Source organism: Amblyomma americanum, chromosome 10 (assembly GCF_052857255.1).
Source record: "Amblyomma americanum isolate KBUSLIRL-KWMA chromosome 10, ASM5285725v1, whole genome shotgun sequence".
In the NCBI taxonomy this organism is placed as follows: domain Eukaryota; kingdom Metazoa; phylum Arthropoda; class Arachnida; order Ixodida; family Ixodidae; genus Amblyomma; species Amblyomma americanum.
Window position 1 is genome coordinate 56,994,676 of NC_135506.1, and position 144,179 is coordinate 57,138,854.

A 144,179-nucleotide genomic window follows, 5' to 3' on the forward strand; every position below is an offset into this window, starting at 1 on the left:
GTTCCCCGCCCCCCCCCCTTTTTTTTGCTTGCATTCTTTCAACCTGCTTAAACTGCTGAAGCTGAAAACAGCAAAATAGTGTTGAAATAGAATCTCTCGGAACGTTTTTGTTCATTATCTTTTTTTTTTCAAGGGACGGGGGCCAGCTGATGCTGTTGTTTGGGAGGCATGGAAACAAATTTTATCTCAGCTAAAGGAGGTTTCCGTGTTCTGAAAATAGGTGTTATCTTCCGTGAGTACATCGTGTTATCGCAGCGATCACTGAGCTTCTGTTTAGGTACGATTTCCTGTGAACATATCTGGCTCATCTCGGATGTCTGTGTGATTGCTATCAAACAAAACTATCTCGGGATATCTTCTTTGGTGCAACTTTCGCGGGCACACATTTTGTGGCTAATGTGAAGGAAATCCTTTCCCGGCCTAAAAGACTCCCTGAATCGACGATATGTGAGTGCGTTCCTCCTTAGCACTAGTGTTCTTTTGGTATAGTATATCTGTGGCAGTGCTTTCCTCCTGCCCTTCTGATGACCATTACTTTGGCGTTAGAGTTGGACGTCAGTTTTTGTGGGAGTGCGTTGACAATTTTTTTTTCGACACAGAATTACAAGGAATGTTATTTCTTTCATTTGACTTAAAGGCGACACTCTTGAACAGTAGGGCTAGTCTTGCAGTGATGATAATTTATAAGCATAATATTCCTATAAACTTTCTGTCAACATTCTTGCGGATCATATTCCACCGGAATCCGACCAAACTGCCTTATTTTGATTTTTTTAGTGTCAATATAGCCACCAAGGCATGCAAGCGGCGGCGGTTATCGTAACAAAGGCGAATGCGATAGGAGCATGTAGCATCCGGGACAGTGGAGGTCTCTCATAGGCGTCCAGGTGGCCACCCCATCGAGCGCTGCCCATGAGTCCGGCTGTTTTTGATTATTGTGCGAATAAGGTTCACAGCTTCTGCAAAGCTGCGAGTTAAACTTGCAGCTTCTCCAGTAAGAACACTGTCCTATACAAGATGAAGGCAACAACCTACAAACCCCTGGGCCGACATAGCCACGAGCGGGGGCAAAGCAAGGTCTATCCTGGACCAGCATAGCAAAAGCACCGAAGTTTGGGCCAGTTGGTATTGATCCATCTTGAGGACACGAAGCAGCACGAAAAAACGGGGACAAAATAGACACACATACGACAGGACGAATGCACCATTCGTCCTGTCGTATGTGTGAATTTTTTGTCCCTGTTTTCTCGTCCTGCTTCGTGTTCTCAAGACAGGATAGTAGGACGCGCCGGTGCAACGCATCGCAGCGGTGCACAAAACAAGACGCTGCAAAGTTGCTGTGTTTTCGCTCCTCATATCACTATGTTGTAAACCGATTGATCTTCTCGAGCGCAAATCTTACCTATAACAATTGAAACAAACAAAAACCCCAGCATCACGTGACGGCGCTCGCGGCTTTGCGTCTGCTCGCAAGTAGCGCTTCTGCCTCCTACCGCCGTCCGCAAATGCCTCCGCTTTTGGCGCGGACCCTAGAAGTTACCAAGCGCATGAGAAATGTGCGCACAACGGCAGCACCGACGTCGGAATCCCTGAGTGGGCCGCTCGCTCGGCCCTTATCAAGTGTCGCACCGCGCTCCGCTTAGGCGCTCCTGTCGATTGTGCGCCGCACTCTTGCGCTAGGGTGCACTCACTCTCGACCCGACCCCGGTCAGGTCTCTCTTGCTCGCACGATTCTACCGCGCAGCCTCCTGAGCAGATGCACGAGTTGGCTCGGAGCCCCACGAGGGAGCACGACTTATTGAAAGGTACGCTCTTTATATCAAATTATACGGTAGCATTGATGACAAATTAGCCCAAGGCAGCTCAGCAGCCATGTGAGAATGCGCAACACGTTTAGGTTGTTGGTGTTGTAGTCGGCAACAACTCAAAAACGCAGCCGCTTGTCTCCGTAGAAGGACCTCCTTCCGGCCAATGGCGTCGGCCGATTCTCAAGACCCTGCTAGCGTGACAATGCAGGGAGCGGCGCAGCAGTAGAGAGAGGGGTCTATCCCAGACCATAGAAGTAAAGGATTATCCACTTTCATCTACCCCTCCGTGCTTTGTCACACTAGCAGGGTCATGTGACAATGGGCCGGAGCTCTTGTCTGGCAATGGGTCCTTGATGAGGAAACACCACTGCGTTCTTAAGTTGTACCCGACTATATGAGCTACTCCTTTATCGGTTGCGTTAGCGCGACCATCCGTTGTGACAGGCTGCATCGATCGATCAGAAAACAATTAGGCAGCTGGTCTTGCTTTCTGTGCATGTTTGTAATTTTCCTAGAAACAACCATGCTTAAACTACACTTTTTGATTGCCTGAGTGCAAAAATGAAGCTAATATTTACCTGTTGAGAGCATACCGGTTTAATGTTACCCCTTTTGAACGTATTTATTTTGCCGGGTGGCCGTCGCTAGGGACTACACGAGGAAATTCTTCTGTTGAAACTAACTCCTTTGCACGCACGGTTCACGAAGCAGTGGCGTCTTCTGGGGAGCTCGGTGTTGGAATATTTGTTCACATTCGGTTTGGTTTGGTTTACGGGGGTTTAACGTCCCAAAGCGACTCAGGCTATGAGAGACGCCGTATTGAAGGGCTCCGGAAATTTCGACCACCTGGAGATCTTTAACGTGCACTGACATCGCACTGTACACGGACCTCCTGAATTTCGCCTCCATCGAAATTCCGCCGCTGCGATCCAACCCGCGTCTTTCGGGTCAGCAGCCCAGCGCCATAACCACTCAGCCACCGCGGTGGCCATTTGTTCATATTCAGGGTATGTTCTAAATAGCCAGTGCAGAATATGCCAGCGCTGGAAGAAAAGCAGTGTCCTTTGCCAGAAGATTTCACATCTATAGTAACTTGTTTCTCCATGTTTGAGAAGCATTTTCCTCTCTCAGTAGTGCAGTATGCTGTCATTAGTTGCATTTTCAAAGGCAGATTTTACCGTTAAAACTTAAGCATGCCTTACCCTACGTGCCTGAGAAGTTGTACATCTGCAAGTACCTGCGTGATTAACAACCATCCTTATGTACTCTGTGAGGTTAAGCGAGCGATGGTGAGGTTCTGACAACTCTTGTGAAATCCGGGTGCGAAACTCTACTAGAGCGTTGCAAGTTTTTGCCGGACCAATGACTCAACCGAAGGAGGAAAAGGTCGAAAGATCAGTTGAGAGCGCGGAGATTGTGCCCGGTATAGAGGTACGATTCTTTAGCGCGAAGAATGCATACCTTAAGGAGAGCTAAAGTCATAAGTATCTAGATTCTGTAGGTTACCGAGGTCACTGATGCACCAGCTGGCAATAAAAAATTAACGATGGGCTATCGACAACCTTTCTTGCATGGCAAGGCAAGGATATGCCGTACTATATACTTTTTTCTTCATGTAGCTCACAAGACATGCAGCTCCATCGAACGCTATTACATCAGTCATAAGCTCTATCCGAACTTGTTGGTCATGACCGACTGTCATCTGTAGCTTTTTCGTTTCTGAGCATAATCTAGCCACGGTTTAAGTAGAGGCATTAATATTCTCCTTACTAGGGACACAACAGAAGTATGGCGCCATAGATGACGCAGTGCATTGCTTTCCCTATCCCAGTTTGGCCTCTGGTCTCACATAAATGATTTCCATTTTCTCTGTCCTTGACAGCATGCTGCGTGTCGCAGTGGCCTTGTCCCTCCTGGCCTTGTGCTTGGCGTCGGACACGCAGGTGACGATCGCGTATGATCAGCACGAGTCCCTGGTCGTTATGATTCACCACGCACCAACTGACTCGCGCTTGCGTCTGGTGCGGCTGAGCCCCAAAGCGCTCGACTGTGCAAACAGCTGGGCGGCACCTTCCTTCTTTCCAGAGGAGCGGATACCGGTAAGCATGGCGCCAGACCTTTCACTTTTGGCATTAAGAGCCCAAACTAGACGATTGACAGCTCTAGGGAAGTTTGCGCTGTCAAAGTGAAGTCAACTGTGCGTGCCGTTTCTTCATTTCAAAAAGAAACAGCGCAATCTTTGGCAGGCAGTAGAAAACATTTCTTCCAAAAAGGTAGGATAGAGAGGCGAAAATACAGATTTTGGGTGGAGTCCTTATTTCAGGACCCCAATGTCCACCGCAGTTGCTCTTGACTGGGATATCAGCTTTCGCTGCGTCGCCAAGTCAGAGCTGAGACGGGCAGACTCCCACTGTTCCTCGGAGTGATGTATGTCTTGTTCGGGGGGGCTTGGGACCGGAGCAGCCCCATGTTACATGATATGTTGTTGGAATTCTGCCACACCAGGGGCAGATTCCGTCATATCTGTCGGGGAAGATGATGTGGTACTTGTGTGGGATAGGAAAGGTGTTCGTCTGTGGTTGTCGCCATTCCCTCGCCTCTGCCGCCGTTAGCTTACGGTGTGGTGGGGGATAGACTTTGTGTTCGGAGAAGGAGGCGCTCGCCGTACGTAGAGGGGTGAGGTCGGGGAGGTTAGTCGCTCGGTTAGTATATCCTCGAGCTAGACTGTCCGCGGCCTCGTTTCCCTCGAGTCCCTCGTGCCCAGAAGTCCAAGTGATTTGGTGCTTGCATGTGGAATTTTGAATTTGTGGGGTAGTCAGAATGGGAGCAACGGAGTGTGGAAGTCTGCCAGAGAGGAAGAGGCGACACGCGGACTGGGAGTCGGTAATAATTTTTAGCCCATTTCCCGTAGCATCGCCGTGCTGGATTGCGAGGGCAATTGCAGCAGTTTCCGCTACTGTGGGAGAGCAGTTTCGTAGGGAGGCGCTGGCGATTTCCTTGAAATTGGTGTTCAAGACGACCGCCACCGCGTTTGTTGAATCGGGATACATGGCTGCGTCGACGTATACAGCATTTTGTGCCTGTCGATGTGCGCGGCGCAGATAGTCCACTCGTGCCTTTCGTCGTCTCTTTTATGAGTCCGAGTGCATGTTCTTCGGGAGTGGAGCTACATACACGCGAGTTCGCAGAGTTGAGGGTAGGTCTCGGTTGTCCTGGACGGCGCGTATGTCAGCCGGGAAACCCACTCTTTCCAAGATTGTGCGTCCAGCTTTGGCGGTGAGGAGGCGTTCGTTTTGCGATGCTAGGGCGGCTTCTCGAATTTCTTCTATAGTGTTGGTCAGTCCCAGGTCCTGGAGGTGGCAGTTGGCCGTGTACATCGGGAGGCCTAACGCATGTTTGTAGGCGGTACGGATGATGGCGTCTGCTTTGTCTCGCTCATTCCCCAGAAGTGGTAGGAATGGGAGACCGTATGGGTCGTAATGCTTCCAGACTTAGTGGTTTGCCTGGTTTTGGGATAGTAACGATTTCGGAGTGTTTCCACTCTACAGGAAGTTCTCCCGCCTCCCATAGGGTGTCATTTATGTAGGTAGTTAGGACCTCGATCTGCGGCTTGCCCAGGTTTCGAATCATCCCATTTGTGATCTTGTCCGCGCCAGCTGCCGTGTTGCGTGTGGCAGATCGAGCCGCGGCGTAAACCTCGGCAGTGGTGATGGGGGCATCCAGCCTCTCATTTGGGCCTCCCGTGTACGAGATTGTGCTGGGAGGATGGTGGGCGCCAATGTATTTGGTTTTGAGGGCGGTGCGGAGGGCCGCGTCGTCTCCGCGGTACAGATGGGCGATTTTCTTTAGAGTACGGTTTGTGGCAGACCGCGATGTTTGAGGATCGACGAGGCTGCGGAGGATCGCCCAGGTGCGGGAGGTCCCCAGCGTGCCGCGTAGTGACTCGCAAAATTCCTGCCAATTCTGTTGAGAGAGGTGTTGTGCATACTCTTGTGCTTCTGCCGTGATCTATGATATGCGGAGTCGCAAGGGACGATTGAGGCGTTGGCGTTTCCATCTGCGAACCAGAGTCCGTCGGGTCTGCCACAACTTCAGAAGGTGACGATCGACCGCCGGATTATCGGGTGTGCATTTTCCTTCGGTGGTGGCCTCCTTGTGTGCTTTCCAAATCTGTTCACTCCATTCGCTGATTGATTGAATGGGGTCTTCCGGAACGGGCTGTGCACGGTATTTAGTCCAGTCCGTGATTTTGGCTGTTCCCAGGGTGCGACGAATCTTTGCGGAGGTGATAGACGTGCTTACGATGTAGTGGTCGCTACCTAAGCTCTCTCCGAGATTTGTCCACGTAGCGTTATGGATGTTCTTCACGATTGTAAGGTCAGGGCATGAATCGCGCGTGACGGTGTTTCCTTCGCGGGTTGGGTATAAAGGATCAGTCAGTATTTCCAGGCCCAGGGCATCCCGAGATCGTACCACGCTCAGACCACGCAGCGAGTTCGTTTTGTAGCCCCTTTCCCTGTGGGAGGCGTTAAAGTCACCGAGTGTGATAAGCTGATGCGAAACAGCTAGCTGATCTGCCTCTTGAAGTATGTCAGAGAAATCGGCCTTGGTTGCTCGTGGGGGGTGATACACGTTCAGAACGAAGGTGCTCTTGCGGCCCCTCTTTTTGGGAATGACTTCGAACATGTTGTAGTTGATCTCCTGTTCCCTCAAGGAGTGTTCGAGCACCGTGATGTCCTTAGAAACAAGGGTGGCAACTTTTGGCGAGCTCGCGTTGTGGTCTGTGTAATAATCCTGGCAAAGTCGGCGCCGGGTCGTCTCCTACCTCTTGCAGGCAGATTATATCGGGTCGAATGGGGGTGGCATTGATGTATTGTTTCAAGAGGCTTTGTTTTCTCCTGAAACTTCGGCAATTCTATTGCCAGATCTCTAGGCGGTCAGGGGTGCCTGATTTAGAAAGCGGTGCCATCCTGGTGGCTGGTAAAGCTCCTGACAGATTCGTTGTCGCTACTCATAGAGACCACCGCGGTCGCGGACCGGTAGGTTTTTGCTCGAGGGTTGTCAGAGCTGGTAACACGTTTTCTGCTAGGGGCTTTGGTGTTTATCAGTGCTTGTAGGGTAACAAATTGGGCGTCATGTGCGTCCAGGCGCGCGCCTACTTGTGCGATTTGGGCTGAGAGCTGGGAGGTGAATGTTGTGAGAAGGGGGTTTATGTTGTTCATAATGCTATTCAAGAGACGTCCCTGTATTTCTTCATATGTATTGGGGAGGGGGTGGTTGTCGGTTGGGCGAGGTGTGGGAGCTGGTGTCACCTCTGGTGGTAGAAGCGGTTTGGGGGAAGCCTCATCGTCCCGGGGTGCGGGAGGTGGGGGAGGCTGGACATGAGGGGTGGTGAGAGGAGTGCACTTGCGGGCTAGCCCCGCTACCTGGGATTGTAGCTTGTCGATAGTGTGTGCCATTTTTGCGCAGTCTGAGCTTTTGCGGGGAGTGGGTGTGTTCGAAGGAACAGTGGGAGAGTTCTTAACGAGCTCTGCCCAGCTCACCTTTTTGTCCGTGGCCTTGGCTTGCCCCTGGTGTGGCCGGCTAATTTCCTTTTTTTTTTGCTTGGGTGCAGGGGGAGGAGGGGTTGACCGGTTGGTGGAGACGGATCTCGATCTGCTCCTACTGCTGCAGCTTTGGCTGGATGACTCGTCGTCCGTGCTGAACCAGCGCGGCGTCCGAGTTCGTGCCTGGTTGTCTTTCCTGGACCGGTGTTGTTCCTTGATGGGTGGGGTGGAGGATCGGACGGATGGTGGCTTTTGCTTGAGTGGTTTGAACCGATTTGGGCACTCCTTGCTGCCGGTTTCGTGTGTTCCTCAGCACAGAGCACACCTCGGCAGGCACTGATGTCCGTGAGGAGGATTTTGGGCCCCGCATTTCCTGCAGGCCGCCAGGTCCGGTGTGGGGCACACATCGGAGCGATGACCCGGCTGCATGCACACATAGCAGAATTGTCGTGCTGGGCGGTACAGATGGCAACGAAACTCCGCGCTCTTGAAGTACACAACTTTGGGGGTGGTCGGGCCGTTGAAAGTGATCAGCATCGACGATGTTTTGCCCATGCGTCGTACGTCGAGTACGGTGGTCCAGCGTGAGCGGATGTATAGGCCCGTCTGAAGAGCTTCCGGTGTTTCGTGGTACAGAATTCCGTGGATTACGCCCCGTCTGTCGTGCTCTGTGAAAGGTATGTAGGCGTTCACGTCAAGAGTGAGGTCTCTAAGGGACAGTGTCTTGATTTGTCGATGTTCGTTGGCAACTTCTGCGTGCGGAGTGCTCGCTACGAGGATATTCGATCCGTAGTGGGGGCGGAGGAGGTACCTTCCTTCCACCTGCTGCGGTTCTGGACAGGCGTTGCTTATTGCTTCGGCAAGATCGAGATTTGAGATGTTCTTTAAAGCGAGTCCTCGGCGAGGTCAAATCACGATTTTGATGTCCGTTTGTGGTAGAGGCGGGAGGCGGACTCGAAGGCCGCGTTTCTTTGGCGTAGGATGTTTGTGATTTGGTGGGGAAGTCCTGGGAGTCGTTGCTGCCCTGCACTTGGCTGTTGGTTTCAGTCCGGGCTGCTTTGCGAAGCTTCCTTTCTTGATGTCTGCTCAAGGCTATCTTCCAGCCGTTGAGCAGAGGGGTAGTAGGCGGTGGCGAGGCCGGGGACGAACTGGTCGTCGGGCCGTTCTCCGTTCGGTCTTGAGAGTCGGTGAAGTCCATGTCTGAATCCAAGCCTTCATTTCTTGTGGGTGGCAGGGACGCCTCCGAGCTCATTTTCAGCGCCGCGCAGCGTGGCACGCGGCGAGGCGTGGGCTGGAGGACCGCCCTTCTTGTGCTAGGCACAACGCGAGGCCTAGCGTTCCGCGCCTGGCTCGGAGCGTTAGAGTCTTTTTCGGGTAAAAGTGGTCGGAATTGCACGGAAAATGGTGGGAATGGGTGCCGAACACCTTCACTGACTGATTATGGGTGGTATCAGTCCATTTTAGGTCGAAAATCCACCGTCCCGAGTGAAAATCTACGGAGCCGAGGTGAAGTGCGTCCGCTCACGGCGTTCCAGCCATCTTTGACAGGGATAAAAGGCAATACACACGAGAACAGGCGCTGTGTCTTTCCTTTCATCCCTGTCAAAAGGCGCGGTGTTCTTTTTTGAAATGGCATACCATTTCGCCCAAGGGTCAATTCTAAAAGTTCTTCGTCTTACTTCATTTATTCTTCAAAACGCGTTCCTCAGGTTGCAGAGTTGCAAGGCTAACCGGCCCGTTGCCGCAGTGTGGTTGGAAGCGTGAGTTATAGTGTAACCGGTTCTTTGCACTATACCCAGAAAATCTGGACAAAAGCTTTCTTGAGCGGGAAATCGTTTATGAAAACAATTTTTTCTTATAATGTAAGATTTTACTATTATAATCAATATATTCGCAGATCACCCGACGGCAGTGATACATTTTTTTAATAATAAGAAGAAGAAGAATTCGTTTTGAGGGAAAGGAAAAGGTGCAGTATCTGCCTCACATATCGGCGGACACCTGAACCGCGCCGTAAGGGATGGGATAAAGGTGGGCTTGAAAGAAGCGAGGAACAAAGAGTTGCCGTAGCGGAGGGCTCGGGAATAATTTCGACCCGAAAAAATCTTTAACGTGCACTGACATCGCACAGCACACGGGCGCCGTGCGATGCCAGTGCGCGTTAACGATCTCCTGATGGTCGAAATTAGTTTTTTTTCTATTCACGTTTCTGCTATCGTGAAAATTTTTTGCCCGAGCAAGCTCGACTTGTACTCTATGGCGGTTTCTCTGCAAGCCAGCATTTCGGCAAACCAACCAATAGCATCTTCATTGGCGAAACTATTTTGAGAACGTTGCATCGCTATACAGCAAAGAGCTCACTGCGAGTCTGATGGCTTCGCCTGGGAATTTTTCTCTACATGGAGCGTATATTGAATTGGCCTAAAAATAAAATCACTTCGTGCAGCTTGACATCAGCCAGCTTTCTTCAATCTTGAGGAGCCGTTAGTGGGCCGGCATGTCGCAAAGGTTTGGGGGATTTCTCAAATACCGCAGCCGTGAAGAATAAACCGGCTGCTTGGACAATTTAGTCATATAGCAAAACAGCTGCAGAACACCTGCAGCTTGGCAACGATATCCAATATTGCATAGACCAGCTTTTTACCAATATTACATGGACTAGCTTTTCGCCAAATGCTGGAAGAAGCCAAGTTACTGGCCGCTGCATATCTATTGTGTACACACACAATCTCAGCTGTAAAATAAACTCTTTTGTTATCCTTCATGCGTCAGCTGTACTCAATGGTTCTTAAATGTGTTTAGAACCAAATTTTCTATGCAATGATTGGAAACTGCATGAGTTACATTGTGACTAATTTGAAACAAATGAGCAGTAGGAAGCAAACATGAAAAAAAACAGTCGCGACTTCGCTTAGGCGCGATTTCGACCTGAACAATGCTTCATTGCTTAGTGACGCCAAAAATACTCCCCTCGCATTAATTTGTCAGCGTGGCTGAAAGTCAACCCCTTACACTGGGCTTTATACCTAGGACTTGGCACAATTTTTGAAAAAAAAAGGCTTTTTCAGTTATAAGAGCGCTTTTTTTTTCGGCATATCATTTTCAGCAATGTAGTACATCAAAATACCGCTAAGACGTGCTAACTAGCAGGCTGGTTAACTAATATTGAATAGTTAGCTTTTTAACAATTACAGTTAGGCATCTTAATTTTTGGGAGGCGTGTAGCACATCGTAACTGATATCCATATCAGCTTTTCGAATTTTGAAAACACGGTTACCCTCGGCGCTGTGGCCCAACAAATTTTGGCTATTTCGACGGGTTACGTGCACTTTAGAGGTTGATTTGCCTGCAAGCTTCTCGAAAGGGCATTCGTTTTGGAATGTTGTTGCCAAATTATTTTGCATCACAGCGCCGAAGGTAACAATGTTTTCGATATTCTAAAAACTGATATGTATATTATTACGGTGAGCTACACAACACTCAACAATTAAGAAGCCTAACAGTATTAGTTAACAAGTTCATTATTCAATATTGGTTAATAAGTCTGCTAGATAGCCCGTCTTAGCTGTATTATGATGTACTACACCGCTAACAGTGCTATTGGTATTGGGTTTATAACGTCCCAAAACGACTCAGGCCATGAGGGACGCCGTAGTGGAGGGCTCCGGATAATATCGACCACCTGGGGCTGACAATGCTATGTCGAAAAAAGCGCTTTTCTAACTCAAAAATATCGACCACCTGGGGCTGACAATGCTATGTCGAAAAAAGCGCTTTTCTAACTCAAAAAGTCTATTTTTTTTTAAATTGTGTAAAGTCTTATGTGAAATACCCTGTATAGGCACTTATTTTAGCGCCATTCGGATCCTATAAAAATAAGTGCTCGTCTCTTTTACCCTGTGATGAGTTTTTGCCCACATACTTTTAAGAAAACTTCCTGTTGGGCTAGTTGGTTTTGGTTGAGTACGGTTTCACAGGCCCCAAAATCCTGGACGGAACATGAGGGTAGACGACAGGACGAAGCACTAGTTTCAATTAGCTTATCGTATCTATACGACAGGTACACATATAGCTCGTATCATCACATTCGCAGAGTACTTACATATGGATCAAGAACGTCATGATAAAGTACGCCCAAGAAATTTTTTCGATCATCATGCCATAAAATGGAGGTTTCGCTTGAGCACAACCTGCCTTTTGTTTTCATAAAAAACGCTTGTGTAAGCTCTGTGCCTTTCGTTAACTCATCTCTACAGAGAATGCGGACATCCGTAAAGCATAACAAACAAACATGTAACGGGCATGCTTTAATGTACTTCCCCAAATATGTGCCTTCCTTCGTATTTAATAGATTTCGCCCATGTTCCCTTCTTCGGCCGTTGACACACCGGCCGGTTTGTCCTGTACAGGAGAGGGCGCATGACAGTTGGGTTTCGTAAACTGCCCCTCAAGCGCATTTCTTGTAAGTCGCCTGTAATTCTTTCCACAGCCTCGTTCCTTCTTTCTTTCTCTTTTTTTTGGCGCGAGAGCAAATAATAATAATAATTGGTTTTGGTGGGAAAGGGAAATGGCGCAGTATCTGTCTCATATATCGTTGGACACCTGAACCGCGCCGTAAGAAAAAGGAGGAAGGAGGGAGTGAAAGAAGAAAGGAAGAAAGAGGTGCGGTAGTGGAGGGCTACGGAATAATTTCGACCACCTGGGGATCTTTAACGTGCACTGACATCGCACAGCACACGGGTGCCATAGCGTTTTGCCTCCATAAAAGCGCAGCCGCCGCGGACGGGTTCGAACCCGGGAACTCCGGATCAGAAAGCAAAGGCCTTCGAGCTTTCTTGTTGCTGAAAATACGAGCGGTACATCACGGCATCTCGCATCGTTTTTCATATTCTGTGCATTTTGGTGCACATAGGGCACCACCGCACGTCACGCCTTTTCTCGGGGGACCTCTGCCCTAGATGTCACACTGCCTCGCATTGAATTCTATTAGAGTCTTTTAGCCGCCGCTGTCACGAACGAGGCAGCCAAGCTGCCCTCATCCTACCGAATTGTTTTTAAAGCACTCCCTGAAATCTTTGAGCGCATGACTTTCTGGGCGCAGATTCAACGCAAAGCGAAGCAAGCCCTTTCTTCACCAGCTTATAATAGAAGGACTGAAATGGCAAAAGCTGCTTGTTTGCACGCGGAGAAGTGGGCCAACACATTGGATTTCTACAGAATCATGAGTTTACAAGGTCTAAAAACAAAAACAAATTATGATCAGGAAGTTCACACGTAAAATAAGAGCCTTTTTCATGAACGGTGATAAAACACTGTGCAGTGTTTTCTTAATATGAAACTACCTTAAATTGAGAAAAGTCATACGATCAAATATATCTAAAATTTTTTAAACTTGTAATGGTGTATAATCTGCCACAGGACTTGGTGAAACAACGACAGAAGAATGTGACATAACACAGGCGCCACACAGGGTCTAATACGTATGCCTGCTATCAGCAGAAAACACTTCTGGTGGATAGGTGTATTCTATGTATAACGGTAGTAAAGTTCTAAAAATCTTCAACCGTAACACCACCAGAGTTATGAAATAAAATCGGATAATTTTTCTTGAATCCACTCCCTTACCGCAGAGAACAATGTCCCATGAGGAAAAAATAGAATGAATCTACAGTGTCATTTAAAAAAGCACTCCCAATCTCAGTGTGCGTTCCCAGGAAGCCATAAATCACATCTGACCTATTCGTCAATAACGGATCATTTACATGCAGCTTAGTCAAATTTCTGCACAAATATAAGCTAAGCTCTACAGAGAATGCGGACATCCGTAAAGCATGACAAACAGGTTTGTAACGGGCATGCTTTGATGTACTTCTCTAAAAATGTGCATTTCTTCGTCTTTGATAAATTTCGCCCATGTTCTCTTATTTGGTCGTTGACACGCCGGACGGTTTGTCCTGTATTTGAGAGGGCGCATGACAAGGGGGGGGGGGGGGGGGGGGGTTCGTAAACTACACCTTAAGCGCATTTCTTGTAAGTCGCCTGTAATTCGTTCCACAGCCTCGTTCGTTCTTTCTTTCTCTTTTTTGGTGCGAGAGTAAAGGCCTTCGAGCTTTCTTGGTTCTGAGATTACGAGCGGTACATCACAGCGTCTACAAAAACATTACAAAAACATTAGTAAAAGTTGGCCAAACCAAGACGATCGCACAGAGACAGCGCCGTGGTTTCCCCTTTCGTAGCCTTCGTAGATATACGAGCAAACTTCGGTCCAACCACCGGAGGTACCCTTACCGAGAAGTTATCACCCGAGATAACTACAAAGCCACTTTCCTTATCTGCTTGCTTTAGTCGTGGAATCGCTAGAGACGGTGACGTCTGTTCTGCAGAAAGGACGAATGTTTACCCAGCACAACCAAAGGTGCCGCCACATGAACTGGTGGCTATCACCCGCGGAACTGGTATACAAACGCCGCACCGCAGAACGAGATGTGCCTTCTGGAGCGGTTTGACAGCCGTCGAAAGTCAGGAAACACGAAGGGTAAACACTTCAAGGAAATGACAACAGGAGCTATCGCGACGTTCTTTAGAAGAAATTAACTGTGACTGCTTGAAGCAGATAAGGAGGGCGTATTAGTAGTTATCTCGGACGGTAACTTCTCAGGAAGAGCCGATCAGGAGTTTGGAAAAAGTTTGTCCGTATATCTATGAAGGCTACAAAAGTCAAAACCACGGCTGTCTTCGTACAATCGTCTGGGTGTACACCTTTCCACAAGTCAACGGCCGGGATGCTGTAAACTACCCCCACAGCACATTTCAGAAAACGGTTTGCATAGTTTCGCATTCTGTTGACTTGGCATTATCTGTTCCAATCTTTCGACACAGCGGTGCAAGTTTTCTGGGTGCAGAGAAGACCACCGGGACTTTGTATTTCACGGCAACATGCTTAAGGTTGTGAGCCACTTTGTGGGAGTATGGAATCACCACCGGTTTGGTTTTCTTTTGAGATACTTCACCATCCTCTCTTTTTCTTTCTCTTTTTTACCTTTTTCAGGAATGCTTCCTTCACAGAACTAATCACCAGGGATGGAAAGTCTGCCTGTTTAAGCTTTTGTATCTGTACGTCAAGGCTTTCCTGTACTTTATGACAGCACGATTTCTTTAGAGCTGATTCAAGGCACATGATGTCAATGGCACGTTTCACAGTTTTCGAGTGCGTCGAATAGTGCGGCAACAATTCTTTGCGGGCACGAGGTCAATACATCCAGCAAACACCTTCTTGAGTAATGATTATGTAAATATCTAACAACTGTAATTTATTTTCTTTCGTGAGTTCATATGTAAAATCCACACCCTTGGCATGTTGTTTAAAATCCGACAAAATATCCTGCACAGTTTTCGAGTAAGTCAAGGGCGATTGTTTAGTCAATATAATTAAAAAATCATCACCGTACCTAAATGTCTCAAGAACTTTGCCTGCGTCAAATGCCCCTGATAAGGTTCTGTCAATGCCCGCAAGAAAGATGTTGCACAATACAAGTTGTTCTACAGATATTATGTCGAAGTAAAGGTAAGACTGCCCGTGAACTGCTAGAAGCCCACCGGATTGGAAAAAGCGGGAGTTGCTGTGTTAGCACTCCCATCGCTGGTCATTCATAAGAATGAAAGTATATTTTTAGATAAGTTTAGAAAGAGTTGAATCACTTTTGTTCTCTCCACTGTAGTATCCTTCACCTCGCAATTGTCATTTACCTGTTGTTTGTTATATTGTTTTGCCTCTCTTTCCACCACGCCTTCCTTTTGGGCATAAATAAACCGTTCTTGAATTCAATGAATAGTTGCTAGTAGCGCCTGTCTCGTGTTTTTTTTTCTTTTCCTTTGTGCTGTGTCTTTTTGCGCTCCATCTACTCAAGCCATGCACCAACTTGCCCAAGAGCGTGTTCTACTTCAAAATTAAGCCCGATTTCCGCCGAGGCATTTCCAAAGCTTCGTTCCTTCTTTCTTGTAATGGCAGGGAAGCCCCTATGTTATGTGACCTTTTTTTTTAGATGGGTTGATCGCGTTAGCACCAGTAAGCTCCGGTATTCGATTTCGTCCTCGCTGAGTGTACGGTTTTCTCCAGAAATATTGTTTATATGCCGACAGAAAGAATAGCACTAGAAGAGCTATCCAAGCTCATCAATAAGCGCAAAAACCTGCATAAGTTTAATATGGAGAGAATCGAGCATGCTTTAAAGAACAGACTAAGCCTAAAAGCAGCGAAGAGGAAACTAGGCCTAGGCAAAAACCAGATGTATTCGTTAAGAGGCAAACAGGGCAATGTCATTAGCAATATGGATGAGATAGTTAAAGTGGCCGAATATTTCTACACATATCTTTATAGTAGCCAATTTAATCAGGATGTTAATGATAGAGGCAGTAGAGCATAGCACTGGGATATCCCGCCAGTAGCGAAAGAGGAAGATTTCTTTAAAGGAATGTAGGCGCAATCCATGAGCGCGGTAGCATCCCCCGTTACTGTTTGCCAGAGGGGACGCTCTTTGAATGCATACACATTTCCTTTACTAAAGCAGCTGTTGACACAGTTATTTTCTTGTGTGTAAGGACTTTTATCAACATCTGGTGCAGGCTGGCAGCGCAAGGAGAACCTTTTCTGATGAAGGACTACTACTCGGGAAATACTGCGCAGTGGTGAGTAAGTTTGTTTTTTTCTTCGCGGCTTCAATTTTGGCTTGGCTCCACAACTATTTTTACTCTAGCTACATTCCTGATGAATTCGCAGCAAGATGTTGAAGTCGCTTAGTAGAGTAGTAAAGCATGCACCTTGGATTCTGACACTCATTTTTTTTTAATTTATTGTCCCGAACTATCATCAGACCAATTTTGGCATGTCAGGCAATAAGTTAATCATTTTTATTAATATTGTACGTGACTGCTTTGTGCTTCTGTTCTAAAATTTTGAGCTCACCATTAGTGCTAAAACTTGCTTAGTCTTGGGGGTAAGAGTGTTTCGGCTTTCTAAGGTCTGCATGCCGATTGCATGAACGCACCCCGCGCATACTCATTCGAATTGGTTCTGTCGACCCTAAGTAGCGAATACGTGTAAGCTCTTCAGCTCTCCATAAGGTTACCTATGTGCGTAAAACTACTATAGAGTATTAGCGTCCTGAAGCGGCTCAGGCAATGAGGAGCGCCGTGATTGTAGCATCAAGCGTAATTCAGACTATAGACAATTTACAGCGACATAACTTGTGGGCTACCATCTTTGGTCACGTGATTATGCCGCTATTACACGCTGCTGACTCCTCAGCGCCTGCCTCGTCGCGACGGCTACTGCGTCTGGCGGTTCGCTTCCGACAGCCAGTGTTCCGGCTGATAGAGTTGTGAAGGGGTGGGAAAACGACACTAGGGTTTTGGCCAGAGCTTCGAAGGACATGTAAGAACAATAATTTTATCACTTGAGACGTGAAAACGTGATCGGGCTTCATGTCGCGGCAATCAGCTCAACTCTCCGCCTCTTTCAGCCAACGCATGGATCACTTGAATGCTTGTTTTTGCTTCCGCAACAGGCTTTGCTGAATTTTTTATTGTTATTACCTGCAGCTACGCAGGTAGTTTCATTGTGTACATTCATACAGACACTGCTCTAAAACTTTCACATGCGCATCGTACGCATTTGTTCACAACCTATTAACGGTGCTTCGGTAACTTAAATTATATAATACCGGTTTGTTAAACCCAGAAATGCGAGAAAAAAATGGCTGTAGTTTAGCTCTGGTTAAACCTGGAGTGACGCGATAGCTACAGCTGGCCGAGTGGAACAAACTTAATCGAATTGCATAGTCAGTCTTTCGCCGCTGCGTTTCGCTGGGCATTCCTTCATCTTCGCCCCGGGACGAGGATTGACTCTATCCCCCTCTCCACTCCACCCCCACTCGGTTTCGCCGGCTGCCGCCACGGTGGCCACAGCGCCGCCACGCTGAAGGCTCGAAATGCCAGCGTAATGTAGGCGCGCGGCGCGCACACCAGCTGCGTGCTCTGACGTCACTCCGCGCATGCGCACTACTGACGAGGCGGACGGCGTCTGCTCCGCCGTTGGCGCAGCGGCCAGGCGCGCGGCGCGCACACTAGATGTGGGCTATGGCGTCACTCCGCGCATGCGCACAGCTGGCGGAGCGGTGATGCCACGGCTCAGCCAGGAGCCACGCTGACCTCGCGAAAGGGCTGGCGTAGTATAGCTATCGCTACAAAAAATGACCGTTGTTGAGCTCTGGGTAAACCTGGAGTGAGGCGATAGCTCGAAGTGGCCGAGTGGAACTCGCTCAGTCGAAATGCAAAGCCAGTGTTTCACCGCTCTGTTTCACTCGGCGGCTCTTCATCTTCGTCCCCGGACGTGGATTCACTCTCTCCCCCACGCACCACACTACGTGACCAGCAATGGAGCCGCCACGCCGAAGGCTCGAAATGCTGGCGTAATGTAGCTATCACTACAATAAATATATACACAAATATTAACTATCATGGCAGCAGTACCATGCATCAAACAGCCTTCACGAGTTCGCGTACAATCGTTTCGGAGGATTCCTCGATTTTAGTAACACGCACATGGCAACGCGTTCATGCTACACGAAGTTCGAAATTTTGTCAGCCTCACACATAAAATTGTGGCACGCTCCACACTCGATATGCGGACATGGAAGTGCTCGTCGTTGGTGGTAGATAACGAGCTCAACTGTGAGCGCTGGCCTGCGAGGTCACTTTTAGTTAGTGCTCGCACGGACCGCGAGGAAAAAACAACCACCCAGCACACCAGCCGTAACACAAATGCTCTATTCCGAATGTGGTCCACGAAAATCGCGCTCCTCGGAGCGATATTCAACAGTAGCACCAAGACGGCATGTAATACACGGATGGTCGGTATGCGTTGTCTGCTCTCGCTACTGTGCACTGCATTATCTACAGTAGCGGTATGTAGAAGCGTAAGTCGCCCTTCTTTCCCGTTCCTAATTTAGCCTCGGGCGCTCCTGTTGCTGTAATGGCCGCACACCTTAACTTGTGAGCAATAAGGTCTCGCTGCACACGCAGATGCAATTGTCAGCACCTGAAAGCAGACCGTCTCAGTTTAAGTGGCGGAACATCATGTTCATGCGGCTATGATGTGCGTATACCCTCGCAGAATTTCCAAGAAAGAAACCTTTCTTTCTAGAATGGCTATCTAGCGCTGGTGGACGTAACTGTTGCGTTCTCGCCCGTTCGGAAAAGGTGCATGGCGAACAGGCGCAGTACATCGTTGTGACGTACGGTTCCGTGAAGCTCGCAAGCGATCTTATCTTATACCTTTAACTCTCTGTCGCAATTCCAATCCACAACTCAGCACATATTTCCTCTGCCTTTCAACATCGTAGAAACACATTCGGCAGCCACACGTGGTATTTCCAGTGCTGCGTCACTGCGTACTCGCCGGTGACTTACGAGGCCCGTAATGGCGCAGTGTTGTGAGCGCGCCTGTGGCGCCATCTGGTCTCAAACAGAAGAACTGCAACCTGTAAATGGTCTGTATGCGGTCCCTTAACGTACCTAAAAACAACATAGAAAAACACGCAGCATTTCTGCATACTTTCTGTGGTATAGAGATTCTCCTACACAAACTTCTGCGCCGCACAGAAAATTTTCGCCTTTATATACCCCCTGCGGTATAGACCTGTCACCGAAGTGGTAGACCACTGCTATTCTCGTGTCGCGGTCCGGCAGTCGCATCGCTTTCATTTACTTTATCAATACTAATCAACTAATACATTCTCAGTTGTTGTGGCGGCAGTTCGGCAGTCGGAAGACAGCGACAGGCTGCCATAAAACTCTTTACTAGGGCTAGATAGCGCCCACAAAAAAATTGGCTGTGGTTTATAATAATAATAATAATAATAATAATAATAATAATAATAATAATAATAATAATAATAATAATAATAATAATAATAATGACTCATGGCGGCAGGCATGAAAAGGAGGCGATAGAAAAGCCACGAAGTTCTGGTTAATCCTGGAGAGACGCGATAGCTACAGCTGTGAAAGACATGAGAGCGCAAAATAGCAACACGGACGAGGAAGGCAACAGGACGGGTGCTGTACTTTCAGCACGATTTATTCAAGGAAGAGCGTTTAGATAGCCACTGCCCTTATCCATGCTCTTAATCGCAGATGACAATTACCTTTCACAGATGTGCGGTGAAATGAATCGCAGATGACAAACAATCACCTCTCAAAGATGTGCATCCAGGAACAGCATTTCACTGCACATCTGTGAAAGGTAATTGTCATCTGCGATTAAGAGCATGGATAAGGGCAGTGGCTATCTAGACGCTCTTCCTTGAATAAGTCGTGCTGAAAGTACAGCGCTCGTCCTGTTCCCTTACTCGTCCGTGTTGCCATTTTGCGCTGCCATGTCTTTCACGAATACGCACCAACAAGCCCAGTTGCAAGCACCTCTTAGCTACAGCTGGCCGAGTTGAACTTGCTCAGTCTAATAGCAAACTCAGTCTTTCGACGCTCCGTTTCGCTGGGCGTTCCTTCTTTATCTTCGTCCCTGGACGTGGATTCACTCTCTCCCTTCTCCCCTCCCCCTCCCCCCCCCCCCCCCCCCCACTAGGTTTCGCCGGCGTTCCGCGCCGCCAGCAACTGCTCCGCACCACGTGACCAATTTCGTGACCAGCCACGGCGCCGCCACTGTGGCCACGGGGTGGCCACGCCGAAGGCTCGAAATGCTATCGTAATGTAGCTCTCGCTAAAACTCGACGGCGGCGGTATTTAGCATGCTCGGCGGTCGTCGTAAAGCAGAATCGCCCCTTTCTCGGCCGCTCTCGATTTAAAGCTGACCGAGAAGTTTAGAGGTAATGCGCGCAAATGACCTGCAAAGATCTATAACTGCGCAGGTCTAGTTGCGCATAGGTACAACAGTGATTTCTTCCGCCAGCAAACATTATGCCATCATTTTTCAGCTTAAACAAGCAACCATTGCAAAGCTCTGCGACATTACTCCCCCAATAAAAAAAGCATCAGCCTGGTTCATTACAACGAAAATAAAGCTGGCTAAAGATAGAGGCTGAGAACGCTGACACAGAGCTTCCATTTATCGCGCATTATATGAGTTTAGGTCGACGAAATGCCGCACTTCAAGTTGTGCGCACCGTAGCTGAGTTGGCGTCGCTTCATCAGCAACAACTGCATTGCCCCGTCACCGCAGCGGTGGCCAAGTGGTTGAGCATCCTTTTCGCATGCGGGAGGTGCGGGGTTCGATCCCCAGTGCCGCCGGGTACCCACCGGTGATACAAAGGGTACACGCTTTCCCCTGGTCTGGCGCTCAGCTTATTTAGGGTGAAATGCTTGGGAAATGGGTCTTCGACCCCACCTTGAGAATTTGAAAAATACCTTGTGCCATCGCGCTCTTTGGCCATAGATGCCCTTGCGCCATAAAAATCTATCAGCATCATCATCATGCATTGCCCCGTTCACCTACTCGAGGAAGGAATTTGAACGGGCCGAAATAGCGAGCGTTTTTCACGCTGACCGTAGCGTTGAATTGACGCCCACCCCTTCTGCGTGCAGTCTTGATAGTCGGTGACTGTTGATTTGTATTCGTAGTCGGGCTAGTCGTCGGGATTCTTCTGCGCGCTACAGGTAGGCGGCAACGTCGATGTGTGTTCAAATCGCACTACGTCGAGTGCTGTCGTGGCCTCCCTTCCATATATGAGCCGTAATACGGTTAGCCAGGTTGTCTCTTGGGCTCCGCTTTCGTAGACGAAGGCCAGGTAGGGTAAGAAAGTGTCCGATGCATTGTGTTCAGCGTCTAAATCCATAAAAATTATTGTCGTGATGGTTCTGTTCGAGCGCTCCATAACGCCGTTGGTCTGCGAATGGTATGCAGATTCCGCAGTGGCTTGTGTGTTGCATTGCATAATAGCTTGGATCAGCTCGGCGGTGAGTGATGCTCGCCTGTCGATCATGAGGAGTGCTGGGGTGCCGTAGCCCAAAAGGATCTCTTCGAAAAGGAATTTTCGACTTCCGCTGCCGTATCTCATGGCAGGCCTCTTGCTTCGACGTAGAGGCTGAAGGTGATTTTAGTCTGTTGGAAGGTCGGTAGCCCTATGGAGTTCAGTGGTCTATTTGGCCAGCTGAGTGACGTCTTTCGTAGCGGATACTCATAGCAAATTTTGACGTGTCTGCCAATACCGGCGGCAAATCGCGGCCAGTATTACTTGTCGTGAATTCAAAGGAGAATGCGTATGAAGCGAAGTGTTCTGCTGTTGGATCGTCGTGTGATGCTTGAAGGACTTCGTTTCAAAGGCTTTTAGGCACAACCAGAAATCATGCGCTTTTCGTAGGTGTGAAGCTCGTAACAAGTACGTCGTTCTATAAGGATATGGACGACAACTGATGCTTGATGACTAGGGAGCTGAGGCGCCCTTGCTTTCCAAGCGCTCAACAAGGCGTTGTGACCCAGTATCCATGCCTTCCTCTCGCGAGAAATCGCAGCTGCATGAACAGTCAAGGGAAGATTTCTTCATGGTCTTCGCATGGCGGCGCGTTGAAGGAAGCACGTGTCAGTAGTCTGCGTCAGCGTGCTTGCGACCACATTGGCAGAGAACGGTGAAGTCGACCCCTTGGAGTCGCAAGCTTCACTGAATAATGAACCAGACGGTCCTTCAAGTTGGCAAGCCAGCGTAACTTGTGATGGTCCACCCACAACCTTTAAAGCCCTGCCGTACAAGTACGAGTGTAATTTTGAACGTGGTCCAAACTATCTCAAGGCAATACCTTTCTTTCGTTGAATAATGGGCCTCTCTTTGTGACAAAAATCGGCTGGCGTACGCTGTGACACTTTGACGGTTTTGCCACGTCTGCACGATAATGGCGATTCCGCTCACGCTGCTTGCGTCTCTGTGAACTTAGCTTCCGGAGTTTTCGTCAAAGTGCCCAAACGCAGGCGATGGTTTCAAACAACGCTGAACTTCTTGGAGTGTTTCACATTGCGAAGCGACCCCTTTTAATTTCATGTCCTAATTCGTTTGCTGTGTCAAGGGTTCATAAATGGGTGAAAAGTTCGTTACAAACGTCTGGAATACGGGCACAGTCCAAGGAACTTGCGCACAGCTTTCTTTTCAAGCCGCTCCGAAAACTGTGCAATAGCGGCTCTTTTCTGTGGGTCTGGGACCACTCTTTTTATGTTTATAACCTGGCCAAGGAATAGCAGCTCCTCGTGAGCGAACTGGCATTATTCTGGCTTCAGTGTCTGCCCTGATGTCTAACTTGCCTCAAGTACTGTCCGATGCCTTTTGAGATGTTCATCAAAGTTAGAAGCGAAGACAACGAGACAAATCTGCCACTTGAGGCCTGTAATACTGTGCCCATTACACACTGGAGCGTTCTTGCCTCAGAACGTGGTCCAGTTAAAGGGAATTACGTTGAACTCATACCGGCCATTGGGCGGATGAAGGTGTTCTTAAAAAGTCGCCTTCACTGGCTATGATTTGCCAATACCTTTTCTTCATATCAATGGACCAGAAATACCTGCCGTCGCATAAACAGTATACGGGTCTTTGATATTGGGTAGGAGGTAGGCATCTTGGTATGCTGTTTAATCAGCGGTTATCGTCGCGTAACGGCATACTTTTTTTTACGTGGACGACCGGTGCTCCCAGGAACATTCCGATAACTGGATGACAATGTCGCGCAGCATTTACTCCACTTGTTTCTGGATGCCTGGGCGCTCACTCGTCCATCCGTATTAGAGGCTTTGGCGGAAATGACGGGTGTTTTAAGCTGTTATAATTCGATGCTTGTCAATACAAGTTTTCTGAACCTTTGGCAAAGAAGAAAAGAGTGACTGTAACTTTAAAGCAGGTTCTGCAGAAATCGTGGTCTATCCTTGAGCGGGGCTGAGTTCTTGTAGGAGGTTGGCTCCAGGGTTTTGGTCAGTCGGGTCGTTAACGCTGTAGGCAATGTATTTCTCACCTCCACCACTGTTGTCCTAGAAGGCGATGACTTGTGCCTTTGCTTAAGTTAGTCACCAGCTTAAGTTAGTAGCCAGCACACTGGCTTGTGCACTCTAAAACAGACGTTGTATCTTGCAGTCCATAGCCCTCATTCGAGCTGGGGTTGGATGCTTTCTTTGGCATCATCGACGTTGTTGGCAGCCTCCACGGCTACGGTGACCAGAATGCTTGAACGAGACGACCCGCTCGCTCCTTCGAGTGCAGTGAACTTCGCGCAGTTCTTCTGCGTCGACTTCAGAGGTAGGGCCTCGTTCGTCAAATATGTGGTGGACTTAGACTTTAGCTCGATTATCGCTCAATATTGAGTAAAGAGATCCCTGCCTCAAGTTGCATGAGCGCTATTGTAGCACTACAAAAGCTGTAGGGTACGTGAGTACGTTATCTGATAGTCTTGCAGTGCGCCGTCCTGACGAGATAAGAGTGCGACTTTCAGCAATGCTTACCTTTGGTCCGCCCCAATTCGTAGCCACTTTCATGGAATGAGCTGCTAAAGGTCCATTGATGCCTTAGTAGTCTGCTCCTGTGTCAACCAATGCAGTTATGTAGCGGCTGTCGACTGTAAATTCCATGGCAATGGTTCGTGTCCTTGCACTGCACCTTCTCCTGGTAACCGGTACCTGTACTTGTCGCATGATGGCACTGAGGATGAGGCTCGTTGCTGTCAGTTTGCTGTGCGTCACTGTCATTTCTATTCCTTCGCGTCGCTGTCGGAATGAGCATCACTTCTGGCGTTCTCATCAGGAATGTGGCGCGGCGTGGTGTAGTTGGCGATCAAGAATCTTCGTCGTTTCGTCGTGAATTAATCAACCTCACCTCAAAGATTGTGCTCATCAGCTTTCCTTACAGAGGCTGGGGGACCTTCCTTGGCAGGCCATTGCATAGCTGAAAGCACGTGTTGTGAACCGTTAGGCTGAGGCGACGGTGATCGGTAGGACGGCTCGCGACGAATTCTGCCTGGCGCAGAGGTGTCCCCAATCTCCCGTGGTCGCTCGTCACGGCGGCCCCGCAAAATGCACGCGAAATACACGTTGCTCAAGTTCTCGGCATCATTCCAGGAGTTCATCCAAGCCAAACGTTTATAAAGATCGAGTCTTTCTTCTGAATCTTCCCTCGGCAGTCTTTGGAAAGAAGGCGGCTCAGGAGGCCGAAGGACTACCAGAGGCAGTGACGCAGTTATCGGTTGCATGAAAGGGGCTGTTGCAGCTAAACTGTTCAGCACCTCCACCCTCGAAATGACACGTAGTGGTGGCGACAGTTCTGCAGTCAGGAAAGCACCAAAAAGGCTTTCAAACAGAAACTGTTTATTCGTCTGAATGGCGCCCACAAAAACTAAACAACTGGGCTGCAGCGATCGCAGCAAACGCCAACGGTGGTCGTCGAAATAAAGAATCCCTGCTGCTCTCAGCCGTGGGCAATTTAATGCCCACCAAGAAGCTTCGCGATAGTGCGTGTAAACGACCTACGATAATCGCGAACAATGTAGAAGCCAGACATTCCCGATAAATCTCGTCGTATCTTTCTTCCCGAACAAAGCCTCTTGCCAAAGGTATTCGGCTTGAAAAATAAAACATTACAAATCTTGGCGCCAATATTCTGTTTGAAACAAGTCGCTTTTCTTGCGGAGTAGTGCCGCATATGACTGCGAACGCAGTTTTGGCAGCACACCGCACAGCACAAATAATCGATGGAGGCATAAAGGCATACCTACCATAAAATCATTAATTTGGTCTCCTTGTAAAACGTACTGTTCAAATAATGAGGCTACATAATACCAATGGCCGCCGCTATGGCTCAGTGGTTATGGCGCTTGGCTGCTGACCCGAAAGACGCGGGTTCGATTCCGGCTGCGGCGGTCGCATTTCGATGGAGGTGAAATTTTAGAGGCCCGTGTACTGTGCGATGTTATTGCATGTTGAAGAACCCTAGTTGGTCTAAGTTTCCGGAGCCATTCACTACGGCGTCCCTCATAGCCTGAATCGCTTTGGGACGTTAAACCTTCACAAACCACCAACCATAATACCAATAAGAAAAAAGAAAAAAAAAAACAGAACACAGTTCACTAAGCGCGGGCCAAGTATTTTAATGGATGTATAATAATTGAAACTAGGCCCGGAAGTTATACCCGAAATACTCTTGGTGCCAACTCGAAAGCTAAACGGAAGGGACATGTTCACAAAATTTGGAAGTTGTATTGCGGTACAGAAGTGTTGCAGTCGTTGTTTTTTCCTGGAGAGTTTCACTCATCTTGTCTCTATTTTCTCATCTCTCGAAGCGATGTGCCATATACTGTCTTTTATCCATTCTTTTTATTATTGTTTTGCATTTTTATCCTTACCAAAGTTTCTCAGAAATGAATGTGTACTTCAGTTTTCCTTCTTTTCATTTTTCTTCGCTCACTTAACGTTCTTTATATCCCGGTTTAATTTTGCCTCTTTTTACTGCAGTTGCTCCATGCACATATTCCATTTGTTAGGCTTTCTTTCACGTCTTCGAATTACCGCAGTTGTTCTTCCGAGCTCAGCTAGCGCTTACCTACAGCTCTTTCCAGATATATGTACTTTGCTTTCGCACGTATTTTTCAGGGTTCTTTATTTATTAAGAAGTCCCGCCGATAAACTAAGTTACTGTTGGCGAATGTGCATTAAAAATAAATAAATATACTTGTAATTCATCCCATTTGCAAACACGAAATGACACTGCTAAAAAAAATTATAAAGTCCGCTGTAATGTAAAGAAGAAACTTTTTTTTACAAAAATATCTTCGACAAATAAGGAAACACAAAACGAATACATCAACTAACCGTGCGCGATTTTCATCTCATACTCTATTTATAAAGGCCCAAAAACCTGCAGTTCAAAAAAGGGAGAACTAAAGTGAAAGATACTCGTGCATTTGAAAAGACTTTCAGACCACTCCTTCTGCGATTCAGTACAAGCGTTACGCAAGCTGCGCTTAGGGACAGCGCTTCCTAATGATTGCTGCGCCAAATTTAGGTTCATCCTCGAGATAACCTTTCTGCCAGTTTTTTCAACGTGATCACTGAGGTTACTTCACAAAGAATATAGGTACGATATAATATTGTAGCTTTGTTTACCTTAAAAAGCTAATTTTTAGATTAAAACCAGCATTCGCAATAAGACTCGTAGAAATGTCACAGCCTAGACGAATTTAGATGACACCACATAGGTGCCATAGACAGCCCTGAATCGGCAGCCAGCCGAGGAAAATCTTCACAAATGGAAATAGTAATCCGTTCAAAAGCCGAGCCGTGGAAGCTCTAACCAATAAGAAACAATTGCTATAATAACATGGCTGTTTTCTTTTTTTTTCTTGTAGAACACCCAATGCGACTAAATTTTCTAGCACAAACGTTTTAGCTGACATCTGGGTGAAGCACAAATTAGCGTTGACTAGTCATGTTATGGGTTTGTTATGCCTGGACTGTTTGTCGGCCACTCTGCATTGATTTTACTTGATAGAAAAGATTGTAAAGGCATTTAGGAGAAGCATATTTCGCATCCTCTGTCTAGCATCACCCCAAAGCGGTAGCTCAGTGTTTATGACGTTCGACTGAGCCCGGGGACGCGGGTTCAATCTGAGCCACGTTGGCCACGCTTCGATGGAGGCGTAACGCAAGGCGCCCAAATACTGCGCTATGTAAGTGAAAGTTGAAGAAGCTGGCGCGGCTAAAATTATTCTGGAGTCTTCCACTACGGTGTTCCTAAAAGCCCAAGTCGTTTTAGGACGTTGAACCCCATATACCATACCAGCTTTGCGCCGTCATTTATACCCTACATAATGTATTGAGACCTGATAAGGAAAGGAAGAGAAAACTGTCCGAAGCAGTGCTACACGCATGAGATGTCGAACGCTTCTTGTTGATTCTTTACTGGCGCAGGTCATATCACCCAACGGCAATTATACGTCGCAGCTACCGGCAGAAGTCATGGAAACGTCTGGTAAGCCCAGGAAGGTATATAAAGCTCATAGTTAACCTTTCGTGCTACCTTGCGCATCCAAAAGATGGCAGCACATGGCACTTTCTCAGCGTCCCTTGGTAGTCAATATTTTGTCACAAGTGCTGCGAAAAGTGATGTTCCTGGTACGCATTGTTTATTAAGCGAAGAGTCGAAAGCAGAGTGATAACTGTGGCAAAATGCTGGAGCAAAACGTCTCTCACCACGCGACTACCAAGCAAACGCCGAGTACTAAGCCCACCGAACGGCAAAGCGATAAACTTCGAAATAGAATATTTTATTTCCTGCTACTTAGACACACTTATCAAGCGCTCCATGTTCTTATGAGCGCTGCTGATAAGCTCGGCAGTTCCCCAACCACGACGGAAACAAAGGCAGTAAATTGGACCTAGCAACATAATGATGGTCGTTTAAGGAGGGTGCGAAAGGGAAGTTCCGAAGAATTGCGGGAAAAACAAATGCCGTTTTTCTCCAACAAGAAAAGAGTGCTACATGATGTCTGACAGGAATAATAGGTAGAATGGTAGAATTTGTTGTTGGATTGCTGTAATCCTTTAATGACTAGCGTCGCAAACTAGCGAAATTTCGTTTGCACGCTGTGTACTCATTAGCACACAGAAAGTGCACAACAAGTTTGGCGTCAAGATGATCTCTGTAGGCAGCGCTTTTCGATCTAAATGCCTGGTGTCACGTTGTAGAATCTGTGTAAAAAAAAATGGGGCACGTGAATGTGTGACTTCTGAACAGCGCTAAAAAACTTCTCGTAAGCCATTATCTGAAAGTATTTGTGGGCTCCGATTCTAAAGATGGTGCCAGTAGTTGTTTTAATATGATGCTTGATAATAATCTCGCTGAGTTAGGGAACCTGCACGTGTTGGCAATTGAGTCTTCTCGTTCAGTCCGTGAATTGGTTTTCCTTCATCCGTGTTTCATTAATTAAAGTGGCTTTCGATCCCGGCTTATGCAATCATAAAGTGGCATCTTTTACACCTGTTCTCAAAGCAGAGGATTTTGAGTGGGCTGATAATGTTAGCATATTAGAAAACTTAGATTCAAATTGCCGACTTCTCTGATGCTGATGCTGCTCTTCTATGGTCTGTTTTTGACTGTATGTTTTTTTTAGTACATTTAGTACATTTTAGTACATTTTTGACCTTTTTTAGCACTCTCTTTGCAGCCGATGCCCTTGCGCCATAAAAATTTCCTATCATCATCACCATCTTCATCATTATCATCACATAAATGATCTTCTTCGGTATTGCATGGTTCATTACCCGTGACTTTCTCCTACTCATGCCTTGGATTTTATTGCATTTTGCTGTTGCAGTTTGTCGTACGTCTCACCTCTCCGCCTGCAGTATGTAAGTAAAATATTTAGAAATAGGTAAACGTTCAGAGAATGAAAATTAACTGCTCTGTCCCGGCCTTCAAAATGATATTTTCAAAAACTCGGCTTAGGTGCACAAAATAGGCTCTATGCCAATTTGTTTAATTTTGCAACATACCAATCTCTCACATTTCACGGCATGAATACATGTTTTATATCAGGATTTGAATATATGTGCGTTACCTACCATTCTGTTGAGGTAATAATTTTTCTTTCAATCCTCCCTAAATCCAGCATTAAAATATCGGAAATATGAATTAGTGACCCGCCATTTTTTTCTTTTAAGAGCGAGGGGGAGATTCAATCGCAAAATTTCAAGGTTAGTGTCTCGGACATTTGATTATGGTGGTCAGAAGGCAAGGAATTCCTATCTGGCGTTTCCACTATACTCGAGTTTTGCACGATTTCGATCCAGCAGGACCTTAGCGTGAAAGACGCCTTATCAGCTGCAGAATGCATCGCGCGTATTTTAACTGGCCACTCACACGCCAGAATCATGATGCTCTTTCTCGTTTCTTCCGGTTTTGTATATCTTTCTTCTTGCTACTAGACCTGTGGCTAAGAGTACAGGTACCGTGGGTCTCGTGAAACTACCTCAAATTCGCACACAAGAGAGGCTTGTCGATGTACATGCAGTGCCGCCTCCATTCATCTTGTACCCTTCCTACTGTCATGCTCAATTTGATAGATTTCGACGACCACTTATTCACACTGCGATTCAGATAACGGGGTTGGCCTCCATTTGAAGTACAAATAGGTGCAGGACTTCTACGGAAGTTTGTACCTTTACAAACGTAGTGATAGAACAGCGCAAGAAAGCGCAAATGTGTCCTTACATGTGCATTTAAAAAGAAAGATAAGTGCGCCGACTACCCGCTGCAATATCTTGTGGAAAGTATGTTATAAATACATGTGTCCGTCCCCTCTGCCCCTAGTACTGGTCAAAACACGAACAAAGCGCATATTTACAGCCCAAAGTACGATAGCGGTGTTTCAAGTAAATAAAAATAATTGTTTTTTTTTCTGGAAAGGAAATGGTGCAGTATCTGTCTCACATATCGGCGGACACCTGAACCGCGCCGTAAGGGAAGGGATAAAGGAGGGAGTGAAAGACGAAAGGAAGAAAGAGGTGCCCTAGTGGAGGGCTCCGGAATAATTTCGACCACCTGGAGATCTTGAACGTGCACTGACATTGCACAGCACACGGGCGCCTTAGCGTTTTTCCTCCATAAAAACGCAGCCGCCGCGGTCGGGTTCGAACCCGGGAACTCTGGATCAGTAGCCGAGCGCCCTAACCACTGAGCCACCGCGGCCTAAATTGCGGCGTAATAAAATCCGCAAAGGGTAAATTAATGCTACGCTTACCTTTCACGTACATTGTCTGTGCTTCAAATATCTCGCGGTCGAGTGTCCCCGGATGATGGTTCACCACTTATGCACCCTTCTAGTTGGACTTCATGGTGATGGTGATGATTATGGATATTTATGGCGCAAGGGCATCCGTGGAAAAAAAGTGTCGCGGCGCAAGGTTTTTTCTTCAATCAAGGTAGGGGTCAAAGACCTATTTCCCAAGCATTTCACCCTAAAGAAGCCGAGCACCAGGCAAGGGAAAGCTTGTACCCATTCTATCACCGGTTGGCACCCGCCCGCACTAGACTGGCCTGCAAACGCAGTCTTGATAATGCTGTGCTAAACTGCTCCAACTAAAAGACTTGAGGGAATAACGAGGCTCTCGCAAGTGCTTGTTGTGGCAATGCCCCTCTGCCCGATGTATAAGCAACCACACGATGCTTGCATCCTGTACAAGTGCGTCACACATTCTTGACATTAAACTGAATGCGTCGCGTGCTTCATCCGGTGACGTACTTCGCGATTGACTTTGTTCTAATTTCATTTGGTCATTTCCTATTAATCATTGTTTCCTTGTGACGTAAGCCAGGGGCGAGGGGGGTTCACTCCACGCATGTCTTAGCAGAAATGCGGCACATAGTAGGCAGTTTTAGCTGTGCGTACGCAACGGCTTAGCGTACGCAAGGAGTTTTCGGGGACGGTAGCGCGCATGCGCAGAACGCAAGCGCAAGCCTTGCGTCTTGCGTGCGTACGCTAGCCAGCGGACTTTGCGTTGCGGCGCTTGCGTGCATGGCTTGCGTACGCTAACGTTGACAAGACGGCGGCGCCCTGCTCGCTCGCTTCGGAATATATACATGTCGCCGCTGGATTCTCCGACGCAATAGCTCGCCCAAATGGTAGCGGTTCGCTTTTATTTCGCCTACTCTTTCCCACACGTAGCGGTATAAGCGATAACTAGCCCCTGTTTTTCAGATAATTTGGCGATTTTCAAGCTCCTAGGCCTAACTAAATGCAGTGTGCTTTCTTTGTAGCAACGACACTTGGCGAAACAGTTTTGTAGTTTTTAGTCAGTTCTTACATTTTCTTCGGTTTGCATAGTTTTTCTTCTTGGAACAAAAAAAGGCCCCCAATGCACTCACACTAGTTGCCAGTAACCACGGAAGAAATTTTCTTCAACCGAGCGTTGATGTGCTTTGACGTCTTGTCACTAGATGGCGCTACTGTTTACGCGCGCGTGTGAAGGACGCTACGTCACGGCCAGCTAAAACTATACTTCGGAGCGGACAGCGTAACGCACGCAGCAACGTAGCGCTTTGCGTGCGCAAGCACTTGCGTACGCACAGCTAAAACTGTCTAGTGCCACTTGCTTGTACAAACGGACCCCGCGCCCATACTGCATTGCTGAACGGGCGCCGACGATGGAAGGAGAGCGACGGCGGGTTTGACGCGCCGTTCGAGCTTCATCGGCCCGAATATCGTCCCGAGAAAGAAACTGTGCGGTGGTAGTGGGCCGAATTGGCGCATTCGGCCAAACTGAATGTGGCGGTGCCGCCACCAGACCGGTCTTACCTGTTACTGGTCGTTTGTTTTCCCATCTCGGGGTGTGTTTGTCACGATGGTCGTCACGACAAAAGGAAATCAAAACACAATGTATTATTACGAAAGGCCACAAATGACTGATAGAACCCTTACAAAATTGGTCTATAGACTTCTTATAGACTTTGTTGCCTTCCTACAGACATTTCTTTTTTGTCTATTTATAGTCTGTAGACAGAAGTCTCCTAAAGGGGAAGACCGTGAATCTATAGTTTCTCTATAGACTGTCTATAGTATTTGTATTGCCTATAGATTCTTGTCTAGGTTTTGCCTACAGAGAGCCTATAGACTTTATAGACAGAAGTCAATGGACAGTACATAGACTCTCTAAGGAATTTTTGTAAGGGAAACTCGACTTATTTGCATACACCCATCTTTTTTGATGCAGGAAAAAATATCACACCAACATTTCTCTTACTTCTAATGTGTTTAATGCGATCCGCTTTTGTGAAAAAAAGCAAAATTGCAATGGGAATGGTAGCGTTCATTGCTTCATATTGGTTGCTATCTCTGATAGTTTCCTCTAGTACAGTCTTGGGCCGTACAGCCTTCGGTCGAAGTCTTCGAGCCCCACAGCTTGCTTTTCAGCCAGATAGTGTACTGCCAGTACCACTAAAGACCAAAGGGCTTTGAAAGGACAAGTCTATGGCTGTTCTTGCTTCACACCAAATCACAGCTTGACGGCTGTCTTGGCTGTTCCACCAGGAGGCTAAAAGCAAACTCTCTGGCCTAAAGACTTGACGAGCGCTGTACTTAAGTTTGATAATGGACAGCTTCTGTCAAGAGAGCATAAGGAGGGTGTAGTTGTAAGGCATTGAGTGAAATGTGCAAGCATTGCAAATTCAGCCATAAAAAGTTATTGAAAGCAAACGCAAAGAAGGAAGCTAGTCTCCCAAACCCATGCAATGTGATAACTTGAGCTTGGCGCATGACGGCCTGTGTTTCACCACAACACTGAACACAACACAAAACAACATGCAACGTAAGTCTTTGCCATGGCGCATGCGCTCTTGCCTCGATATAAGCTCGGGATAGTGAAATCTCGAAACCACTGCACTTGTTCTGATCAAACTTCTTCGCACCGTAGTCTTCCACCTTGTCTAAAGCAACATGAAGCAGCAGTGCCATCTGTTCGTTAGAGTTTCGTTTACAGAACACAACTTGTTCCTCATTGGTATGGCCGACAGCCTTCCCCAAGGAGCTGCGGCTGTGATGAGCCAAACGAATGCCATGATATAAACGTGTGGTGCACTAGCTAACTTGTACACTGCAGCAAAATATTCGGCCGGTGGTCACATCGATCACCAGTCATGAACACTCACCAGGTGCTTCTCTGCATCCCGGGACCGTCATGCTTAAGCGACTGGTGCATAATTTTTCGCAAGAATGATGATGGATTTTTATGGCGAAAGGGCATCTGTGGCCAAAGGGCGCCATGACAAGTTTTTTTTCTTGTACTTAAGATGGGGTTAAAGACTTATTTTTAAAGCATTTCACCCTAAAGAAGCCGAGCACCAGGCAGGGGAAAGCTTGTACCCATTGTATCACTGGTGGGTACCCGGCCGCACTGGGGATCGAACCCGCACCTCCCACATACGAAGCGGTTGCTCAACCGCTCGGCCACCGCTGCGGTCTTTTCGCAAGAATGACTTTTCTATTTGGCTGCCATGATTACTTCACCTCTCTTCTACATTGTCCCTCCCCTCCAGCGCAAGTCAGCGAACTCACACCGTCTGCTGGTTGCTTTCTTTCCTATTGTGACGTTCCTTGTGTGTGCTACGAGGGTCCGCGTTCGACGGCGCGGCGTAGACGGAGCCCCAGTGGCGGCAAAAGCACTCAAGGGAAAACAATTCAGCTGGAAGAGAGGAGATCGGCGACAGTCCGTCTCGTTTTGGAAGCAGCCAGCACACATGTTTCTACTGTAAATGGCTGCAAGCAACTTGAGTGGGATGGCTTTCGGGCCTGCCGCCATGGACCGCACGGAGACGACCCAGGTGACAGCGGCATCATCAATTACCGAGCCATACTCGTTGAGAGTGAACGACCAAAACGAAGGGGTTTAAGCACAACCGGACCCCCTTTCCATAGTGTCGGAACGTGTCGAACGCCGCCGCCGCCGCCGCGGGGAGACGGGCGTTATCTTCCCCAATTGCCGTGGCCGTCCCGGGAAAAGGGGCCTCGTGTCGACGGGCCTGGCCCCGTGGCAAGACGGCGGGCATCACCAATCAACCCTCCCGAGCACATCCCAGGACAAGGGACCACTTTCTCGGCCTTTAAGTGACCTCGCGTTCCGGCCTTGAGTGGCGAGTGTCATTTGATGGAGAACGGAGGTCGGTGACCCGCGGGAACCGTCAGCGGGCCATAGACCATCTACCACAGCCGACGCTACCTCGACGACAACCTTCTTTCCCTCGGACTCAACACGTGAGGGGGGCGAGACCATAAGTGCGGTGGTGTGTTTGTGCGCCCAAGTGAAAGCCCTAGGCCCCTCCCACTCCGGCGTGGGCGTCCTCACCCTAGGGAGTGTGGGGATAAGAGGATATAAAAATCGACGAGGAGTACGGAAGAGAAAAACGCTGAGGACGACATCGTTCGCCAAGGGGGCCTTCAGCGCCGAAGCCCGACGGCGTGCAGCTTCTGCCAGCAACCGTTCGAGCTCAACTCCGGAGCCCCTCCATCGTTCCCATGAAGTCGTCGGCACGTAAGCTCGGACACCCCAGCCTCTGATGTATAATCAATAATCATGTATAATTATTGAATATATCTGTTTAAACTGAGCCATACGGTGTCTCTTTGCCTCTCCGTCCCGTGTGGACCTGCGCATTATGGGGGTCGTCACACTGGTGTCAGAAGTGGGGTCTCAAAAGCAAATGTCCTCTGAATGCTGCGACATTCATGACTTCAAAATTGTAATCAAAAGGGAATCACGGGACTGATTGTGGGACTTTTACCCCCATTTGAGAGGCTTGAGGCACCGGAGGGCTTGAGCGAAAAAAAAATGTCTGTATCTGAGGGAGCTCCCACTCCACAGCTGTCGCTCGGAGCAAGCATGCTGGCATTAGGAAGCGTCATTCCGACGTTTACGGGAGATAAGACAGGGGTTCCAATCTGCGATTTCTTTTCCATGCTAGAAGAGATTGGGAAAATGGGGGGATGGTCCGATGCTCAAATGCTGGGAATGGCGAGGTGTAAGATGGCAGGAGCTGCTCATGATTTTGCATGGCGAGACGAAAAAGTAAAATCCACAAAATCATTTGCGGAATTTAAGAAGCTCGCGTTTGAGCATTTCGACACTGAACCACGTCACGTGCGGGTACAGAGGTTCCGTGACGCCGGACAGATGGTAGGGGAGGACGTGCGAACGTTTGCGTCGCGGCTTCAGCGCCTAGCACGCGATACGTTAAGCAGGGAGGAGGAAGGAGACCAGCTAAAGAAGAAATACGCGGAGGATCTACTTAAAGAGGAAATGACCGCTTTGTTTGTGGCTGGTCTGCAAGACCCCGTGCGCCGGTTCGTGCTCTCGCGCAAGCCGAGCAATTTGAACCATGCCGTGGCGGCCGCATTGGATGAGGAACGAAATGAGGCGTTAACGACAGCCACAGCGAGAGTACGCGTCATAGAGAGAGCGGTGCTCAACCCTGAGGTTGCTCTCTTGACAGAGCGGTTAGATCGCTTAGAACAGCTGCTATCTCAGCAGGTGGAACGCCAGGTTGAAGCGCGCGCTCAACAGCGCCCATTCGCGGGAAACCGGAGACCGCCACAAAGCTACAGGCGCGGTATGCGAGATTTTGAAGAAATCGTATGCTTCGTTTGCCAGGGTCGCGGACACATCGCCAGGTTCTGCCAAAACGTGCGCCGTGGGGAGCCACAAAGAGAAGCAGGCGAGACACGCCCTAAGCAAGCCTACAGCGGGGCTCCAGATACCGAGACAAAAAACTAGATAGTCCTCCCCACCCTGAGGGGCGTTGCAAGTTAAATGGTTGTTGCATGGAATTGTTGATAGATACGGGGTCAAAGGTGACATTTCTTAAGGAGAGCAGTTTTAACACGCTTCGAAGGAAGGGGGACCACGAGGTGTTGGAAGCGTCTGGTGGTATGGCAACCAAATTTGTAGGCATAACGGGGGATCCTCTTGGCATAAGTGGACTCAACCAGTTACACTTCTCTCTCGGCGGAATTGCATTGGAGCACCCCTGCTACGTATGCCCGGACACGGTGTCTCTGCCAAACTGAGTGTCAGGTATATTAGGGCAGGATTTTTTGAGAAAAGGGAAGGTAGTAGTCTCATTCTCTGAGGAAGAGGTTAATGCGGGCGGCTCAAAAGTTCCATTTTTGAACAGGAGAGGGGCTGAGATTCGCATTATCGATATTGACACCCGTCAAACAGTGGGATCATTGGAGAAGGTATATTCGCGGGTTGCCGTCAGGCTGGTCGATGAGGCGGTCGCCCTTCCTTGGTCGGAGCACATTTTGTAAGCGTGTGTGCCTTCAGATGTAGAGAGCGGCGCCGTGGGAGTGCTTGAGCCGGTCGACTCTCTCAGCAATGGCCTGAAGGCAGCCGCGTGCCTCGTGACAGTTAATGACGCCCACAGAGTGCCCCTACGGGTGGTTAACTGTAGCCAGCAGCCACTGAGCCTTCCCAAGAACAAAACATTGGCTTTCTTCACCTCTGCGATAGAGAAACGTGAGCCCACCGATACGGCACTCGCAACTGTGGAGCATGCTAGTCCTTCGGCTGCTCCAAAGGCGTCGTTAGATCTTTCTCACGTAAAATCCAGGAAGAGGGTGGCTCTGGCTGGTTTGCTGAACGACTACTCGGAGGTATTCGCCGCGTCCAACCTGGATTTGGGCTGCTGTGGCGTTATAAAGCACAGGATAGAAACCGGCACTTCATCGCCCGTTTACCAGCGTGCGTACAGGATTCCTTACTCCCAACGTGAGGAGATGGAGCGGCAGGTGCAGGACCTGATTGATCGCGGCATTGTCGAACACTCAAAGTCACCCTGGGGAGCACCAGCACTATTGGTGGAAAAGCCAGATGGCTCGTATCGATTGGGAGTGGACTACCGCAAACTAAATGCCGTAACTCGCATCGATCCATACCCCATCCCTAATATACAGGAGACGCTTTCTCAGCTGGGCTCTGCCAGGTACTTCACGGTAGTGGACATGGCGGCGGGATTCTGGCAGATAGCAATGGATCCGGCAGATGCTGAGAAAACGGCATTCAACACGCCATCAGGGCACTATGAATGGAAAAGAATGCCGATGGGTCTGGCCAACAGCCCTGCTGTGTGGCAGAGAACCGCTGATGTTATCCTGGAAGGTCTTCTGGGGAGGCTGTGCTTCGTGTAAATGGATGACATAATCATATACAGTGACAGTTTTGAGAACCATTTGCGCGATATTGAGCAGGTTTTGGTGCGACTAAGAGGAGCGGGTCTCAAGCTGAAGCCCTCTAAGTGCCAATTCCTCAAAAACGAGGTGAAATACCTCGGGCACGTTGTTTCAGCTGACGGCGTGCGACCGGACCCTGAGAAACTAAAGTGTGTCTCGGATTTTCCATCCCCGACTAGCGTCCGTCAGGTCCGGCAGTTTCTCGGCCTGATCGGTTATTACCGAAGGCACATAGAGGAGTTCGCCAAGCTCGCTAAGCCACTCACCGCCTTAACAGCCAAAAATGTCGCCTTTCGCTGGGACGAAAACGCGGAGGATGCTTTTGGGGCCCTGAAAAGGAAGCTAATGAGTGCACCGCTGTTGCGCCACCCGGATTTTAATTTGCCCTTCGTTATGGCCACAGATGCGTCAAAGTTCGCAGTTGGTGCCGTGCTATCACAGGTTATCGAGGGCAAAGAACATCCCGTTGCTTTTGCTAGCCGACAGCTGAGCCCCACAGAGCAAAAGTACGGAGCTACGGAAAGGGAGTGCCTCGCCGTTGTCTGGGCAGTAAAGCACTTCAGATGCTACCTTTACGGCCGCAAATTCAAGCTAGTCACAGACTGCCTTCCTCTGAAGTGTGTGATGAGTGTCAGGGACCCTAGCTCGCGACTCGCTAGATGGAATCTACACCTGCAGGAATACTGCTTTGAAGTGGAGCACAAGTCAGGAAAGACACATCTGAATGCTGATGAACTCAGCCGCACAGCTGCCGTGGCAGCTATAGATGAGTTTGTCCCCGTAGTCGACCCCGCCGAATTACGCACAGAGCAGTGCAAAGATCCTGACCTGAAGCGAATAATCGAAAGCTTAGAGGGCGCACCGTCTCACCCCGGACAGCTAGGTTATTTCATTGGCAAAGACGGCTCCCTGTGTCGGCGCACGAGGCCAACCAGGAAAGGGAGACCAGAGAAAACCGCTTGGGAGAGAGGCGTCATACCTCGGTCGTGGACAGAAAGGGTTCTTCGCGCGTTTCACGATGCGCCATTTGCCGGTCATTTTGGCGTAGCGAAGACACGCAGGCGTGTGGAGCGTTTGTACTTTTGTAGTGGCATGCGACAGGATGTTAGAGACTACTGTGCGAAGTGTCATTCCTGTCTCGAAAGAAAAACACCCAAGGGACGAAGACCAGCTCCAATTCAGCCGTTCCCTGAGGTTTCGGCTCCCTTCGAGCGGACAGGTATGGACATAATGGGCTCATTGCCCTCGACCACTTCTGGAAACAGGTACATTTTAGTATTTGTCGATCACCTTTCAAAATACGCGGAAACGGTAACACTCCCAGATCAGAAGGCAGACACGGTTGCAAGAGCATTTGTCGAACAGATCGTGCTCCGACATGGGCCCCCGAGGCAACTCTTGACAGATCGGGGAACAAACTTCGTGTCGCAGCTAATGAGGAGAGTTTGCGAGCTGCTTAAGATCGCTAAGAAGCAGACAACACCGTACCATCCGGCTTGCAACGGCGCGGTGGAGCGACTGAACCAAACCGTGGCCGGGTTCCTGTCGCATTTTGTTTCGCGCGACCAGCGGGACTGGGACTTGTGGCTCCCGTATGCAATGTTTGCCTACAATTCCGCAGCACACGAGAGCACGGGCGAATCGCCATTCTTTCTTCTCTACGGCCGAGACCCGGACCAGCCTAGTAAAGTGCCAGAGGGCCCCCGTCGTGTCCCATACGCTTCACTGGACGACTATAAGGTTGAGCTAGAATCGCGCTTGCAAGTGGCGAGGGACATCGCAAAGGAGGCCTTAAAGAAAGCGGCGAAGCGCAGGAAGGAGGTGCACGATCGCAGTGCTAGAGACGCGCCGTTTGATGTGGGGGACAGCGTGTACATTGAAAACTGCCAAAGGCAGATTGGGCTAGCTCGTAAGTTCCAGACGAAGTGGAGAGGATCGTGCGAGGTTGTCGAGAAGCTTTCTCCGGTAAACTTCAGAGTCCGAGACGTGAACCGGCGCTTGATAAGGATACACGCAAATCGCCTCAAGTCGGCACCGGTTCAGTATTCACGAAATGAGGAAAGGGAAAGCGCGGATTTTGATGGGGACAGAAGTGAAGCGGAGCGCGCAGATAGTTCGCAAGAAACGCCCTCTCCTGCATTTGTTCGGCAGGCGCCAGAGGTGATGGCCGGAATGCCACCGGATTTACTTCATGCATTGCTACAAGAAGAAGAAGCGCGCGAGGTTGCCGCGCAGATAACGCCAGGAGAGGCTCCTGCCACGAGCCCTCGCGAGTCTCAAAGCAGACAAAGGGTCACAGACTTACATGGTATGACTCATGAAGGCCGATATCCGCTGCGAAATCGGAAAGCTAAGTCGGACTAATGGCGTAAACAGAGCGGAGTTGTGAACTGGTTAGAAATGTGTAATGCCGCAGCTCATAACATTGCTATGTGCTTATGTGTTAAGATATCGGAGTTGGTAGTTAAACCTTTCTGTCAATAAGTAACACCTTCACATGAGAGCATGCGGAGCGCATGCAGAACCTGCCCTACATCCTTTCGTTATCTATATTTTTGTCTGTGCCGTGATCGTGCTAGAAGTGGGAGCTCTTTGGAACTGTGGTAAATTTATTTTGTCCAGTTTGGACTAGAAAGGAGAGGCTTGGGTGCTGAGTTTCATGTTTATCTGTAAAAGAAGATCAGTGCTGCCCCTGGAGACGCCAGTTATGACAGCTGAGGCATATGGTGTTGTGCAGTGGTGTTGAGTTCAGCGAAAAGTGTTTTGTCGGACGCACTGTGCGAGGCGATTCAGAAAGACAAGGGGAGCTGCATGGACTCAAATGTTCGGAGAACATTCTTCTGGAGGGTGAGCGAGTGTGACGTTCCTTGTGTGTGCTACGAGGGTCCGCGTTCGACGGCGCGGCGTAGACGGAGCCCCAGTGGCGGCAAAAGCACTCAAGGGAAAACAATTCAGCTGGAAGAGAGGAGATCGGCGACAGTCGGTCTCGTTTTGGAAGCAGCCAGCACACATGTTTCTACTGTATATGGCTGCAAGCAACTTGAGTGGGATGGCTTTCGGGCCTGCCGCCATGGACCGCACGGAGACGACCCAGGTGACAGCGGCATCATCAATTACCGAGCCATACTCGTTGAGAGTGAACGACCAAAACGAAGGGGTTTAAGCACAAACGGACCCCCTTTCCATAGTGTCGGCACATGTCGAACGCCGCCGCCGCCGCCGCGGGGAGACGGGCGTTATCTTCCCCAATTGCCGTGGCCGTCCCGGGGACAAAGGGGCCTCGTGTCGGCGGGCCTGGCCCCGTGGCAAGACGGCGGGCATCATCAATCAATCCTCCCGAGCACATCCCAGGACAAGGGACCACTTTCCCGGCCTTTTAGTGACCTCGCGTTCCGGCCTTGAGTGGCGAGTGTCATTTGATGGAGAACGGAGGTCGGTGACCCGCGGGAACCGTCAGCGGGCCATAGACCGTCTACCACAGCCGACGCTACCTCGACGACAACCTTCTTTCTCTCGGACTCAACACGTGAGGGGGCGAGACCATAAGTGCGGTGGTGTGTTTGTGCGCCCAAGTGAAAGCCCTAGGCCCCTCCCACTCCGGCGTGGGCGTCCTCACCCTAGGGAGTGTGGGGATAAGAGGATATAAAAATCGACGAGGAGTACGGAAGAGAAAAACGCTGAGGACGACATCGTTCGCCAAGGGGGCCTTCAGCGCCGAAGCCCGACGGCGTGCAGCTTCTGCCAGCAACCGTTCGAGCTCAACTCCGGAGCCCCTCCATCGTCCCCATGAAGTCGTCGGCACGTAAGCTCGGGCACCCCAGCCTCTGATGTATAATCAATAATCATGTATAATTATTGAATATATCTGTTTGTTTAAACTGAGCCATACGGTGTCTCTTTGCCTCTCCGTCCCGTGTGCACCTGCGCATTATGGGGGGTCGTCACACTATACTCTTTGTCTCGGCGTAAGCATGCTCGCTGCACGTATCCGTGTACTTTTCACAGGTGACGTCACTGCGACCAGCATAGAGGCCCAGACAGCATGCCGAAGGTGGAACGCCATAATTGACCTTGAAGGCTCCTACACTGAGTGAGTTCGCCTCTGGTACCCTTACGAGCTGAATTTTGGAGGTATTGTTATTTCACCTGCGCAGTAGGGCTGCTCCATGCTTTTGCACTTTTTTAGTGTTAATCAGTAATAATATTAACTCCTTACTTGATTGAACACAAATATTTCTTTCTTAACTACAGGTATCAGCCACTGCATTATTCATATACATGATATTTTAAAACTGACTGACTAAATCGTCTTTCTCAACAACGCAATTTTCAGCACTGGTCCCGAGGCTTCTAGAAAATAGGAGATTGCAGGACAGGGTTGCTTCTGCTGTGTTGGTTGAACAGAGTACGTCGCATTTTTGTAAGCAAAATCACGGACTACATGCATACTAGGAGACTACAGTCAAAAAAATCTGGAAGAGGCATGCTTGGGACGAACGGCTTTGCTCTGTTCGTCTCTTAGCAGAAAGGAGGGGATGGGGGGGGGGGGCATTCACATTGGCAAGGGCTTATGATATTTAATTTTCGTTGCTTTTCAAAAATAGGAGCTTTACGCAGCAAAAATAGTTCATACACAATCTGCATTATTGCAGGCATTTAAGTGTTGCCACAAGTACGGTTACCATAAGTTGTTCCTCAAGAGGGCGAAACTACGGCAATGGTTATAACACCAAAAGTATCAAACGTCGTTACAAACAAGGAGGTATTTGGCTTTTGGGTTTAGCTTTTTTTTACTCACTTAAAACCGGATCTTCTCTTTTACTCCTACCGAGATATTTCCTGAGGTCATCTCAGAGACAAGTGACCTCGTGCAGCCGTTAAAAAGAATTCTTTCGTGCTCAGGCTGCGGCATCATAGCTTGGCGTTGCTGCTGCTGTGTTGGCTGACAGAGTACCTGTTGTCATATGAAGTGGATTCAACGCGCATAGATGAACTCAAAAAATGAACAGGCGGCAAATGATGCAACAAATCTTAAGTAGCAGTATTTGTTGTACACTTCGCTTTTAGATTGATTGCATTCCAATTGCGTTCTATAATTTGCTTTCTCTGTAGTCTTCTAGAAGTAGGAGGCTGCTATAGGCTGGGTAGGGAAAAATCGAAGATCGCAGATGCATTTTTAACCAAGAGCGTTCCGAAGGAGACATTTTTGGCCCCAGAAGGTCTCCAGGAGGCTGCCCGATTAACTTCGATCCGCTAGAGGCGCTGCAGTGAAGTATTCGCAGAAAGAAAAAGAGAAACCGCTGCTTTTTGCCGAAAGTTGATTATACTGCTTACGCAGTACAAATAAAATGTCGCAACAGGATGACCGCATTCATAAATAAAAAAGTAGGGCTAGATTTATGCAATGTGTTGTCAACCGAGGTGACATTAGAGCAAACGGAGCCGCGCAAAAATTTAAGGTCACAGCAGAACAAGCGCTGGCAGAAATAATGATGGCCGAGCTGTTTCCGTACGTGAATTGTCCTCAGAGTCATTTTCGTGCAAACTCACTTGAACACAAAATCAGGAGGACAACAGTGCGCGCTAGTATTATTGTCCTCTTCTTTTTGACTGAAGCAAACAAGGCTAAGCTAGTTCGCTGTATATTGTCACCGTAATCATCAAGGGCCGCAGCACCATCAAAGGTTGGTTCACTGCAGGACGATCGTGTCTCACAATGATATCCTATTGTATCTGTCCAGCTCCATCCAAACAACCTTTCTCATCTCATTGGTACACCTGACACCCTGATACCTTACAGTGTTGTTAGTTAAAGGTAACCGTGTACATTTTAAATCTTCCCTGCCATGCGCAAACTACGCACAGAAAGTGGCGTACTTCGTCGCTCTGGGGCCAGGGAAAGCTGACGGCGTTGCACCTGGGCCGGCATGGGCGCGTAAAGCATCATGGGTCGATGAGCTACTTGGTGCGGGACAGTCGGTCTTTTTCATGAACAGAGAGCGGCGTTACTGAGATGTCCCGTTCCGTCCACGGCGCAAACGACTCTGGAGCAAAAGTAGTGCGCAAAAGCCATGGTAGCGAGAACGCAACAGTGCAGGACGCAAATAAATGGTTTCTCTTTTTTTAATGTCGTTAAAAAACCTCTCAAAATGTTCAAGCGACATTTTTTTCAAAAACATATTTCTCTTTATACAAGTGCCTAAACATTTAAGCTCGAAATGTTGGTTTTTGTTGTCTGCAATGCTTGGCCAAAAGGACAGCAAGCCACCGCTTAGTTTGGGCAAACTTTATATTTACATGTTTTCTGCTCGTTTGTTGAGATTTATAGACCGGATATTGAATCATAGGACATTCTTGATTATCGAACAACGTTTGTTTTTTCATTATTTTTAGGCGAAAAGTTGTAGTTCTGCAGTCGGTAGCTCTCCGCCACATGATGCTTAGAGCGCCCATGGAGGTTCAGGTGGTCTCGAGGAAGCTCCGTGCAAACTCCCACAGGCGGGGCGCCAGCTTTCCCTCTAGTTTATAGTAAGAGACTCTATGGCGGATACGGAATGGGACAACTCAGTAACGCACTCTGTGTTCCTGAAAAAACCTACTGTCCCGCACCAAGCAGCTCAACGCCCCATGATGCTTTGCGCGCCCATGGAGGTTCAGGTGCAGTGCCACCAGCTTTTCCTCTAGTTAATAGTAAGAAACTCTATGGTGTATACGAAATGGGACATCTCAGTAACGCCACTTTGTGTTCCTGAAAAAAAACCTACTGTCCCGCACTAAGTAGCTCATAACCCCATGATGCTTTACGCGCCCAAGGAGGTTCAGGTGCAGCGCCGCCAGTTTTCCCTCTATGTAACAGTAAGAACCTCTATGGTGGATACGGAATGGGACATCTCAGTAACGCCACTTTGTGTTCCTGAGATAAACCTACTGTCCCGCACCAAGTAGCTCAACGCCCCATGATGCTTTGTGCGCCCATGAAGGTTGAGGTGTCGCGCCGCCAGCTTTCCCTCTAGTTAATAGTACGAAACTCTATGGTCCACATGTCTCTGCAGGGGATCCATCATGGTGTCCGTGAGCGTGTTCGGGGAGAGCGCGCCCCGTTGCGAGCAGCTGCGCGTCGGCCTGTGGCAGGTGAACGGCAGTGGAGTGCTGGACCGGCACCAGTTCTGCCTCACGGACCACATTAAGTTTGCGAGAGAGAAGACAGAGTCATTGGTAAGCTCATGAGAAGGAACGTAAATACTGAGCGATGATGGTGGAATGCAGGAACTTTGTTGTGCCCTGTCCATAGCAGTGCTCATAATGTTCGCTCATGCAAAAACTAGTCCACCATATTAACATGCACGTTTCCTGGTACAAAACACTCGGTAGAAACCGTGTTAGCCTGCCATCACTATCCTTGCTCGCTAAGAAAGTGGAGGTTTAGCATTATTTTGAATATATTCTGTATATGGCCAGTTTTACACCATGGAAAATTTATTTGGAACCGCTGTGTTTGTGCGTCCGTATTCGTTCTGCTTTCTCTCCCCTTCGTTTTTCGCGCTGCTTATTTCTTACGCAATGGATCTCAACCAAAGGGTCTAGTCAATCAGTTTGTTAAAGAAAGAAGGTTGCTTTATAGAAATGTGACCCGTATATTTTTGTCGAGAACCTGTGTCGCCTCGCTGTCTTCTTACTATACAATGGCACCTCCGCGTTTCGTGCCAGGTTTGACATTTTTTTCGCTACGGTTGAGTGAAGGCTAATGCTGTGTCATTGAATTCTATTTTCCGCAAAGGTGGTGAATTGATTAGGCTTTCGCATAATACCTAATTTACCTTATCGTTTAAAGTATGCTTCGGCTTCCTCCCTTCTTTTTACTCTCTATATGGTTCCTCGCGGATATAGTATAAGATATCATTCCGTATTTTATTCGATTTTATTCCTTTGTGGCTGTGTTGTGGTTAGCTCAAGAGGCGCCATTCACCCGCTATCACTGGGGTTTGGGCCAATCACAGTAAATAAACATGAAATGTAGCGTCACGTAGGACCATCAGAAATGACAAACAAAAGTCACGGGATCCAATCTAAATTACATTTTCATATACCTCCGGTCTATGCTCTTTCTTTTAGAAATCCATTGTCTGCCCGTCTTGAAACTACGGCGCACGCAAAAAAGGCGTATTTTTTTATGCTGCTTCGGCATGATAAGGCGCCGGCACTCTTGGTAATAAAGGTCCTGCATGTTATAAGCAGTGCGCCTCTTTGAACCATTCGCCACCGCCTCAAGACACATTTCTTAGGCCAATGCTGTTAATAATGAAATTATAGGAGTAGCTTAGCGTCGCTAAGCGACGCTTGGGCTGTGGGGAGGCCGTTGTGAAGAACCCTGGATCCACTCAGACCACCTGCGGTTTCTTAGCGCGCGCTAGCGTCGTACAGCACATTAACGCTTTCGCATTTTTTTTCCGCCACCAAAATTCAGCCTCTAGGGCCAGGATTCGGTTTCGTGTCCTTGTAATCTGCAGTCGAACACCAAAAACACTGAAAGCCCACAACAGATTAGCTGTCAAGCAATACAATTCACTGTGGACTGATGACATCTCGCAGAACACCGTAAAATAACGTAAATTGGACCGGAAGTACACAGCAAAAACTGTCATTGAAAGTTCTTTAAATGTTTCTTTCATCCGCTTTATATTTTATCAGATTTCATGAATTATAATGCTTTCTACCGGTGAATACAAGTAAAAAGAGAATTGCATGATTTAGCGTCCGGTACTCATGTAAACCTGCAATTGAGATAGCTTGCATGAAAAATTATCTCAAGCTTTCGGCAATTAATTTAAATCCTCTTAACACCCACCGTCCTATCTGTTCCAGAGTCTATCCGTGAAGGTGCTCTTCCAGAACCTCTCCGCAGGCAACTACTGTGTTCGGGTAAGAGCTGTCACCTTACACTTTTGTGCCTGTTATGCAGCAGGCATATTTGGCTGTTCTTTTTTTTTTTAGTGTCTCTAATCCAGCAAGCGCAGCGCACTCAAAGAGAACTGTATTTTCAGTTTCGCTTCAGTAGAAAGGATATAAATATGAGGACACGCTACTGACGTACCATGTATACCTGATTGAAAAGCTCTGGTGGCTTCACTCTCGTCCCTTAACAGAAGCCAAAGTACTTGAGCCTTGGCTCCACCTTATATCTGAGAAGAAAATCATAAAGGCAATCAGCAAAATAGCTCAACTAAGCAGGCTTTAGCTGCAGACAATAGACTCTTGGTGTGCTGTCTGCGTTCTGCCGGAGTAATGGCCCTCACGGACACGTTCCGTACTGTGCTCTAATCTGCCATTTGTTATATCTCTTTCTTTATGTGCATCCTCCTCCCCACGTGTAGGGCAGCAAATTGGCAACTGCCCCGTTAACTTCCCTGCCGATAGTTGCTCTGTCTTCCTTCTCTTCAAGCAGAACGCAACTAATGTAAAATGAAAATATTTTAACCCTGTAATGGACACATTTTTTTCTTTTCGGAAAGAATGTCAACATGGTGATTTAGTACCCGTACTGCCATCTGTCGGCAAACGAAAAAATGTTTTGGGCGAGCCTTACTGGCCTTAAACTGGACACAGAGTGCCACAAAAAACACAACAGGCTGGGCTCGTTATGAGCCAGATATAACAGTCGGCTTATGACGAGAGTGGCTCGTCCAGGTTCCTTAAGGGATTATCAAAAATGTGCTCCGGAAATCATGAAAATCTTTTAACCCTGTAATGGACACATTTTTCTTCTCGGAAATCATGACAACATGGTGATTTAGTACCCGTACTGCTATCTATCGGCAAACCAAAAAAATATTTTGGACGAGCTTCACTGGCCTTAAACTAGACACAGAGTGCCAGAAAAAACACGACACGCTAGGCTCGTTACGACCCAGATATAACAGTCGGCTTATGACGAGAGTGGCTCGTCCAGGTTCCTTAAGGGATTATCAAAAATGTGCTCCGGAAATCGGTAAGTATACAAAAAAAGGCAGACTTTAGGACGGAGACCATGTCGACGTAGCGGCACAGATGACTTTTCCGTCGCCCTGCCCGCTACTTAAAAGTACCCACTCGAATCCTTACCTCCAAACATAACCACAGCGTTACCTCGAGAGCGGCCAACAAATGACTATCAACGCTATCGCACTAGAGCCAACACATCCTAAATTTAATCTTCGTAAAATTTGTACTGCCTGTCGTGTGAGCGCCAGAACTTTCGGTTAGTGAATATTCCTGCTGCACGCAAGGTATTTCAGGCAGGCGCAAGGCATGTTGTTGATAGAAGTAATAAAGAATCGTTCCCTGTGCTACCATCTCAGGTCTATTTTAGAAGTTCAAAACACCGTATGCATGCACTGGCGTGAGTTCAGTAGTGTAATTTCCTTAACTAGGCCGCTCAGTGATGTGTTTACGTAAGCAGAAGACTGTGCCGAAATTGTAATTTCACCTCGTTGCTGACCGCGCCTTAAAGCACGAATTATTATCAGTTGGTGATTTATGCGGAATAGGACACTTATCTAAATGAATAAATTGTGTGGGGTTTGTTTCAGCTTTGAATCTTATCTGACTTATATCACTGCGGCTGTTAAATTCACCTCTGGTTTATTAGTTTATGGCGCGCAGTTGGTGTCATTTACCTTGCTTCCAACGTTTCCACGCAAGAGATTAACCTCGCAGACCTCTTTTGGTTCAGGTTTCAGCGCGCATGACTTTTAAGACAGACAAATAAAGTATTATTTCTGCGTAACACTTATTTTCTTTTATTCTGCAAAGTTAAAGCAAGGAAGAATTTATAACAGTGCTTTTCTCATTCTTTCCTGTGTAAGAACTAGTACCCGTCCAAAAATAGGTGCATAATTCCGTCATAATGCGAAGCTTACAGCACAAGCACCAGGCAGTCGCGGGTCGCAGCTTTACAAATAACAGCTGAAGCTTCGGTTCCTTCATTCCCATAACGTTCCAGGAAATCTGAGAACGTGTTACGAGTGCATCTCTATTACGAGTGCATCTCTATTTACGGGATACAAGAGTCAGCTGACGAAACCGAATCTACCATGAAAGAAAAGATAGTCAAAGAGGTATTCAAAGACAAGCTGGGCGTCAAGTGCGAATCTATTGGAAGAATACATAGGCTCGGAAAAAGAAAGGGAACCGGCCGATAATAATTTACCTTCAAGATTATAACGAAAAGAAAGCCCTTTTTGCAAACTGCACGAAACTCAAAGGGTCTAACATCGTCATTCAGAATGATTATTCTCCAACCGCAATGAAAAAAAGAAAACTCCTCTAGGACAGTTGTAAAGAAGAAAGGCAGCTTAAAATAAAAGTTTCACTGGTTCATGATAAGCTGAAGATTGCAAGCACATTTTTTATTGGGATGAAAGCCTCAACAGACGCGCTCTAATTGCTCAAGGCTCATCTGGTATTCACACAGCGGACGTGCAAAGCGACTCCTCAAACACACAGGATTGACGCGCGACCCAAACGGCCGGTAAGCAACTGAGATTACTCAATGTTAATCCTCGCAGTGTCACAAACAAAACTGACGACTTAGAAATTTTATTACTAAAGCATGATCCTCATATTACTGTCTTGACTGAGACTTGGCTTCATGAAGAAATAAGTGATGATATATTTCCTGCTTCCTGTACAGTATTCCGGAAGGACAGGCGCACTGGGGGGGGGGGGGGGGGTGCGTATTGATCAAGAATAGCATATCTGCTCAGATCTTAGAAAATATCGATGATGTTGAGTGCTTGGGCGTGAAGATAAGTGCTTGGGGACACAGCTTTATTCTTCATGCCCTTTACAGACCACCGGATGCTTCTCCAGAATATTTACAGAAGTTACAGGATGAAATGACCGAGAATCAACAGGCTAAGATTATATTGGCGGGCGACTTTAATTTGCCGAGTATCGATTGGCAGCGCCTCAGTACCAGAAACGCGTGCAACAAACACTTTAGCATTATCTTTGATATAATGTTACGCTATGATCTACAACAGGTAGTACACGAGCCCACACGAGTACAGGGTAACTGCAGTTCTATTCTCGATTTAGTATTTCTTAGCCAGGAGTTTCCGGATGCTCTTGTTTGTGTAGAGGAAGGATTGTCCGATCACCACATGGTCAGCTTAACCCTGCCACTTGTACAGATGACGGAAAACTATTCCTCACTGCTCAGTTACAAAGATTATTCTCATGCTGATGACGTGTCCATTATAGAGTATATGGAAAACTGTCTTGTCGAATTTAACAGCGCTGATGTGTCTTTCCTTTGGAATCTATTCAAGGTAATGTGCCACTACTGCATAAACAAATTCCTACCTACAAAAAAAAAAGTTCACAAGCGTACACCTTGGATGAAACGCGATGTTATTCATATTAAACGTAAAATAAAAAGGTTATTGAAGAGACATGGGAACCCAAATAAAATAAGAGAAGCGCAGATCTCTCTTGAACAAAAGGTGTACGCAGCAAAAGAGTACAATTACAATACTTCACTGCCTAACTTTATCAAAAATGACCCTGAGAAATTTTGGAAGCATATGAAAGAAAAAAAACAAGCCAATTTCACAAATAATGATTGATGGCACCCCGATAACTAAGGATGAAGACATAGCACAGCTTTTTAATGAGTATTTTCAAAGTGTATTTTCAGTATCAAATGTTTTCGTGCCGAATTTTCTAGAAAGACCGGTATATGATGTGGATTTTATTTCTTATGCTGGAATTGTCAATATGCTAGTAAACCTTAAAGCAAAAACGTCTTGTGGCCCTGACGAAATCCCAAACATCTTTCTAAAACGATACCCAGAACTTATTTCCAGATTTCTTGTAAAAATTTTTTCTGTTTCCCTCTTGAGGGGACAACTGCCGGATGACTAGAGGGTGGCCCGCGTTGTTCCTATATTCAAAAAAGGGGATCGCTTAAAATTACAAAATTATCGCCCTATTTCTTTGACCTCACAATGCTGCAAACCCCTGGAGCACATTGTGGCCAACTGTATCAAGGAATTCCTGGCTGCAAACAATGTGCCCACAGAGTTCCAACATGGCTCCAGGAAGGGTTATTCCACTGTAACACAGTTGGTATCAGTGATTCATTGTTTTGCTTTATCCCTTGACAATAATGGCCAAATGGATGTAATATTTTTAGACTTCACTAAAGCATTCGATAAGGTTCCTCACGACAAATTAATAAATAAACTTAAAATTATTGGCATACCTGATATTTTTGTAAACTGGATTATTGCGTATTTGACTAAACGGACTCAATACGTCACAATAGGTGAACATAGCTCGGCCACTCTTCCAGTCACGTCAGGGGTACCGCAAGGTAGTGTTTTGGGTCCCCTACTCTTCCTACTGTACATTAACGACATCGTTAATGTCATTTCTCTCGGTGTGAAAATTAGGCTTTTTGTCGATGATTGTGTCCTATATAAAAAAATAACCTGTCCACATGACCAGACTGTCCTTGAAACAGACCTAAACAGGATATTGAATTGGTGCAATGAATGGGGGATGTTTCTCAACGCTGAAAAATCAGTATGCCTTCGTGTCACTCGTAAAAAAAAGCCACTTATTTTTTCTTATACATTAGGTTCTTCTCCACTACGTGAAGCTATCAACTACAAATATTTGGGTGTTACCTGGACACCAACATTGTCGTGGAACACACATATGAATAATATTTGTTCTTCTGCTTTCCGCAAACTGTGCTTTTTGAGGCACAAACTATAAAACGCCCCTACTAATTTGAAATTACTCTGTTACTTTTAATTTGTTCGACCAAAGCTCAAGTATGCATGTATTTCATGGGATCCTCACACTAAGGCAAATATCAGTCACCTTGAAAGAATACAAAGAAAGGCAGTTAGGTTTATATTTAATAAATTCGCATGGCTTCACTCTCCCTCTAAAATTATGGCAGACAATTGTATACCCACTCTTGAATCACGTCGAAAGCAGTTAAGACTTGAATTCCTTTCCCTCCTTCTTAACACCACAGTTCAAAAGAATAAATCACCTTATTTGACGCCTGCATTAACGCGCCTCACAAGACATCATCATCCTGACTCACTCGCACCCTATTATGCTCGAACTGATGCGTTTAAATTTTCCTTTTTTCCTCGCACAGTATCCGATTGGAACCATGGTTTGCTGTCTGCAGTGTGACTAAAAATTGTATAAATGTGTACTTGTATGTTCCTGTTTTGTTCATTATTATCTGTATATATACTAATGCCCCTCTGCTTGGACCCAAGGGTCTGCAGTATGTAACAAAATAAATAAAAAATAAAAATATCCTTAGGAATGTTAGCCAGCATCATTGCCCTTCTGCAAAGGTATCCATCTACATTTGGCGTTTTTCACTGAGTGTGGTTGGAAATTCCAAATTAACACCTACTGGCTAATGTGTTTCCTGCTACGCAAAACAGTTAACCGCAGCACGAGTTTATTTAACCAACGCGTCACCATGCTAAATGATCACCGATGTTTGCTGCGTTGTTCCTCGCGATCTGCAGGTGACTCCGGTCTGCCGCCAGCCTCAGGAATGCCTCACTCTTGTATCCAGGGTGATTGAGTTGCCCTCGGGTGAGCAGTGACCATTTCCTACTCGAAACCGACTTTCTCACGTGACTGTCTTTTTTCACTGTCCTCCGCAGCCCCTAAAGATCTCACGCCTGAGGCCCCCGAGGAAATCTTAACCAGGCTGAAATGGCTGCTTCTGCTGCTGCCGCTAGTGGTGTTCCTCACTGCGACGATCGTACTGCTGGTACACCGGGGGCGGGGTCCGTCGTGGAAGGCTCACAAAGATTCGTCCACCCAGCGTCCACCTCAGCTTCTTGTGGGCACACCTCTGCTGGGCCCTGGACCTCCCGGTCAGTGATAAAAATTCACCATCCGGAAAGTGCATTTGGGCGCTGAGCCGCAAATTGCGGACAGACGCCCATCTTGTAAAGCATATCGAATAGACGGTGTCAAGTCTTCTGTGTCTTTTTATTTTACCTCGGAATAATAGTGGAGGTAGAATTCCTGCTGGGGCGCGCAGCAGGCTGTTGTAGCATAACTACAGCTGTATAGCTGTGGAACAGAGAGGACCAAACTTCTTCTCATCTGACGGCCATTTAGGGCAGTACCGATGCGATACAGGCCCCAACTAAGACCCGGGAGCCAACCAAATGAGCTTTGTATTTTCGACAAAGGCTTACTGCTTCGTCTAGAAAAGAAATGCTTTTGATAAAAGCACTAAACATAAGGTGGGCATGACAAAAAACAAGGTGCACATAAATGCTTGTTTTCTTTGATATGTTTCGGATTAGAGATCAATGCAGCGTACTTTATATGAACACACAATGACTGCACAACAGAGCCGCTGGATGTAGAGCTCCGTCATAAGGACCGCTTTACCAACCAAGTTTGTTAGTGCGTTTATAAATAATATTCTTTGTTGCACAAAATTCCTGCTGCCAAGAAATGAGCCGTACACTCTAAACAAATCTGTCTGGTGCCCCTTCCCACGGGGATCTTCGTGGAATCGCCGCAAGCAACAGCAGCTCAGTATGTATACCGCAGTTTCACCACACGTCTACGTCGCATGCAGAACGAAAACAGCGCAGTAACAGGGACAAGAAAGAAGACGGGACAGGCGCTACCTAACAATGAAAGGTTTATTGAAGGTTTATTCCTTTTCAATAAGCCTTCAGTTGCTGTTGTTGTCTTGCTAGTCAGCGCCTGTGCCGTCTTCTTTCTTGTCCCTGTTCCTGCGCTGTTTAGGTTCAATTATTTACCAACTCGCTCAACTCGCCATTTTTCTTAGTCGCTTATTTAACAAAAATAATTATAGTGCTTTCAATAAATTTTTTTCCCATCGAGAATGTATATTGATCCGGCTTTAGGTAAACGTTGCGCCAGGAACGGCAACTTGACAAGCGCCCACCACTTCCCATGCTTGGCGACAGTACGCTTGCAAGAAAAACAAAACATTTTTTTTCATCGACATACGCAAATTAAAATGTCAATCTTTCGCAACATAAACGCAGCAAAAAAAAATCAAAACGCGTCACTGAACTAACAACGCATATGGCTGTTGTACTACTCGTTTGGTAAATTTTGAAAGGTGTACGCTACTATGTTACCAATATTTAGAAACTTCGATGGGGTAACTGACTATTTTTCTATACAGTACGTTGCTCAAAGTGTTATTAGATTTCATTTTCTTTATTACGACCGTTTAGAAGCTTCAATGCCGTAGTTGTCTTTTTTTTACACAATTAGTTCAAAGTGTTATTAGATTCCGTTTCCTTTACAACGGCCACAGTATGCTACGGCATTTTAATATGAAGGGGACAATTCGCGAAGGAAAAGTCGATTGACAATTATTTTCTGTTTGAAGGCAACTGTTAACTTTTAATTGTGGAGATTGGTAGGCTCTTTATAGAATTTAAAAAAAAAAGCTTAGTGAAGGTTGTATATGGCAAGTTATAATGGTGTCCCAGAGGTGTTTATGCCAAACAATTATTTTAGAAATTTGTATGCGTCTTTGTGCCCCAAACGAAGAGATAATAATTAAGCTGTGGTCAGTAAAAAGAGCTGTACATAAATATTTGTACTTGGAATTGCAACTACAGCTTTTTACCGGACATTATGCCAATTACGCCACACGACTAAGCTGACATATATTTATTATATTTATACAAAGGTGTTATTAAACAGAACTACAATAATTCTGCTATTTGTTAACCTCTTCTTGTAGTCCTCCACAGATTACACTTGTCGAAAAGTTTGCTGTAATGTTGATCATATTTAAATAGGACAGCTGTGGTCACTTTCGTGCCTATTATTACTTTATGTGCTGAAGACTCCTTAAGTTTTATGGGCGAAGTGCATGCTTTGTTTTCAAATATATGGGTGCCTAAAGAGGCTTAAATATGTTGCTGTATCCTCATGACATAGTTCCGCTTGAAACAAGTGGGCCCTGAAAAGCGTCTGGCCGCACACCTCTAATATAGGTTTTAAGGCAGTGATGTAGCATGATTGTAAATCATTGCCACGAACTGCTGGCGATAAATAAAATATAACTCTTTAATTTCAGATATGCGGAAAAATTCGCCAGATTTCACGATTTTTAACAAAGGTGTTCGCACGAATACAGCTAACGACTTTAGAGAAATCGGCCGAGAGACCAAGCGCGATCATATTATTCAGAATAGGATAGCCTAGTTTTTTTTTGGTGAACTAAAAAATAAGTAAATTTGTCGATCAATTTCTTTTCCCAAACTTCGCCGCAACATAATTGTGTGTTTACAAAATAATGTGAGGAGATAAACTTAATTTTTTTCTAATTCCTTGCGAACCAATGACAGTACAAATGCAGGAATATAATTTCTTCCATCCTTAGCATCGGTGCATCACCGTGTTTGAACAACGTGGTTCATATGACTTTTGCCATATCCTTTTTTGTATGTACGGTTCTCAGCAGACGTGAGAAGGGCATATGAAACAGGCAAACAATATTTCAAGGATATCTGATATACAGAATTTTCATACCTTTAAGCGTCACAAATGAAACTACAAATATTAGACAATAAAAAATTAATTGCACGTCAGGCTCTGTTTCTGCAATAATGAAAGCAATAGATCGGTATCGGACAAGCATAAATGCCGAATTCCTCTTCATCTCATCGTCGCATTTTCCCTTCTTTTGAATTCGGACCAAATAATGAGCCGCTGGCACAATCTTCAGTCCAGGAACTAATCTTTTACGTTCATTGCCGAACATTTCTTGCACATCCATCGACTAAGTTACAATATCCACCAACAGACTTCCACTGTTCTGAACAATCTCATTTCCGGTCTCTTCGCTGTCCTTTTTCCTTCTCTTCATCGTTACTCATCCATTTATCTACAGTGTACTATTTCCGGCCTCTTCCTCGCCGGCCTCTGGTCTAGCGACAGCAATAGGCGAGGCATTCAGGGCGGCCAGCACCCTTCTTATTTTCATTTTGAAGCGTTAGCCGAGAAAGCGAAGTTTCCCGGGCAAAAAGGTATTCCTCGTCGTAGTGTCCGCGCAGTTGAGCATTACCGCAAAGAGTCCACGGAGGCGCGGCTGCATGATCATCCCATGCCCATAGCCCGTGCCTTGGACCCGGCGCCAACTTTCCGAAAGGAAATAGAGTGAACGTTCTCTAGACATATGTGTAGAAAAGGGGCGGAATAGGGGGAGCAGAGACTACGCGCAGGTATTCCGAACGGTTTGTATCTTTATGTGCGTTATCATTATCACATGCGAGCAAGCGTCGATTTTCCGGATCACCAGTTGTGTAAACGTAACACTATTCTTGGCCTGAATAAACGCAATCACATATCCACCTCCTCAGCTGTACCTCTGTGTCTGTGCAGTGCTGAGGGTGGTGTACTCGCGCGACAGCGAATCCCACGTGGCGGCGGTTTGGAAGCTGTGCGAGCTGCTGGAGGCTGAGCTGGGCATGAGCGTGGTGTGGGACGAAGCGGCTGCAGGTCCCGCCCACGTGACGCACGACTGGGCGATGGCCATGGCGCAACTGCCCTGCCCTCTCTTCAACCCTGAGGCCGTCCAAGCAGAGGGCAGCTTGACCGCCGAGAAGATTCTGGTGCTCGAGTCGGATGGGGCGCTGCTCAAGCACCAAGCATACCGACGGCATAAGGTGTGCACCTTCAGTTGCAGGGAATGGGTTCATAGATTTTTGCGAGCCGAAGAAACACTGCAGGTGAGGTCGGGTGGGTTTCGGACCAGATCGGAGTATTGGTTGTCCCTAAATACTGCCTCGATTGAAGTGCAGACGCCATGATGGTGATCAATTAAGTTCGTTATCATTCGTGTAATCGACACTTAGCCATGACAAATAACAGAAGTGAGGGTCTGGATATTGCGGAAGGCTGAAAGTTCCAGGAAAGCCACATATGCTTTGCTTGCCCCGACATTGTCTAGTTTTCCCCTGCTTTCATTTTATTACAACTTGCATCATCATGATCAGCTTTATTACGCCCACTGCAGGACAAAGGCCTCTCCCATATCTCTCCAATTAAACCTGTTCTTTGACAGCTACGCCCACCTTATACCTGCAAACTTCTTAATCTCATCCGCCCACCTAACTTTCTGCCGCCAATTGCTATGCTTGCCGTCTCTTGGAATCCACTCCGTTACCCTTAATGAACATCGCTTATCTTGCCTTTGCATTAAATGACCTGCCCAAGTCCATTTCTCTGCTTGGTTTCGACTAGGATGCCTTTGTAACCCTCGTTTGCTCCCGCACCCACTCCGCCCTCTTCCCGTCTCTTAAAGTCGTACCTATCATTTTTCTTCCCCATAGCTGGCTGCGTTGTCCTCAATTTAAGCTTAACCCTTTCCGTTATCCTCAACATTTCTTGGCCGTAGGTGAGTACCGGCAAGATACGACTGTTAAGCTTTTGTGTTCATATCGGAGCTTGTGGCCAAGTGCTAAAACGGCGGGTCTGGTCACCAAGGCCAGACTGCACGCCATCTGTTCAGTGCAAAAGGTTCAGTTTTCCCCTCATTCAAATTAAACGCAATATATTAAACGCACTTGGGCTAATTGTGCGGCTTGCTGAATGCTCTTGTGCTCTGTCCTTCACTTTGCACAAGAACGCACCTCTTCGTGCCCGTTCAAGGCGACTGTTTTGCCAAATGCGCTGTCTTCTATAAAACTGGCCCTCCCTCCCCAGCGTTACCGTTGATGAAAAGCCAAGCCTTTCTGACATCATGTACAGAAGGTATTGTATGTGTGCGCTAAAGATGACGAAAGCCAGGCATGCCAAGCAATGGTGGTTTCCTTCCTTGCAGGACATTGGCACGGTGAGCGAAAGCAATGTAGACGAGCTCTACCACACGACATACGCGGCTCTGCTGTCCAACCAGGCGCAGGCGCTGGGCGACTACTGCCACATCATGGTGGCCCGCCTGCCCTATACAACGCTGCCCGGCCGCCTGGACCTGGTGCCTGAGAAGCGGTACCTGCTGCCGCAGCATTTGCGGCCGCTCCTAGCCGCGCTCCTGCACGGCACGGCGCTGCCCCAGAGTCGCGTGGACACTGCTCTTAGCTCGCACGCGTGTCGCCGTTTCGGCGACGCACTCGCACATGCCGCCAACCTTCACGAGAACACAGGCTTCGACGCGGACAGCCTGTGCGGGCGACTGCAGTCCATGCTTCACGAGCCATGGCGACAAGGGGCGGAACATCGTGCTCGAGGCTGCGGAGACGCAGGACGCTGATTTTCGGCGGTTACTCGAACCTTTGTGTGTGTGTGCGGTGACAAGCAGCGGATAATTTTTTACGCCCAGGGGCGGTGACTGGAGCACGGATCTCTGTGTGTGACAACTATAGCCACACATCTTTACCACTAACAGACTCGAAGACAGCCTAAGTGGACCTTCCTTCAGGATGTCATAAGGACTTGGTAGTGTGCTCATGACGAGAGTATACCGTAAAGCCTGAAGTCCTGTTTTGCAAAGCCGTATACTGGCTTTAACAGATCTGTATTGCTCTTACACAGAGTATTTCGGGTTGAGATTTTGTCGACTGGGGAGAAGCAATGTCTCTTTTTTCGTTTTTTTTTTAGCTGCAAGACAGGCACTCTTGTGGAAATGGCGATGGCCATTTAAAAAATCTCCTGTTTATGCTCAATATTCACAGTCACTTTTTTATGCTCAATATTCACGGTCACGGTGCTCAATATTCACGGTCACGCCAGCAGTGCGGGTTACTACTTCCCAAATTACGAACTGTGTCAGTGCCTGCCGTTTTGGAATCGATAATTTGTGCACTGTCAATGTCTTAATGACAACCTTCTGCATCGAAAAATTCGCGCATATTCTTTCAACAGTCAGCCAGAAAATCATCTCGTTTTGGGGCGGGGAGGGGAGGGGGGGCGAAGAACTTGTGTTCCTTTGACAAGACGATTTCTTAACCCCTCAACGCCCAGCGTATCAAATGTGGCACAGTGCGCAAAAATGTGAATGATTTTCTTTTCCATTCACGTAACTACAATAATTGCTAGCATACCTCAAGAAATGGTCTTCTGCAACATTTCTATCTACGCTAGCCCTCAATGCAATCTACCACCGAAGCAGACGGCCTGCTAAAGGATTTTTTTCGTGCGAAAGCTAACCCTAACAGCACAACAGAGTAAAATTCATGTGGCCCTAATGCTGAATTCACAAATAACGAAGCATATTTGAATATTGGACATGATTTAAGCGTATGCGCTTTTGCGCACAGTAGACATTCAGAGACTATGAAAATTAACTAGATTTTATCCTAGTGTAATTATAGTTTATTAATCTCCAAGCTTTTTCCATTTCTGCTTTCAAGGGGCCAGCAGTGACGAAATCCTGGAAGTACACGGCTTAATCCAACGCCTTCAATGCCTGTGTTTAACAGGGTAAAGAGCGAATAATACACGTTATGTTCATTGCCTCTTCTAAATGTTTTGACTATATGCCCAAATGAAACAGTGATTTCGTTTGTTCAACTTTTCTCTGCACCTAATGCGCAAAAACTCGCCACTCAAGTGCTTCAGTGGGGAAAAACATGTCACTGCCAAGAATGAGACCAAGACAATGAGTTTTACATCCGGTGCTCATCTTCCCAGTTCTTCTACGTTCCTCGAGGCTCATAACCAGGACGCCATAATCATTCGAATAACTCCATTCTTGTGTGTTTTGCTCTGTTGAGAAACAGAAGATGCTTCACATCTCTCATGCTGTGATCGTTCAGTATCTGGTGGTTTACATGAGCCCGACAAAAGTCGGGTTAAGTAGGCTGTCGGGCAGAAAACCGGTTGTCGGGCTCATGTATACGCTAGGGGGTCGAGCTATCGATCTGGGCCAGCCCGACTGCAAAGGGTGGGTTGACTCGGCCCGGCTCGGTTGGAAGGAGCATGTATACGCTGCCGCGTCGGCTTATCGCCTCCTCTCCTGCCTCATCTCTAGTCTGGCGGCGCTGCGCAAGCCAGGCCGCCCCTCCCCCTCTTCTAGCATCCGCGCGTGGTTTGCCTGCTCGACTCTAGGGGTAGCGGCGATCACTGCCCGACAGAAAACGAGTCCATATAAACGCAGTCGCGTCGGGCTGGTCAGCCCGACATCTGGCGCGCCCTACTCGACTCGCCGCTGTCGGACTCATGTAAATAAGGCTTATGATACGGCGTTAACTTAGAACCAACACCCAACTTCATTTTAAAACACAGTGTGTAGAAAAATAGGCGCACAAATTCAGGTTCAAATTTATAATAAAAAAATTAGGGTTTCGCTTGCTTTATGCGCGTTTGGTGCCAGTTAATTCAGCTGAGTGTATTAGTAAGATATGGAAGTTACACAAATCATGCATTAATTTATTTGCGAATTTTCTTTTTCTTCATCACAGGTTGGAAATATCTGATCGCTTTCAAGTAATTAGAGATCATAACTTCTAAATATTATTTAGTGAGTCCATTCCTTCTGGCAGTGAGAATAATCATTTGTTTCTGAGTGACTTATTCTCGTGAAAAATTTGATCTCAAAGAATATGCGCCTAGCGACAGGTGGTTTGTACGCTGTACTCAAAACAGCTATGGTCTGCTATCAAATACTACTACACCTCCGCATCCATTTAACAACTTAAAAGCACCTGACGAAGTCACAGAAATGTAAAAACACATGTTCGTGCCTTATTTATTTCCTGATATGAGTTCGCTTTTTATCCAAACCTTTTTTTAATCGTGTAAAATTGTTATGCATCTTTTTTATTCTATGGTTGTATCTGCCTATATGCTTCTCTACATATATTTCTCTCGCTTTTAAGCATGATCGTTCCATTTGTGCGTGGCGTGTGTGATAGTCGACACCCTTTTAAATTATATCATAATTCACTGCTTGCCTGAAGAACTCCTTGTTGAACATATCAAGGCACTCACTCCATCAATGTGCTTTAACACCAGCTTTCTGTCGCTTTTTGCATTGTAACAAAGAATAACAAATCATGATTAAAGCGATTTCACCTTTTCTAGCACTAAATGTGTTCTGTTCAAACTGTGGTAAAATTATTCATCGAATAGGCGTTGCAAATGGTTGTATGTTCAATCCGATCGATATCTATGTTACCATTTGCTGAAAAGCTTTTCGCTTGAAGGATGTGTTTTTGTAGAAATATCTGCAGAGAACATCTCACTCGCTACACGTTTTTTTTTAATGCCTGCGCTTATGAAAGGCCTCTGCAAACTATAGAGCTACTAGCAAGGCACATGTGCAATAAGGGGCGTGCGAAGTTATTCAAGATGACTGGCTTTAGGGTCATCAGTGTCATCTCCAAGCTGGGCCTTGCCACGTTATTGCAAATCTGTTCTTAGCCGAGCTAAAGCGCCTCGACACTTTAATTCTTAAAGACCTGGCAGACGGATTACCGTTCAACACTTGCCAGATCGTTATATTTTATTCGATCCTCGCCCATTTTCGTGAGAAGCCCACTAAGTTAGCGTACGCAACTTCGGTTATTGTGGACAACAAATTCAGCAATTTTAAAAACTTGCGCAGGCCCTTAAATCTGTTTGTAATCATAACCTCTAATTGATTACTGTATGCATCGCAGTGCGCACAGGCTGCGTTCGCATCGCGTGGAAGCCACGTGGTGTCCACTGTTTCGCCCCGGGTCACTGAGGGCGCCTGACATGGCACGCCAGAGTCACTTCTTGACACTCATTTAGACCAACTTAACTCACACAATCTGAAGGCAAGCAGGCTTCTGGCTAGTGAGACTTAAAATCAAATTTCACTGTGCTTTGTTAACAGAAAATTGACTTTTCTCTGCATCCCAGGGCATGCACATAATTAGCCACCGGCGCCGGTCCTGCACAGCGCCAGTTACCCGGCTCTCGAATGGTCCTGTGGCCGGTGGGGGAACTCACCTGTCACTTTCCGAAGAGCTATAACTCTGCATGAATATGTAAATCTGCAACCGGCGCAAAATCCCGAACAGTGTTTATGATTAGCACAGCGTACCCGGGTTCGAACCCGACCGCGGCGGTTGCGTTTTTATGGGAGAAAAACGCTAAGACGCCCGTGTGCTGTGCGATGTCAGTGCACGTTAAAGAATCCCAGGTGGTCGAAATTATTCCGGAGCCCTCCACTACGGTACCTCATTCTTTCTTTCTTCTTTGACTCCCTCTTTTATCCCTTCCCTTACGGCGCGGTTCAAGTGTCCGCCGATATATGAGACATATACTGCGTCATTTCCTTTCCACACAAAAACCAATTATTAGCGCAGCGTAGCTTCAACCTTTTTCCAGACTAGGCAGAAGCGGCGTCTCCCCATTAAAATGTTCCAGTTAGTAGGCGCATATAAATAATCAAAATGCATAGTCATATTATGTGGGAGAAACACGAAAATCCAGAAGCATTTCTTGTGTCTTCCGAGCGGTTTTAGAATCATTTTCGTATAGTTCTCAGATGATTTCGGTATGATGTGTACGACGTCAAACGGAGTCCGTAAGAAGGCTAGGATTCGACGGCGCACCATATGGTTAGGGTGAATGAAGCATGGCAGGTAAAACGTCCAGAATTCTCTCTTGTGAACATGGGTTCTGTATAAAACCCGAAACGGCAATTGTTTTTATTTGACTTTAGTCACGGAGTTTGCATGAATTTCGACTTTCGCATAATTGGTCCGTGCGGTAAACATGGACGTCGTATGCTCATTATGGTTTCCGTAGGAGTTATACGGAAACATAAGAAATTGTGAAAATTTTCATATCAAAACTTTTAATGAGGCTCCTTTATTATATGTCGCTTTCGAGACAACATGTGTGCTTCTGTGTCTTAACCGACCTCGGCGCTTTATTAGGAGAATTTCACCCGCAAACGAGAGATAACCGAACCCCCGGGTATTGGGATTAAAATCTTAGTTAGCAAGTACCTGGCCTGTTGGGAAAACAAACTATTGAACATTGCGAGCAGCGGACACTGAAATCACTAAGGGCAGTGTCCCCGGCAGCCAGGGCAGCTGCGTGAGCGCTGTACGGTCAGCTGAAGAAGGTGAACCCCTTCTGGTGATCTATTCTGACAGCCCCTTTCAGTATACGTCATAATCAATACTGCCATGGCACAAAGGATGGATATATGACAAGCTGAAGGCAGAGAGAAAACGAAATAGAGATGCTGATGATGATGATGATGATGATGATGATGAGTTTATATGGCGCAAGGGCAGCTTTGACCAAAGAGCGCCTTGGCACAAGGTAGTTTTCATTGCACAAGGTGGGGTCAAAGACCCATTTCCCAAGTATTTCATCCTGAATAAGCCAAGCACCAGACCGGAGAAATCTTGTACCCATTGTATCACCGGTGGGTACCCGACGGCACAGGGGATCGAACCCCGCACCTCCTGCATGCGCGGCGGATGCTCAAACCACTAGGCCACCGCTGTGGTCGAAACAGAGATGAGGAACTAATGGGGCGCGCAGTCACGCAAGGCATGCGGATGTTTCTGTATTTTTATCACGTGATCTCTTAATGCAAAATTCGCATGGCAACACACACCACAAACTAAAGGAAGGGTGTGTTCAGCTTCGTTTCAATGAACGACCTGCACGGTCCAGCTGCTCTGTTTTCTGCCGGCAATGATTCCAGTGGCGATTCTATTCCCGATCGCTAAATGGCGCTAGCGTTAGTGCCGATTGCGAATAGTGAGCAGTGTTGGAGCATACCCGGCTACAGACCTGAAGCGGGTCACAAGTGCCCTGCGAGAAGCACCGGTTAAAATGACAAGCTTTCTTATGTAATAGCATAGCTAGTCTCGTTAATTGGTGTGTTCATGTAAACTCTAAACACGAGCTAGCACACTTAAGATGGGAGTACAATGGGAGTAAGCTGTCCTCTAGCACACTCCCTTTATTGGTCAGGGCGTGTTTGCCAAGGCCTGCAGTAGCTTTTCATCAATGAAGATACGGAATACTTACGAATAGCAGTGGAAACAAATTACCTCTTGAAAACATGTTGAGTTCTTGCAGTTACAAAGATTTTGAGCTAGATTTCATTCCCCTCACTTTGCTAACCTGGACTTCCGGTGCCACGTTTAAAAGCCTCCTCCCATTCCTAACTGCATCAAGTTACTAGTACGTTTTGCAACGGGAATATTCCTTCATTGCAGAGAGCAAGCACTCCGTATATATAGGGATAGAAATCTATTCCGGGGCTCAAAGAGCATACCTTTCCCTTGAAAGCGAGTGCGCTACAGGAACGCTTAGTACCTTTTTACGCCCATACAGGCTTATTCGTGTTTAGAGTGTAGGAGGTGGCGGCCAAGTGCTACACCAGGTTAGTGAAATCCTGTTCCGGCGAGGTGGGGTAAGCTCTGGTGTTCTGGTCAATCCCGGCTTGTCAGTACTGCTCAGGAGGAAAGAATTTAACGAGTGTATCTTACCGGTACTCCCCTATGGGACAGAAGAGATGAGGCTACCGAAAAGATTGCTTAAATTGAGGACCGCGCAACGAGCTATGGGAAGCAAATTGATAATGTACGTTGAGACAGGAAGAGGAGAGAGTTGGTCAGGAAAGGTAACGTGAGCTAAGGCATCTCAGTCAAATTCAAGAAAACCTGGAATGAACATGTAATTAGAACTCAAGACAACCGATGGTTGCTAAGGGCAACGGAGTCGATTCAAAGAGAGGGCAAGTGTAGTAGGGGGTCAGGTGGGACAAAGAGATTAAGAAGTTCGCGGAAACGGCAGTTACAGCAGGCGTAATAATGGGTTAATTGGAATGATATGGGAGTCATTGGTCCTTCAATGAGTGTAGTTAGGCTGCTGGTGATTGATGAGTTTCGTGAAGACAGCATGAAGAGACTTCTCCAACTCTTGACTGCGGCCCGTCGGCACAGTAAGCTATGTCTGCTGCAGAGGGCATTCATTTCAAGATTTGGCGGATAGCGTGAGCCTGTTTCGGTGCAACGCTGTAACCCGGAAGGAGCCATACCTTTGGCACAGCTGCAGCCCAGCACACGAAGGGGGGTTTCAGATTGTCGCCAGTCACGGCACGCGTCGGCTGATCCGCCGAGCGGCAAGCGACCCGTGCACGGCCGCGGCGTGGCCTAAGGCGACCCATTTCGAACAGCTGCTCCTAGGCTACACCGCTACGGCGCTGGGTCTCCCAAGGAAACAGCAGAGCGTTCTTTGCGGCCGCTGCGCCGCCATGATTACCACCGTGGCTACCAGCAAAAGCGCACAGCGCTAGTGACCTCATCTGAAACACCCCTTAGCGTCCGTCTTGGAATATGTCACAATAAAACACACAGATCCCTCTTCAAGTTGTTATTCAATACTAGCAACAGTTTACAGGGTGAAAACCTCGAAAAAGCGGTGGTTACGAGTTCAAGCCCCGGACCAACAAGAATTTTTCCTCAACTATACGGGGTGTCTGTAGAAGGTGTGAAGCTTTCCTAAGCAGCGAAACTATTTTGCTTGGGATAATGTTTATGGGTAAATATTTTCTGTATTCAAGTCTACTGCGCATTGGGGGATTGATACAAATTCACTGAAGGAAAAAATTTTAGCGTGTTTTGGTCAATATTACCCGCCTTATTTTCATGTGAAAACAGCGAGCATGGTGATTCTCCTACGGTTCGAGTCTACTTCAGCCACTGCTCTGAAAATGCATTGCTTACAAAGGCACACTGTTTGCTTGTGAGGAAAGCGCATAAGAACTGCTCGTGTTAGACCATAGAGTGGCCAGGACGCAGCCATAACTTCCACTTAGTTTTTTATACAACATTAAGTGAACCCAAACACAAACTGCACTACTGCACTATGTGTCACGACTGTAGCGAAAATACTTTCAGCAGATCTTAGCTCTCAGTCAGTGATCACAAATACCACTGCGTGAGTACCACTAGCGTCCCATTTACGCAGTAAATGACATCACGTATACCTCACCGCTAGAGTGTCAGGTATCTTTTTCCCGCATACCGAGCGACTTGCCATATAAGAGCAGGAAAAATATTTCCCAGGAATAGAGACGAAACAAAATAAAAAGCACAGTGCCGCCAGTTACCAAAAGGATTCCAATAGGCAGAAGCTTTTTCCCTTGGCCTGGTACTCGCATTCTCATGGAGTGAACTGCTTAGAAAGTTGGTCCTTGGAAATATTTGGAATCATAAGGAAAGGCAAAATGAAAAGAAGGAATTGCGCATAAGTATGCAGCCCTGCTGTGTGCAAGTAAGCACAAAAAAATTGCTCTGGTTTAGCTCTGGTTAAATCTAGACTGACGCGATAGCTACATCTGGACGAAAAGAACTAGCTGAGTCGAACTGCACAGTCAGTCTTTCGCCGCTCCGTTTCGCTGGGCGTTCCTTGTTCATCTTCGTCCCACTTGATACGGCACATGCGCACAGCTGTTGCAGCTGTTGCGCGCCGCGCCGCGCCGCCGACGGCAGCAGCAGCTGTTCCGCACCTCGTGACCAGCCCTCGGGACGAACGGCCACACCACGTGATCAACCCACGTGACCAACGGCACCGCCACGGAGCTCAAGTGACGTGCCACGCCGAAGGTTTGGTTTATGGTTCGTGGGGCTTTAACGTCCCAAAGCGACTCAGGCTATGAGGGACGCCGTAGTGAAGGTCTCCGGAAATTTCGACCACATGGGGTTCTTTAACGTGCACTGACACCGCACAGCACACGGGCCTCTAGAATTTTGCCTCCATTAAAATTCGACCGCCATGGCCGGGATCGAACCCGCGTCTTTCGGGCCAGCAGCCGAGCGCCATAACCACTCAGCCACCACGGCGGCTCACGCCGACGGGTCGAAGCGGTGGCGTAGTGTAGCTATCGCTACAAAAACTACTCTGGTAGGCGCTGTACACGAACCACAAACGGAAGGGACGGCTAAGTGAGCTCAGTGTCGAGTTCATCCTCTCTATCCGATGCTATATATTTGCTGCAACCGGTGAGCATATGGCGGCATTTATAATAGTCATTTTTAGAAGACAGCACCTTGCGGTCACAGACGGGACGATTTAAGGTGAATTAAAAGGCCTGAAGGCTGTGCGTTGCACTCGACGCCTGCCGGAAATTCGCCCGATGACCGGAATTGAGCGGCTTCGCGGAGCCAGCCCTGGTACGATGGATGAACGATCCTGTCAGCAGAGAACGTGGCGGCGAGACGCACTCGTGCGAGCGAAGAAGCAGCAGCGTGCGGGGAGTCACAGGCCACCTGCACGTGGTGACAGCAAGTGCACAGGGGCGAGTCGTTGCCGGAGTCTAAATGGACTAGCGCTGGTGTCACGCAGTTCGATACCCCCCCCCCCCCCCCCCCCCCCCCCCCTGTGGCTGACGGGGGCGCGATTCGAGTGTCATGCGTGAAGGCCGCTGGCTTGGCGGTTGTGCCACTCCCGGGTTGAGCCATGTGACGGAAATTGGTGAAGTTTCGAGCACTGACCTCCTTGCACGGATGCGATACGCGAAGGTTCGCGCCCGACCTTGGTGGAGACGGCAGAGGGCCCTGCGGCGATGATGACAGCAGCGACAGCAAGACGACCTCTTCCCAGAATTGGAGCCCCGGGGAGGGCGTCGCCACCTCGGGGCTGAACCGCGGACTTTAGTGGTGGCCATTGTGCTTGAATGGTATTCAAAAGGATAAGAAAAAAAGGGGCGCGGGATTTTTTATTCGGATGATGATGTCAACGAATAAATTTCGGCCTGTAACACGATGCTTGACTGGGAAGCTCCTTTCATGTGCTGGCAGATAGAAAGAACGTATGGTAAAGTATTAGTTTGTGCTCTTGGCACCGCCAAGTCAACGTTCGTATCAATTATACTACGTACCCTGCAGCTAGGGTTTTATTCGGTGTGGCAGCTCGTATAAAAGAGCGAAATTGTTTATACTGTGGTATAATGCTCTATGAGAAGTGCGCATGAGCTTCGGTAACAAGTTAGCGCAACATAGGACGAGCACGAGAGATGCAGACAGGACGACGCACTTTGAACATCTCTCGTGTTCGTCCCATGCTGGGTAAACCTGTTACCGAATAAAATGCACCTACTAGACCAGCTACAAGAAAATACGAATGACAATGTGTTACGGCACGTGAAGGGTTATTAACACACCGCGTAACCGAAGTGTGACTTCAGAAAAAACACATCATTGTTGCCATGTACTTTTTTTCCCCAAGATGACCTAAGTAGCGGCTGTGATCGTAGGACCATGCTCACTAACGTTTAATTTTTCTAGTAGCCCAGGTACAGAGTTCAGCCTCTAAGAACATTGCTTGTTAAAGTCATTAATACTTCCTGTCCTCTCGCTGTGCTCGACGCTCATGGCGCCACCAAATTGTCAGCTGACCGATGGAAGAGTAAACTTTTGCTTCCCGTTTAACCTTTTCATTATAACAGCATTAAAAATGGCTGTTACTCTGGCTCTGTTAGCAATGCCTTTGTTCGGCCGCCTCACTGCGCCTACCCTCCATAAGGCAGCCGTTTCGTTTTATGGACCTCTATCTACGGCGCGGCGGCTGCTTCCAATAAAAGACCGTGAAGGTCGCTTCTGTTGACACCGGATAAGATGCGCTGGAAACTGCATGCTTGCTGTGGCATGCTTCCTGCTTGCTTGCTGTTGCAAGGCCTCGTTGATTTGGCCTTGAGTGCCTGGCTAGGCTTGCGGAAAAGCAAACTGTCCATTTTTTTAAAAACTAGAGTGCGTTTTTTCATTATAACCTGCACTATATCACGCTTTGTATGTCGTGAAACAAATCAGTATCTTTATTTCAACATCGAAGATGCTAGGAGGGCACCCAAAACGCTAATGACTGGCTTTACAGAAGGCTACCCCCATGTAATGGGGGTATAAATTAAAGTGGATCATCATCACTATCATTGCCTTCCGGGGCCAAAGCCTCTCCCATATCCCTACAATTAAGCCTGTTCCTTGCCAGCTCCGGCTACTTTATCCCTAAAACATTTCTTACGTCATCCCTCCACCTTACTTTCTGTCATTTCCTTCTGCGCTTGCCTTGTCCTAGAGACCTTAGGGACCAGCGGTTATCTTGCGTTCGCATTTCATGCCCTGCCTAAAAGTCCATTTCTTCTTATTGATTTCGAATAGGATGCCACTAACCTACGTTTGTTCAATTACCCACTCTGCCTTCTTCCTAACCCTTAGCGTTACACCTATCATTTTCATTTGGACAGCCCGCTGCGTTGTCCTCAATTTAACTTCAACTGTTTTCTTAAGTCTTCACGTCTCTGTCGCGTAGGTGAGGGCCGGTAAGATAGAGCTGTTACAGGGAGCCTGCGCTGCCCAGGTGGCACTGCAGTCGTTCCATTCGGCGACCAAAACTGCTGCCCGTCGGCCGCTTGAGCCGCTGCAAACGTGACAGCACATTCTTAATGCTTATCAGCTATGCATGCTATCAGCTCGTTTGGCTGATAGCATTCGTTGCCTAGCTTCTCTCGGCACAACCCAGATAGCTGACGCACGGCACGTATGGCTCCGACAGAGTGCGGAAGCACGTGCCGATAAGCGCTAGAGGGTAATACGGAAAAGCACTGCATGGGTGCACCAACTGTTCTTTGCTTCTCTTGCTAGGCTGTATGTTACCGAGCTGCAATCAAAACGGCAATCTTTCGCGCAGGTTCTCGTGAGGACTGCAGTCAAGCAAAGTCATTATGACTTAGAGCACCTACCAAATTCACTCCACCTTATTCTTTTTCACGTAGTTACTTCAATCTCGTGGCACGAATCTGTGATCAATGCCTGCCTTAAGCGGATGCAGTTCTTTAGCACTGCAACGCTTCGCTACCTGTCAGAAATTGCTGTTTCGTTTCGGGAATGTGGTACGTTACTCGAACATGTTCAAACATTTTTAAACTGGAACCATCTTCCCCCTTCAACATTATACGAACATGTTGAGCATGTTCAACATGCTAAACATGTTTAAGTAATGTCGAAGGGGTAAGATGGCTACAGTTAAGATGCGGTGTATGAACGAGTCAGCAAAAAATGTGGGGTTAAACTGAATTATGCCAATTTTGCGCATATCATTTAGGCGTTAGGATACATACATGGATGACATGAGCAATTCATCAGGCTCTGTTTCGCGCGTTAATAGCGGTGATAAGCCAAGGTTGGATTTCATGGCAGATACTGCCAGTATGATGAAAGTTGGACCAAATGAAACGTGCTGATCTCTTCCGAATTTTTCTGTCTAGTTCGCAAGAACCCCTTCATGTTGATGTGCCTCGACGTCAGATGGCATCAAACTCGCGCTTAACAAAGTTGTAAATATTACTTTTGTAGCGCTGTCAAGCAATGAATGCATGGCCACCTCAAAGGTTACCAACTTCATCCAGAAAGCGGCAAACTGAATGAGCTTCAACTTTACAACAACATCAAAAATTTCTCCCGAATCCCTAGACTGAGGGAATGCTACCGCGAAGGCCTCAAAATTCGACCCCCGGTCCGAAACTTCCTTCTATTACCCACTAGACACCACCTCCGCAGCGCGACAAGTGTCTTGATTTTTATATAAAAGCGGTGCACAAGGAGATCCTCTCGCATTTTGGTAAGCGCATCTCTTACCGACCTAATGTGACGATACACGAGCGCAAGCATGGCAGCCTCTCAGCAATCGATCGAATATTTTAATTACGGCCGATAATATTGCACCAACATAGGTTATAGATGAAAAGGAATAACTTGAAGAAGCCCAAAGACAATGAAACGGTTCCACATTTTACGAGGCTCTCCCTACTGACCTCACGCCAGAATGCAAAAGCAAGCTTTCTGAAACTGTTAGTAGTCTGTCGAAAAAGAAGAAATTTGATGACAAGAACGCAAACACACTTATTCCGCTACTTCATGACCACGCCGTTTTGTATACCCTTCCGAAAATTATAAAGCACACGATCAGAAAACTCAATTGTATCCGTTATTGGAAACTTTGCTGAAAACATCTCCACCTCTGTCGACAGGCTGATTAGGGTTATCCCTCTCTTAGACCACTGCTATGCTAAGGACACCACACTTTTTCTGAGAGCGAAATTCCTAATTTAATCATTACCTATAATTTTCTTCTGGTCCCTGTACACCAACATATCGCATGCTGATGGCATCAAAGCAGTCGTTAATGCTTACGAGTGCTTAAAATGTGAAAAACCTACTCGCAGCAACACGCGTGCAGTGCTGCTAAAACTGATATTCGAGCTAAACAATTTAGAACCTGAACCGCGCCGTAAGGGAAGAGATAAAGGAGGGAGTGAAAGAAGAAAGGAAGAAAGAGGTGCCGTAGTGGAGGGCTCCGGAATAATGTGTACCACCTGGGGATCTTTAACATGCACTGACATCGCACAGCACACGGGTGCCTTAGCGTTTTGCCTCCATAAAACGCAGCCGCCGTGGTCGGGTTAGAACCCGGGGAGAATGTATACGCAAAAGTTAAAACAAAGAGTGAAGACCAGTTTTGCTTTGTTTCATGAGTCTTGATTCGTTGTGCGCGCTGGGTTTTAAGGTCGGCGATATCCGAGAAATTGGCGCAACTTCCCACGCTTGAACCCTGGCTAATAATAATAATAATAATTGGTTTTTGGTAAAAGGAAATGGCGCAGTAACGCTGGCTGTGAAAAGCCGCAATTAGAGAATGCGCTTAAAGACACCGAGCGGAGATTTGCAACTTGTTTTGCTCTGTCTTCTTTCTTTCTTGTTTCCTGCTGCTTCCACCCTGTTTTGTGGCGCCTGTTCCTGCTGTTTGATTTTGTTTTCTTTTCACTGCCAGCAACTCTTCTGACAACGACGTAGCAACGGGCCAATGCCTGCCCCACAATCTCACTCCGCAATCACCGTGCTCTTCACCTTATCCGCATCACAATCTCAGCGTGCTTCCGTTAAATGGCTTCCTCGTGAGTTGTAGTAGCACCGAGGTTTTCGATCAGATATCACACATGTGCAATGATTTCAAGGATTGAGAAGAGAGGGAACTGAAGCGCAGGCAGGGAGCGGCATGTTGAAATGGGGAAGAAAGGATGGTAGAGGGGAAGGGAGTAGGTTGCTTTGCATTGCGACTGCGTTAGCGCCAGTACACATTATATAGAAGGCTACAGAATGGAACGAACCAGGGTTGTAGAACAGGAAATTGCGCTCGTCATCCCGCAATTTGGGGTTCAGATAATAGGAAGCGATGCCACCCGTGCTTCCCAATTTCGAAAGGAACCCTCGGTACCTGTCTAACGTCTATCTCCTGGCCCTGTAGTACCAACGGCTACACGGAAAGTGGTGTGTGCGTGTGCGCGAGGAATGCTGAAGTTTGTTGCATTTCCCAGAGTTTGAGAGCCAATGTTTCCGCCCACATCCGCAATCCGCAATCGCTGAAAGCCAAGTGGCGTCGTTAGGGCCAGAGTTGGCGGTGGCTGCTCGGGCACCAATAAAGACAAGACCAACGCAGCTTCTTCAGCGCGGTGAATAGAGCTTGTTGTGTTGGGTTTTATGGCACATAGGCAACTGAGGCCATAATGCGCCAAGAACAAGGTATTGGAAAAATCTTTTGTTGAATATTATGGAAATGTAAAAATCATCTCCGGTGTAGAGGCCCTAAAACCTTGATACTACCTAGTGAACACATACACAGATTGTAGAATTGGCTTCTACTAAAAGCTTTAAAGAGGGCTGGGTAACCTCAGTAGCTTTCCTTGGCTGTCCAAGGGTATCGAGGCTCCCAACCAATCAATATAAAAGCCTCAGCCTTGCTCTCAGGCATGAGAAAGTGGCTGAGGTGTACTAAGATTCAAACATACCAGTGGGTAAAAAATTTAAAGTCTATTGAGAAATCCCGTTTCATTAAGAAAGCTAAAAACACGTGATATATCAACAATTGCATCATGTCCTAAAAGCAGTGCGAGAAGAAAAAGAATGGATTCGTTATAAAACTGAGTAAAGTGCTTTTTCCTTACTTTTCCAGCTTCGCACAAGAAATAAAAATGCGGTTAACCGCAACTTCATGTCCACATTTTTCGTAGACAGGTTTATATTTATTTATTTCTTCTCTATTGTTCTCTATTATTCTCTTGAGGGAGTAGGACAGCACTCTCGACTTGCAGGTGGTTACAGCTACCAGATTGACCAGGGCTATAATCCGAGAATAATCCCGCTAGAAATTGAGGCCTTGTTTGGTGGACTGGCCCCTTCCTGGGGCCACGCATGACGCATCGGCAAAGTCCTGAAGTCTGAGTCCTGGCGACATGTGAGGTTGTACCAAGACTGTCTCAGAGGTCTCATCCAGGACGAGTGTGGCAGCCGTGGAGAAGTTAGGAAATTACAGGACTACAAGAGGCTCGCAGCCCAAAGCACAGAGTTTCTGTGGCAGCGAGCACGCCTCACTCTCCCTGTTAGGAGCAAAGAAAAAAGCGTCGATCAAAGCCAAGTCACAGTGCTTGGAGGCGCCAGTCTTGCAGAGGACATCAAGAATATTCTGCAGAAAGGCCCCAAGTACTCCTGTGAACCGACTACTACCCGGCCTCGGTTGCTGGCCATGGTTAGGGAGGTGGCTGACCGGTCGCGCACGGATTACAAGGAACGCCTCATCGGAGACGGTGTGGATTGCATCATCAAAAACGTGAGTCACAACAAGAAACTACGTCCGCTCCTCATAAAAGTCACGAAATTTCTGCAAGACAACAACCTCACTGTGATGCCGTCAGACAAAAAAGGCGGATTTATTGTCATGCCAATTGATGTTTTTAATGAGAAAGCATTGTCTGCCATAGCAAAAAAAAATCAAGATCGTAAAGTCTCGAGAAGCAAGAAAGAAATCAGCTGCGACACGTATGTTAAAAGAATGCCATCTGGAATCATTAGCAAGAAAAGTGGAAAAAGCAAAATATAGATGCCTTGAAATGTTCTTCACTGGCAAAACTCATAAGCCTGAATTCCCGCTACAAACAATAGTCTCACAAGAAGGCACCTGCCAGGAATACCTTGGACATTATCTTCGAGACAGCTTGAACTGCTTGACTAGAGCTGACCGGTTCCAAGTGAGCGGCTCGTTGTAAGCAGTTGAAGACCTACGCAAGGGTTCGCAAGGTGCTGCGACGGCCTTTTCGTTTGACGCAGAGGACCGTTTTACTCTTTTCCACATGAAGTAATATTCGCAGCTGTGCTGCAAAGAATAGACGAGATCGGCGTCGTCAGCTTTCAGAATGCAACCGGAATAACACAAGACAAGTTCATCAGCCTACTTGAGCTTTACCTGCAGTCCACAGTAGTGTCCTACAATGACCAATTCCTGTTACAAAAATCGAGAATATGTATTGGTTCGTCCGTCGCCCCATTGCTCTCAGATATTTACTTGACCGCCATGGATAGGACTGTTCAAGAACATCTGCATGACAAGCACATCATCAAGATCTGCCGTTATGTGGACGATTTCCTAATTGTGTTAGACAGTGCAGCGGTCGTCGACATGCCTCAAGCCGTAAAGGACATCGTCGGGGTGTTCAAAGCCCCGCCTGGTGGAATGAACTTCACGTGGGAAATGCCAAAAGAGAACAGGATCCAATTTCTAGATCTGATGCTGGTTTTTAGCGGCGAGCGTGTGTGTTGGTCATATAACATTAGGTCGAAAAAAGGTTTGCTCCCCTTCGACAGTGCGCATTCTAAACTTGTCAAGCGGGCAGTCGTAACTGGTGCACTTAATGCGGCACTAACAAAGAGTTGTGAACACATGACAGATTCTAGCTTCGACAACCAGGTTCAACGCCTTCTTTTGGCTGGCTACTCACCTTTCCTTTTATCAGGCATCTGCGAACTCCACAAAGTAAAGCTAGGAGAATCAGGGAAAAAGCCCAAGGAAAAGAAACGTTTTGCCGTCCTTCCATACATCCATAAACTGTCGCACAATGTCAAAAAGGTTGCAGCAAGGTATGATGTTAACTTTTTTTTTTCTGCCCCGTGTAAGTTGACTAAGATATGCCCGTTGGTTGACCGGAGAAAACAGGCGACCTGCACAGTAAATCATTCGAATCAGTATACCGAATGTCGCTCCGGTGTAGTTTATCAGATCCCCTCACGTGCGGTAAAGTATACATCGGCCGGACCGGACGCTGCTTCAATGACAGAGCAAATGAACACCTCCTCAACGAAAAAAACAAGTCTGGGAGCCACATGGCAGTTCATTGTAATCAACCCCGCCACGAATGTCGGCCTGTGTTATCCGCCACTAAGTTTCTGGCAACAGCAAGCAGTAAAATAGAGAGGGAGGTTATTGAGGGATTTTTGATTGAAAAGGCTCGGGACATGTGCATCAGCAGCCCTTCTGTCGGTCTATTGGAAAAAGAAATGTCCATCTTAGAACTGGCGCGGTTCTTGCGTTTTAACCGCAACTAGACATCCTGGCAAACAGTTTCTCGCACCTCACCTCATTGTTTTTATTTGCTCTTAGTTATTTTGCCGTGTTGTTTGTTGACCTTAAGAGGATCGTTTCACCTTTGTATTTTAAACGCTTTAATGGTGTTTTTAACGTCCTAAATGTTTCTCCGTTGTTCGTTTTTTGTATGATTTTAACTTTTTGCCGTGTTATTTGTTTGCGTCGGTTCCTTTTTTTTCGTTTTCGCGTTTATCCTCCTGACTGTGCCTATTGCCTATAAAGTTTTCATTCTTTTTTATTCATACCCTGATTGTACACCCCCTTTTCATCGCCATGTCGCCTGTCATCGTCGCGTTTCATTTACTCGTTATTGCTTCTGGCACCGCTGATGTTAATGGCAGAGGCACAATCGCGATTTAGTAGTGCTTTTGCATGTTACTGTTTGCACGTGTCAAGAGTGCCTTTTCACTGTGTAATGATCGCCATAGTGTGAGGCGCTTCTTCGCAGTTTCCACTGGTTGATAGTGTACCACGTGGTCCATGTGAATGGTATCAATTGTGCTGGTTTTTATGACGCAATAGAAGTTGGTAGTCAGCGCCCGTCCTTTGTTTCGTGTTTCTTCTCGTCCTCGTTCTGTTGCGCTGTGTCAATCTGTGTCGTAGAAAGTATGCACCAACTAGCCCACACTATAATCCTCTTAGGACGTATTTCTCTATCCTGTTGTATTATCTTGATCATATCCATCAAGTTGTTCCTAACGATGGCTTGAGTGTGGCTTGTGTATTTATGAGCGAACTCCCAGGCGCCTGCAGAAGAACACTTTGTTGTGTCCTGCAATAACGAAACATTTTGATCCCAAAGTCTATGGGAGCCGCCCTCACTGTGTGAAAGTGTCCGATAACTTCCACATCGTGTGGGCCTCTCAGAAGAATCCTTCCCGAGAGGCATGGGAGGCAGCCCTGCTCAACTCCTCGAGGCTGGTGTCTCAAAGGGGTCTAGTCCAACAGGCGCGAGTAGCGGCCTCGTCCAGTGTGGTCCCGGACTAAGGACTCCAAGTACGTAAACGGCCATTTTAAAGAGAAAGCTTTACTGGGCGCAGGTTGAGCAGTTTCGCTTAATTCCTGGAGAGCCGTGCTGCGCATGTGTGAGGAGCAGTGACGACACACAGCGCATTTCCCTCTCTCGCTTCCTAGTCACAACTGCTTATGCGCCACTAGTAGCACCGAGCCACAGGTGTTCCGCCGCTGCGCAGCGCCGCGCCTTCCCTCAAAATGCAACTTTCAATTTTCAGTTTTCTCTTTCTTCTGTCTCTCCCTCCTTTTCCCTTCCTTTACGGTGCGGTTCTGCTGTCCACCGAGATATGTGACACGGTTACTGGGCTTTGCGCGCTCGCCGCGCCATCTGGCATCATGTCATACCGCGCGGCTCGCCGCCGCCGTTTGGTATGACGTCACACAGCGTTCCTCGTCGTTGCGCTCGCCAGCTGCGTCGCATGCCTGATAACATGCCAGAGGATTGAAAAGGTGAGCTCACGTGCGCCGCAACCACAGTTTCGTCGTCTTTAATACAACAACATGCCTAGACAATCATACTAACCTGGACTTGCAATCAAGGTTAACCAAGGCTAATCATGCGATGCCTTAGCTTTCGCTTCGTATATCCTGGCATAGCCGAGCTAAGCCACTGCCAGTTTTCTCTCTCGCAAGTTCCCTAATCACTACTGCGCATGCGCCACTAGTAGCACCGAGCCACAGGTGTTCCGCCGTTGCGCAGCGCCACGCCTTTCCTCAAAATAATAATAATAATTGTTTTTTGGGGGGGAAATGAAATGGCGCTGTATCTGTCTCATATATCGGCGGACACCTGCACCGCGCAGTAAGGGAAGGGATAAAGGAGGGAGTTAAAGAAGAAAGGTAGAAAGAGGTGCCGTAGTGGAGGGCTCCGGAATCATTTCGACCACCTGGGGATCTGTAACGTGCACTGACATCGCACAGAACACGGGCGCCTTAGCGTTTTGCCTCCATAAAAACGCAGCCGCCGCGGTCGGGTTCGAACCCGGGAACTCCGGATCAGTAGCTGAGTGCCCTAACCACCGCGGCGGTTTTCCTCAATATCCAACTTTCAATTTTCAGTTTTCTCTTTCCTCTGTCCCTTTCTCCTTTATCCCTTCCTTTACGGAGCGGTAGGGGTGGCTACCGAGATATGTGAGATGGTTACTATGCCATTTCCTTTCTTCAAAAACAAAAAAAAAACAAGTGAGCCCACGGCGTTCATTGAGTTCATTGGCGTTGACAACTTTGCAAAGACTGTTCATTTTCATGAAAGTAAAGGCGCACAACCGACTCCGTGGGTCAGTGGAGACCTCAATCTCGCTTTCGCTTTGTATATCCTAGATGAGCTGGGCTAATCCACATTAATTCTTTGTCCTGCAAACTGTCTTCTCTGGATAAAGTTTTCACCACCACCATCCATCCATCATGGTGTGGCAGTCTCCAAGCAAAATGGGAGAGTTACTACCCGTTTCCAGCGTTTATACCGTCATCTAAAAAAACTTAGCCGAATCGGTGGTAGGGCCAATTTTTTACGTACACTAGCTACACTAGTGCAGCGAGTGTAGCATGGGTTCATTTTTTACCAGTTTAGAAAAAGTGTAGCTCCGCCCACCTACACGAACGTATTTCTTTTACGCGTAGCATAGCACGATAACTACACTTTCTACACCGCTTTCATTGGAGGTGTAGGCTAGCAAACGAAAAAAGAAGATGTGCGTTTCAAATGCACAACGCCATTTTGTAGCTGTAAATGTCGCGAGCTTTTCCAGCACAGCCTCGCAAGTCTGTGAAGTTCGTCCGCCTGGACGATGGCAGCGTTATGGCGGTGCACCCACTAGACGGACAGCGGCAACCTTACCTTCTACGAATATAAAAACTGCTTACACGTCTGAATGCACGTATTTTAGTCTGCCGAACGCTACTTCGCGTTTAGGTAAGCCGCGTTCGTTCCGTTGGCATCGGCGCTGAGCGACCCACGTGAAAAAAATCTGTCACGTTCATGGTCATCTACGTATCTGTATATATTAGTGCGAAGCTCCATACGCTTACAGTACCGTATTTGACGTCAGTGTATTACTACGGCGCCGCCTCAAAGCGGTCGGTAAGGCCGCTGGCTGAGAGCCGAGGAACAACCATCGAAAATCGCACCTCACATGCCGCGGAACGTGGGCTTCAACGTGGCACAGAACGCTGTTTCCCTAGTCACGACAGAAGCATGGAGGCTTTGTTTATCGCACGAGGAACTCGTCGCCGACCCTCTTTCCGACGATGAACTTAATGTGCAAGAAATTTAGCGACAATTGTGTGATGTGCTCCATGCATCGGCTAAGCAGATGATACAACTTGGTATGTTGGGCTCCATTTGAGAGGAAACAAAAATGCCCATTGTCTTTATTCACTTAATAAACGCCACGCAAAAACGCTTTGCAGTATATATTTCTCTACTTCATCTTGTAATATATTACGACGACCCAAACATTCACAGCTTGTCGTCTGCTCCTGAGGACGGCGACCTCGGTATCAGGCTATTGGCTGACGCTCGTGCAGGCGATTGCAGCGCCTTTAGATCATAGCTTTAGCCCCACACTCCACACGCCGAAACGAGCGTGCACGAAGTGTAGCTCAGTGTAGGTTAAAAAAATAGCCCAAGAGTCCACTCGGAGTTGGCACATTTCGCGCGCCTTTATTCTAACACAGCAAACAATATCAATACAGCTCATCCAAGTGATCCAACTGTCAGCGACCGGCGTCGAAAGCTTCTGATTAAACGACTACCTTCTAAAACAGGGCGGTCCAGAGGACACTGGTTATTTTGCTATGGTCCCTCTATTATCGTAATGTTACATAAGTTATACTTTGCCTTAATGTGTCTGTATTATTCCACTCCCCTATATGCAAAATGCCTTTTTATCAAACGTGCATTTACAAAAACGTCTGTTTGAAACTCAAAATTTAATGTCTTACACATGGCCACGCACGCTGAAAAAAAACAATAATAATAATAATTGGTTTTTGGGGAAAGGAAATGGCGCAGTATCTGTCTCATATATCTTTGGACACCTGAACCGCGCCGTAAGGGAAGGAATAAAGGAGGGAGTGAAAGAAGAAAGGAAGAAGGAGGTGCCGTAGTGGAGGGCTCCGGAATAATTTCGACCACCTGGGGATCTTTAACGTGCACTGACATCGCACAGCACACGGGCGCCTTAGCGTTTTTCCTCCATAAAAACGCAGCCGCAGCGGTCGGGTTCGAACCCGGGAACTCCGGATAAAAAAAAACAAGGAAATTGTGTTTTGAGGAAAGGAAATGACAGTAACTGTCTCACCTATCTCGGTGGACACCCGAACTGTGCCGTAAGAGAAGGAATAAAGGAGGTAGGGAAAGAAGAAAGGAATAAGAAAGAGCTGCCGTAGTGGAGGACTCCGGAATAAATAAATTCGACAACCTGGGGATATTTAACGTGCACAGACATCGAAGGCGCCCGTGTGCTGTGCATGTGACTGCACGTTAAACATTTCAGGTGGTCGAAATTCTTGAAGCGAAAGCTTAAATACGCTAACTCGTAACGATTTCGCGGCGCTGGCGGTTCTGGCCTTCAAGTGAGCCAGACGTCCAACCTCTTACGGCGCGGTTCGGGTGTTCGCCGATAAATTTGAGAAAGTTACTTCGTCATTTCCTTTCATCAAAACCAACATTTAAAAATTGTCTGTAGTAGTAGTAAGTGGTTTTCATTAAAAATAATAACAAAAAAGAAGGAAAAGATGTTTGCTAGCCCCGGCATCTGCCATCGATACTGGAGCAACTGAGCTGAGGCAGTGGAAATAAACGATAGCAGACAGAACGGAGAAACGAAATGAAAGAGGTGAGGAGACAGGAAGAGAGGACAGGGGGAGAGGTAATATACACAAACTATTTACACAATAAGAAGTGTGTCCAGGTCGTGCGCGTGATTAGTTCATGATAGAGCAAAAACTACTCTGCAATTTTATTCGTTCCTGTACGTATGTTCTATTGTGTAAATACTTTCTGTGTATATTACCCCCATCCTCTCTTCCTGCCCCCTTACTTCTTTCATTTCATTTCTCCATTCTGTCTATTATCCTTTATTCCTGCTGCCCAGCTCAGGTGCTTCAGTATGGACGGCAGATGCCGGGTCTAGCAAAACTCTTTTGGAGCGGGAGCTACACTAGGTTACCAGTCGAGCATTTACCATGGTACATGTGGGAGGACAGTTGTGCGCATGAGCCGCTACCATGGCAGCCGGGGGGGGGGGGGGGGAGAGGAAGAGTTCCTCAAAATTCAACTTTCAATCTTCAGTACCCGCCGCGGTGGCTCAGTGGTTAGGGCGCTCGACTACTGATCCGGAGTTCCCGGGTTCGAACCCGACCGCGGCGGCTGCGTTTTTATGGAGGAAAAACGCTAAGGCGCCCGTGTGCTGTGCGATGTCAGTGCACGTTAAAGATCCCCAGGTGGTCGAAATTATTCCGGAGCCCTCCACTACGGTACCTAATTCTTCCTTTCATCTTTCACTCCCTCTCTTATCCCTTCCCGTACGGCGCGGTTCAGGTGTCCAACGATATATGAGACAGATACTGCGCCATTTCCTTTCCCCAAAAAAACTAATTATTATTATTATTATTATTAATCTTCAGTTTTCTCTTTCGTCTTTCTCTCCCTCCTTTATTCCTTTTTTACGGCGCGGTTTGGGTGTCCACCGAGATATGTGAGACGGTTACTGTGCTTTGCGCGCTCGCGGCGCCATGTGGCATGATGTCACACCGCGCGGCCTGCCGTCGCCGCCGTTTGGTATGACGTCACACCGCGTTCATCACCCGAACCGCGCGTCGTCGCATGTGCAGCATTGCGTATAAAAGGCGAAGATCTAATCGGCGGCTGTATCGCAACGCCTGATATGGGTGCAAAAAAGAAAGTCCAGCCGTCGCTAAACGGCAGTATAGACAAGGGAACATAACTCTTCCTATCCTGAGGTTGTCGCTTGACAGTTGGCTACTCAACAAAAAGAGAATGAGTGTCAGAAGGCGGAGAGAGCAGCGGAGACGCCCAAACAGAGAGAGGAACGCCTTGCCAAACGGAGACGCCTGACTGCCGAACGTAATAGACGCCGCATACCCGCCGAGATGAAGCCTATGGAAGGCGTCAGTCAACTGGAACCAACAGAAGCAGATGTGAAGGCCCGTCGTGTGACTGATCACACCATTCAAGTTTCCGAAAGTGCATCCGCGACCCGGAGAATTTAAGCAGACATGTCTCTCATTGCTAAACATACAGTACCAACAGCAAGCTCGGCCATGGAAACGTGCCTCCCGCTACGAACATCCTGGCCTAGCGGAGCTAAGCCACAGTCAATTTTTTTTCAATATCCTGCCCTTACAGCCCGGTTCGGGAGTCCACCGAGATATGTAAGACAGGCGTCCTTTCCTTAAATTGTCCAACGGGCCACGCGTCGCGCTGAACGGGCGTTGGGCTCCTTGGCAGCGGTGCAACACGCTGTCGCGTCTAACTCTTAGGGTTGAGCGTGTGCCCCACTCGAAGAGGACGAATGTAGCGTGAGGCATATACAGGGTGTGATCATGTGACTGGCTACGGCCACACTGCCACTCAATCCGCAAGTGGGCCAGTAGTTGCTGCGCTGTGTAAAAGTGCCTAGTGGCATCCTTCTTTCTGGAGTTCAGTGACAGCAGCTGGCACGTTGCTGGTGTCCTCGTGCACTGAGAGTGTCCCAATGCATTTGCCAAGTGTGCGCCCTTGATGTGACATGAGCTATGCCCTCTGTATGGGACAGCAGTGTGGAAATTTCAATCTATGGTATGCTGTACTCGAACCGTTGCCTCATACACGCATTGCAGGCTGAAAACAAGCAGTTCAGCTATAATGTCAACGAACTTCCACCTGGAAAGTACTGTGCAGTGGTGAGCTGGTTTCTTTGTTTTTCATTTTGGTGGCTTCATTTCCTACTGGTCTGGAATTCTTTTCTAGGATGTGCGCGAACTGGTAGCTGGCTGATAGCGTTTTGGGCTAGCCTGAGTACTGACATTGCATTACCAACTGCGGGCCCTGCTGTGCTTTTCACACCAAGTCACATACATGCTCCTTTGAAGAATATTACTATGTCTGAAGATTTGTTAACATGCGGTTTAATGTTATACCAAAACTGTACCTTCCTAGAGCTGACCTGTGTAGCATGTTTTAAATATGTAAAATGTGCCGAGGCTGCCTGCAATTTTTGAGGAATTAGCTTGACAAAGCTGAAGCCACTTTTTGCTCAGAAATTCAGAATCTGCCTATGCTGGGCTCGGTCTTGGTTGCACTTTTAAATATCGAAGTATTAGGGAAATATGAAATTGTTAGGGACATTTAATGGGTAGCTTGTGGCTCTAAAAATCTACATGCATTACTTGTTAATGGGAAAAGCACAGCCAGACCACATTGAGTTTCATGTGCAGGGCTTTATATGTAGTGTAGTGTAAGCATACTGCAGGTGTAGGGCACAGAACATAGTATAATACTTTGTGCCTCTAATGCATGACTTAGTATGTTCAGAACACTCTGTGCTTTCATACCAAGCAGTAGTAATAGTAGTCGTAGTAGTGATATATTAATGATAATCTTAGCTTGTTTGTTGTGTCCGCCTCTTGTGCATGTTGTGCCTATTAGCACATTGCTGTGTGGCATCACAGAGGTCACTAGTGTAGAAGTCGTACTACTGCACGCATTGGCACCTTTGGCCAGGAAGTGTAAAGGCAGAAGCAGAAGAAACACTCTCATTTAAGGCTCTGTTGGCTCGTTATAAAAGTACATAAGGCACTTTCATGTGTTAAATAATGGCTTTGTGAAGGTCATATAAATTTATCTTAAAGGCTTCTTCCACACACCGCATTTGGCACATTTTACCATATATGGTCACATATAAGACGGCTTTTTTTGCATAAAGGACCATCCAAAATGGGGGGGGGGGCTGGCCTATATGCAGAGCTGACCTATATGGTGTCTGATGTAGTTTCGGCCAAGCCATGGAAAGTATGCGCCCCGCGTTGGTGCCTGTTGCCAGCAGGAAATGAGAAGCTTCGTGCTTAAAAAAGAAAAGAGGAAAAAACGTTTATATATTTATGCAAAATGGTTCCGTAGAAAAAAAATAGGACTACGTGCCGTTTACCCTGCTCGCTTTCCCAGTTAGGTGTTAGTGCGAGAGGAAACTCCTGGTAGCCTTCGAAGTGCGCGTCCCACCGGAATCTGAAACTATAGCCACGGCTGTCAAGAGTTTTGTATGCTGCTTGCCTAGGCTTGTCATCCAGGCCATACGCAAGCATGGAAGGCAGGAAGCTGGATTTTTTTAATTTCCTTTGATAAGTGCTCGCCCTGCAATTTCATCATTACAAGTTTAGATGTTGCTTTGAGCTGCACACACGCTGTGATGCCATACTGGGAGAAACAGTATAAGCAAAGATTGTGCCATAGACATACATACATCATCCGCCTTTGGCTAGCGGCTGTGCAGTGGGAGTGACGAGTTATGTTGGGAGCAAACTTTTCTTTCACGATTGACGGGTGTGTGTTTCAGGTAACTTCTATTACAGTTGGCTTATATGTGGCAGTATGTGGCAACTTTAACTGCTGATATACCGTAAAATATCCCAGCTTAGATCTACTACTTCCACTTTGCTGCTAAATATAGCCAGGAGTGGATAAACTGAACAGTGCCTCAGCCTTTTTTTGCAGTTAGAAAGATGATGAAAACAAGAATTGTTCAAAAAAGAATGAAGCTACGGAGCACTGAAGCTTCCTTGCTTGTTCCTCACCTGTCCAGGTGGTGTCGCCCTCTGGTAATTACACATCACAGTCGCCAGCTGAAATCAAGGCAGAGTCAGGTACGTGCGGCAGGTTGAAAGCCTCCTGTGCTTCAAGATGTGCCACTTGTAACGGACTACGTGGGTGATGATATCCTTGGTGTGATTTTGATGACTTGCGTTGTTGCCTTTCCATTTCCTTCCCCCCCCCCTTTTTTTTCTTCTTCTGGCTACCAGACCTGGGTCGGCGAGCACCAGTAGGCATGGTGTCACGATACCTCAGAGATGGTAGGACTTGTGCCAATATGCTGTATGCTGTTCGTTGGCGTAGGTGTTATTTGTAGTTTTGGGAATGCAGTGCTCCGTATTTTAGTACATAGTTCAGTGGGCTGATTTTCAAATGCTGCCTGCAGTGGTAATTTTGTAGTGCTGGTTGTTTATCGTTCCGAATTTTTCACGCCAGAACATGTGCAGTGCAACAATCTATAATGAGCAGGCGATGAAAATCGGCCTCGGAATAATGTAGAAAGTGTTATGCTAGGGGAACAGTGACTCATAGCAGAGGCTGAAAAGAAGCAATGGAGAGTACTTGGTCAAAAAAAAAACTGCGACTTCTGAAGCACAGGAGGAATTGGTAACTATCAGATTCCGATTGGTTCTTGCTGTGTTTTTGGAATTTCGTGTCTTTTCTTCGTGTGCTTCAAATGAGGCCAACTGCTTGCTCTGGTGGTGCTGAAGCAGAAGCAGCTCATGGGAGCAGAGCAAATGGTCTTATGTGTGGCCAGGGTTGGATTCGTGGGTGAAGTGGGAGTGGTTGTGGCGGGAAAGGGCGGGAAGTTTTATTTGCACAATGCTTTTCTTGAAATTTCTGCATTGCAAGAATGCGGTTTGTCGCGGTTTTGTGCAGAAACTTTCGGACTGAGTTTGACAGTGATGATGGCAACATTCTTTGTTGCACTTGTCTCCAAGATGGTCATGCTCAACTTTGGAGGGGAATTTGAGGTGTTTCTTCTGTAAGAAAAAGTGCTCGTAATCTCCTTCATAGATGTAGAAAAAAGTCCCTTTTTAGAAGGCTTTGAATGTGGCTTGGACGGTGTGGTCTAGAACACTGCCCATTCCCATATCTAGGAGAAATAAAGTCTCTCTGCACATTGGGTGATTTTTACCTCTTTCACTTCTGGACATTGACTTTACTTGCCCGCCTCACTCTGATGTCTGGCATGCGGCATTCCGTCAGATGTTCGCGACCATTTCTCATTGCTAACTTTTATCAGAGGTGCAGCAAGCTTGACTGCCAACAATTTTTTTCTTCAAAAATCCACTTTAATGTTTATGAAGAGGGCAGCTTAATATGAGGTTTTCACACCTGCAGCCATTTGCAGTGATCACAAGGAAACAGTCACCAAGAGCAATGAGAGAGAGAAGAGTTCACTGGGTGCAACTTTTGTTTCTGCTGACACATCTGAATGGCTGAGTAAGTTCACACTTGAGACACGCTGTGACAGATGGTGAAGTTTTATTCGACAAAGACGGCTCATTGGCCGTCTTTGGATCACGTGTAATCTTCAGCTGTGCCAACAAGAAGGTGACCTGGCCCCGTGCCAACTGCACACCAGTGGCTGTACATGCATGGGACCTTTTTGCCTTTTATATGACAAAAAAGAAAATGAATGCCTGTTCAGATAGCAGCTGTCTTTCAGTGTAGCTCTTCCTTCGATTTCATAAATATTTAGAGCACGACTAGGTATAAGGAAAATGAATTGAGTAGTGTTGTGAGCCTGTTAAAGGTATTTTCTTTTCTGACCTCGCACAAGTTCTGTGCAAATCGTCATGTCCTTCTTTTGCAGGTGTTTGTGGAAGTGGCCAGAGCAGCCAGCCGCAGTGCCGCTCTTGGAATGCCACGGTCATTGTCGTGGCCTCCTACACCCAGTGAGTGCTGGTGCTGCTCGTCTTATCCAAACTGAATATGATGGCAACGTTCTTTGTTGCACTTGTCTCCAAGATGGTCATGCTCAACTTTGGAGCGGAATCTGAGGTGTTTCTTATGTGAGAAAAAGTGCTCGTAATCTCCTTCACAGATGTAAAAAGAAGCCCTTTTGAAGAAGGCTTTGAATGTGGCTTGCTGACAGTAATAGTTGAAAGTAGTGCTAGTTGCATGAAGATTCTTTCTGGAGCCATGTGCTAAGCAGGGAAAGCACCATAGACACGGAGGTACCGCGGCAGGCTGGTGTTGTCTTGGTATTGTCTTAACTGGTATACGTGTGCACTGTTTTACACTGTTGGCAGTGTCTGTCTGATGTCGCTCGCGTGTTCCAGTAATGAAGTTGACCAACTCAGCTTTCTCAGATACATAGTGAAGGTGCAATACTGGTACATAATTTTTGTTGAGGAGCAGGACATGTAATGGAAGGCACCTCGAGCCATACCAGGAAGTTGTGGAGAGAGCATGGAAGAGGTTCCAAGGCATCAGGACTGTGTTTTTGGCTGATACTTGTATTGCAATGGAGTATGTGAGGTGACAATTTTTTTTTAGCTTGTGTGGCAGTTTGGGATAGCTGTCTACAACTCCAAGGTGTTGGCACAGTGTGCTAACTTCTCTGCAGTGCCTCGACGCAAGGAGGTGAAGCACCACCATCAAGAACAAAAAAAAAATAAAAACGCCGCACTAGCATTCGCGACGTCCGTTTCTGCGGCAACGCGATATGAAGCGGAGAAACGCTGAGGTTTCTTCGCGGTGCATAAGGGCAAGGACGCGAGGCTTCTACGAACTACAGCGATGCGCTTATATACGAACGGGCCGGGTCTGGGAAACGCAGCTTTAAAAAACAAACACTGCGACAATCAGCCGCCGCGATGGCTTTTCCACAGTACTAGAAAGCAAAGGGGCGAAGCATTAGAAAATGACAAAGGAGAGATTTTGGTTATTTTCGTCACTGCCGTCGATGGACCGGACGCGTTACCAATTTCGTTCCGCTCTAAAGACAGCGCAAACGCAGTCTGAATTAGCGAGCACTGGATTAGGCTTGTTCAGCTCCTCTGCCAAGAATAATAATAATTGGTTTTTGACATTTTTTATAAAGTGAAATTGTCAATAAATTTCTTTTTTCCCTCATTCAGCAGTTACATTTCTCAATATCAGGTGGTTTGTATCATACGTTTAACGGGATAATACGTTTTTCCCTCAATGAAAAAAAAAACGTAGCAACGAGGTTTTTACACATTTGCATAAATGTTTGATGTGTATGTGATTGCAACACAGGTTGACATGACAATTAATTTCTGAACACATGATTTAGCCTTGCCTGCTGTTAACATGGAATAAGATAGAGATTACTGGCTGATCTATGATGCCATAGGTATCATAAGAGAGTTCTTGCACAGCCTCTGCCCTCCCCGTTCAGCCACGTTCCTACGTGGCACCCACAGTAATACAGGACATAGTAGGCACGTCTGCCGCTGGGGACGAAGGTGGCACTGGTGAAAACTCTCAAGGCAAGGTTGTATGCAGTATAGGTACCCGGGAAAGTGGAAGATCAGACAGGCATCGCCGTAGCCAAGCTACTAGAGCACCAGACGCAAAATTCGGAGGTCGCGTGTTCAGGTCCCATTGGCGGCACATGGTTGTTTTTCTTTTTTTGCTTTCTAATCAGTTATCTACATGGCGTAACTTGGAAGCAATCAGAATAGAAAAATGATAGAACCAAAACTGTTTACGAAAAAGGAGCAGAAATTCTTCCTCCCATTAACTCTAGCCAAACCATGCACTAGAGAATGTCAGGGGAGGCAGATCACCATATCCGTGCATGCTGATGCATGTTCGAGCTGTGTCAGTGTGTGTGCATCTTGGGACCTTAAATCCATCTTATGTTATTAGATGCACAAGTCATGTTGTCTCTCTTTCTAGGACTGTTTTTCTGACTCAAGCATTGTATATTTTGTCTAGTGGGAGGAAAATGACCCCAGTGAAATGTTTACATCACCCCTGTATATTTTTGAAAGTGTAACTTACCAACAGCTCAACATTATAAGCAGTACTTCACCTTTGTCCTTCATTCTTTACAAACATGATCTGTGCAGGTGGAGACATGTGCAGGGTCGCAGCATGTCTCAGCAGCCTGCAGCTACAGCGCTATTAGATATGCGGCTCACGCATCATAGAGAATTTTTTCCGCGATATAGGAAATTTTTATGGCACGAGCACAAAACTTTCGTTCTCTGAGTTTTCATCCTCTTCCCGTTAGCATTAGCTTGACACTTAGTCACGGACCTTGAGACATACGAGAGGAAGTGATCAGAGAATTTCCTTCTGGATTTAAAACCACAAATGCTCGACATACTCCGGAGGAATGGGAGAACATGATTCCTCATTTTAAATGTTTCATCGAGCAAAGTTTGAGATGAAGAATCTGTGCACACGCGGACTGTGTTGAAGATACGCAGCTTAAGCATCCGCATGTTCTCATTGATTTCGGTACTGCGCTCACTATGAACCAGCGGGCTACAGCGTGCCGCCGCTGTTGCAGGCGTGGAGCTTCACCAGCGGTAGAATCGTCGCGCCTCTAGCGACGGCGGGCGGCGTACCTCCCGGAGAAAAACTTGCATTCCTTCCACAGCGAATGCGAAGGAGAGATTAAAGATTGCGCGTGCCTCTCTCGAGACCGGCTGTGGCCGAGCCATAGGTGTTCTGCCGCGCGCCATCGCCTCTGCCAGGCGCGGTTCGGGTAGGAACGCAGCCGCGTTGTATACTGGGGTGGAGAATGAGACACTATATGTTTTACAGAGGCGGACATCACTGCCATAGAACTGATGGCTGCGATGGGGAGACTTCGGACGTCCTCGGCTGCGGGACCGGACGGAGTAACTAACAAAATGCTCAGAAATCTGTATGACGACTCAGTTCAGGCGCTAACAGACTGCATGAAAAAGTGCTGGAAAGAAGGGAGTTTCCCGCTGGCATGGAAACATGTAGGAGTCACTTTCATACCGGAACCCGGCAAGAAGCTGAACATCGAGAACCTGCGACTTATCACTCTAAACAGAAAGGAGTAAAAAAGGAGTAACCTGTTCTCTAGCGCACACCCTTTCGAAAGGGTGTGTGAAAGGGTGTGCGCTAAAGGACAGGTTACTCCCTTTTTACTCCCATATAGGTGTATACATGTTTAGAGTGTATCTCCCTCACATCGTGCCTGGGTAAGCTCATGGAGCACGTTTCTCACGCGTTTCCAGAACTACGTAGAGATCCATCGCCTCATATGCCGCACACGATGATCGGATTTAGGCCACACCTGTCCAAGCACGACGTAACGCTGCAACTCTCTGGGGAAATCGCAGAACCGGGGAACGGCCACGTACGTGGGCCATCCTAGGGTTGGATTGAAAGAAAGCGTTTGATAACGTCTCGTATGAGGCGATACTCGCCAACCTCTCAAAACTAAACGTACGGCGACACACTTGCGCGTACATAAGAGATTTTTTTTTGTCTAAAAGGACAGCGCAGCTAACTATGGGGGAACTTAAATCGGAAAACATACCACTGGGAAATAAAGGGTACCCCGCAGGGATCAGTTTTATCGCCCTTTTTATTCAACACTGCGCTGATCATGCTGCCTAGAAAACTTGACGTCATAGAGGGTATTAGACATACTCCATATGCTGATGACGTCACGATTTGGATGAATCACGAATCAGACGGGCAGATCGAGACGGCCCTACAAGAGGCGGCGGATGTCGTACACGCCCACGCCCCATGGGCAGGACTGGAATGCTCCCACAAAAGTCGTAACTGCTGGTCATCCGTATAACGGATGCGCCTGCAAAACTGAGCTAAATAGGATGCAACTGAAAATCCAGGGCAACGAAATTCCGGAAGTAGGCATGATACAGGTGCTTGGAATGCTTATACAATCCAACAGATGCAACAAAGTAACGCTGGACAGGTTGACGACCTCAGCCCAGCAAACCATAAGACTCATTAAGCGTGTGGTGACTCGGCAAAAGAGCATGAGAGAGCGCGACACATGTCGGCTCATTCAGGATTTCGTCCTCAGCCGGCTTGTGTACGCCACACCTTACTTGGATCTCAAGAGAGCAGAGAGCGAAAAGCTGACCTGCCTGATGAGGCAGGCGTACAAGGCGGCTCTCGGCCTCCCCAGAAACACGTCCACACGAGACTTGTGTCTCTTGGGGTCCACAACATCCTTGAAGAGCTCATTGAGGCACTATTGGCATCGCAAGAGCTCAGGCAGACAGATACAGGGCTCTACATTTTGCGAAGCTTAGGCATACAGGGCAAAGTCCCCTTAGGCCAGGTGATTATTCCTTCAAAGATGCGCGAACGCATTCGGGTCAAACCTTTCCCCAAAAACATGCAAGTGGACCTTCACGAAAACCGAAGGATGGCTAGGGCAAAGATGTTAAGCAAACAGTATCGAGGGGACGATAGTGCCGTATGTGTTGATGTGGTACATTATAACACTACAGGCAAATACGCTTTCACTGTGAGTGCGGTGAGCGTCTACCGCAGGGTGGCGGCTACGGTGGTCACGGACGAGTGGGAGAGGTAGAATTAAGAGGCTGCAATAGCACTAGGGATCGTTCAGGAAGGCACCAGCACAATTCTCAGTGATTCCAAAACGGCCCTTCGCAACTTCGCGGGGGTCATATCTCCGCCACTGCATACAAAACTATTCGTATGATGCCAAAAGATAGGAAGGAAGTGGATCTGGTGTGGGTCCCGGCCCACACGGGCGTTCCAGGGAATGATGCCGCTCACCAATGTGCTCTAGGCTTTGTCAGCCAAGCCGGTGAGGGGGTCTCGGACCCGGATGTCCCCAGGGGCGAGACGCTAACTACATATCAGGCCATAACCAATTATTACAGAGAGCTTAGAGCGAGCCTGCCTCCTCCACACGTTTCGCTCAGCCGCGAACAGGCTACGACATGGAGGCGGCTGCAAACGTGGTCGCAGCCAAACCCGTGGACATATTCTGATATCTTTCCTGGTTTTACCATGATAAATCCGTATTGTCCGCTGTGCGGCGAGCCTGCCACCTTAGGCCACATAATCTGGGACTGCACGGCGGATCCGCTTCCGGCAGATCTAGTCACATCTCCCACGCTTCAAAAATGGGAAGCTGTTCTCGCCAGCTCGGACCCAGACGTTCAGTCCCGGACCACAGCGAGAGTGCGGGAGGTCCCCGACAGTCTTAAACTGCCGGTCACCTGCAGCAGCTGAAGTTGCCGAAGAATATCACCATCTTCCTGACAATAGAGTTTTCTCTCTCGCTCGCTTGGGTGTCCACAGATATATGTGAGAGTTACAGCATCATTTCCTTTCCTCAAAACAAGTTTTCAAAACCAATTTTCTTGGAAAGCAAAGAAAAGGCGCATAAATGGCCCCATGGGACAGTAGACACCTCAGCCGTGCTTTAACCTGCATGTGTTGGCATTCACAACGTTGTAACAGAAACGCGGCACTAACCGCCGGCGTTCATTGTGGTCACTGCCGTTTGCATTGACAATGTTCGATCAAGATTCCGATGATTTTGAGGAAAAGAAGGCGCATAACTGGCTCCCTGGGACATTGGATACCTAAATCGTGCTTTGAGGGTACGTGGCAGGGCTGAGAGAGAGAAATGTGGGCTACATGCATTAGCGCTGACAACGTTGCGGCAAGCACGCGGCACTGCAGCAATAGGCCGCAGTCTTCATTAATTTGGTGACCAGCCTCCCGTGATCCACCATTATTTATCTGCCACTTGCCAAGGTGGCAGGGTAGACGCACTGCCTATCCAGTGTGCAGAACGCACTCAACGTTGCAAACGGCAAGCCGCGTCTACTTGCGCAATACACCACAGTGTTCGCTCTCTAATCAGGTTTAGCAGTAGTTGAACCGCAGGTAATTTTTTTCTAATGGTGATTGGTGTCGTATCTTAATTCACAGCAGCATCCGGGTAGCCAAGCCTGCTCAGTAAACGTCTGCCAGTCGGAGTTTGTCTGAGCCTTTGTCTTTGAGCGGCAAAGTGTGCCTCAGCATGTTTGCTAGCCGTATATTGCTTACGCCTGATTTGAGTGGCTTGTCCGTCGACGTGCTGGGGGTTAATCCTAGCGCCCAACTGTAGGCTTTCAGACCTTCAGTGGCTCCTCTCCCTGTGTGTTTAAGTTCAGGTAGGGCGAGCTGTATGTCACTCTGCTTACAATTAGGCCCTGTACTACTTTTCTTGTGTTTGCTTCTTTCATTCCTCTTCGTGAGTTAGATATTCCACTGATAATTTTTGTCACTTGTGCCATCCTGTTGGTAAGTTGGGTGACAGTGTGATCTCCTTTCTTGTTGTGCTGAATCCACAATCCGAGTATTCCTACCTCTGGCACTCAGTTACCTTTAATGCATACTTCCATGCTTCCGTTTTTGCTGTTACACGTCAGGAACTGCCATACATGCAGATCTGATGTTTTTTTTTTCTAGAAGAGAGGCACGGCTAGAGGGGTGCTCACACATTTACCTCCCCAAAAAATTAAGTCTAATCTGTGCAACACCCAGTAGATTACAGATTACTCCACCGCACGAATGCATGAACACTGTATAATGTTTTCATCTCATGCATAGAAGAAACTACACGGAAGGTTGTCACTAAAGAAACCCCTATGCACGTTTTTCGTACCCAGTCAAAAAACCCATTGAGACCAATTGGGACTGCCAACTAGATACAAATGGAACCAAATGGGCATAGGAATCCATGCAATTGGTTGGTCCAATTGGTTTTGCAGCTTCCAATTCTATTCCAACAGGTTTTTAAACATTCTCCCAGTTGGATTATTCAACTGAGTGAGATGATACCATTTTGAATCTAAGAAACTAATTAGAATTTGCAAAACTAGTTGGATAAATCGAACAGATTTCTAAAATTCCATTTGGTCATATTTGAATCCCGAGATTTCAACTGGTGTCCCACTAAAAAGAAACTGGGCCTCAATTACACTTTCTAACTATAAAATTCACTATGCATTTGCAAGCAACTGCAGCCAGCTAGAATGCCTGGAGCATTGTGCGTGTTACCAATTGGAAGGTCCAGGTGGGTGTTCCAGTTAGTTACAGATACCAATGGGAAATTTTTCAATTGGAATCCAATGATTACCTTGGATGGGAACTGCATATTGCTCTCCATGAGCTCACAGCAGTCAACTAATCAAGTTTATGTAAAAATGATATTGGCAGCTCTATCTGTTGAATTGTTTTCATCATTTCAAACATCCCCGTGGGTGTAATTAAATCGAACAACTTCGCTAAACGGACAAGCGCCACTGGCTCCAGCTGGAGGGTCCCATGTACATCGCACCAATGTACTATTGCGGTGTCGTGCCCAAACGCTCTGTTTTACCAAATCCGAAAATCTCTCGATATGCTTTCTGGTGCCTAGAGTGCTTGGGCACATTTGGTGTTGCTAGTGTCGGGAAATGTTGAGACAAACCCTGGCCCTCAGGATGTGGCTGCGGCCACTATTGACGATGTGTTGATGACCCTTAAGAAGCTAGAGGAAGGTCAAGGCAGATTCCTCAAGGACATGCAATCCGTGAAAGGGCAGCCATGGCTAGCACGCTCGACAGTCTACTAAATCAAGTACATACTCTTGAATAAAATATGATTAAAGTGAACCGTGATGAACTACACCTGATTAAATTGTCCTGCGATGTTCTCTCTCTAAAACTGTCATTGATGAAACTACCTATCAATCCCGAAGAAATAACCTACTAATTTTAGGTGTAGAGGATAGTGCAAGTGAGACCTGGCAGCAATCTGAGGACCGCGTTTTGTCATTTGGTGGGAAGCTTAAAGGCAAGTCATTTGAGATCCGAGAAGATTTGAATCTTTCTGCGTGCCATGCACAGCCTAAGCTTGTTGCTCATGCGCGCTCACTAGGTGTGCCCTTTAAGTTGAGTTTCAACAAGTTATACGCCAACAGTCAGCGCTCCACCTATGACGCCGCCTCTGAAAAGGTTGTCGAATCTGCAAGATAGCTAGTCGTTGAGGATCGGCCCCACCACGTGTCTTCATATGTTCCCCATCCTCGTCAAACGAATCTGGTGGCCAATGAGCTAGTTTTCCTCGTGAACAGTCATAGCCTAATAAATAAAATTGACGATTTTGCCACTTTGTTATCTTCAGTAAAGCCTAACATCGTACTCAGAACCAAATCCTGGTTGCATGATTCTATTGATGAAGCTGAGCTTTTCCCTTCTGGTTATGAAGTGCACTGCAGTGACTAGGGACACTCATGGGGGTGGCGTTTTTGTACTTGCAAGGATATGCTTCCGTTTGAAGCCGATAGCAGTGTCTCCAGCATGCAGTGAATTGGTGTGGTGCAATTTTTCGAAGCGCAGTGGTGGTATCTTAACAGTAGGATCCTTTTATCACCCACCTGGTCAAAACTGTGTCGAGTGCTGCAATTACCTGTCATGATTGTTTTCCACACTGAGTAATGATGTTATCTTCAGTGATGATTTTAACATTCCCGACGTCGAATGGAAAGATAAAAAAACCCATACTCACCGTTTGCACCATTAGGGTTTGCAGAGCTCATCACAGTTAATTATCTAACACAGCACGTAAATGAGCCTACAAGACAGCAACACTCGAGGTCTTCCATTTTGGATTTACTTTCCTCAAACACAACCTCGCCAGCAGATAAAGTATTAATAATCCCTGGTCTAAGTGATCATAACTGTGTTGTTGCACGTTTTGCGGTGTCAGTTGCAAGGACCGTGCATAAGCAATCGAGGAAAGTTTATTTTTACAACAAAGGTGATTATGCATCTTTATCACGTCATCTTGTTTCCTCCTTGCCTGGTTTTTTAAACAGTAGTCATACAATAGACTGTGAGAACACTTGGGAACTCTTTAAAAACAAATTCAAAGCTCTTGTTGACATACATTATCGTCAAAAGTGGTGTCTTGCAAATAGCGAAATGATAAGCCATCGTTCGATCACAATATCTGTGCACTGGTCAAAGAGCGCCACCGCCTTCTCACCTCTTACTGAAAAAGCCGTCGTTGCCGCCGTGGTGGCTGAGTGGTTATGGCGCTCGGCTGCTGGCCCGAAAGACGCGGGTTCGAGCCCGGCCGCGGCGGTCGAATTTCGATAGAGGCGAAATTCTAGAGGCCCGTGTACTGTGCGATGTCGGTGCACGTTAAAGAACCCCAGGTGGTCGAAATTTCCGGAGCCCTTCACTACGGCGTCTCTCATAGCCTGAGTCGCTTTGGGACGTTAAACCCCCTTAAACCAAACCATTAAAAAGCCGTTGCTCACGTGCATTTCAAGCAATGAAGGTCCTTTCGCATGATATCAAAGTTAAATTAAAGATTCAAAAAAATAAATTCTTCGCTCCTTTGGGTGAAAAAATTCAGCGTAACCCCAAGGAGCTATGGAAGTTTTTAAAATGTCATGGAAGGGAACAGGTTGGCATTCCATACCTATCAGTTGACGGAGCTGATGTCACTGTTTTAATCCCTATTTTCGGTCTGTTTTTAGTGCTCCCTTTCGCACAGGTCTTCCTGAAACTACTCAAGTTATTTCTGTACCTATGTCACATATTACAGTTACGTATAATGGAATTTTGAAGCAACTGCAATCGCTCAATGTTCCCACCGCTATTGGTCCTGATCGAGTTCCATCTTATGTTTTGAAAGTATGCGCTGAGGTAGTAGCACATTATTTGGTTGCGCTGTATAACAAGTCGTTAGACTCTGGTTGTCTTCCCACAGAATGGAAAGTAGCTAACATAGTCCCAATCCATAAAAGTGGCTCCAGAACTGAGGTTTCAAACTACCGACCAATTTTCCTCACAAGCAAGATTCTAGGACATATTATTTACACTGCCGTTATAAAACACTTGGAAAATAGCAACTTCTTTGCGAATGTACATCATGGTTTCGGGTCTGGGCTTTCATGTTCTACACAGTAGTTGGAATTCAGTTATATTATTTCGTGTTATGACTATAGAAATCAAATTGAGTGCATATATTTGGATTTTAAAAACACAATTTGACTGCGTACCGCATGCCCTTTTATTGCATAAACTTGCTTCCCTCGGGATCCACCACAATTTAATTACATGGATTCGCGACTACCGTTCCGATAGATCACAATATGTTGTAATTAATGGTATATAACATCCCATTCTGCTGATTTTACTTCTGGTGTACCTCAGGGGTCAGTTTTGGGGCCTTTGTTGTTTTCAATTTATATTAATGATATTGTCGAGAACATTTTCTGCACAATTCGCTTGTACGCAGACAACTGTGCCGTGTACAGCCCAGTTGTCACTGAACATGACGTTCGCAGCATGCAGCAAAATCTAGACAGCATCCATCAAAGGTGCATCAAGTGGAAAATGACACTGAAATCAAATAAATGTAAATATGTTACTTTTACACGAAAACATAACCCAATAAACTCTGTGTACTGTTTAAATTCTACTCCTTTAAAAAAAAGTTTCTGAATTTAAGTACCTCAATGTATATTTCAGAGAGGACCTTACATGGAGAACCGACATTGAATATGTGATAAATAAAGCATCCAGAATGTTGAATTTCTTCCGGCGTAATTACCGTAAAGCCCCAACAAATATAAAAGAATTGTACCTCACACACATTAGACCTATTCTTGAGTATGCTAGCGTGGTGAGGGATCCATGTATGATTACATTATTGGATGGTTTAGAACGCGTACAGAACCTTGCAGCACATTTTGTCGCCAGTGATTACAAATTTTGACACAGCTTTTCAGCAATAAAGGAATCTTTTGGCTGGGCACTTCGCAGTAATAGGCACATGCACAGTAAACCAGAAATCTTCTATCGCATCTATTTCAGCGAAACTGGGATCGATAAAACTCTCTATGTTCAGCTGCTGCATTTTGTATCTGCACGTTGTGATCATGTTTTTAAGGTGCGTCAAATGAAATTTCAAACTAACGTTTATCAGAACTCTTTCCACTGTCATATCTGTTTGGAACAAACTCCCCAGAAATGTCGTTGACTGCACAGCTGTAGAAGCAAATATTCATGCTTTTATTCACAGATTCACTTAATCTTAACTTTGTATCATTAATGTACGTGTGTGTGTGCCTAATTTTGCTGTATTTTATGGCTGTTTCGTGTGTTGTTTGAATGTCTCATCACCTGACTATAGCACTTATAATGCTTGATTTCACTGTATTGCCCCCCCCTGCAATAATGCCTTCAGTGGCAGTAGGTATCTGTGAATAAATAACTTAAATAAATAAATGGAGTATCAAAAGAGTGTTCTATGCATGTATATTGAGCTTATGTTCCTTCTCTGTGAAGCAGACTTATTCATTTGGCTTTACTGCTCTAAATGTGTGAAATTCACATAATGAACCCCTGCAGTCTCAAGAAAAAGTTCAATCGGTTCCAGATGGCAATTATTTTTGAACAGCAATTAACCAAATAGTACTCCTGCATACACTAACCCTTCCTATTGCAAGAAACTTGTGCCGGTATGTGCCGGTGGCTGTTAGTTGCTTCACAGAGGCATGCATCTGATGTTCGGTGGACATATGTCTAACATGTGGCATTTTGTGGGACCTGCGAGATATATCAGTTGGCTGCAGCCATCATGGCTTGCTTCATATAAGTATAGAATACATGAATTGCCAATGTCCTCAATAGATCCACTCAAGCATATCCACCCTGAACCTCAATCGGAGATCTAAATAATTATATTTGTATGTTGGTCACACGTCCATGGGAGGCCCGTTGGACATCAACAGATCTGCCACGAATATCCGTATATCCGAAGATGAATATACATCGAACATCTGATGTTTGTCCGGTGGTTGATTGGTATATATTATCGGACGGTTCACTCCGACGGGCCGGTGCTTGTAGAGGTGACTCCGTCCGGGCGTCAAAAAGGAACTCATGACCTGCTCATTGCCACTCTGGCTTCTTGTGCACGCACGACTCGATGGGGCCATACGTTCAGTAGGCCCAGTTTGTGCCCTACTGTATTTATGTCGCTATGTTGTCTCCTGCGACCAGTGTGAATGCAGGAAAAAGCCATTTATGTCGGCTGCTTCATTCCACGACATTCGCCCGAACCTTTTTATCGCGTTGTTGTCGACCTGCTGGGAGTTTTCTCGATGTCCCGCTTAGACAATAAGTGGATTGTCGTTATTGTCACTGATTATTCCATCAGGTACAGGAGCGGGCATAAGCAAACGAAGAATGATATTTCAATTTGTCTCCCCTTTCGGAAACAAAGAAACATTATGCGTCCATAAGAGGAGAGAGAGAAAATAAACATTTTTTATGTAATAGAAAACTTCAGCGGATTGTGGGTGGGGTCCTAAGTCGAGGATAGCTACCGCCAATGCTTTCGCATTGGCGAACTGCGTGCTGCTGTCCAGCTAATAGGGTAGAACTTTGGGCCAGTTGGTGTAGCTACATATTCAGGAAAACTTTGCGCAGAATAACACAGGACGGGAGGGAGAAACATGCACACACACACGAGCACGAACTTGCAACTGTATTTTCAGAAACAATACACTGCCTTAGGAAGCAGAAAAGGCGCAAGTGTACAAATTCCAGCGTACAAATCTCCCCCACCCCCTTTCTGCTTCTTAAGGCGGTGTATTGTTTCTGAAAATACAGCTGCAAGTTCGCGCTCGTCTGTGTGTGCATGTTTCTCCCTCTCGTCCTGTGTTATTCTGTGCAATGTTTTCCTGAATCTGTCCAGCATCACCTCCCACTGCTCCAGCACTGCATTAGACGGCTTTAAGTTGCTGTGTTTAACTGTGCATGGCAATGTAATGTGTGAAAATGCAGAAATACCACCACACCAGGGATATGTATCTGCATATAATGTTGAGTGTATGCGGCGTAGGTGCCGGGGATGGGGAAAGAGTGTTTGGATGAGTCTTAGGTGAGAGGAGTTTACCAGGCAAAGTTGCTTATGTGGTGGTGGGCAGAGATGCCTGTTTAGGAGGAGGGTGGGTCATAAGAAAGCGCGAAGTGGGAGAAGTGATGGGGGCATAAGGGAGTGCACTATAGTGTCCACTACCTGCAGGTACATTCTATAGCTGGCAATTTCAATTAGACTGCACGCGAAAGCTATTAGAAACCAATAGCGTGCTCAGTTTACATTTGCCCGCACCTGCACGATATTACGCGTCCATTATTTTTACCTACGAGTTGCTCTGTAGATGCTGTAGATTTTCTTCCACAAGACGGTATACGTTATTATGGTGTTTCTCAATTATGACCGAATGAGGCCGCTACATGCTGTCTCGGGTGGACGCCTCATTGCAAATACAACGCGGTATATCACGATGCAAAACAGTACTGCTGCAAATACGATGTGCACAGAGCGTTCCACAAAGAAAACCGTGCACGGCCGCATTTAACAACACGCAATAGCATTGCGGATCACTTCCGATATAGGGCGGGTACCTTTTAAGGTGAATTTGACACTGCGTGAGCTAGCATGAAGTATACCACGAACACGTCGCGCTGAACGCGATGATGCTCACACAGTCTGATAGCGCTGCCCCATCTCCCAGACCGGTGGCATTGCCGCAGTCAGGCAGGCAAGAAAAACGCGGTGCAAAGCAAAGGCGCTTGCACCAGTTACCTTGATGGAGCTTTCCAGTGCTCCTGATGTTCATCCTTTCACCACTGTTCATTAGTGCGTCACTCCATTATCGCTCCTACTCTCTTCCAGTGTGCCCAGTCTCCAGGGTCCCCAATAGATGGCACTCGAGTCCCGCATGAGCCTCTGATCAGCGGTCAGGGTCTACAGTTACCCTTGTCAGGCGGGAAGCCAAGGGAGGCCATACTGATCCAGTCTCCAGAGGTAGAGGAAACCAAAATTTCAGCATCCCTTGCGCACTGAAGCAGAGGAACTGCTCATGCCTAACCACACAGATGACGTTCACAGGTGTCTTCGTCTCAAGCCCACGTCTTCTATACAGCCCAGAAGCACGGGCCTAGATATAATGTTGATGGTGGCGTGGGTGTGCAAAGAGGCTCCTCAGAACAAGACTCATAAAAGCATTTGAAACCATAAAACTCCCTGTGCTTTATGCCTTGGTTAATTGAATGCAGCGTCTCAACAGTCAGTGAATGCATCACAACTTCCGTAGCTTCAATGCAAGCCTCGTTGACAGGAATTTACTCGACGGTGACTGACAACTGCCCCTGGATAGGCTGTGGTTCCAGGTCCAAGCACTGGATAAGGACAAATGTTTCCTCAACTGCTAGGTTTTTGTAAATGCCACCTTAATTCAAGTGCCCTCTATGTTTATGAAGACCCATAACAGTGATTAAATACAACCAATCACTACATATTACTACAGGCTCCAAATATTCTCCAGCGGAAAATTTGAACTGCTGCATTCTGCAAACTGAGAACGAACAAGAAGTCTGTAATATGCTGTGGCGAGCCTCCTACACATAACTGAATGTGGCCTTTTGTGCAGAAGCACCCGCATGCTTCACCTGAGTGACCAGAGTCGTCGAGGAGTTGTATTTTTCTCCTATCTCACAAGGGTGAGCTCGCTGTGGGTATCTCAAAGATTAATGAAACAAAAATTGAGGGGACACTTATGCTTCGCCTTAAGGGTATGACGCGGCCGCATTAATGGGTCCCTTCAGTGGCCTGCGGTCCCCTTTGCATATCACTTCGCGGACACTGCTCTTTCTTTCACCATCACATAAATCTTAACCTACCCTTTTGAGTACAATGCCTATCATGCCCATATATGTCACATTAGTCATCTCTACATTCACAGATCACGGGAACTGTCAGGTGGCTATTTCTAACACAGACACTGGAGGAGCCTGCTGTTCCCGAGCAACCTCTCATGACCAATCATTAATTTACGTGGCACTTGTCACGGTGGCCCAGTTGTGATGGTGTCACAAGGTCACGTGACCTAGGTGTCAGTTGGGGTGACTGGGTGATGGCTTTTCTGGCGGTTTTTCACTCACACCGCCACCACCAATTTTCTGCTGAACGGGACCTTTAACAGTATTGCATTACAGTTTATGCTATGTTTGTAATTTGGGTAAACATAATGCAAGGGGCTGATGAATCAAGAAAAAAAGTCACGTTGCAAGTACAAATATGGTAATATTGCTTTCAACAGGTGCCGGTATTATGACTCAACCGATAGAAGCTTGCCGACGCGTTGCTCACAGAACCGCAGCACTTCATGTGCTAGCTTGCTGTGCGGATGGGGTAGCAAGCATGTCAAGCTATTAGCAGAGCTTTGTTCATTACCACATTCCACAATTAAACAGAATTCTGGCAATTAAATTAACCACATTCCCAACATTCCACGTTTCCCATTGATGCCTACAAACACAACATCATCAAAAAACAAATGCAGCTGCTAATAGATAATTTCATGAAAAATGTTAAAATCTGAAAAATGTCAAAATCGGTTATTTTCCTCAGAATCGTGGGAAACAAGAGGCCTTAATTAAGAGTTGTGGAGGGCAATTTCACTCGCTGCTGCTCGCACCAAGGCAAAAGGATAAATAATTTTACAATTACAGAAGAGTGTCTCCTAATCCAGCAGCAATAAAGGAGTGATAAAGAAATCTGTCCACATTGCCACTGTGTCACTTCATAACCTGCATAAAACAAAAGCATCCATCTAAAAAGCATCCATCTAGGAAAACTAGATTAAATTTCATAATGGACAGTTCTTCTCAGAATCTAAATAAGGAACAGCCACGTGAGCATTCAGTAAAGTGACTATATTTCGCTCAAACAAAATAAATGCTACATTACATTTTTTGTTTCATGAACCATGCAAAAAAAGTACCAGCAACTAATACCGTCAAACCATGGTATAACGAACATGAATAGTATGAATTATTGGGCATGTCCAACTGGTCCTAATTATTTTTAGCAAACGCACGCAATTCTTATTTTATATACTGAGCACTGTTTGCCTAAAATGGATATGTTGAAGTGCTCAGTGCCAAGCTGCAGTGTGCTTGCTCGGATGGCAGACAGCAAGCATGTTTTGCCTCACTACACAAGTGACTGGTAGTGGTGTGATGTGACAAGTGTTAGTGCCATCGTTCACATTTTATCTTGCATTTACCAATAGCACAATGCAAGAAGTAGCGGCATGAAGAGTTGGTAGCCAAGCACCCATTTCTGCCTCTCACACCAGTCAATAGTGCTTTCAAACCAGCAGCATGGATGGTCAACTGTAAGTTATCCTGTGCTCATTCTGAGTGCCATAGATGCAACGAAGACGGCGATACCTTTCGTTCTAGCATCCCACATTTCATGCGGCACCACTGTAGTGCGGAAAAACCATGCTTGCTGGCATTTGACTTTCCACCGTCGCATGCTGGCAGTCCTATGCGGAAAGGCCCACCTAACTGGCATTCGGCGCCGCACTCAAAAGGTCATGGCGAGTGAACCATCAGAAGGGCCACTTGCAAGGGCCCAATGTTTCGTTCAATACACTGATAGTTCTGCTGAATGGGACTTCAATGCTATCATAAGAGGTACATTCTTGTTACCATTAGACTTCATATTATGAACTTTGACTGTATCAAAATATTTTTATATATTTTTCTGGTTCGCTATAAGAAGGTTTGACTGTACTTCATCAAAGACATAGTCATACAGAAATCAGACAGGCAAGTATGTGTCAGCACTGGGTTGCACATAAATAAGTAGGGGGAACTTTACGTATACTTTGTATCCAAGATCCACCATGAATAGAGGCGAAAAAAATTGTGGCATATACTCAAACAGTAATAAAAATGTTTGTATATTGTGTATTTGCGTAGCAAAATCACATTCTTCTATGTGGGCGACAATATATACACATACCAGCATACGCTATCTGAACATCAGTCACAAGAGTTCATTGGGCTTTTCTCAACAGTGACACCAAATCTTCATTAGCAAACGAACAATGAATAAGAGCTAGGTGGCACTTCCAACAGTAAAAGTTGCTTTGAAAAGCAAGCACCCTAACCATGATATAAGACACAATATAAGGAAACACTAATAGATTTTAAACACTAGAAGACATACATGGTTATGAAGCAAATGGAATGACTCTGGTGCCACAGTGGCTTGCTGCAAGGAACCTGCATTGCTGGTAGGTCAAGTGCTGTGCAAACCACTCGAGATCAAACCTATTAGTTCAAACACAGTGCGCAAAAGATAACTTCTTTTGCCAGTGATTCACCACAACTGTATCAGATTTATAGTTCAAAGGAATAAGACACTAATAAACATTGCTTTTGGCACTGTCAGAAAACAACTGCACCGGCCTTGCACCTCGAACGAAGTGCTGCTAAACAATGCTTTTGACCACATCAAAAGACTTGCAAACACGGGGCATTGTTGCACGCAGATACAGTTCAGACTAGGTCAGGAAAGCATCTGGTCCTTCGAAAGAGGCTCTCAAACCTCGCAGCGCTCTCCTCGTAAACACAGGCCCAAGTGCTGATGGCACAAGTCATAAAAAAAGAGGTCCTGTCAGCTCTCTTGAACCACACCACGGTGAGAAGCACCGTAGTTTTTCCAAGCATGGTGTGGTGAACCCATATGCTGGCACACTGAGAGATCTTCGCTCCAAAAATGAAGAGAGAGGGGGATCACTGCCAGTCCTTGTCACTTCGTGCATCAGGGCAGGCCCCTAGTCCAGCAAAAGAATGTAGGCTCGTAAAAGAAGGCCAAACCATCCATCTTCTGTTGTCACGACTCCCTAAGAATGGCTTGGAGCTTTCCACACACGCTATCTGCTGAGAAGCCTCGCTCGTCATAGGCATTGCAGGCGTTGGCGAGGGCGTCTTCAAAACGACTGCAGGCGTCCGAGCTGAGCGCCGCGTCGGCCCGACTCTCGGGCAGTGACATGCCGTGCAACAGCTTTGCTAGGAGTTGCTGCAGGTGCTGCGGCAGCAGGTACCGCTTCTCGGGCACCAGGTCCAGGCGGCTGGGCAGCGTGGTGTAAGGCAGGCGAGCCACCACAATGTGGCAGTAGTCGCCCAACGCCTGCGCCTGGTTGGACAGCAGCGCCGCATATGTAGTGTGGTACAGCTCGTCTATGTTGCTTTCACTCACGGCGCCCAGGTCCTGCGAGGAATGAGTCGTCGCTAAGTGTGAACCGCAGCTTTCACAGGTCTTGATAAACACAATTAAGACAGGTGTTGGTCTGATAGCAGAGCAGTTCCCACAAGCCTTCGCAAAATGTCCGTTGTGTCTTTCCTGTATAGCTGAAATGCATACAGCGTGCTAAAATCAATCTACGATATGTTTCCTACCTAAAGGCAATCATGAAATAGTTCTATAACATCAGCACATAAAATATGGCAATAAGAAAGGTAATCGCTAGCCTAGAAGCAAGAATATGGTGCACAATCACGAGTGGCGCACTTCCCGTAGTAACGTACCACCTGCCGGAGCACAGGCACAGCACCACACCCCAGTTGTCACAAAGCCTAGCCTTTCTTACATCAATGCTGCAGCACAGGATGCTTTGGCTACTCGCAGTCTATCAGAAGAGGTACATTCTTGTTACCATCATCATCATCATCATCATCAACCTTACTACACCCACTGCAGGGCAAAGGCCTCTCCCATGTCTCTCCAATTAACCCTATCCTTTGCCAGCTGCATCCACCCTTTGCCTGCAAACTTCTTAATCTCATCTGCCCACCTAACCTTCTGCCACCCCCTGCTACGCTTACTTTCTCTTGGAATCCACTCCGTTACCCTTAAGGACCAGCGGTTATCTTGCCTTCGCATTACATGCCCTGCCCAAGCCCATTTCTTTCTCTTGATTTCGACTAGGATGTCATTAACCCGTGTTTGTTCCCTCACCCACTCTGCCCGCTTCCGATCTCTTAACGTTACACCTATCATTTTTCTTTCCATGGCTCGCTGTGTTGTCCTTAACTTAAGCTGAACTCTTTTCGTTAGCCTCCACGTTTCTGCCCCGTAGGTGAGTGGTGAGTACCGGTAAGATTATGCTGTTGTACACTTTCCTCTTGAGGGAAATTGGTAAACTGCCACTCATGATCTGCGAGAGTTTGCCATATGCGCTCCACCCGATTCTTATCCTTCTAGTTATCTCCCTCTCATGATCCGGATCAGCTGACACTACCTGCCCTAAGTAGACGTATTCCGTCACAATTTCCAGGCTCTCGCTGCCAATTGTGAACTGTTGTTCCCTTGCTAGGCTGTTGAACATTAGCTTGGTTTTCTGCATGTTAATTTTTAGACCCATCGATCTGCTCTGCCTGTCTAACTCATTGATCATGATTTGCAGTTCACCTCCTGAGTGACTCAGCAAGGCAATGTCAACAGCAAATCTCAGATTATTTAGGTATTCTCCATTTATTCTTATTCCCAACTGTTCCCAATTCAGGCCTCGAAATACCTCCTGTAAACATGCGGTGAACAGCATTGGCGAGATTGTGTCTCCTTTACTGACGCCCTTCCTTATTGGAATTTTATTGCTGACTTTATGGAGGACTATAGTAGCTGTGCAGTTGCTATATATATCTTCCAATATTTTGACATAAGGCTCTTCTACCCCCTGATTACGCAATGCCTGTAGGACTGCTGAGGTTTCCACTGAGTCGAATGCTTTCTCGTAATCAATGAAAGCTATATATAGAGGTTGGTTATATTCTGCGCATTTCTCTATCACCTGATTGATAGTGTGAATATGATCTATTGTGGAATATCCTTTACGAAAGCCTGTCTGATCATTTGGTTGATTAAAGTCTAACGTTGCCCTGACTCTATTAGCGATTACCTTAGTAAATTCTTTGTAGGCAATGGATAGTAAGCTGATCGGTCTGTAATTTTTCAAGTCCTTCGCGTCTCCCTTTTTATGGATTAAGATAATGTTTGCATTCTTCCAAGCTTCTGGTACAGTCGAGGTCATAAGGCATTGCGTATACAGGGTGGCTAGTTTTTCTAGCACGATGTCCCCTCCATCCTTCAACAGATCTGCTGTTACCTGATCCTCCCCAGCTGCTTTTCCCCTTTTCATTGCTTCTAAGGCTTTCTTTACTTCATCTTTCATTACTGGCGGGAAGACGCATTGCTGTGCACTGCTGTCTTTCTCATTAACGCTCTGATTACATTGGCTACTGTACAGGTCTGTGTAGAACTCTTCGGCTACGTTAACTATCTTATCCATATTGCTAATGACATTGCCCTGCTTGTCTCTTAATGCATACATCTGGTTTTTACCTATGCCTAGTTTCCTCTTCACCATTTTTAGGCTACCTCCATTCTTTATAGCATGCTCGATTCTCTCAATATTAAACTTCCTTATGTCGGCTACCTTGCGCTTATTTATTAACTTTGATAGCTCCGTTAGTTCTATTCTATCGGTAGGGTTAGATGCCCTCATGTTTTGGCGCTTCTTAATCAGATCTTTCGTCACCTGAGAAAGCTTTCCGGTACCCTTTCGAACTGTCCTACCGCCTACTTCTACTGCGCACTCCGTAATTATTGATGTCAGATTATCGTGCATTGAATGAACGTCAAGATCATCTTCCTCAGTTAAAGCCGAATATCTGTTTTGCAGCGCTATCCTAAACTCCTGTGCTTTCCCTCTTACGGCTAACTCGTTAATGGTCTTCTTCTTCACTAGCTTCTTCCGTTCCCTCTTCAAGTCTAAGCTAATTCTAGACCTTACCATTCTGTGGTCGCTACAACGCACCTTTCCGAGGACGGCCACATCCTGAATGATGCCAGGTTTAGCGCATAGTATGAAGTCGATTTCATTTTTAATCTCACCATTGGGGCTCTTCCAGGTCCACTTCCTGTTTTCTCGTTTGCGGAAGAAGGTATTCATGATCCGTAAATTATTTCTATCCGCGAATTCGAGTAATAACTCTCCCTTGGTATTTCTAGAACCTATCCCATAGTCACCTACCACGTGGTCGTCAGCCTGCTTCTTGCCCACCTTCGCAATGAAGTCGCCCATAAGTACAGTGTACTGCGATTTTACTTTATTCATTGCCGATTCTACGTCCTCATAGAAACTTTCAACGGTCTGGTCATCATGGCTGGATGTGGGTGCGTAGGCCTGCACCACTTTCAGCTTGTACCTCCTATTCAGCCTAATTACTACAGCTGCTACCCTCTCGTTAATACTGTAGAACTCCTCTATGTTGCCAGCTATATCCTTATTAATGAGGAATCCCACACCTAGTTCTCGCCTATCCTCTAACCCGCGATAGCACAGTATGTGTCCGTCCTTTAGTACTGTATACGCCTCACCTGTCCTCCTAACTTCGCTAAGCCCTATCACATCCCATTTAATTTCCGCTAGTTCCTCAAACAGCACTGCTAGGCTAGCCTCACTAGCTAAAGTTCTAGCGTTAAACGTTGCCAGGTTCAGATTCCAATGGCGGCCTGTCCGGCTTCTTGTTACCATTAGACAACAAATGCAATAAGACCTCGTTAAAATTTGAGTACCGTTGGTTTCCGAAAGGCCTTTGGCGGTGAAAGAGCCAAGCAAGAGCGGCCGGTAGTCTTCGGTCTGCTAGGCTGGTGTCACCGCACGACTAACGGCCTACCAATCGCTGGCTTTCCAGCATTACAGCAGTGTCACATAGAAAATGGGTGCAAAAGCACCTTCACATGGCTAGCCCTGACAGTTCTTTCCAAGGCCACGCAGTGGCTTGGCCCCGCACTCGAAAGGCCATGGTAGGTGAATCATTAGAAGAGCCACTTGCACGGGCCCGGTGCGTCACTCAAAACAATTGATTGTTCTGCTGAACGGGAGTTCAGTAGTACGACTTTTTATATGGGATTTTCAAGGGGATGTTCTGACTCTTTATACTATAGACAATAATTCGATATGCAGAGGATCGACTGTTTAATGTAATGCAAGTATTGGCCGAAATAACACCCTTTCTGTAAAGTCTAAGATGACACGTTCTCGAACCCTAGCTTCTTCATGCGCCAGACCACAGACCTGTATCATGGGTGATAGCATTACACGTCCTTCGCACTTCCCTTATGACATATTAAGCCAACACTGAGCAACTCTGCCATGCGACAACAACAAACCCCCTGAGCATGCTTTAACATGCAGCGTATCTGCAAGAAATGCAGTAAAAGCTTGTCAATTCGAACTGGAGAGGGAAGCCAACGAGGTTCAAATGAACCAATCCACGAACTAACGAAAGTGAACACAAAATGCAGTACAGCAGGATCTGAAGTAGTGAGGCCAACACCTCCTGTTCAAAGCCCTGAACAGTGGAAGGCTTCCTCTTAGACTTGAAAATGGAGAACAGGCGGGCAGTGTTTGGTGCGTTTCAACATGTACAGTGGAGGGCGGCCACATCATTATTGCGAAGTACAGAGGCTGGAAAACTGCATAGTATGCGACTATCCAACGACCACCGCTTTTCAATCAAAACAGTCGCACACTCTCTGCGACTTGCAAATTCACACTCGTGAGCCGTGAAGGTTAAGCGACCATTTAGGCAAAGAAGCAAAAGTTAATAGGACAGTTTTCCAGCCTTCAAAGCCACAGTCACAAACAAACAACCCAATGAGAGTGCTTTCTGGCAATAACCCATTTTGATAACTGCCTGGAGTCGTCGTCAGGCGTGGCTTCAATCTTCTCTTGAGTTGTTTTGACGCGGTATGATCACTGCAGATGGATGGCATTCTAAATCACTACACCATGGCACACAGAGAAGGTTTAACTTGGGGCAACCGCTGCAACCAACTGCACGGAATGTGATGCAGACGGCACTGAAAACCCTAGATGAAGACATGCAGCACAATCACCAAAAGCTCCAATTCATTCCTTATGCGAAGGTTACGATTTTGTGCAGGACCACAATTTCGGATTCAGAGTGACTGTGACGCTGCGATGTGCCCGATTAGCTGCATCTTGGCACTGTTAGCGTCGCTCATTGCTCAACAATTAAAGCTAACACAGAAAATTACTGATGGCTTCAGCAAGAGTGATTACAAACCACAGTTGAGTAGAAATCTCTTGCTGCCACCATGGTACCGCTAACATAGAGTGAGTCCATTTCCCTCCATTCATTCCCCACACACACCATTTTTACCCTCTCCACATCTCCAAATAAGCAGCACAGCTTTGCACATGCACTGCTCGGCTGGCTGCATACATAGCCACCCCAGCGCGGAGGCACGTGGTTCGAATTATGAATGGCGGAACCAATGTGCTCTTCAACTAATGGGCAACGTTTTACACCCACTTCTGGAAGCATGGAAGGACCAAGTTGCACCATTTGAATTATCCACAAATTAGAATGATTAAAGTTGTAATTAATAAGCTTTCACTATATGCAGCGACAAAGACAGGTTAATGAAGAATGTTTCGCTGCCTCCATGAAACGCCTTTCGCTGAAATGTGCAGCAACTTTTTCAGCAACAAATTGCCTCAGATGCCCACCTTATGCTGTCGATATGCCTGGTGTTTGAGCAGCGCCCCGTCGGACTCGAGCACCAGCAACATCTCAGGCGCCCTCTTGCCCGCCACTTGAATGGCCGCGGGGTTGAAGGTGGGGCAGGGCAGCTGCGCCATGGCCATTGCCCAGTCATGCGTCACGTGGGCGGGACCTGCAGCCGCCTCGTCCCACTCTACCCGTATGCCGAGCTCGCTCTGGAGCAACGAGCACAGCTGGGACACTGCTGCCACGTGCGGCTCACTGTCGCGCGAGTACACCACTTTCACCACTGCACACCCAGGAGGAGAAAGATGCAGAGGAAAGGAAGGAGAAGAAGAAGAAAAAAAAAAGCCAGTCAATTTCGGTGCCAAGAGCTAGAAGTAGGCTTGTGCGAATAGTGTTTTTTTTTTGGTTCAAAGCAAATTTGAAGCAAGTAGTAGTGTTCTTATAATTTCGAAGCGAATATTTCAAATACTTCTGGTACAAAAAAAATGTGGTCAATTTACATTTTTAGGCTAAATGCCAATTAGGTGTGCACTAACAATTCGGTTTTCTCTTTGGTTTCGGTGTTCAGATAAGTTGTTCAAGGATGGCAGTTGTTCAGATAGCAATAATGAGTATGTTCATCTTGGTCATTCTCTCCTTTACATTCACCGATCATTAGAGTGCTCATACCACTCCTGGCACAGTATTGCAGGGGTTTAAGCGATGCGCCATTGCCCTTCTATGGCAGGTGCTAGCATCGGTGGGGACTTGGGTTGCTTGGGTTGGTGGGCAGGTGTTGCCCCATTATCTGGTAGGTAGGTGAGCAGCTATCACAAAACCAGCTTCAGACAAAAATACAGACAAACACACAGACAAGCAAACACATAACAGCTAAATGAGGAAAATGCCCACTATAAGTGCTAGCACACTAAAAAAAAGATAAACAGCACAATAGGCACTTTCAAATCAATATAGTTTCGAACAAGCAAGGTCGTTACATAAAAAAAAAAGGAGAGAATGCATTGACGCTTTGTCACACTCATTGAAGATGCGTCGATGTCCTGCAAAAATGGCCATCATAATTTAGGGGAGTCGACTTACATGCAGAGCCAATATATATGTGGTGGGAGACCTATCTGAGACCCGTGACTGTGGGTCTTAAGTGCGATTGCCATATTTACTCGCATATAACCCAAAACCCTTACTTTGAACTCCACAAAAAAAAAAGCCTCGTGTATAACCCACACATTACCTGAAAAAAAAAAAAAGACAGCTAGAAAGATACAACTGCACACTCAGTGATTATTTCATTTTCAGAACATTTATTCAAACGACCACCACGACATCACTGGTTATCCGATTCTCAGGCGTCGCCGCTCTCACTGCTGCCATTCGAGGCTTCATCGCCACTCTCAAAGACGTAGTCATCATTAATTATCATCATCATTTATTGAACCCTTAAGGACCCTTCAAAGGGTATTACTTGGGGGGGGGGGGGGCGACATACATAGAACAATGCATGAACAAAGCCAAAGAGGTTGAAACAAAAAAAACAAATCTAGTAAAACAGATATATATATATAAACATACAATGAGATCAATGAGGACAACGAATACAATCAGTAAAATCAAATGAGAACACAGTTAAAACAGTTACAAAAAAAATGGCAATCGAGTAGAGAAAGGGAATTACAAACGAGTAGCTCAAGCACATCAAACTAAGGGGGAAGAAAAGAAATAAAGGCAGATTTAATGTTCAAAGATAGAAAGTAACCGCTCTTTGAATTTGACAGGGTCGCTTTCCATGACAGTAGGATCTGGCAATTCATTTCATTCCTGCCTGCATTGCAATTGGTAAAAGTGATATACTAAAAGCAGATGTTGATCCATGCAGGCGCTGTACACTTAAGCTACTGAATAAGTGTCAAGATGAAGGTGCTGGTGGGTGAAGAAAAGATTGGCGCAGATGCGTGATATGACAGAATATCTTGTGAAAGAGGCATAGTCGTGATATCTTGCGGCGAAAGACCAATGAGGGGAGATCCAGTGATAATTTTATATGGCTGATATTGACTTTGTAGTCATACTTTAAAGATATAAAGTGAGCAGCGCGGTTCTGCACAGATTCTAAAGAATTGATGAGGTAAGTCCGATGTGGGCACCAGATTGTGCATGCGCATTTAAGTCCTCAAAACCATCCAAGCTGTTACTGATGGCATATTTTTTAAAGCTTTTACGCGTCAAGTCAGCTGGTATCGCTTTCCACGCATCCACAATTCACTGGCACAGCAATGGAATATCGGGCCTTCGCGCGCGTCCCGTCGATGCGAGGACGTAAAGGCCGTCGGCCATCCACTGGGCATACAGCTGCTTTACGTGTGCCTTGAACAGCTTGTTCAGGCACATGTCGAGTGGCTCTAGCAAGGACGTCATGCCGCCAGGTATTATAACGAGGTTGGTGCCGGCCTCGGCGAGACAAGCCTTCCCCGCATCAGTGCAGTGGCCTCGGAAGGAATCTAGTACGAGCATCGACCGGCATGCAAACAAGACACCTAGTCTTCGTTCCCAAGTTACTCGAAGCCAATCACCGGCTAGGCCACTCTTCATCCAGGAATTATCTTCCCCACGCACGACGACTCCTGGGGGCAGTGGCGTGCTAGGTAGCATCTTGCATTTGAAAATCACATACGAGCGCAGTTTCGTGCCATCAGCTAAAGCACATAACATGACTGTGCAGCGCAGCTCAGCATATCCGCCGGTCAGCACTGATTTAGAACCCTTTTTTTCCATGGTCATGTCCATCAGCATCTCAAAGTACACAGGTGTCTGATCAGCCTTTTCCACCTGAGACAGCAAATAGCTGTGCTCCTTCCGAAGTGCGATGATATATCGTTGAAAGTTCAACAATTTTTCCCCTGGCCAACCAGTCTTCCACGTCTTCGAACTTGTCGCCATGAAACGGCACGGGAGTGCGAGGCACATGAAGAAGCAGCGGCGAGGAACTGACAGCATTCTGGGTGGTCTGACTTGTCGCAGTGGACGTCATTGCGCGGGGCCGTGCCGTCAGGGGTCGAAACTCAGGAGTTAAGCCTCGCAAGCGACGGCTTGTCTTGTGGGCAGGTGTTGTGTCCACGGGGTGTAGCTGGGCATCGTCGGAGGCTCCCGGGAGCTCTTCGCGCATTGAAAAAACACCCAGCACCTCCACCAAAATGTCACCGAAAGCTGGCAGAAAGGGCAGAAGGGCACACAAGGACTAGCCAGGCAGACACACTCAGCGAACCAACGCACGAGCCGAGGAACACAAAGAAGACCAGCGGGTGCTGTCCGACCGCATGGCGGCGCCAGTAAATGGCTAACACTGTGGCAATATGTCTCATGCTAGCTCCCCTTGGTGCTCGTGCCGTCGCACTTGATTCACAAATTCCAAGCGGAAAAGAGCAGCTGCGGCACCTGCAGTCAGCTCAGACTCGCTGCACGGAGATCAAGAGAGTCACATGTCTAAGCCATTGAGCATGCACAGGTCGCCTTGAGGACGCCACAAGGCGCCATGCGCCGCGGAGCTGTTTGCACACCTGCTCCCGTCAGGACCAATCAGCGCGTGGCCATTGCCACCGCACGGAAGCGGATCACGCTATGCTAAATCTCTCTACTGATGCATGCTGCCGTGCCAGTTACGGCGCGCGCGCACCGCAGGTAATGCGGCCATAGACACTTGGCAGTTACAGATCTGAGCGCCGCGCTGCCGACTGCTCGAGTCTGTTGTCGCAAGCATGTGCAGACCGGCTCCGGCACGCGCGGGAGCGCAGGCACGTGGCGCGGAGTCAGCGCTCTGGTGGCGTGCGTGCCGCGGTGTCATTCCGGAGAAGGTATGCTGAACCGAAACGACACACAGCAAGGGTCCCGGAAGCTTTATTCGCTTGAGACAAATACTTAGAGATTTTCTATACCAAACATCCGGATTAAATCGAATATCGAATACTTTACTATTGGACTGAGTATTCGAAATTATTTAATAATTGCACAGGATTAATAACTTCCCTATATGCAGCTAGTCTTGATTGATAAATGAGCATTTCAGGACATCAAACAAAAAGAACTTACCAAAGAGAAAGCATAGTGAAAAGAAAAATGGCATAAACGTGAAGTGCCTGAGGTAGCTCACCATTAACTTTTTAGCGCTACAAGGATGGCCATTGTAAGAAAAGAAAGTTCATTAGCTACATCTCGCCAATTGTTTCTGAGAACTAACACTCAAAGCAGGGTTCTTCAGAGTAATACGCAGAAATAACGGAATTCAAAGCACAATTCGCACAACAACAATAACACAACGGGAACCTGAGTGGTATCACACACAACCAATCCACTTGTGGTACTTGAGAATCTATGGCATCTATGGTGTGAAACGCAAACCCAGTCAGTCAAATCTAAGCTCCTCTGCTTTAAAATCAGCCGGCTGCGGTGCACAAAGACTGATATAACCGCGACAAACTGCTTCAGAGGGACGGGAGAAATAAAACAGCCAATTTGGTTAAAATTTCCAACTACTCCATTTATTTATTTTTTATGTAAGCCTCAAGTCTTCACATGCCTCATGGCAAAAATTTTAATGAAATATGCAGCAGAAATTTTTAAAAAAGCGTCTTTTTTGTTTATGCGTGGCCGCCAAAAATTGAGAGCGAATTGCACTTCGATGGTTCAGGTGCATCGCGAATTCTGGGGACTTCCTATGACAGAGCACCGCCATCTTATTATCACCATGAAGCCGAGAGATCAGAAGGCCAGTGCTCAATTGGTTGAAATGCCGCAGTTCTCTGACCAAAAGAAAAAGCATACAAGGCGACAAGTGACGCCAACGAGGAAGTAAACTTTAAGGTTGATTTTTTTCAGCTTTCACTTATCATGCAGTTGCTAACCCTTTGGCATTACGTAAAGAATGATTGTGGAATGATTCTGCTTTTTGCACATGAATCCTGAGAGTTTGATAATTGTTTCTATTTACACATGCAATATCGTTTTAACGCTGTTTTTTTGTAAGAAATGTTTTCATGTGAATATGCATGCTGGAATTTGTTTATTTCCACGAGTACTAGACATCTAAAAAAAATAGCTAATAGCTTTATTGCTCAGAACAGGGCTTTGCAAACATGCTGACATAGAACACTTGTGCACTTCCTTTTAACCGTTTAATGTTTCGGGGATGACTTTAGAGGATTTTAACTGTAATTACTTGATTCACCAGCCAGCTTCAAATAAAACGCAGTTCTGAAATCAGCATAAAATATTACCATATATACTCGCATAACGAACCTGCCCCCCACTTTTGTCATCCAGAATTAAATTTTTTTGTTTTTTAGCCTTTAGTTTTTTGTAGCAGTTTCCTCAGTTTTCGTGCCGTCAGCAGCACATACCTTTGCAGCGTGGCAAGATGTTGCCTGCCAATACATCACTGCTTGTTTGTTTATCTTTTGAGGAGAGCTACTGCTACAGGAGGGGGGTGGGCACGCACACTGGGCAAACTTGACAGACTGCCAAGACGTTGTGCGCTCAAAGCTAAGGCTTAAATATTCACATTACACATCCGTAACCATCCCGTGCTTTTTTTTTTAGCATCACGCAAAAAACGCGAGCCTGACCTTCAGGGCCGGCGTTCAGCATGTTCGCGTTATCTCGCCACGATTGGCCGGCAGTGCCTGCTACCACAAAATTGCTGGATCGCGTCAAAATGAGCAATGCTAAGCACGAATTTGTCTGACCGCGTACGTTTGGTGATGACGGAAGGACGGACGGTGGTATGACATAAAATTTTGACCCTTCGAAAAAAATCTCTTGAAACTTTTTTTCCCACGCAATGAACCCTCCCATCAAACTGATGTCAACTTTTCTGGAAAAAAAGTGGGTTCATTACGAGAGTATATACGTACATATCTGTGAAATGTGATTACAATTATTGTATAATTAATGAAAATTAAGGCTGCATCCACCCTTAACTACGCCGAACAATGAGATGCTCTAGGGCAAGTTCCTTAAATGAGAGAGGACACAACCAAAATCCTCGACCTTGTGGTGAGCTGATGACGAACGATTACGTGCCAAGATAGAACTCATATCATTATGGGGTTAGTTCAGCGGCAGGCACAATAGTCCACACACAGAAGACACACCAAAAACCAAGTCATTCAAGCACTAGCTGCAGCGTCCTCGTCGTCGTCAACTGCCAAGGGACAGAAAAACGTCCTCTTCACTTTGCGACTGTGTACCATAACACTAACCCCCCTCTGCCCCACGGGAGAAGGCACAGTCCCTGGACGTCCTAAGGTGGCGGGTGCGAGTGGCAGGGTTTAAGACGGGCGACGTGCACAAGCTGTGTGGAGGGGGCCGCGGAAGGAGAGTGGGGGCGCAGCAGCGTGAGTTCGTAGGTCACATTGCTCAGATGCCTCAAGATGCGGCAAGGACCGATGTAACGAGGCAGTAGCTTCCCACACAGGCCTACACGGTGTGCAGGGAGTAAGAGGAGTACCAGGGAGCCGGGAGGGTAGTGGACGTCACGGTGATAAAGGCTGTAGCGAAGTTTTTGAGCGGTCTAAGAAGCATGGAGACAATCCCGAGCGATTTGGAGGGCAGCGCCAGCACGGCCAATGGCGTCACAAGCGTAACTGCTGGTAGAAGGGTCATCTGGCAGTAAGCTGTCAAAGGGTAGCAACCAGTCGCGACCAAAGAACAGGTAGAAGGGGGAGTATCCGGTGGTATCTTGGTATGAGGAATTGTAGGCGAACTTCACGAAGGGTAAACTGACGTCCCAGTCACGATGGTGGTCGGAGACGTACATAGACAGCATGTCCATCAGGGTGCGGTTCAGGCACTCAGTAAGGCCGTTTATTTGGGGATGGTAGGCCGTCATGAACTTTTGACGGGTGGAGCAGGAGCGGAGAAGGTCATGGACCAATTTATTATGAAAGCAGGGGCCTCGATCTGTAAGAAGTTGACGAGGAGTGCCATGAAGAGGGACGATATTATGGAGGAGATAGTCGGCAACATCGAAGGCACAGCTGGTCGGGATAGCGCGTGTTATAGCGCACTGGATAGTGTACTTGGTCGCAACAGCAAACCACTTGTTCCCGCAAGTTGATGTGGGAAAAGGCCCAAGCATATCGAGATATCGAGACCAACATGAAAAAATGAGTCAGTTGGAATGTCGATGGACTGAAGCTGGCAACTAGGTGGAAGCGGGGGCATTTTCCGGCGCTGACATTGAGCGCAGGCAGCAACGTAGCCGCGGACAAAGCAGTAAAGGCCACGCCAGAACTGCCGGCGCACGCTGTCGTACGTGCGGGACATGCTGAGGTGCCCTGCAGTAAGAGCATCATGAAGCTGGGCAAGTACTGTAGAGTGGAGATGCGTCGGGACGACAAGCAAGAGGTTGGTGCCATAAGGGTGCATATTACGACGGTACAGACTATCGTCATGCAGCACGAAGGATCAGAGCAGGATCGGAAGGGGCACTTCGGAGGCAGTTATTGGGTGCCGAGATGGATCACAGCACTGCTCGTCGCCGATGTGTCGAAAGTCCGAGATGGACAAAACACAATCGCCGGTACCATGGTAGCGGGAATCACGAGGATAGACAGGATGGTGGGACAAACAGTCAGCGCCTTCGTGCAGCTGGCTGGACTTGTAGACAACAGTAAATGTGTATTCTTGCAAGTGCAAGGCCCAGCGACCCAGTCGGCCTGTGGGGTCTTTAAGAGAGGACAGCCAACACAAGGCATGGTGGTCCGTTACTATGCAGAAGGGCCGTCCAAACAAATAGAGGCGGAATTTTGTTAACGCCCAAACAAGGGCAAGGCACTCCCGCTCAGTAATGCAATACAGTCGCCGACGAATTTTTCGGACTCGACGGGGACCCGAAAAATGGTCCGAATAATCAAACAGTCCGAAAAATCCGTGAAGTACAAAAAAAATCACTTTATTGGGATGAAATCGGCTTAAAAATGTCACTGATTTTACCTTGCGGAAAATTTCTCTTGCTGACGACGATTTGCGCCTGTATTTGCGCCAAAGTTGTGCTTTCACTGTACATGCTAGACAGCAAAGTCACCGCATTTAGTTGGAATACTTCCCAAACTTATTTGACGGACCCGGCGGGGCCATGTTGTCCATAACCCGAGTGTGCACCACGCCGCTCGTCAAACACACGCAGAGATAAGGCACTTTTCGGTCAAAGCGACGGAACCGCCGGACGCAATCACAAAATGGCGAATGGATGTAACTTCGTGAAGACTGAGCGCCACTCTGTCGACGCCCAAGTGACCCAAGTGACGAAACGGCGAATGGTGAACGTATGGGACCCGCCACGGTGGCTCAGTGGTTAGGGCGCTCGGCTACCGAACCGGAATACCCGGGTTGGAACCCGGCCGCGGTAGCCGCTTTTCGATGGAGGCAAAACGCAAAGGCGCCCGTATGCTGTGCGATGTCAGTGCACGTTAAAGATCCCCAGGTGGTCGAAATTATTCCGGAGCCCTCCTCTCAGTCTCTTCTTTATCCCTTCCCGCCGAGCTGTGAGATAGCTCCTGCACAATTTCTTTCCCCCAACAACCAATTTTCAACGTATGAGACAAGCGATAACTGCCCGCGACAACGTCGGAAACAAAGACGCATGGCGTCGCATGGCGTCGTGCGCATGGCGTCGTGATCTTGAACCAGAAAAGGTATGCGCACACGACGCAACCTTAGCGCCCTCAGCGGCGGTGGCGGCGAGTGCTCGACGAAGAGTGTTCAGATTCGGCTGCCGGCTGTCGAGCCCGTGCCCCCCCTCCCCGTGCCCCCTACTCCGGTGCCAAACATGGCTCACAGAAGGTCGCAGAGACTGCTTTCTCGTCGTAGTCACGTTATTCAAATTGGCGGCCGGACGGCTCAGTGTTGTCTGCCGCTACCGCTGCCCATGCTGGCGATATATACTGATCGATCACAGGTGCAGTCAGTGCCGAGATGCTCGCCCGCTTTCTTGTGCACATCGAATTTTCCTGTGCAAACATATTCGGCCGCAGCAGCAGCAGCGGACTTACGAAAGCCGGATACATGCAAATTGAGTTTGGACCCGCCGGGCACATACAGGAGTTTCGGTTACGACTTATGCCACACACTGCACTTTTACTTAATGAAAAGAAATAACTATAATTGTTCCTTCTGATAAATTGCCGGAAAATTGTAGTTCTACTTTACCACTGTTTCCTCGCATGCCTATGCTTTTTCATTGTGAATTACTAGAACTTATGTGACAGTCTTCAAAACTTAAAAAAATTGGAGGTTTATCAAGGTTAAGCCCAGTGGATGCGAAGCATGTTAAGCAGCTGCCGCATACACGCCCGGCGCAAAGACGCTGGCGCGGTTGCAGGCACAGAGACTGACGCGACGGCGGGCGCGCGCCGCTTCATCCCTGGCGTGACGTCACATATCACGTGATGCAGCAATGGTGGCGCCGCCGCCGCCACGTCGCGCGCGACGGCGCGAACCGAAGCGTGGAGGCCTCCACCGGGCGACGTCCGACGGCGCGATATGAGGCCCCATCTGCAGCCGGTGTGACGTCATCACGTGACGTCACATCATGTGATCTCACTTCAGGGTCAATGGTGGCCACCGCCGGGAGGCAACCGACGGTGCGATATGAGGCCCCATCTGCAGCCGGTGTGACGTCATCATGTGACGTCATGTCACGTGACCTACTTGAAGGTCACTTGAAGGTCAATGGTGGCCACCGCCGGGAGGCGACCGACGGCGCGATATGAGGCCCCATCTGCAGCCGGTGTGACGTCATCACGTGACGTCATGTCACGTGACCCCACTTCAGGGTCAATGGTGGCCACCGCCGGGCGTCGCGCGAAGGCCCGAAACCTACGTTAATATGCTTCGCATAAAAGTAGCAGTACGTCACACGGCTCCACGATTCCAGGCAGTTAGCCACTTCGCCAAACAGAGAATGTAGCACTGCTAGAAAAACAGTTATAGGCTGCTGTCGTACAGTCTTTGACTGCTGTTAAATGTGATAAGGAGCACCAACCTAAGATCGAGCTCCGCGCGCGTCAGCCCGACGACGATTAGAGTAAAGTATATTACTGTTGTAAGGCGTGTCAGTTCTTATTCTGAGCAATACGGCATGAGCACGGCGTTGTGCTTTTCAGCACAACTGTCACGAATCTCGCTGCCAGCAATTTGGGTACCCCCGTAAAAGCGGAAAAAAATTGCCACCGCACATCGCTTTATTTACAGATTGCAACGCCAGCAGCAGCTCACGACGCCGCGCCAAGCAGTAGTAAGTCCGGCTGCCGATTTGAGTAGTCGCGGCGGCCGGCGGCCGACCGAAGTTTAGTTTTAGCTGTGCGTACGCAACGGCTTAGCGTACGCAAGGAGTTTGCGGGGACGGTAGTGCGCATGCACAGAACGCTAGCGCAAGCCTTGCGTCTTGCGTGTGTATGCTAGCCAGCGGACTTTGCGTTGCGGTGCTTGCATGGCTTGCGTATGCTAACGTTGACAAGACGGCGCCGCCCTGCTCGCCCGCTTCAGAATAAATACATGTCGCCGCTGTATTCTCCGACACAATAGCTCGCTCAAATGGTAGCGGTTCTTTTTTTTTTTGCCTACTCTTACCCACACGTAGCGGTATAAGCGATAACTAGCCCCTGTTTTTCAGATAAATTGGCCAATTTCAAGCTCCTAGGCCTAACTGAATGCAGTGTGTTTTTCTCGTAGCAACGACACCTGGCGAAACAGTTTTCTAGCTTTTAGCCAGTTCTTACATTTTCTTCGGTTTGCATAGTTTTTCTTCTTGGAACAAAAAAGGCTCCCAATGCACTCACACTAGTTATCAGTAATCACTGATGAAATTTTCTTCAACCGAGTGTTGATGTGCTTTGACGTCTTGTCACTAGATGGCGCTACATGCGCCTGGGGGACGCTACCGCTCGGCCAGGTAAAACTATACGTCAGAGCGGACAGCGTAATGCACGCAGTGCCGTAGCGCTTTGCGTACGCAAGCACTTGCATACGCACAGCTAAAACTGTCTACTGTCTATTCTTCGAGCGCGCGCCGCCACTGCCGCCACCGCCACTGAGGGCGCTAAGGTCGCGTCGTGTGCATACCTTTTCCGGTTGAAGATCACGACGCCGTACGCACAGACCGACGCGCACAAGTTGACGGCGATGACAATCCGGCTGCCACCTCGAAGTGTCAGAGATCGCAGAGACCTCTACTGGCAAAAATGAGGTACCGAAAGTATGTCAAGCCAATCCAACTGCAGCGTAAATCCACCTCAATCTAAGATGGCGCTTTTTGCGCCGGTGAAAAGCTGATAAGATGGCCGATTTTGGCCCGCAGGTGACTGAAATTAGTCCGAAAAATCGAACTTTCGAACTTTTGAAGTCCGAAACATCCGTCGCGAATATGTATGCGCTTCTATGGGGTGACTGACGGTGCCTCATCGAGGTCCGAAATATCCAAGTCCGAATTATTGGAGATCGAATTACCCGTCGGCTACTGTAGTTACGTTCGGAGGGCAGCAGGCAGCTGGTGTAGGCAATGACACGATAGTGATCGTGCTGGCGCTGCGCAAGGATGGTGCTAATACCATGGCACTGGCGTCCGTGCGAAGTTCCATAGGCACAGAAGGGTTAAAATGACCCCGCACATGTGGAGCAGTGAGGGCCGCAACAAGAGCGGTGAAGGCACGAGCTTTGTCAAGGCTCCAGGAGGAAGGCATATCCTTCTTCAGGAGAGTAACAAGGGGACAGGTCGTGTCAGCAAAGTTCAGGATAAGCCGGCGGAAATACGAGCAGAGCTCGAGGAAACTGCACACATCGCTTGAGGAACGGGGGGTGGGGAACCCGTGAACGAGGCGAACTTTGTCAGAGTCGGGCTCGACACCAGAAGCATCAACCAAGTGGCCGAGGACCTTAATTTGGCGCTAGCCGAAGCTGCACTCCTTGGCGTTCAGTTGGAGACCAGCGCGGCAGAAGATGGGAAAGACAGTAGAAAGACAGTGTAGGTGGCTTTCGAAAGTTGGGGAGAAAATGACAACGTCATCTAGGTAGCACGAGCACATCGTCCATTTGAAGCCATGCAGGAGCAAGTCCATCATACGCTCAAAGGTGGTAGGAGTGTTGCAGAGGCCAAAAGGCATGACTTTGAATTGGTACAGGCCATCAGCGGTGATAAAGGCAGTCTTCTCACGATCCCGTTAGTCAACAGCAATTTGCCAGTAGCCTGAACGGAGATCAATAAAAAAAAATAGCTGGCACTGTGTAGGCAGTTGAGGGCGTCATCAATTCTCGGAAGAGGATAGATGTCTTTTTTTGTTGTTTTATTAAGATGCCCATAGTTGACACAGAAGTGCCAAATGCCATCTTTCTTTCTGACGAACACCACAGGGCACACCCAAGGACTGCTAGAAGGCTCGATAATGTTATTCGCCAGCATCTTGTCCACGTCCGTCTGATGTCACTCAAGCTGCAGCTGCAGCGTCGTTGTCGTCGTCAACTGCCCAGCGACAGAACAATGTCCTTTTCACTTCGCGACTGTGCTCCGTAACAATATTGTCATATTGCATTTCATATTGTCTTCAAGTACGAATTTGCACTTCTATTAATTTGAGCACATACTATTCCATTCGACAACATGCAAGCATGCAGCTCTCAGTACAGCTCAGCTTGCGTCCCTCGTCCAACATTGTTGCTTCATTGTGCGACATGCTCTTCAAATAGCAGCTAGCCCAATATCGGCCAAAGAGTAGTTGCACCGTCCAGGAGACACGTTTTCCGTTTTAATTTCCGACCCCACCCAACAGCAAGAGACAGGGTATGAGGGTACACACCGGGGGGTCCGGGGTCCCGCCGAGGCTTGCTGTCATCGGGCAGTGGTGATGGCAGTGTAAATGGTTTGTTGCGTGGGCCCCATGCTTGTCGCCGTGCCCAAAGGAGGGCAAGCGCAATTACCGCAGCTGCACCAGCGAGCAGTGGCAGGAGCAGCAGCCACAGCATCTGACTCTGCGTCGCCTCTGGGCCACGTGAAGCGCCTTCCAGTGCAGCTGTATGAAAGAGTGTACACAAGAAACAAAGGCAGTTAAAACGAGATGGGGAGGTCAAACTATAACCGCATTTGTTTTCTGCAACCTGTAACAAGGGACGTGACATAAGACTGAAAGAGAAGATGAGACTACACGGTGGCAGACATCTACATGCATCAAGTCCACACAGTCAGCAGTGGCTTCGGTATCTTGCGGGAGAATTACTGAGAAAGTCAACACCCAAGTGCCATCCTTCAGCAGTGGCTAACTCTCCAGATATCCACGTGTATAATCAACCAGTGCTGTGCAATATATGAGGTGAAATTGCAAACTGAATGATTGATCACTTCTTCAGTTACATCCTGATGTTGCCAAATCCATGCGACATTCAAACCAGAATTGCTATCAGAATGAGCCATTCTGATGTGAGTAAAAATGTTCAGAAACAGCCCCTTTCTACAACACTTTGACCGGGAAAGTTGGTTCACATCATGGCAGACCTGACAAGAGTCACAGCTGAAGCAAAAAGTTCACAGGTGCTCTCTGAAAAAAACACTCAATTTTCAATGCTGAATTCGATATTGCCCAGGTGGAAGTGAAAACAGATTGGTCTCTAGTACATTCGGAACAAACTTAAGATCAAAACGGTATCTACCGTATGGGATGTATTAGAGCGCTTGCCTTCTCCCCATTCCCTCCAATCCGCTCCCACCCTCTTCGAAACTTTTCCGATCAACACTTTCTGACCCAACGATGCATTGCCTAATAGAAGTCTGCGTGTGGATACATAGCACAGGATATCATGGGTGCCATAACCAGGGCCTATGCATAGGTTTCACAGTGCACACCAGAATAGGCACTAGTCATAAGGGAATCAGATGAATGCACAGTTTTCCCCTACGACCACGGGAGCCACTACAATGCCAGTGCTACTCGTAGTGGTTCAAGGTGATTATGTAAAGCTTGTAAGGAAACTAGCGATGATCAGTTATTGATAGCCGATTTCATGCACCCTACTTTGTGATCAGAAAAATCTGCGGTTCTTCATCATGTCATCCGTGTTATTAATATTCGGCCTTGTTCCACTCCCCTCAATAATGCCCCAGGGCCATGAGAGCATTTGAAATCAATAAATAAAATAAAGCCATGGCAAAAAGAACAGAAAAGCAGTTCGTTGCCTCCAGGAAAGTTATCTCGGTGGCAGGCTGCACAAAGCACCCCCTTATAATTCCTTCGCTCCCACTGCTCGAGTGTCATCCAATGCGTTTGAAACAAAAGAAACAGGGAGTCTGTACAAAGAATAGTGAATGTACGCATAAAATTTCCGTGCTCCTGCCGATGCCCTTTCTTTGTATGTTGCAGCAGTCAGCTCCCAAGTGAAACCTTGTGAAAGCTGTAGACATGCAAAGCGAAAGCTTGCCAAATTTGCTGTTTTCTTTGGTTGGAGCGCACTCAGCGTTTTGCCTCTTTATAATGAGCCACAAGTTTTCACACAGTTCAAATCAGTGCTTGGCATTCAATATTTGCACCACCTGCGACGATGACAGCACTGTCTTTCCACTTGCTCATGCTCCGTGCTGAGATCTCCACCAGCTGCTCTTGTGAGGAGACTGTCGTAGATTTTTCAGCGTGCAAAATCGGCTGCCTTTGCCACAGTTGTGGGACTGCCCGATGGCATTCAGTGGCTGTTCTTGTATTTCTTTCCGTGGTAAACATTGCCTCCGATCTTGAACCAAAACTGAACGAAGTAGTCCGCACAATTCTTTTAAATATCACTGAGGGGTAGAAAGTACTATTATAGAGCTTGTTCCCCATCATTAAAGTGATTTCCTTTTTCGTTCTTAGCAGGAGATGAACACCTGGCATCTGTTTCTCCACGCTTTCACGGAAGTCAGGCGCATTAACAGGTGATATCAAGTGCACTAATGAAGCACACTCAGACTGGCCAAAGCTCTGTGAGTGACACAAACTTGCTTCGATGAGCTTGCATGAAGACACAGAAAAACAAGTTGGACTAGTTCTCCATTCAGAGGAGTTCGTCACTGACAGATGAGTCCACAGTGCACAAACCCTTTACCGCAAATCAGCCTCATCATCATCGCCAATGAAACTTCAGTGCCTTTCAGCAATGCTTAACGTGACAGTGTTCTGTGGTCACATTTGCATGGAACGCAACCAATGCTGTGACGCCAAAACGTGTTGACACCAGGTGGCCACCTCGTTCATCGTGACTCATCAAAAGCGAGCAGAGGCAGAAATGTGTGTCCTACACACACAGCAAGATTGCACGGATGTGTAAAGCACTGTCAGAGTGAGTACTGTACCGTACAGTACTTGTACTGAACTTGAGTACTGTACTACATGGCTTGGTAACTTCGCATCACTTGTTATCTTGTCAGATGACACAACAATCCGTTTTTTTTTTTTTTTGGTAACGTATCTTCGTCGTGGCATCGTGGTCAAGATCTTGCCCAGGCAATAAGCAGGGCGATTCCAATTACACCACCGAATTATTTCTGTGGTATATACATATGGGGCCATCTTTTTGCCTTATCGGTGCAGGTAGCCAGTTTGTGATGAAAAATTTTCTCATAAGACTACCGTGAGGAATGTTCGTGTGTACCAAGTGCATTGGCTCACTCTGAAAGAAGGGAGTTTTGTCAGGAGGCCCATGAAGCAAGCATTTTATTTGTATGCTGCCCTTTTAGTAAGGTAAAGTAGGGTAAACATGCCATACAGCAACCCAAGGATTCAGCCCTACATCTCCGGTAATGAGTCTCCTCCCCCTTCCACTTCGTCACAGCGAGCCTTTTCCCACTGGCCCACTTGCACTGAGGTGTAACGAAACAATCATTCAGGTGAGAAGTGGATGCTTGATGCAATCATTCAGGCTTCTGGCCTCTTTGCCGTCTTCTTTCAAGTCTTGTTTCTTATCACCACCCCTCCCATTGCTACAAAGAGCGGGAAGCAAATACGTTTTGCTACAGGAATGGGAGTTAAAGCCTTTTTCCAGGAACACAGTTCTCCTGCAGAAGCCAATCGAAAAAAAATCCTGGATTTTGTTGTAATGGCTAACAACAGCCAAACCTTGTTATAGCGAACAGGTAAAAATCTTAAAATAGTTCACTATAGCCGAATTTTGATGCCTTGGGCCATACACATAACATTTTTCCGCAAACTCGCGCAGGAGAAGCAAAATTTAGTCAGTGATAGGAAAGCAACTGGAAGAGATCGTTTCCGATGTTTCAGCGCCGTTTCGTAGCGACTTGCAGCGATTGCGGATACAAAAAGTTGAGCGCCAAACACCAGTTAGGTTGGCTTCCCCACACAACACAAGCGGGCGAAAGCAGACGAAAGCAGGGCGAAAGCCAGCGAGGGTGGCTTCCCGCATCACAGCGATATGGCGTGAGAAATGGGATGCTAGAACGAAAGCTGTCGCCGACTTCACCACCGCCATGACGGGTGATGTGAGCATAGGATGGCTACTGCAAAGGCTACGATCAACCATGCCGCTGGTTTCGGGGCACTATTAATAGATGTGAGACGAGCTAACGGGTGCTGACCACGAGGCTACCAACTGCTCATGCCACTATATTTTCCGTGGCATTGTTGGCAAGTACAAGATAAAACGTGAACCATGGCGCAAATCCTCGCCACACTGCCACAAGTAACTTGACAGTTTGATATACCGTATTTATTCGAATCTAGGCCGATAGTTTTTTCAAAAAAACGAGATGTAGAACTCTTATGTCGGCTTAGATTCGAGGATTTCGTTTCGAGGTTTCGTATTCGTAAAATACGAATAAATGTAGCACGCAGGTGGCGCCCCCACAAAACGCCAACGAAAGACAGCACTGTAGCCGTTGCTATCCGTAGCCGATACTGATCAAAGCACACATGAGCACTGGCTGCCATTTTGGCCTTGTTCTGTTCTCGTGCGGTGGCGTGAGCACATTCGCAGCAGTGAAGTTTTCGTGCGTAGTTTTTATCACCAACACCATGGCACCAAACAGGCGGTGCCATTATAGTGCCGCCTTCAAGCGGAAAGTTATAGTCGCTGCAGAGCAGTCGTCAAATCTTCAAGCCGGGCGGGACTTCGGCGTGGATGAGAAGAATGTTCGCCGTTGGAGGGGGCAGCGTAACGAAATTTTTGCTTGCGCGGCAACGAGAACGGCTTTCACGGGCCCCAAGAAAGGCCGCCATCCAGAAGTGGAGGTAGCTCTGGCCGAGTTTGTGGAGACGCAGAGGTCAGCGGCACTTCCAGTGACCACGGAAGTGCTGCAAGCCAAAGCAAGAGAGCTGGCGAGAGAGCGAGGCGTCCCCCGGGAACTGTTCAAAGCCAGCCGGGGCTGGTTGCAGAAGTTCATGAAGCGCTTTGGCTTCAGCCTCCGACGTCGCACGTCCATTTGTCAAAAGCTGCCGGGCGACTTCGAAGAGAAGCTGATCTCATTTCAGCGATTCGTAATAAGGAAGAGGATGGAGCACGGCTACGCCGTAGGACAAATGGGAAACGCTGACCAGACGCCGGTATGGTTTGACATGCCAGTGGCGTGCACCGTGAACGAAAAAGGTGCCAAGGAAGTGAAAGTGCGCTCGGCCGGATACGAAAAGCAGCGCATGACTGTAATGCTGGCCTGCACGGCGGATGGCCACAAGCTGCCGGCGTATATAATTTTTAAGAGGAAGACTCTACCAGCTCGGGAAGTGTTTCCAAGAAATGTGATCGTCCGCGCCAACGAAAATGGATGGATGGCGAGCGATATGGTTGAGCAGTGGATCAGAATGGTTTGGCAGCGGCGTCCAGGGGCCCTCTTGGCCAAACGTTCCCTCCTCGTCCTGGACTCTTACCGTGGACACCTCACTGACGGCGTAAAAGCTGCGCTTTCCGAAGCCGGTACCGACGTCGCCATCATACCCGGCGGCATGACAGGCCAGCTGCAGCCTCTTGATGTGTGCCTCAATAAGCCTTTCAAGGATCGGCTGCGCAAGTACTACGTGGACTGGCTTAGTGAAGAGCGGCGCGAGCTTACACCAACAGGCCGAATAAAGCGCGCCTCACTGGGAGTTGTAGCCACTTGGATAGCTGCAGCCTGGGATGACATCCCAGAAAGCTTGGTTGCACGCTCATTCCGCAAGTGCTGCATCTCTAATGCACTTGATGGCAGTGAAGATAGTGCACTGTTCGAGGAGGCCAGCGATAAAGAAGTCAGCGATGATGATGACGAATGAGCGGGGGCTGATCCCGGGCTGGCGTTGCATATGTCTCCTCGCCCAACGCCGCCTCTCCTCCTCCTCTTCTCTCAAAGCTCCTTTGGCAGCTTTTTTTTTTCAACGGTCCCTCTCGGGGCCATCAATCACGCTTCGGCAGAGCATGCAGGCACAATGCTTCCCGTTGTGTCTCACTCGAGTTCCTCTCTCTACACCAAGTCGCCTATGCGCAGACACATGGTGCAGTCATTTCGCGCCACGCACTTTCACGTGCGCGGCGACGTAAGAACAGTCGTGTCGCGTCATAAAAATAATTGTGATAATGAGGTATAAACAGTTGTTTTTTCGGCCGGCCTACAATCGAGGTAAGTTTTTTTTTTTTCTGTGGCCTTCAACTTTCGGGTCTCGGCTTAGAATCGTGGCCGGCCTAGATTCGAGTAAATACGGTATCTGTTTTATGACATACTACGCTCAATGTATACAGTAAGAGTACATGTTTGTTAAAAATATTTTGGGTACAGTTTGATACAGCCAATAATTCGTAATATCCATGTTCGTTACATCAAGATTTGACTGTACTACGCAAAAATTTAGTCGCGCTTGGCGCGAGGCAACGGTCCATTGAAAATACACTCATACCTCAATCAGAGATGGTGCTACACCCGGATAGCATCAATGAAGAAGTGCCTTCATGAGGCAGGTAGAGAGAACATTCGTGTTTAAGCGAGGCTCTCACTTCCTGGCCAGCACACTGCCTGCCACTGTAAATTGTGCAATGCTTCCCCACCAGATAGCATTGCCTGTCCGGTTCACTTACAGTGCCTCAATACCTATTGGCACCCTACAAGATGACTTTGACAATGCCACCATTATGGTTCAGCAGAGACGCAGAGTCACGCAGCCTTTTCGTTAGTGCGAAAGCATCACTTTTGGCTTCATAAGCTAAGACACAGCACTGCAACCATTGCCAAGTGTCTAATTCTAGTAAATATAAAGCGCAGCAAATAGAGGAACCTAAGAAAGATGACGAGCAAGTGCTACTTCCAATAAATTATATTAGAAAGATTGATCAGAATATATAGGCATATTAAAGCACATGGATCACAAACTGCCCCCACCCACACCTGACTGAGTCTAATTCTAGATTTAGGTGAAAATTCAGAAACTTCTCTCCCATAATACAGGTTTGCCTCTGCAATCAAAAACAGTACGTTCACCGAACAGAGGATGTCACCCTTTGAGCACCCCAAGATGACTGGCAGGCCTCCCTTTCTGCGGCTGAGAATAAAATATGACAGCCGCATTCAGGCTGGTTCTAGGAAAGCATGAAAGGATTCAAAATGCACTACTAAACAAAAAAAAGACCCCAAAATTGCTCACCTCAAGGTTTTGGTTGGGTGCAAGCCAGTGTGGTCACAACCTTTTTCTTTTTCTAACACATATAATTGCACAAAAAAAAAGGACGAGGGCAAACAAGGAACACAAACAACATGCACAGTGTGCACACAATGCAAACGCACAGCGTTCACATTTGTAGGTCCATTTAGGCGAATCCCAGTACATGGGAAAAAGCAGCGCATTCATTCCCTTAACACAGCCCCTTGCAAGCTCAGGAAGAATGTATCGTGACGTGACAGCTTCACACAGTGAAATGACATGCAAAGGCACTCAGTAACACTCACACCTGTGTGCACCACAGCAATGAAGTAGTGAAGGGCTCACCTGAGGGCAGCTCGATCACCTTGGACATGAGAGTGAGGCAGTCCTCGGACGGATCACACACAGGAGTCACCTGCACGCGGTGAAATGCAAGCAAGGGAACGGCTTGAATTTGTAAACATGTGCCACAGCAAGCCCCATGCTGACCGCAGCTGAACAACAGCCAGTGTGTGTGAAGTTTCATCAGGATCAGACATTCGGGGGAAAACACCAAAGCTCACTGGAACCAATGGAGGCGGGGAAATGCCCCAGTATTTTGTATTTACCACCATAATGAATTCATTCACATAGTAAACACCCCCTTTGAATCTGCCACTAAAATGTGAGAAAATTTTGATTCCCCAGTGTGTATAATTGTCCTGCACTCTAAATAACGGCACTGCCTGAAATAACACAAGATAAAAAAAATACACTAATAATGCTAGAAATTACGGTACAATATTTCAAGGGGTAACTGCGGATTCGTTCACACAAGCTTACATATTCATGAATTCCTGAAAAGGCGAAGAGATAGAACTTAAAAACTCAACATAGTACATATAAGGGCCCTCAATTGTTCTGGCACAATAAAAACACTTGGCATCAACAGTGCCAAACAGAAATTGCAACAGTTGCACTGGAAACACAATAAATGTGTTTTCACAAGATCCTTTTTTACCAGTGAGTGTGACTAATTTTTTCCATATTTGCTCGCATAATGAACCCACTTAAAAAAGTCTTACAATTTGGGGAGACAGTTCATTCGCTGAAAAAAGAAAATTTTGACAGATTGTTTTCTCCCAGAAATTCCGCCTGCCCACCTCATCCCAAGTGGCAGGTCACTGTTTTGAGTCATGAGACACACTGAGTCAAATGTTTAGGGGAATCCCCAAAGGTGGAGTAAGTTTGTAATAAGGCAACAAATTATTCATTGGTAGCCACACAAGCGCAGCCATACGGCTACAAAGGAAAGTTGCATAGCTTCCACAGAAACTTCGTTGTTAAAGAAAGACTCGTCCTGGTCCAGGGTTCGAAACCAGGACTTCCGATTTACCGGATAAGTTGCTCTACGAATATGCACCCAAGCGTAGCCGGTATGGCTGCACTTGTGTGGATGCCAATGAGTAAATTGCTCTCTTCGGGACACACTTAAGCAGAAACTTTATGAGGTTTTGTGTGTGTGTGTGTGCTTGTGACAGCTTTGCCCATTCAGGTATACTGCAGAGCACTGCAGAGCCTTGTAAACATGTCTTACATGGTACAGAGGACAAGAAAAAACTGAAGAGCCGGGAAATTGCTAAAACAGACAACGGTGGCGCCGTTTCCACCTGAAACTGTGCCACCGTTATTTGCTTCAAACCCACTGAAACAGAGTGCGGCAACTGCAACCTGTACAGTAGATATTTCTGAGATTATCACCCAGTTACTCTATGCAAAGAAACTTTTTCGCAAGAGAGCAGTATGCATCAAAAATCTGTGAAAGTGCTCAGTTCCATTGCCTTATGAAAAAAATCGTGTCAGGTTGTTTCAAGGTTTCTGCAGTGGGCCACTAACTGGCCCATGCCATGCAGGAGTGAATAAAACCAGTTTGCTGAATGGGTATCGCATTTTTGCATGCTGAAATGCATACCCCATCTCTCTATCTGTAAATCCATGCCATAACAAACAACTGTAAACAAATTTTGTTGGGTCCCCGAATTTGTGTCTTTGTATTTTGCACTCTTTGCTAAATAAATAAACGCAAAAACTTTCAAACTTTCACCTCGTGCAAAAAACGCATGATGTGGGGTTCCCAAGGAACAACAATGCACCAGGTGGAAGTACTGGATAAACGCGTGTAAAGGCCGCACTTTTTCTTCCAGATTTGAAGGCCAATTTTCGGGGTGCGGCCCATACAAGCAATGTGTGAAAACAATTTTTTTTAAGGTGAAAACACAAATATCCGGGAATAAGCGGCATTTATTCTACTTTCAATCGTCACTCGCGGAGTATGCTGACTCCCTGGTGCTGTGCTCTTGTGCGCAGTCATCCCAGAAGAAGACGCGCAGCATGTCCACTGTCAACGCAACGCCATTGTTCCGCGCTTCCATCACTTAGCAGAGCAGCTGTTCTTCCAGTTTGGAAAACTTGCACGGCTTGCCTCGGAAAGCGCACTTTTTGCGGCTTGTGTTCCTCAATGTATCCTTTTGGTGGCACTATCGTAGGATGCACTTCTCTGTCACGTCAAATTTCCTGCACACCGCACGCTTGCCGTGTTCGAGAGCAAACTCCCAGTCATGCAGTTATTAAGGTGCATGCCCACCGTGCTAAAACTGCAATGCTCGGCAGAAGCACGCGAAAGGCACAACTACTGTGAACTAACAGGCTACCACAACTCCCGTTCCTTTGACAGCCACAAAAGTCTGGAGCTGGTGATACTGATGCTGATATGAATAGCGGGAGCTCGCGGCAGAGCAAAAAGTTGACGATGATGATGAGCCGCAGTCTTGGCCGCCATCCGTGGGCGCAGCACGTGGAAGCTCCTGTGCGCATGCATCGCCTCCACCGCTGCTCATAGAGGCCACGGCGCATGCATTTCGAAGGCTGTTCCCGTATGGGTCATAGAAAGTTTGGGTGTGGCCCTTATACAGATATCACTTTTTTTTAAATTTCCTTTGGGAAAACTGGGTGTGGCCCATACACGGGTGCGGTCCTTACACGCATTTGTACTGTACAACACCTGACACTCAATAAGCTTCTCGCTCAGGACTACACAAATGAGATGTCGCTATCAGTCTTGGATCAAGGATTATACCACACCATAATAATGAACTGAAAATCTGACTGCCAACTCACCCGAACACAGTAGTTCCCTACAGTCAGGTTCTCAAACAGCACGGCCACAGAAGAGTTCTGGAAGAGAAAGAGGACAAAGGTTCATCCTTCAACCTCGCTTCAAGCTCCTTGTAAGCCATAGATCAAGAAGTCAGTTTCAGATTGCCAGACCTCAATTTTCACTTACACAGACAGGCAGCCTGGAACCAGGATATAACCCACTACAGTTTTGTGAACTGCCGGATTTCATCATCATCATCATCAGCCTTACTACACCCACTGCAGGGCAAAGGCCTCTCCCATGTCTCTCCAATTAACCCTATCCTTTGCCAGCTGCATCCACCCTTTGCCTGCAAACTTCTTAATCTCATCCACCCACCTAACCTTCTGCCGCCCCCTGCTACGCTTACTTTCTCTTGGAATCCACTCCGTTACCCTTAAGGACCAGCGGTTATCTTGCCTTCGCATTACATGCCCTGCCCAAGCCCATTTCTTTCTCTTGATTTCGACTAGGATGTCATTAACCCGTGTTTGTTCCCTCACCCACTCTGCCCGCTTCCGACCTCTTAACGTTACACCTATCATTTTTCTTTCCATGGCTCGCTGTGTTGTCCTTAACTTAAGCTGAACTCTTTTCGTTAGCCTCCACGTTTCTGCCCCGTAGGTGAGTACCGGTAAGATTATCCTGTTGTACACTTTCCTCTTGAGGGAAATTGGTAAACTGCCACTCATGATCTGCGAGAATTTGCCATATGCGCTCCACCCCATTCTTATCCTTCTAGTTAGCTCCCTCTCATGATCCGGATCAGCTGTCACTACCTGCCCTAAGTAGACGTATTCCGTCAAAATTTCTAGGCTCTCGCTGCCAATTGTGAACTGTTGTTCCTTTGCTAGGCTGTTGAACATTACCTTGGTTTTCTGCATGTTAATTTTTAAACCCATCGATCTGCTCTGCCTGTCTAACTCATTGATCATGATTTGCAGTTCACCTCCCAAATGACTCAGCAAGGCAATGTCATCAGCAAATCGCAGATTATTTAGGTATTCTCCATTTATTCTTATTCCCAACTGTTCCCAATTCAGGGCTCGAAATACCTCCTGTAAACATGCGGTGGCAAAATCGTGTCTCCTTGCCTGACGCCCTTCCTTATTAGAATTTTATTGCTGACTTTATGGAGGACTATAGTAGCTGTGCAGTTGCTATATATATTGTTACGGTGTGGGATGCCACGGGGTGGCCACGGGCCCGCCCAGAGAAATATAGCAGCAGTACGGAGGAGAGCCGGCGAAGCACGACCGGCGGCGGCCAAGCTTTCTCGTTCTATCTCCCTCGTGCTAGAGCCGCGCGCTCGCCGCTAGCGCTCGCTCTCCGCCTCTTCTTTTATTCCCGTATCACCTTTCCACCGGGGGGGGGGGGGGGGGGGGGGGGGGGGGGGGGGGGGCGGAGAAGTCAGGCCGTGCTTTGATGCAGGGTTTCCTGGGGCGATGCAATGTGGGCTCGCAGATAGGAAACGGTCACACTCTTCGTTGAATTCGAAGTGTGTGAGCTGGGCGAAGGTGTCTGCAGTCGCCGAAGAAGGTCCCACACCGGTTAGGCTAAATTCAGGGAGTTTTATGCATATTGAGCGGCGATCCGTTTATGGGACTGCATTGCGTGGGGAAGGCATGGAGCCAGCAGGCGACGACGGCACTGATGAGGACCCGGTAGCTAAGTCGGAGTCACCGCAGGCGCCGTAGACATATCGCTTCATGTTTGAAACATGCTCTGGGAAAATGTGGTGCACACCGCATGGTCGATGCTCTGGCAGGTCTTCGAGGCGGTATGTCACGGGGCCGAGTCGGGCAACGACACGGTAAGGGCCGCGGTATCGGGGCAAGAGCTTTGCGGCACGGCCAGTCGCACGGATGGTGCGGCGAACGAGGACCAAGTCACCGGGCCGGAAGGGGGGATGTGGTGGTGCTGCCGCGTTGGCCGCTTGCACACGCGCGTGAGCCGTGAGGAGGTTGCGCTGGGCGTCGAGACGGGCGGAATGAAGTCGTTGAGCAGATTCAGTTGGTGACGCAGTAGGATGGGGAAGGCCCAACTGCGTGTCGAGAGGGATGGAGGGCGTTCTGCCATAGACGACTGAGAACGGCGTCACATGCGTTGTTTCTTGCGCTGCAGTGTTGACTGCAAAAGCTGCAGCAGAAACAAAACGATCCCAGTTTGTGTGGGACGGAGCGACGTAGGATGCGAGTATATCCGTGAGGGTACGGTTAACACGCTCCACGAGGCCATTGCACTGCGGATGATTGACGGATGTAGTGGAATGCGCAATGCCGAAGGAGCGGAGGGCTCGCTCGAATTCATGGGACATAAAGCAGCTCCCACGGTCCGTGATGAGGCGCCGGGGAACACCGTGACGAAGAACGAGATGCTGTTCCACAAACGCGACGGCATGAGCGGACGACGTGTCTGGAACGGGCAGTGCTTCGACCCACTTGGAGAAGTAGTCGATCGCAACCAGAACATACCGGTTGCCGGCACGCGTCTTCGGAAACGGGCCCAAATGATCCAGTCCAACCAGCTCGAAAGGTGAACTTGGTGGCGAAAAAGCCTGCGGGGGTGGCTTGGTTACACCTGTGGACGGTTTTCTGTACTGGCATGTCTGGCAGGACGCCACGTGTTCCTTGACATCTCTGGACATATTAGGCCACCAAAACCGCTCCGACACTCGTGCGTAGGTCTTGCCGCGACCAAGGTGACCAGCCGTGGGAGCGTCGTGTAAGCCGCGCAAGATTTGCGACCGCAGTGTTGCCGGCACAACTGGCAACCAGACGGGTGGTCGACCACGGAGCCGCTTCACATGACACAAGAGGTCGTCCTTCGTTCGATAGACCCGGCGTAGTTGGCGGAGGCCTGCGCCGGCGGCGGTGCCAAGGGAGTGGATTATGGCAGCAATGGCGGGATCTTGCGTTTGTGCAGTCCTCAGGTCCGTCAAAACCATCACGGAACAAGGGTGGCGAGAAAGGAAATCGGCATCTTGATGGGCAGAGCCGCGCCGATGCACTATTGTGAAATTGTACTCTTGAAGTTGCAGGGACCAGCGTGCAATCTTGGCATTCAAATGTTTGGCGGACTGCAGCCAAGTGAGAGCGCTATTGTCCGTGACTATGGTGAAGTGACGGCCGTACAGGTAGGGACGGAACTTCTCGACGGCCCAGACAACGGCGAGGCACTCGAGTTCTGAAGAGTGGCGGCGGCGCTCAACGTCGGAAAGCTGGCGGCTGGCATAAGCTAGGACTTTGTGGTCACCAGACTCGTCTTCTTGCAGGAAAACAGCGCCGAGCCCATCTTGGCTGGCATCCGTGTGGAGGACGATGGGGGCCGATTCGTCGTAATGGGCCAATGTAGGAGGCTCGAGGAGGGCGTGCTTGACGTCAAGAAACGCGAGCTGTTGGGCCTGCGTCCAACTCCACGGTGCATTCTTCTTCAGCAGGGCGGTCAATGGAGCGCTGCGCTTGGCAAAGTCCGGAATGAAACGACGGAAATACGAAGCAAATCCAAGGAAACTTTTGAGCTCCTTGGCGGTGGTGGGAGCTGTGTAAGCTCTAAGCGCTTTTAGCTTTTCAGGGTCGGGACGGATGCCATGCCGGCTCACAACGTGACCCAAGTACGTCACCTCCGCGAAACCGAAGAAACATTTTTTTGGTTTTAAGCGAAGCCCAGCAGAGGTAAGGGCTTCGAGGACGAGTTTGAGGCGTCTCTGGTGTTCTTCAAATGTAGCCGCGTAGACAATTACGTCATCCAGGTAGACCAACGCCATAGTCCACTTCAAATGGCCTAAGACTCGGTCCATGAGACGCTGGAAGGTGGCTGGAGCGTTCGAGAGACCGAAGGGCATACGGTTGAACTGGTAAAGGCCGTCGGGAGTCACGAAAGCCGTCTTTTCCGCATCATCGGGGTGAACAGGCACCTGCCAGTAGCCCGAGAGCAGATCTAGCGTGGAAAAATAACAGGCCCCCTTCAGGCGGTCAAGCGCATCGTCGAGGCGAGGCAGCGGGTACACGTCGCAATTAGTAATAGCATTTAGCTTCCGATAGTCCACGCAGAAGCGGAGTGTTCCATCCTTCTTGCGCACAAGGACGACAGGGGAGGACCAAGGGCTACAAGAAGGGGCAATGATTCCCTGGTCAAGCATGTCGCACACGTGCTGCTGGATGACTCTCCGTTCGGCTGGCGCTACACGGCGAGGTTGGTGATGAACGGGCCCGCGGTTTTCGGTGTTGATCCGGTGTTGAGCCCAGGAAGTGCACCCGAGTTCACCGGCGCTGACAGCAAGGCAACTGCGATGCTCGAGCAGCAAGGTCTTCAGAGAGGCGAGCTCCGCGCAGGTCAGGCTGGGTCCAAAGTTAAATTCTTCCCATGATAGGATCGCCGGCGCTGGAGGGTGGCGAGGCGGGGCTTCAGATTGCAGAGACGCCACTGGTGACCCGGGGTCCAAAACTGAGGCTGTACCCAATTGCGTGCCGGGAGTCAGCGCGAGAGGTACGCTGCTGATGTTGAGTATAAATACGTGGGCCTCTCCTTTGAGCACAGGCAGAAGGCTTCGAGGGGAGGTCATCTGACGGGCTGGAGCTGAACACCGGATGGGTTCGAACAGCACGTTTGCTGTGACCGGACTGTCAAGCTTGGCATACACCCACGTTGCCGCACCCGGTGGCAGGGTCACGGCGGACGCCACAGTCACTGTAGTGACGTCGAACGGCTTGACTCGACACGGCCACTTCGTCGCGAGGTCACGCAGAGATGCTGAGGCACGCTTGGTCGCCGACACCAGGGACTGCCACAGGGTGACACCGAGGCTGGAAACCCGGCTAAGCCAGCCCGGCCCACAGAGAGTTCGGCTCGCCCGTGGTTTGGTTCTAGTAAAATTAAGGACGACTCCGGCTTGCTGGCACCACCCGCACCCGAGGACCACTGGCCAAATAGGGCTGACTGCGACAACAAACTCGGTGGAGATGGTATTTCCTAGTGCTGTCAGGTTGACGACGACACGTCCGACTTGCTCCACAGGGGTGCCGTTAAAAGCTAAGAGCCGGGTTTTGGCGGCTGGCAGAAGCAGGTGGGGCGCGTTAGCAACAAACGATTTGTGCAGTACATTGACAGCCGCTCCAGTGTCAACCAAGGCCTTTACGTGCCGGTCAAGCAGGGCGACGTCGACGAGCACGTAAGGAGCATCAGTGGTAATCGGAGCCGACGAAAGGAGGGGACGCGGAGAACGAAGGAGTGTGGGGACGGTGCCCCCGGCGGAACGGTGCCCCCGGAGTTCCGCCAAATCGTTTCCCGACGTTGGAGGGCCGGCACAGTCCCTCGCGTAGTGTCCCCGCAAGCCGCAGCGGAAGCAGGTCATGCGGACGTTGTTACGCAGGCGTCGGATAGAGGCCGCAGTTGGGGCTGCGGACCGAGGAGCCTGCACCCGGATGCTGCGCTCGGCAGACGGTGGCGACCCCCGCGTGGCCAGCAAAGTCAATTCCGCCTCAATGGCGAGCGCCATGGCGGCGCGGACGGAATCAGGACGGCCAGAGCGGACCAAGCGCTGCACCTCGGGGAGTCGGATGGCGTCGACAAACGCCTCGGTGCCGACCAGGGCCACGGCGTTCTGAGGCGCTCCCGGCAGCGACTGCAGAGCCAGGCGCTCAATGGCGGCGGCGAGGTCCTGGTACGTCTCCCCGGGCTCTTGACGGTGGGCTCGCAGGCGGTGGTACTGCACACAGGGTTGACCTGAGGCACCATAGTGGTCGGCGAGGAGGCCTGCCAGAACAGTGTAAGAGCCCAGCTGGTCGGGCGGCACGTTCTGCAGCAGCTCGGTGGCACGGCCCCTCAGTTTTGCAACGAGCATCCATGCCTTCATTTGCTCGTCCCAGCCTCTCGCCGCCGCAATACCGTCCAGCTGGATGCGGTAAGCATCCCACGAGATGGTGCCGTCAAATGTGGGCAATTCCACAACGTCCAACGAACACTGTGGCGAGGACGCACCCGCGCCGAGCACGCCATTGGCGGCCACGACCGCAGGCCCAGCGACGGCAGAGCCGTAAACAGCGGCGGCGGGGACGCCCAAAGGCACCTGACCTGTGCTCGGCTCGGCTGGCACCAGGCGACGGAGTTCGCGCCGGAGAGCTTCCATCTCCCCAGCCTGGGCAGTCAGACGGGCCTCCCATGTGTCCATCCGTTGGGTGACTGTATCCAGGAGGCGCTCAACACCGGCGTCCGGCTGCTGCGAAGAGCCGAGCCTCTCCGAGCGCCTAGGTCTAGCGGCGCCGGCCGCCGTGTCGTCGGCGCTATCGGCTGGTGGTGGACTCCTGTCGTCTGGCACGTCGGGTGCTTGATTCTGGGAGCGGGTGAGCGGCATGATCTCGCTTCTGACACCAAAATGTTACGGTGTGGGATGCCACGGGGTGGCCACGGGCCCGCCCAGAGAAATATAGCAGCAGTACGGAGGAGAGCCGGCGAAGCACGACCGGCGGCGGCCAAGCTTTCTCGTTCTATCTCCCTCGTGCTAGAGCCGCGCGCTCGCCGCTCGCGCTCGCTCTCCGCCTCTTCTTTTATTCCCGTATCAATATCTTCCAGTATTTTGACATAAGGCTCTTCTACCCCCTAATTACGCAATGCCTGTATGACTGCTGAGGTTTCCACTGAGTCAAATGCTTTCTCGTAATCAATGAAAGCTATATATAGAGGTTGGTTATATTCTGCGCATTTCTCTATCACCTGATTGATAGTGTGAATATGATCTATTGTGGAATATCCTTTACAAAAGCCTGCCTGATCATTTGGTTGATTAAAGTCTAACGTTGCAATGACTCTATTAGCGATTACCTTAGTAAATACTTTGTAGGCAACGGATAGTAAGCTGATCGGCCTGTAATTTTTCAAGTCCTTGGCGTCTCCGTTCTAATGAATTAAGATAATGTTTGCATTCTTCCAAGCTTCTGGTACAGTCGAGGTCATAAGGCATTGCGTATACAGGGTGGCTAATTTTTCTAGCACGATGTCCCCTCCATCCTTAAACAGATCTGCTGTTACCTGATCCTCCCCAGCTGCTTTTCCCCTTTTCATTGCTTCTAAGGCTTTCTTTACTTCATCTTTCATTACTGGTGGGATGACACATTGCTGTGCACTGCTGTCTTTCTCATTAACGCTCTGATTACATTGGCTACTGTACAAGTCTGTGTAGAACTCTTCGGCTATGTTAACTATCTTATCCATATTGCTAATGACATTGCCCAGCTTGTCTCTTAATGCATACATCTGGTTTTTACCTATGCCTAGTTTCCTCTTCACTGTTTTTAGGCTACCTCCGTTCTTAATAGCATGCTCGATTCTCTCCATATTAAACTTCCTTATGTCAGCTACCTTGCGCTTATTTATTAACTTTGATAGCTCCGTTAGTTCTATTCTGTCGGTAGGGTTAGATGCCCTCAAGTTTTGGCGCTTCTTAATCAGATCTTTCGTCACCTGAGATAGCTTCCCGGTATCTTTTCGAACTGTCCTACCGCCTACTTCTACTGCACACTCCGTAATTATTGATGTCAGATTATCGTGCATTGAATGAACATCAAGATCATCTTCATCAGTTAAAGCCGAATATCTGTTTTGCAGCGCTATCCTAAACTCCTGTGCTTTCCCTGTTACAGCTAACTCGTTAATGGTCTTCTTCTTCACTAGCTTCTTCCGTTCCCTCTGCAAGTCTAAGCTAATTCTAGACCTTACCATTCTGTGGTCGCTGCAACGCACCTTTCCCAGGACGGCCACATCCTGAATGATGCAAGGTTTAGCGCATAGTATGAAGTTGATTTCATTTTTAATCTCACCATTGGGGCTCTTCCAGGTCCACTTCCTGTTTTCTCGTTTGCAGAAGAAGGTATTCATGATCCATAAATTATTTCTATCCGCGAATTCGACTAATAACTCTCCCCTGCTCTTTCTAGAGCCTATCCCATAGCCACCTACCGCGTGGTCGTCAGCCTGCTTCTTGCCCACCTTTGCATTGAAGTCGCCCATCAGTACGGTGTACTACAATTTTACTTTATTCATTGCCGATTCTACGTCCTCATAAAAACTTTCAACGGTTCTGGTCATCATGGCTGGATGTGGGTGCGTAGGCCTGCACCACTTTCAGCTTGTACCTCCTATTCAGCCTAATTACTATAGCTGCTACCCTCTCGTTAATACTGTAGAGCTCCTATACGTTTCCAGCTATATCCTTATTAATGAGGAATCCTACACCTAGTTCTCGTCTATCCTCTAACCCGCGATAGCACAGTATGTGTCCGTCCTTTAGTACTGTATACACCTCACCTGTCCTCCTAACTTCGCTAAACCCTATCACATCCCATTTAATTCCCGCTAGATCCTCAAACAGCACTGCTAGGCTAGCCTCACTAGCTAAAGTTCTAGCGTTAAACGTTGCCAGGTTCAGATTCCAATGGCGGCCTGTCCGCAGGATTTAGTGAAATAATATTTTCTTCTATATTTCAATGTAGCTAGTACATTCTACAATAGACACCCAATACATCTGCCGTCACATGGGACACCAATTATTTTATGTGCCAGATCTGTTACGATGTGAAAAAAAAAAATAATTGGGAATGCACCCTACAGAACCACCCTAAGGCAGTGCAAGGGAAGTATGCTGCGTTAAACTTGAGGCCCTGGAAACGTTTGTGCAACTTCAGAACTACAGTAGATGAAAGATTTTTCAGATTCTGATACTTCGGACTAGAGGAATATTTTGAACTTCGTTAGGCGACAGCCATGTTCCTTAGAATGTGAACTTTTCAGCAACCAATATTTTGGACTCTGTGAAATCAAAAAGACTTTTTCACTCTAAAACAGATGCCAGCAAGAGCCTGTGGAGTCCGAAAGATTCATTTTTCGACCTAACATAAGTGCTCGGAAACAGCCGAATATTTGCGCTGTCACTAACTTGAACTGAAGTGGATTTACTTTGATGACTAACTTGAATGAGGTTGCTGATTTCTTTACCTTCCATTTGTCGCTCAAGTTATTGGCAAGATGTTGGATTCTTTCCTAGTGAGGTGGTTTGCAAAAAAGTTAGATGTCCACTGGGGATCAAATGCCATCTCTGCCCCTGGTAACGAGGGGGGTTATGGGGTCGGGGAATGGGGGCAATGGGAGGAGGTCACCTCTACTCAAATCTTCCCACAAGTTCCCTCTATCAGTCTTTGTGAGCATCACCAGAAAAATGAACTCCAGCAGTGGAGTGAGCTTTGCGATGTGCAAGTGTGGAACTGGCTCGTAGCATGATACGTGGGATGACCTGCGCCCACATCACATATTTTACTATCAGTGACATGATTTGTGATGTGGACATAATGAAAGCATGGCTTAGACTCAAGTACAGTCATCCACACACCTGTTAACAGCGCTTGAACGTTGCACCGGAGAGTACACCTGCATCATTAACAAGTGGCCTAGAGCTCGAAACATTGCCATGGATCATGTTTAGCTCCTAGTGTGTATAAAAGCTGTGCCAGACCAGCCAGGCAGCAGCGACTGTCAAAAATGCACAACAGAGCCTGCCATTGGAGCACTCTAGACAAGTGTGTGGATGACTGTACAAGCTAATACTGTCACTTGCATGCGTAACAAGGCAAATGATGAAATGGTGAAATTGGAAATTCTTAAAGTAGGTTGCTGTCAGTGAAGTGTTTTTGTTTTTAAGCTTACAAACTTTTGAGACAGTGCGATTATTTGCACCATTTCTGGAGTCCTGAAAAGTCCAGGAAATCGATCGGTGACTGTAATACTGGTACACAGGTCATCAATGAAACAAGTTTTTGTCACAAGAATTCTTTCCCGTGCATATCTTTCAAGAGAGCTGCAAGTAGGTCCAATGTTTAGAAGAATCCCCCAAGGTGGAGTAGATTTGTAAGAAAGGGGTAAATACTCATAAGCATCCGCCCAAGCACAGCCATACAGCTACAAAGGTTTCATTGCCTTTCCTTTGCAGCTTCGTGGCTACAGTTGGGTGATTGCTAATTAGTAATTACTCCCTTATTACAGATCAACAAACATTTAGTTATCTATCAAAACCAATCCCTGGATCAGCAACCTTCCTCCTGAACTCATTCTGCAGGCAATCAAGGCTATGCTCCACTCAACACAAACAGCACCATCCTCTGACATGAAGCATGCCTACTTTCAACTGATAGGTGTTTTTACCCTTTTCTGCCTTTAGAAGCGTTACCTGCTAGCTGTTGCATGCCAACTAAAGCTTTATTTTTGCATTACAGTAGATCCCCACTATAGTAAACTCTGTTATAGTAAAAAATTGGATATAGTAAAGTGAAGCTGCAGTCCCATTTCACCTCCCACAGAGTCTGTACATATTTTACTTCAGTTATAGTAAAGAGGGCCGCCGCGATGGCTGAGTGGTTATGGCGCTCGGCTGCTGGCCCAAAAGACGCGGGTTCGATCCCGGCCACGGAGGTCGAATTTTGATGGAGGCGAAATTCTAGAGGCCCATGTACTGTGCTATGTCAGTGCACGTTAAAGAACCCCAGGTGGTCGAAATTTCCGGAGCCCTTCACTACGGCATCCCTCGTAGCCTGAGTCGCTTTGGGACATTAAACCCTCATAAACCAAACCAGTTATAGTAAAGATTTTTTTTTCGAAGAAACGGCTATAGCAAAGAGCGTCTGACCATGGCGATGTACTGCCTGTGGATTGACGACATCGCGGCACGCGCGAAGTCTCGATCGCGAAGCAAATACCGAATGAGATCTTCGAGGTGGCTTCACCACCGAGTAGAAAGCCGCTAGAAGAATCCAACTTTTGGAAGACATTGATGCCGTGAGGCAAAGCGCGCGCCGCGCACAGAAAAAGTAAAGCCGCCTATGGACGCAGAAAGAAGCCGGCGCGGGTCGCTGAGAAAGGAAAGCCAGTTAAAGTGCTGTGAGGGGTAGAAACGGGATGAAAAGGGCGAGCGATCATAGCAGAGCAGCGCAAAGCATGGGGAAGCAGCGGCAAAAAGCAGAGGCACGGTGGGACTGCCTAGGTGGTTTTGCCATGCTCGACTTTGTCGCACACTTTTTTTAACTCCTGCCTCTTAAATGACGCTGATGCCACAGAAGGCGATGCCATCGTGATGTAAAACTTTGGTTTTCAGATGAAATCAAACTTGCTTTAATTTTGTAGCCACATTGCATTCGTGTAAATGCAGTACTTCCACAAGATGTGAAAAATGTCGAAAACATAATATCATGTGATAACCAATAATAAATATCACATAAAGGGATGGTAAGAGCACGATGTAAGGTATTTGTGAGTGCTTGTTTTATAAACCAACACTTCGCACTTAGTAAGCAGCCAGAGAGCATAGTTGAGCCTTGCCATCGCCAAAAAATGATACAGTAAAGATTTTTGCTGGTCCGAGCTACTTTACTATTAAGTGGTTCTACTGTACCAGTATGCTTAATCACCCATCCAAACTCTTTTTTCCAGCGCTCGCTTATCTCTAATGATTCCTGCAGTTCCTAGGCTGCCACAGAAACGATTCTGAGAAATGGAAAGTCCAATAGGACATCCTTTTCAACAGGCACAGAAGAGGATGCCATTATTGCTCTAAGCTGATTTGAAGAGAGAGTCTTGCTCATGCTGTTGCTCCCTTCAAATGGTTGGAGCGACTGTTGATTACCTTGTCTCCAGGCTTCTTTGTCATGCAGAATACATGCCATAATGTGCCCTCCTAATGCACAATACCTGTTCCCATGATAACCTTGTTTTGTGGTCCTATTTGCAACAGTGGTAACCTTTTCAATCTTATCTTGCTCAGAAAGGAAGTGGCTCGTCAGCTTGTGTGTGCATCCTCTCCATGCTCTCCCAAAATTTGGGCAAAGCGTCTCCTTCTGTTAAGACCACCTCAAGAAGAGCTGCTGTAGCCAGTACTCTTCCTAGGCCTGCTTTCCTAAACCAGTTCTCTACGGACTGCTTTGGTGAGGCGTTCCGCAATGCAGGAAGCATTTTGAAAGCTTAGAATAAGTCCACCACTGCAGCTAAAGGTCTCGAACAGGGGCTCTTAAACTGGGTTCTATGGAAACCCTCGGTTCCTTTGAGCACTTTTTAGGGTTCCCTGAGCACTTGAATCCATGCATGCCTCAACCAACCGATCTTACTCTTATCCACTTCATTTTGAGACTAACCAGACTGCAGTTGCTCCTAGCAAACAGCTGCACTCTATAGCCAATCATTACTCGTTGTATGTGAGCGGTTTTTGAGGAGCCACGCATCTTTGTGCTCCGTTTTACATGCATGTCAGGCAGGCAGGGATGAGAGCCAAGGCATGCAGGGTTCTACAGTACCTCTTGGAAGACAATGGGGTTCCCCGAGCTAAAGAAGTTTGAAAACTCTTTGTCTAGAGAGTGCTTGTCTTCAGCTGCTAGTGATAATGCCCTGCCTAGTCAAGCAGCTGGATCTGAGACGTCTAATATGGCGGTAGAAACTTAATCCCCACGCGAATCAGTTCTAGGTCCTCAACATGGTGCATGGAGCAGCTGTTTAGGACGAGACACATGTGGCGTCCAGCTTCCCTCATCTCCTATTTGA

At 47.6% G+C, this 144,179-nt stretch overlaps 2 protein-coding genes across 11 annotated transcripts in view; one reads left to right on the forward strand and one right to left on the reverse strand.

Moving 5' to 3' along the window:
- Positions 1 to 1,562: 1,562 nt before the first annotated feature.
- On the forward strand, positions 1,563 to 60,217 carry LOC144108019 (uncharacterized). 7 transcript variants are annotated; one of them, XM_077641283.1, is made up of 12 exons: positions 3,778 to 3,907; positions 7,423 to 7,575; positions 14,404 to 14,468; positions 15,978 to 16,040; positions 27,298 to 27,358; positions 41,112 to 41,196; positions 44,159 to 44,321; positions 45,969 to 46,025; positions 51,653 to 51,722; positions 51,794 to 52,009; positions 55,530 to 55,813; positions 56,971 to 60,217. In XM_077641283.1, exons 5-12 carry the CDS (start codon positions 27,346 to 27,348, stop codon positions 57,397 to 57,399), a joined length of 1,317 nt encoding a protein of 438 aa, XP_077497409.1. In that variant the 5' UTR covers positions 3,778 to 3,907; positions 7,423 to 7,575; positions 14,404 to 14,468; positions 15,978 to 16,040; positions 27,298 to 27,345; the 3' UTR covers positions 57,400 to 60,217. The 7 variants fall into 7 exon arrangements, with proteins under 7 accessions (XP_077497407.1, XP_077497409.1, XP_077497410.1 ...); XM_077641281.1 differs by lacking the exons at positions 7,423 to 7,575; positions 14,404 to 14,468 and adding an exon at positions 1,563 to 1,805 and having other exon boundaries at positions 3,691 to 3,907; XM_077641284.1 differs by lacking the exon at positions 7,423 to 7,575 and having other exon boundaries at positions 3,828 to 3,907; positions 14,404 to 14,603.
- A 40,897-nt stretch (positions 60,218 to 101,114) lies between these two features.
- Positions 101,115 to 144,179, reverse strand: part of LOC144107836 (uncharacterized) — a 65,983-nt gene continuing 22,918 nt past the window's right edge. For all 4 annotated transcript variants that reach the window (XM_077641049.1, XM_077641048.1, XM_077641046.1 and 1 more), the window contains exons 7-11: positions 131,591 to 131,647; positions 128,780 to 128,849; positions 121,658 to 121,870; positions 108,818 to 109,101; positions 101,115 to 103,488 (exon numbers count right to left, since the gene is read on the reverse strand). In XM_077641049.1, coding sequence (XP_077497175.1) covers positions 103,111 to 103,488; positions 108,818 to 109,101; positions 121,658 to 121,870; positions 128,780 to 128,849; positions 131,591 to 131,647 — 1,002 coding nt within the window. In that variant the 3' untranslated portion in view covers positions 101,115 to 103,110. The remainder of the gene's footprint in view (positions 103,489 to 108,817; positions 109,102 to 121,657; positions 121,871 to 128,779; positions 128,850 to 131,590; positions 131,648 to 144,179) is intronic.

What these genes read in the sequence shown, in the direction of transcription:
- LOC144108019 (XM_077641281.1), top strand. Translation starts at nt 3,692, where the DNA reads ATGCTGCGTGTCGCAGTGGCCTTGTCCCTCCTGGCCTTGTGCTTGGCG. An exon ending in GAGAGAAGACAGAGTCATTG is followed by an intron (nt 44,322 to 45,968) that starts GTAAGCTCATGA and finishes TATCTGTTCCAG; the next exon opens with AGTCTATCCGTGAAGGTGCT. An exon ending in GCTGGGCCCTGGACCTCCCG is followed by an intron (nt 52,010 to 55,529) that starts GTCAGTGATAAA and finishes GTGTCTGTGCAG; the next exon opens with TGCTGAGGGTGGTGTACTCG.